Below are 144179 nucleotides of genomic sequence, written 5' to 3'. Positions count from 1 at the left end.
TTACATTTTCATTCTACGTCAGTGGTGTAGAAGTCATGAAATAATCGCAAATGCTAACTTATTGGTAGCATTTGTGATTATTTTCCCCAATCCACCACCTTCACGGCAGTGGGGCGTGAAGGGGCGTGAAGGGAGGGGGGGGGGGTGCGGCTGGGCGATCGGAGGGTGCAGCTGGCAGGGAGAGGGCCGGTGAGGGGAGTTACTATCCGTATGCCTGCGCACTCGTTGCTACCGGCTGTGTTTATTTCTACGCCTGGCCGTCCCTGCCCGATATATTAAGAGGCTGAAGCACTGAGAGAATGCAGCGGCAGGGCTATCATATGCCAGCGCATGAGCACCGGCGTATGATAAATATCCCCCCATGAGTTTAAAGGATGGAACTAATTCCAGTACCAAGACTTCAAAATCTCGGAAGTTTACGATAGTTATTAAATCAGTGTCTTTAGCTCAGTGAATGACATACAGTTTACGAATTTGTTTCCTTTTGGCCTTTTTAAGCTGAATAGCAACACTATGGGTGCCAGCTTATATCAGCTTTTCCAGTAACTCTTCTGTTATGTTATGTTATGTTATGTCTTAGTGACTTAAGCAAATGCTGTGCCTGTTTATATGATCTTGTTTGTCAAATACATCCAATGAATTACCTAGTGTCCTCATGTCTTCTAAGTGGGGATTAGATACTACATGACTTTTGCTAATTGCAAGATAGATGCTCGGAAAAAATGACTTATATTCCTTCCTTGTTAAGTCTTCAATGATGAAATTGTTGTCATTTCAAAGCAGAAACGACTAAGGTAAATATTTATTTGGGAATAAACATGAGAAATTGTAACATCAATCATATTTCCATATTGTGAGCCATTTAAAATGTAAATGTTCAGAAAACCTAAAATAGTAAGTTTAGAAGAAATATCTGTAAGCTTGCAACCCAATAATTGGATATAAACAACATAAATTATGGTATATAATAATATTTACAAAAAGGAAATGATTTATGCAAAAAAAATGTAAAGAAGTGTAAGAAATATTTCCTTCCTTGTAGTACAACTTCCTGACTGCTTTTATTAGAAAGCATCAGGAGAGCATCACATGGGGAAAGAATACCATCTCGTCCTGCTGGGAGGACAGTGTGATTATCTATATCACTATAGACCTCGACACGGTCCATGCAGTTGCATTATGAGGAGATGAGACTGAGACAGATACAGAAATACATGCAATAAAATCACATGACCCAACTAAAAAGCTGAATCCCAAGAACTTTCAGATATAAAATCATATCTAAACAAAGTAATACTCAGTGGTTTGCAAATACTGGGGAATTACAGATAGAAAATTACCAATATGTCTCTTGAAATGTTTAACACATATAGGGACACATTTACTAAGGATCGCAATTCTGTCAGGCTTCCCGAATATTTCCTTTTTGCGCCGAATTGCCCCGGGTTTTTGGCGCACACGATCGGATTGTGGCATATCGCCGCCGGCTTGCATGTGACACAAATGGGGGGGCGTGGACGTCAGACAACCCAACTGATTCGGACAAACTGCAGAATTTAAAAACGAAATAGTGTCGCAAGATCAAGCACTCAAGAAGAAGAAGGTGAACTCCGGCGGACCTCAGCGGGAAAGCGACACATGAAGGAAATTGGACGCACGACCTTAGTGAATCGTGGCAGACCCGAATCCTCGTCGGACAACGCACAGTGGGGATCGCGATTGGACGGGTAAGAAAATGTGACCCATAAAGTTTCATACACTAAGATTTTTGAGCAGGGCCCTGATTATTATTAGGTTATTGCTCTGTAATGCCTTATTTTTTTTGTATATGTATTTTAAAAATTATCTAAAATATTTTCTACAGTTTCGGTAATTTCTCAGGATTAGCTGTTGTGTTAGTGAGGAGTAACAATATTTCAGGATATTGTATGTTTTATATCTGCCATGATTTAAATTACTATTAGCTGTTATGCAGATAAACATGGATTTTAGATGTGTGCTAGCCATTGTTTCCGCAGCTAGCTTAGTTGTTGTTTAGTTCTAAAGCCCCATGTATGAGCCGACTGCCGAAAAAAATAGAAAATCTCCTATTCATGCACTTGTTTTTCAACTGTGCAGTGTATTATTGTGGTGTGGCCTCCCTGCTCCTTCTGCACTCTCCCTGAAGAGTAGAGAGGGCGCAGAGAGATGGGGGTGAGTTGCACCGCGGGGGCGTGCATTAGCTTTGGGCTTCATTTAAATAAAAATGAAAGTTAATTTTTTAATAAGTGTTCTGGACAAAATCACATAATAAATATAGTTCTATATTCACCCTGCTGGAAGCTACCCAGCTGCATTACTGATGACCACAACCCTTTCCCAGCAGTAGACTTTATGAGGAATCTACCATTAGAAGTAGATCTGATGGTAGATTCCTCCTGCCTGCCTCTGCCCTTATCTGTAATTTAAAGAAAACCTCCCACTATGGATCTACCTATTAAGGTAGATCTGGTGTTAGGTTCTTCTAAGTTATGTAAGGATAGCCCTTTTTAGGGCCAATCCTTTACTCCCCTCAATCGTTTCTAATCTTTACTCAGGATTACATGCAAATTTTCTAAAGAGGCTACTGGAGAAGCCAGAGCTGAGGCTACGCGGCGTGGCTACTCCACGCCCTAGTCGCCTCTTTGGTCCTCTTGTAGCTGCGCGCTGAAGATGTTGTATACACTCAGCTCCAGCTACTCCACGCCCCAGTAGCCTCTTTAGAAAAGTTGCATATTACCTAGATTAAAGATTAGATAAGATCAAGAGGAGTAAAGGATTAGCCCTTAGAAGGGCTATCCATACATACGTTAGATACACCTGCCACCAGATCTACCAAATAGGAAGATCTGTAGTGGTAGGTTTCCTTTAAAAATCCTGAAATCAAACCTACCTTATTAAAAACTTTATCTTAATAATATGTAAATTAGCTACAGAGGATATTGGGGCTTGGAGTAGCCTAGCCAGGAGCTAAGACTAGTCTATTCCCCAGTTGTCTATTCATTGTGTGTCCTCAGTTTTCTCCTTTTCATCCTTGTGCCGGCACTTCCAGCTTCTATGGAGTGTTTTCTACTTGTGCACAGGCATGAGGATAAAGGGAAGCGCGAGGAGATGTCACTGCTAAGACTACTGGGTCATGAAGTAGTCTTAGCTTCCGATGACTGACGAGGCTACTCCATAACCCAGTATCCTCTACAGGCAATTTACATAATACTAAAATAAAGTTTTGAAAAAGTTATGCTTGAAATCTACAGATTTCATTCCAAAAATGTTTTTTTTTTATTTTGAAAAAAAAAAAATGGTTTGTACATTTTCTCATAAAAACCATACAGTAATTGTGGATTTCTACCCAAAAATTCAATTTTAGCAAAACTGTCAAGTCCACAGAGCACCTGGAGGTGCCCTTTCCTCAAAAAGTCCTTTTGATCTGACCTTTTTAGGACATCTGCAGTTTTACCAGGTATGTTTTTTTAAATAAATAAAATACATAAAAATAATGAAATAAATATAAAAATTCAAACAAAAGTATCCACAGGAAAATCCAGCCCCAGGCAATAGTATTTGTGGATGTAAAATAAGGAAGGTAAATGATAAGAACTTAATCAAAACATGATGGCAAATCTCTAACCAATGAGAACTTGGAAATCACCTAAAGATGCAGAATGAAAAATACTCAGGGGGTAGAAGAGTCACAGATGGGATTTGTAATCACAGGTGCGCGGCTTTATAGGGATTTAGATTATTTGAGAACAAGCCAGATACAAGTCTGCTTTTAATCAAAAGTGATTTATAAAATGGTTCGAAGCATGTCAGAACATGCAGCTGCACAAAGATTTGGTGACTGATGCCGCTTTTTATTAGAATTTAGAAATTTTACAAAATTATAAAAACTGCAGTACATAAAAATAACTTAAATATTTGAGCTCTTGATTTAGTATTCTGCTATTTACATAAATGATATGATAGAATAATTATATTTTATGCATATTTGCTTCCTTCTGTTCTGGGCTCTATTTAGGTATGTAATCACATTACAGGCAGTCCCCGCGTTACGTACAAGATAGGTTCTATCGGTTTGTACTTAAGTTGAGTTTGTATGTAAGTCAGAACTGTATATTTTATAATTGTAGCCCTAACCAAATTTTTTTTGGTTTCTTTGACGATTGGATTTTAAAAAAGTAGGATTGTCATCAGAACCAGGATTAACAATAAAGCTAAATTACAGACACCTTTAATAACTGTTACAGCTGTTTATTGTAGCCTAGGGCTAAAGTACAGTAAATTACCAATATTCAGAGGTCCGTTTGTAACTAGGGGTCGTCTGTAAGTCGGGTGTTCTTAAGTAGGGGACCACCTGTATATATAAATATCCAACAGATGAAATACAAGTCTATAAGGTAGATTAGATACGAGAAGGCTAGAATTCTAGTTAATCGGACTGGTCCTTAACAAGGTGTTATTTGGGGAGGTGGCCAGCAATCTCCTGCAACCAATAAAGGGCTGGAAAATGTATCTAAATATTAATGAACCTAAATTAACTATTAATGCACTGAAATAAACCCTCAAGCTACTTACTAATATTCCGCATATATATATAAATTTATATATATATATTTATGTGCAGAAGGCTCCAGGTCTAAGGAGCCGAAACGTTGTGTTTGGACACATGTGTGAATAAACTAGTACACAGTTTTTCACTTTCAAGTTTCGGAGTGCTGCCATTCTTTTGTTTGTTTACCTGTGGATGGATCCCGTTCTTGATCCTTGGAGTGTGCACCTGAGCGGATCATTGTTTACTTGAGTGCCACCTCAATCCTTTATCTATTGCTATATATATATTCTGTATATACTCAAGGTATATACTCAAGGTTTCTTCAATTTAGTCTATGGTTCACCGGGTCACTTTCTATGACATCATGTCTCAATATCATGTGCCCATAGGAAGTGTTGGATAATTACAGTCACATGACTGTGAGGGACTGGTTACATTTACATAATTGCCAGCCGCTTGCGGTTGTTTTGTCACATCCAGATTGCCCATGAAAAAAAGTTCTCAAGTTTTTATCCCCTAGTGATTTGTGCAAAATAAAGATATTTTTTTACCTCTTGCTTTGCAATTCTACTCTGTTTTATTTCTGTTTTTTACTCAGTGATGATCAGTGTAAGAATTAGTGGTGTGCTCGGGGACTAGCTGAGCAAACAGGAAATGCTGCAGTGCTCTGCCTCCTGCCCTGGGCTGTATTAATATTATAGCCCCTAAAAGCCTGGAATTTACTTCTTATACATACTAGGATTAAGGTTCTTGAGGAATGGAGGATGTGTCCCTTCTGCCTGCTTTTGTAGGACCTGAAATGGCCCTTGTGTACATTTGTATGAGAGCAAGAACAGTTGTACGAGGATTTCATGGGTGGAGGCCCTTCTCATTATAAAATTGGTGGGTGACTTGAAGTGTGGGCCCCGGGCTACCGCCCAAAATACCTGTACAGGCAGTCCCCGGGTTACGTACAGGATAGGTTCTGCAGGTTTGTTCTTAAGTTGAATTTGTATGTAAGTCGGAACTGTATACTTTATAATTGAAACCCCAGCCAAAATTCTTTTGGTCTCTATGACTATCGGGTTTTAAAAATGTTGGGTTGTCATAAGAATTATGATTAACAATACATCTTAATTACAGACACCTTTGATAACTGTGATAGATGTTTATTTTATCCTGGGACTAAAGTACAGCAAATTACTAAAAATCCAGAGGTCCGTTTGTAACTAAGGGTCGTCTGTAAGTTGGGTGTTCTTAAGTAGGGGACCGCCTGTATTATAATCCACCACTACACTTCACTGTTCTTCACCTTGCAGTACAAAAGAAGCTGTCCATGCTAAAGGAATCTGCCAACCATAGTCAGGAATTTATGGTCGTATCCAGGGACAACTAAAATGTAAATACCAGGACTGATAGAGACAGGTTGAAATTATATCTGTGAAATGCTGTATTTTTGCTAATAACTTTAGTTAGAAAATGTTGTTATCCTTAGTATATTTAGTAATGTTGTCTTCATGGTAAAATCCCTTTAATGCAGACAGGGCCTGAAGTGAAGAGAGCAACAACTACTGAATGTGATGATCGGTCCCTTCTTCTACAAAGAAATTTGCCAGGGAACTAGCAGCAGAAATGTGCTCCCTGATAAATTTTGAATGGGGCTCTACAAACTGTGCACCTTTGTGTACCCTTTCCTAAGGCAAGAAGAAATTCCTCGGATAACACCTTTAAAAACATTAATGACACAGGACAAGAATGTTCATTCTGATTAGCGTGTAATTAACGCATTAGGTCAAACATACTCGTCCTGGTGATCACACTGGTTCTGCCAGTGTATCATTGTGATCAATAGCAGAAGTTATACACAGCCTAGTCCTTACTGCATCTACACTGAATGGAGAGATCTCAGTTCAGGGGGCATTAACCCCTCAATTGCAGCAATAAAGCTTGATTGCGGCAGATAAGGAGCTAGACAAATGGAGGGGGTGTTCTTTTGAGGATATATTATACTATTTTATCTGTACTGTGAAGGGCTAAAAAAAAATAAAATAAACAAGTATTCTGAAATTGCCATTTAAGTGCTTCCTGTCACCCCAAAAATGTCATAAACAGTGCTAAAAAAAGACTGATGTACCAATTAAAATAGTATTTTATCCTGCAATAAAATAGCCCTAATAATGATCTTTTAAATGAGGAATAAAAAAAGTTATAGCTCTCAGAATATGACAACACATTAAAAATGAACTTTCCTCAAAAGTGTCTATTTATTTGCTACAGTTGTAAAACATAAGACAACCTTTACATGTTTGGTGTCTCCTTAATCACACTAACCCAAAGAGTAATTGTATCATGTTTCTTATAAGAGTAAAAAATAACAAGTGGCAGAATAGGCTTTTTATTCTATTCCCACGCATAAAATGGTTAATACATTTTTATCATTATGCTATTTTTGCATAAAAATTAATCATTTATAAAATACAACCTTGTGTTTCTATGTGCCAGGGTTCAGGAAACTAATGTTAAATGGGAGACCTTCAAATCTATCTTGGGTCTTTATACTTCTAAGTTTATTTCTATAGGTAACAAGTATAGAGGGGCAAGATTACACGCCGCATTGCTACAGCTACAGGTAACACGTATATACGGGCTAGATTATATACTGCCTGGCTTATAGCTACAGTTAATAGGGCAATAAATGCTAAAAAAGAGGGCAATCAAAAAATTAAAATCTTACGGGTCACACAAAATCTGTAGGAAGGAAAAAACAACGAGGCCAAAGATAGAAAACTAATCTCAAGAAATTATTTAAGTGAATACCGTAAATGTAAAAAAAAGGTCAGAGCAGGTCGGACCCTTATATACTGAAAATGGGGCTTTGGTGATTGGAGACCAAGAGAAGGCGGAGTTTATACAATAGAAGAAAGAACATCTGGCATGGGTGGTGCCAGTGGGGGTCATGCATACTGTAATATACTAGACTGTATACATGTGGACATGACCCAATCTAAGCTCAATCAAATATGTCTACAAACATGTCTACAAGGCTCCTGGACCAGATGGGTTACACCCCAGAGTTCTTAAAGAACTTAGTTTTGTTATTGCTGAAACACTGTCTAAAATCTTCAGAGATTTCCTAAAGTCTGGCACGGTGCCAAGGCGCAAGGCAAATGTTGTGCCAGTACTTACAAAAGGCTCTAGAACCCAGGCAATTACAGGCCTGTAAGCTTAACATCCATTGTGTGGAAATTATTAAAGGGTTACTAAATGACATCTTACAGGAGTATGTGACATCACATGGTATAATAAGTGACAGCCAGCATGGGTTTACTAAGAATAGCAGTTGTCAGACTAACCTGATCTGCTTCTATGAAGAGATGAGCAGATGCCTGGATAGAGGAGCTGCTGTGGATATTGTGTTCTTGGACTTTGGAAGGCATTTGACACTGTCCCTCATAGACGCCTAATGGGTAAAATAAGGTCTAGTGGTTTGGCAGAAATTATTATTATCCAGAGAGTTGTGGTTATGAGTGGTGGACCCCAGGGTTCTGTGCTCAGCCCACTATTATTTAATTTTATTAATGATATAGAGGTAGGAAATAATAGCACTATGTCTATTTTTGCAGATGACACCAAGCTGTGTAGTGTAATGCAGTCTATGGAGCATGTTTGGTCATCCACTTGGCAAATTAGGTTCAATGTGGATAAATGTAAGGTTATACACCTGGGGCTAAAAATCCACAGGCAACATATGTCCATGGAGGAGTATATCTGGGAGAGTCCCTGGTTGAGACTGGGTGTACTGATAGATCATAGATTAAATAACAGCATGTTATGTCAATCTGCTGCCACTAAAACCAGTAAGATCTTGTCATGTATCAGAAGTGGTATGGACTCTCGGGATAGGGATGTAATATTACCACTGTACAAGGCATTGGTTCAGCCTCACCTGGAATATGCTATTTAGTTCTGGGCACCAGTCCATAAAAAGGAGGACCCAGAGCTGGAGAGGGTTCAACGAAGAGCCACAAAAATCATAAGTAATATGGAGGGTCTCAGTTATGAGGAAAGATCAAAACAACTAGATTAATTTAGTCTCGAAAAGGGATGACTAAGAGGGGACAGGATTAATATATATAAATATATGAATGGTCCATACAAAAAATATGGTGGAGAGTTGTTCCAGGTTGAAATAAATTAAAAGACAAGCGGCCACTGTATCTACTTGTAAAAAACAAGGTTTAAATCACCAGAGGCGACAGGGTTTCTTTACTGTGAGAACTGTGGATCTGTGGAATAGCCGAGCTCAGGCTCTGGTCATAGTAGAGACAGCAGCGAGCTTCAAGAAGGGCCTAGATGCCTTTTTACCCCTAAATAACATTGACAGTTATGTTTTATAGAATTGTTGCCCTAAATTCTTTCCTCATCCAATTCATTCTGTTCCTTGATTGAAAATGATGGAAATGTGTTTTTTTTCAACTGCATGATCCATGTTACTATGTAACTATTCACTTTCAATGGAAGTTGGGTCTAGAGCGCAGGAGCAGGAATTTTATCTCCTAATAGGACATTAATTCCAGGAAAGCCCCTTTAATCAATATAAAGGGAAATCCCACACCCCAAAAACCAATCTAGAACTATATATAAAAGAAAAAAAGTTACTGCAAATCTCAGTTGGCTTGAAATAAATTTTAACATTTACCAACCTAAAAAAAATAAACACTGAGGACTCTGCAACTGGCCTTGGCGAGAAACTAAACATTAACAGTAAATCTTGTAAAATTTGTATTTGACTGGAACATCTAATAAATGTAGACATAAAATGTAATAAAAACACCAAACAAATGATTTTCCTTCCTGAATTTACATCTTGAGGCAATTAGCATATATGAGTATGCTGTGATGTAACCGAGGAGGAAAGTCTTTGTCATTTCTTCCAACGAGGCTAGCACTCATATATCCTGTTGAAATCTAGAGCCCAAATAATTTTCGTAGAACATTTCCTGGTTCAGGAAACCATAGTCATTCATTGTAATAGTCATTATCATTTGGGTTAGAATTCGAAGTACATTACTCTGGAATATTTGCGTAGTCGCGGTTCTTCTATAACTGCCCCACAGACAGCACCTGCTGGGTTGATGTAGTAGCTCTTGGCATCTTCCAACCCAGGCTAATATGTTCAACGTAAAATAGTGACTTATAATTAATTCTAATGAAATACGCAGACTACATATTAGACAGATACCATGGAGCTGCTCAGTTTCCGACACCTGGTAATATCCCTCTCCAATATATCATGCCACATTCAATGGAAATATTGAGGGAAAAAAAAGGTTAATTTAGGCAATTTACAAGAACCCTTTGCAAATTGGTCTTTTCCCAAGGAATACAATGCATTAAATCACAGCTTCTTAGTCAGATGTTAAACAAATCAAACGCAAGAGGAAATGAAGACGTGTTTGAGTCACTGATCCACCATAAACTAGCTGTCCTGGTTTGCCAATACATACAATGCCATATATTTACTCTTGTTAGATTCCATGTTACCATTTATTTTCCACTTTGTACAGAGTATTCCACACAGTGAGAATAAGCAGGTAACCAGATGGTACAGAGAAAAAGCATGGCTACGGATACTAGGGTTGGCTCCAGGTTTCAGGGTGACAGAGCCTCAGTACGTCCCCTTGCAGTTAACTTGGCGGCACAAAAATTTTACTATTTGAACTACGACAGTCGCCTGTTCCCTAAATCAATCCATAGTTTATCATACCAAACAGTCCCCTCATGGTTATTTTATATAAAGGCCTTCTCACACCGGATGGTTTCATTAGATAACTCCCCCTTAGATTCCTTATATACAGCCTTACGTGGGCCCCCCAGCAGCTCTGGGCCCTGGCACTTACCTAGGTATGTCCAGTGCTGGTGCTGATAGACACCCAGACATACATATATGCACAAACTTTGGGAGAAGGGTTGGTTTATTTACTCACTATTAGGAAGGTCTAGTAGCAAATCAGAAACCAGGACTGGTGGGGTCCAGGTGCTGTAAAATACAAGGGCAGTAGTGGGCATTTGTGGTTTCCTAGAGGGCCAGCACATGGTGTACAGATTCCCAAAAAAACTAAAAGAAACAGGTACACACAAATGACCCTTATGGGTTAGCTCTTAGCCTCCACACCCCAACCACTAATTATCTCTAATTTGTAAAAGTTTTTAGTCTGATATGTAAAAGTTGACTATTGGAGTGGCTAAATACTGCTTGCGCAATACACAATGCCATTAAAACAATGTCAACACTTAAAGGGGTATTCCCAGGTAGACAAAATTCTTAAATATACTCAGGATAACAAAATAACACATTCTCTAATTCATTGTTATAAACAAAAATGCAGCATTTCACAGATATAATTCAGTCCTGGACCTGACCCTTGATCTTCTCACACATATGGTCACCAGATATATTGTTCTTCTGTCTGATGCTGCACTGAGATCCTCTCCGCTCTCTCCCTCTAGTCCCCATCCTTGCATTCCAGGAGAGTGTCATGCGTAATATGCATCTCATGGATCTCATAATCTCTCATCTCTGATTTGTCTCATCTCTCTTTCATGTGTTAAATTCTAGTAGGAAGTTCAGAAGCGAAATAAAAGTGTTTATAAACCCTGTACCCTGATAATCTAACCACACTGTCAGCACACAGAAGTAGAGGAATCATGAAGTGTCTGCTTAGAGAGTCGCTGCCCACACTCTGGAATTGTACACTGACCATCACTGAGTAATATCAGCTAAAACAGCAATAAAACTGAAAAAAATTTGTAAAGTAAGGGTTTAAAAACATTTTCTTCAAAAATCAACCTAAATCAAGAATGGATCCTGTTTCGGGAGGCACATGCCAGCATGTAAGTGCGCTTGGTTTAGAAGCACTGCATCCATCAGGTAGATTTCCTTTAATGTTGGGAAGTTTATGGTGTTTTATGGCCTCAGACAACCCAACAGATCTTTTAGAAATTTTGGAAAAACTGATGTAAATTATAACTCGAATTTACAAACGATATACAAATGATACAAATGACAGTTGCCATGGATTTGAGTTTCAGAGTGGAGTTTGAGAATATGCTTTCCACGGGTTCTAAAAGTTTAAATAAAAATCAGGTAAAATCTCTAAGAAGGTGCCTCACCATCCATTTTCCGTGATGAACCTATTTTAAAAAACCTCAGGCAACAAGCAATAGCTGCCACTGATATCTGATATCTTGGTCGGAACCCATAGGTTTCCATAGACTTAGGTTCCCCAAATATTTCATAGTTGTACCTATTAATAATATTTTAGGCAATTTCTCTTAGACAACACAGTGCTTTCTTAGTTTGAATGATGCCACCAAGGCCATAAATCGCCTCCTTAAATACGAGATCCCACAGTTCCAGATTCTTACCATTCGGGTCTGCGTGCTTTTTTATAGAACATATGAGCTAACTTTTTAGATTTATGTCTCTGTACTTGTTTTGCAACTGAATAATTGAATAAATCTCTCTAAAATTAGGCAACAGCTATATTTCTTCAGCGTTTAATACATTTTGATTTTTGTTTCAAATAGGCACAGCATCAGTGTTTTCTTAAGACATTTTAACCGCTGCAGGAAGCAATATTTTTTATGTCACAATTTACAGACTTCACAGGAAGGTATATAAAAGCTGAGCTGAATGTTCCAGTAAAATATCAGAAGACGTGCAGAAGGGAGAACGAGTCGGGTTACTAGTTTTTAGGACATTCTGAGATCAGTGTAGTGTATTTTTACTCCACTAATCAGACAATTGCAAAATATTTTTTTTTTTAACACAGAGATGTCTTACCGTGAAATATCTGCCTGTCTATATCTATAATAGAACTATATTGTGTGTATATATATAAGGAAATGAAGGAATCATCCAAGATTTACTTCATATGTAAAAATCCACCTAGTTTTCCAATTTGTCACTATTGCTCCAGTAGGTTCGAGTGCTGTATATGACTACTCTTCTATGTGGCTTATAAATATATATATGCTATTAAATACTGGGGCACATTTACTAACCCATCTGGAGGAGTTCACATAACTCACTGCATTGTCACAGTGCACTCACAGTGTATTGTCCGACAATAATGCACTGTGCCGCAATTCACTAAGATCGTGCACCGGATATCCTGCATGTGACGCTACCTCTGGTCCGACAGAGTTCACCTTCTTCTTCCTGGTGCATGTAAGTGCTTGATCTCTTGACACAATTTGAAAGTTAAATCCCGCGCTCAGTCCGAATCAGTCGGATCATCCAAAGATGGCACACCCCCCGATTTCTGTGCATGAAAGTCAGCACAGATGCAACACAATCCCGTTAAATACATGTCACAGCCACACAAAGCCCGAAAACTTTGGAAAGTCCAACTAAAGTGCGTCCAAGGACTTTTAGTAAATAAGCCATCTTAAGGTTATCAATTCAAAATTTATTAGTCACTTTGCTTACATTGACATCAGAAAACTTAGCAAAAAATTTGCTTCCATTCAAATAAATTCAGACCCAAGCTATCCATCTCATATTTATCTATCATATAGTATGCTTTATCTATCTATAGTACGACCTTGTAAATAAAAGAGAAAGTCTAGAGCAGCACAGTGTAAACCCTCTTCAGGGCGGGTGCTAATGCATAAGGCCCTTAACATGAACTCGGTAAGTATTTAATCACGGCAAAAGCCAGCACTGGTTACCTGACAGACATGATTAGTAGGGACTTCCGCATGCTAAATGTCTATATACCAGCTTGCCCAGATAGCAGCTTGCCCAGTGGGCACAGACACACTAGTGCATCACACCAAGGAATCAGGCGAGCGATTGGTTAATAACAGTCCATCAAATCCAATAACAGGCAGAGGGTCGAGGTAGGCAGCACAGATTCAGGAACAAGCTGGGGTCGTACACTGAGGATAAGAGATCAAATTTGTGGTCAAGATAGCAGAGACGAGATCAAAGGCTAGAAATCCAGAGTACAGATGCAAAGCCACACAGTTTGAATTTTTACCAAACTATGGTAAAAATGGGTCCCCAGTAATTGCTACTGCTGCATACAATTTGCTGGCATTTTGGGGAGCATCATTGCTCCTGATGATGTCATATTGGTGGCAGCAGAAATTTAAATGCCACTGGAATGTAAACAGTTGACACTGTGATCGGTGCCGGCACCTTTTGCAGGTGTTGATTGTGGGGATTTGGGTCTGGGTTTCGACGAATGGGTCAGCTCATCACTAGCTAGAAACAAATAGGAATTTATCTGGTACTACAGCCTTGCAGCTCTGGGATCCTGTTTTCAAGTCCCATCCAGGTCAACATCTGCAAAGAGTTTGTATGTTCTCTCTGTGTTTGCGTGGGTTTCCACCGAGTCATCGGGCTTCCTCCCACACTCCAAAACATACTGGTAGGTTGATTAGATTGTGAGTCCCAATGGGGACAGGGACTGATCTGGCAAATTCTGTGCAGCGCTGTGTAATCTGTGTGCGCTATATAAATTAAGGAATTATTATTATCATCTATCTCATATCAATAGTATGTGTTATCTACTTCCTATTATCAGACACCCTATGTACCAGCCTTCATCTGAGTGAGAGGCTACAATTACAATTCCTTAGACCATTAATTTGAGAGCCATTCTATGTTCTAATAAGCTTTAACATTGAACTCGTTTATTGCCCCTTTAAATGCTCTATTTGATAGATTGTGGTTAACAAAAGGATTTTTCTCAATTGAAAATGCAATAATAGAATACCACAAGTCAAGGAAGAATGAAAGATAATATTTATTTAACGTCAGAAATTTTAGCCATTTCCTGTAAATGGGAAGTGTTGCTTTAGAATAAACCTGTAGCAAATCTTTTGCTTATTATACTAAACAATAAATAACCTGACATCCTAAGAGTACCGTAAGAATTCTTGTCAGAATCCAGCAGAAAAACAATGGAATGAGTGCGTATGCATGGTGAAATGTTATCCTAGGCATTGTCTTCAAATAGGTCTCACAGCATTGATTCCAGATGTAAGAACTAACAATTCTAGCCTTGTTCTTAATATAGATGAACTGGGATTAGATACAAGGTAAAAATCACAGGTACAGATCGTACAGTGTTTATTACAGGACAAATTCTACAATTTTAGTTTATAAAAACTTTTTTATGTAGTGAATCCATTTTCCACTTTAGAACATTTACGGTATAGGTCATATTCACTATTCACCTGTGGTTAAAAAAAAAATTAAGAAAAAGTAGAAAAAAGGTAGCTTGTAGTGGGGGTATTCTTCTTACTGGTGGCCAGGGGCATAACTTGAGTGGGTGCAACCAGCTCAAAAGGCTTAGGGGGTCCATAAGCTGTCACTTTTCCATATGAGAATGCTAGTACTATAAACCATACATCGGTGTCTGGCAGAGACTTTGTACTGGGGCCCATCAGCTTCAAGTTATGCCACAGCCGGTGGCTGTATTATTGTGTTATCTGCTCCCTTCTGGTCCTCAGCCATGTCTACCAAAAAGATCTTTACTACAACTTACATCTTGTACCTTTATAACAGGTTAGAGCGTAGATCTAAGAATTATTATTATTATTATCTTCTTTAATATATTTTTTTCTTCTCTAAACCCCATTGGGGCTTGGGTGGCAAATAAACCTCTTAGTTGACTTGTTCTGCTCCAACTTCAGGTTCTCGACTGAACCGTCAATTCTAGAGAGAAGTGCCATGGGAAGGGGGGTCATAGCACTGATCCATGGTCTTCTTACCTTAGAAGATTTGATATCCAATTGTCTCAAGTGGGTTCCTTGACACACAAGCACTTCTGAGCAGACGTAGGTGTCGAAGAACATAATTCAAGGGCGTATGGTTGTTGGAGCTTGTGGACCTAACGTAGTTTTGCCTGGTGGCCGAGCTGCCTAAGCCACTCGATGTATCCTGCGCGACAATGGGGGACACGGCCGTTGTCATACGATAAATCTCCCCCTGTAGTGTATATAGGTTGTGATGTGCAGGGGTTAAAGAGCCTAAAGCTGCTTAACAAATCATAAGAAGAGCTAGACAATAAGCAGAGCTAGAGCTTCGTATAGTTAGGCTAGTATAAGTCTAGGAAAGGGGTCCACTAGAACCTATTCAATCTACCGCATAGTGTTGTCATCATGGTAACACTATGATGGGAAACCCCTTCAACAATTAGTTGATAACTTGATAACAATATGACTAAAATTGGGAAAATCTGGGATAATTCTTGAAGATCTAGTTTTTGACTTTTGGTTTTGCTGATGCCTTAACTACAATGTGTATTGTAGTCAACGACAGGTTTCACATTGCATGTTTCTGATATAACTTACAAGGGTTCATGCTTTAGAATGCTGCATAATAGCATTAATTATGTGTATTATTCACACGGCATAGATGACAATATACTCTGAACATAATCCTGTGCTCCCTAACAATATCTATTCATTTGCGTCAAAATACATTGAAATTAACTTTAGTCTGTAACATAATTTGTGTGTTCTTCTCACAACTGGATTATCTGTTTGTAGTTCTGAAATGTAATACTACAATGAAAGTCAATACTACACTATTGTTTTTTATAGCTTCCTTTTCTTTATAATATATGTTGTATTATACAACAATATAATAAACGTTTAATTAAAAAATAAGTCTTCAACGCTATAGAAAATAATGGTTACGGTAATGCTTATTATTTAAAGGGGTATTCCAGGAATCAGCATAATTCATATACACGTGGGTCCTCAAAATATAAGCTGATATGTAATTAGTTGTTATTTAAAAATTTTCTCCTGTTAGCAGAAAAATGGTCTTGACATAGACTATAATGAAGAATTAAAATGCTACTGGCCCTTTAATCAGTCCGTTAATTTCCTCCGCACGGTCCGTTGCAGAGCATACACAGGACAGAAGATGGCCGCTGGTCACATGTACACATCACATGTCCTGCACCTGCCTGGGCAGGTCATGTGAGCACCACTATTTTGGCTGTAGTCGGTTGGTTGCAGTGCAGCCAGTATGGCCAGTGTTGTGGTGATGGCAGTTACACAATATTACTATGGTAACAGAGCAAGAAAACCTGTTACATCATCACTGTGAGCAGAACATAGGAGGTAGGAGGAGTTACTGAGAACTAAAGCATCTTGGGACTTGCAGTTTCCAGTGGCAGCCATCTTGGTGATAACTTTAGAGAGGCCATAAAATTTTGTGAATCATAAAATCAAACTATTAAAGCTCCATTTTGTGACTAATGACATTGAGTTTTGTTGCATTCATTTATTTATAGCATCATGGGTTTTTCTATCAGACGTTCATATTCCTGGAATACCCCTTTAACCATTTCATGACCAGCCAACTTTAGTCCTGTATCGCCAAGCCATCTTTTAGAATTTTTACCTTTTTACACATAAAGAGCCCTTAAAATGTATTTTTTCAGTAATATATTACTTGTTATATCCTGCGGATGCCTGTTCAAATTCATCAGGCCTGATGAAAGCCCCAGATCGGGGCTGAAACGCGTCGCATTTTATTTCATTTTATTTTATTACGTTTGTATACTTTTATTTTATCACCTACTTTTAAAGTAGAAATAAAAAAGAGATTCCTTCAAGCCCTGGAACTCTGTGTTTGCTGATTGCACCAAGCGCCTTCCTTAACGTCTTTTCGGGCTCTCTTCTCAATGCTTGCATTTTGTTACAATTTGTTGGTTTTTGTTTGTCCACCCGTCTCTTAATGATTGACCACAAGTTCTCAATGGGATTAAGATCTGGGGAGTTTCCAGGCCATGGACCCAAAATCTCTATGTTTTGTTCCCTGAGCCATTTAGTTATCACCTTTGCTTTATGGCAAGGTGCTCCATCATGCTGGAAAAGGCATTGTTGATCACCAAACTGCTCTTGGACGGCTGGGAGAAGTTGCTCTTGGAGGACATTTTGGTACCATTCTTTATTCATGGATGTGTTTTTAGGCAAGACTGTGAGAGAGCCGATTCCCTTGGTTGAGAAGCCGCCCCACACATGAATGGTTGCAGGATGCTTTACAGTTGGCATGAGACAAGACTGGTGGTATCGCTCACCTTGTCTTCTCCGAACAAGCTGTTTTCCAGATGTTCCAAACAATCAGAAAGGGGATTCATCAGAGAAAATGACTTTACCCCAGTCCTTAGCAGTCCACTCCCTGTACCTTTTGCAGAATATCAGTCTGTCTCTGATGTTTTTTTCCTGGAGAGAAGTTGACACAAGGCCTGGCTCCAAGAGTCATGCCTCACAGTGCGTGCAGATGCACTCACATCTGCCTGCTGCCATTCCTGAGCAAGCTCTGCACTGCTGGTAGCCCAATTCCGAAGCTGAAACACCTTCTTTGGTGTCCTGGAGCCTTTTTGGCAACAATGAAACCTCTCTCCTTGAATTCCTTGATGATGCGATAGATTGTTGACTGAGGTGCAATCTTTCTAGCTGCAATATGCTTCCTTGTTTTGTGCAGTGCAATGATGACTGCACATGATTCCTTAGAGATAACCATGGTTAACAGAAGAGAAACAATGATGCCAAGCACCAGCCTCCTTTTAAAGTGTCCAGTGGTGTGATTCTTACTTAATCATGACAGATTGATCTCTAGCCCTGTCCTCATCAACACCCACACCGGTTAATGGAGCAATCACTGAAATGATGTTAGCTGCTTCGTTTAAAGCAGGCCTACAATGAAGTTGAAATGTGTTTTTGGGGAAAAAGTTCATTTTCTAGGCAAATATTGACTTTGCAATTAATTGCTGTTAAGCTGATCACTCTTTATAACATTCTGGATTATATGCAAATTGCCATTATAAAACCTGATGCAGTAGACTTTGTAAAAATTAACATTTGTATCATTCTCAAAACTTTTGGCCATGACTGTATGGTTCATATATAAGGTCACTGGAAAAATACGAAGTCCGAAAAATACGGTAGATAAGGACGACCCTCCGTGTAGCATGGTGCTCGTAGATTGACAAACAAACGCCAGATAAACATGAAAGGAAATATCCCGGCACTCACTTTCTTCCTTTGTTGTAATTCTTTTATTCAGTAATCAAAGTATATCACTATGCATCAGAACGCTCTGCATTGGAACGCCCCATTATGTGCTAAGTTTTGTGGTGCGGCAGACACAGTGCTGACACAAAATTGCTGCAGGCACTTCATAAATACTTGTGCACTTATTTTGCACGTTCTTTCTAGTGCCAGGTACGACAGAAAACTGGGGCAAATAGATCTGGCCGAGTGAGGGCTTAAAAAACAGAGCCCCCAAAAAACTATATAAATGCATTTTTCTTATTTCAACGCATTTGTATTTTTTTCAAGCCTTCCAGGAAATTGCAATGGATATTAAATATTGAAACTAGGAAGTACAATATGTCCTTAAAAAATGAAGCCCTCATTCCTCTTTGTAAATGAAAAACTTTCGAAAGGAGAAGAGTGAAAAATGAAAATGAAAAAAGGGCATTGGCTACAAGGGGTCAAGACAGGAAAGAGAGGGTTCAGTCTGACAGATCTGTGACTAAAGCGCATTTGAAGCATCAGAAGCAAACTGTAGAAGACCAATAGAGCAAATATTTGTGTTAGATTTTATTAGGGAAATGTGTACAATATTAGAATAAGCCAATGGGGGAGATGTATTACTCTGTCTATGCCAGAAAACTGGAATCATTTGCATCTGAAATGCCATGCCCCACATTTAATGAAGACTTCAGACCAATTTTAAGGCTGTATTCCCATTCAAATTTTAGCAAAACAAAGGTTGCTGTCTCTATAGGGAGTGTCACTGGGGCACATTTACCAAGGGCTTTGCGAAACACTTTTGTCCGACTTTTGTCTGCTCCACTATTGTGGCACACGGCCCTTTTGTGGCGCAGCTACGCTGGCCTTCATGCAACACAAGTTAGGGGGCGTGCCGTCGGATGGTCTGACTAATTCGGACTGAGCGCCGTATTTAATTTGCAAATTGTGTCGCACGTCCTATTTTAAAGGTGCACCAAAAAAAGATGGTGAACTCTGTTGGACCAGTGCAGGGAAGCGACACATTCATGACTTCTGGCGCACAATCTTCGTGAATCACCACATGCAGTATTATAGACGGAAATAGCACTTGTAGTGCATTTTCCGACTTTCTAAACACCGTAAATGTGCCCCACCGAATCTTATAAGACTCTCAGCACAGCAGTGAGTATATGAAAAAACAATGTTTTATTAGGTTTGCATTAAAAAAACATCAAAATACCAGGATTCTAAAATATAATGCCAACTTACTTAGCCACAGCGTAATAGTTGGCAAACCTAAATAGGGACAAACAATTCTACCAGGCTAGTGAACAGAAAGCAGTACAAGACCCTATATAGTATACAGAGTACATAGTTGTTGCTGAGTACAGTATTATAACAAACATGGCAAAACTCTCACCAGGTCTTTTGTTACCTTCATTTTCAAGCCTGGTAGACACCGGACAGGGAGCCCACAAAATGTGTTTGTGGCTGTAGTAAAGTACTTGTAAGTTATAGGATGGGGTGTGATGAAAGGATGTACAACACCTCTCGTTAGCCCTAACATCCTCAATCCAAGAGCTCCCGCCCTTACAAGGGCAGTACCAAAATGTATGCTCTAGTCTAAACACCCCACATCCCCCCTCCCTGATGCATTTCCTCCTTCACAGGATTCATTAGAGGGACTATGATGAAATGCTATATAAAAGTTATGGGGGCCACTACAATTGAAAAAAAGAGCCCCAACAAAGGTGAGCCCAGGTTGTAGGTCACCTGTCAGGTATCCTGTTGGGGAGCCCAGCTATGGACCCTATGTGGTCCTCTAGAGATAAGGACCACTGTTACAAAATAAATATAATTATGAGCACCACGCCCCCCTTACCACCCAATCCATGATCCAATTCCGGGATATACACCGTTAACACGGCCAGGTCTGGTCCAGTGCTGCAAGCCATTGTAGAACACCGGCCATATATCCGGTCACATGTGCCGGATCTCATAGGATCACTGAGAGAGATAGGAGGTGACTAGTCGTCAAAGATACATGACGCTACTAATGCTGATCGCATCCGCTTGCAGCTTTTTGTTATAGTAGGCTTATATCGGCTGACTTATTCTAACAAATGGCCAGAATATTAAATTTGTGCGCCACGAAATTCAATATTGTGGTGCAGTAAACTAGATCAACTAATAGGAGGTGCAAAGTACACAGGGAATAATCTGGCGCAGCAGAGATCGGTCTAGTTCTACTCTTCACAATGGTCCTAAAACCAACACTTTATACATCTCACCCATTGTGTCTGTTGGCCTATCCCACACTTCCCCATTGAGAGCCTGTGTATTCGTGGCTGTGCTATGCTATGCATACATGTGTATGGGCTGATTGGAAGAATCGGTTATTGGCCCAACATTTGACTAATGTCTTTATAGTTTATAACCACATATAGACTTGTACTAAAAGCTTTAAAACAAATGTTCCAAGTTTCAGTACAGAACTGCAGTACATCCTAAAACCTGATGATGGAGACAGATTCAATCTGTTGTCACCCCAATATATTATTATTCTTGCAACCGTTCATTTTGATGTAGGTCAAATCTTAAAATATTTTATTGTTTCATCTCAGCGTCACTGCCGAATTGTTTATCATGTCAGGAAACAACGTGCACATCATTTTCAGGATCTGTTCACAAATCTTCCCTATGTTGGTTATATTTCTAAAATATCACATACATATGGAGGACTACTTACATATACAACTGTAAGTAATAAATCAATCTTTATTTATACAGTGAAATCATATTCTGTCGCACTTTATAGATCATTTATTACTGTTCAATATTTGTTCACATTCTATTTACTGGGTCCAAAGATAGTAAATCAAGTCTTCTCCCTCTTGGAGGTCCATCGTTGTAATGTAGCTCTTGGGGTATTATTCATTTTTATTCTTTATAAAGTAGATTACAAAGGTCAACTATTGTTATGATATTGTTAAATACCATATTTTTCGGACTATAAGGCGAACAAAAAATCCTCTGATTTTCTCACAAATCAAAGGTGCGCCTTATAGTCCAGTGCGCCTTATATATGAACCGTAGTTACAGACAACATCTGCCTTGAACTGTGCACAGGTTTGCCACCTGCTGGTCATTCATCCTTATAATCAGGTGCACCTTATAATCCGGTGAATATGAGTATGAATCTAGACGTTTTAACAGGCATTTGTTGATGGTGTGCCTTATAAAATATAATAATCTGAACATTTTTTTTCTTCTACCATTCTACTGTTTTGCCATTTGCTTCCCCCCTCATTCCAGAACTTTCTTCATACTGTCAGAAATAACCAATGTAATCACTACAGCAGAGGTGCACCTAAACGTTCTGCTGCTATACAATGGCGTCCCACTTTGCCCCATTCAGTTGTAATATATCAATTATCTTTTTTAGTAACTGGGTTCTCCATGCAGTAATCTGTCTACAGTAGTGATAGATTAGTAGTAGTCTACACAATAAAGATCATTTTAACCCTTTATTTTACAATTTAACTCCGTTTTATTGTTGTTTTAGCTCCTATCACCAGTGATGGTCAGTGTAAGATTCCAGAGTGTGGACGGGGACTCTCTAAACAGACACTTCATGATCCCTCTGTGCTGTGAGATGTAGTGTGCTAACAAAGTGCTTAGATTATCAGGGTACAGGTTTATCTCCACTGACACATAGAAAAAGAGATGAGACAAATCAAAGATGAGATATGATGAGATCTATGAGATGAATATAACACACAATGACACCCTGTCAGCACTGCTACATATCACCTAAAACACACACAGTCAGCTCTGCTATAACTCCTTCCCCTGCTTAATTTATAAGCTGAGGACGCCTGTCCGGCACCAGCCCTTGAGAAATGTCTGTGCACTATAACTTGTGATGGATCCTGGGTAGTAAAATATCTCAGTGTAGGTATGAGTGTACAGTATGTAGTGTATGGTCTTTTGTGGTTGTATGCATTTATACTTTTTGCACTTTTTTACTGCTTTTGTTCTCTATTACACTACTTTTTAGTTTTGTATTGCCATATTTTTACTTACTTACGGAATAAGAATAAAATGTTATTTTTGCTGTGAATCACACAAAATTTACTATGTTGTTCTATTCCTTCAAGAATAATAAGAATTAATAATAAGAATTAATAAAATGTAATTAATAGGTTAAAGGGGAGACAAATGTAATTATAAAAAATATAAATATTTTTGAAAAATTCAAGTCATACAACAGTTATATCAAGGGAAAGCTCCAGACTAAGACTAGCAGTGTAGTTAAGAAGTTTAAGGGGTTGTCCACTTTCAGTAAATAATTGATATTGAAAAGTAATACAATTTTCCAGTATACTTTCTCTATTAGTAGTTTTCTAGATCTCTGCTTGCTGTCATTCAACAGGAAACTTCAATGTTTACTTTTTTTGGATAAATACCAGTACCTGGTTATGTGATGTCACACTGTTACATGGCTCATTATGTCCATGGTCATGTGATGTCACACAGGTGCCCTGTTCGTTTTGTCCATGGTTATGTGATGCCACGCAGGTGCATGGCTCGTTATAACACACATATCTAATTACTGTTGGTGATACTAATGAGCCTTGCAGCTGTGTGACATCACATGACCATGGACATAACTAGCTGTGCACCTGTGTGACATCACATGACCATGAACATAATGAGCCGTGCACCTCTTTGACATCATATGACCATGAACATAATGAGCATTGCACCTGTGTGACATCACATGACCATGGATATAATGATCCATGCACAAGTGTGAGTAGTTGATAAAGAAAGTATATTAGAAAATTGTGAAACTTCTATTTATGCAAACAATGTCAATTAAGTGGACAATCCCTTTAATGTAAACTGATAACTTATTTGCTATGTTTCTGTAAACTCTATATTGATTAGTTTTATGGGCCATTAGAACAATTCAGTTGCTCTTTCAGAGATGCAGCATGTACAGTACTGTTAACAATCCGCTGACTTTTTTTTCCTTACGTCATTTAGGACATGACAGAATTATCCAGATAATAAGTGATGAAGTCTGATTCATGAGTCACAGTGACGCAGCAGTGAATCAGGAGATCCGATTGTCCTGATTTTTTCTGTAAGGTAGATCTTTGTACTTAGCTTGATCTAAAACAAAAGAGACTAAGAAGATTAATGTCCCAAAATCCCCACATCTGACCAAACAGAAATGAAGGACTTAACGGTGAAACTGAAATCACTTTGTGTATACAGTGTCTAAGTACAGTCATGGCCAAAAGTTTTGAGAATGATAGAAATGTTAATTTTTACAAAGTCTACTGCATCAGGTTTTATAATGGCAATTTGCATATACTCCAGAATGTTATAAAGAGTGATCAGCTTAACAGCCATTAATTGCAAAGTCAATATTTGCCTAGAAAATGAACTTTTTCCCCAAAACACTTTTCAACTTCATTGCAGGCCTGCCTTAATAGGAGCAACTAACGTTTCAGTGATTGTTCCAGTAACACAGGTGTGGGTGTTGATGAGGACAGGGCTGGAGATCAATCTGTCATAATTAAGTAAGAATCACACCACTGGACACTTTAAAAGGAGGATGGTGCTTGGCATCATTGTTTCTTTTCTGTTAACCATGGTTATCTCTAAAGAAACACGTGCAGTCATCATTGCAATTCACAAAACTGGTCTAACAGGGAAGAGTATCAAAGCTAGAAAGATTGCACTTCAGTCAACAATCTATCGCATCATCAAGGAATTCAAGGAGAGAGGTTCCTTTTTTGCCAAAAAGGTCCAGGGCGCCCAAGAAGGACCAGCAAGTGCCAGGACCGTCTCCTAAAAGTGTTTCAGCTTCAAGATCGGGCTACCAGCAATGCAGAGCTTGCTCAGGAATTGCAGCAGGCAGGTGTGAGTGCATCTGCACGCACTGTGAAGCGGAGACTCTTGGAGCAAGGCCTGGTGTCAAGGAGGGCAGCAAAGAAGCCATTTCTCTCCAGAAAAAACATCAGGGACTGCCTGATATTCTGCAAAAGGTACAGGGAGTGGACTGCTGAGGACTGGGGTAAAGTCATTTTCTCTGATGAATTTCCTTTCTATTTGTTTGGAACATCTGGAAAACAGCTTGTTCGGAGAAGACAAGGTGAGCGATACCACCAGTCTTGTCTCATGTCAACTGTAAAGCCTCCTGCAACCATTCATGTGTGGGGCGGCTCCTCAGCCAAGGGAATCGGCTCTCTCACAGTCTTGCCTAAAAACACATCCATGAATAAAGAATGGCACCAGAATGTCCTCCAAGAGCAACTTCTCCCAAACATCCAAGAGCAGTTTGGTGATCAACAATGCCTTTTCCAGCATGATGGAGCACCTTGTAATAAGTAAATGGCTCAGGGAACAAAACATAGAGATTTTGGGTCCACGGCCTGGAAACTCCCCAGATCTTAATCCCATTGAGAACTTGTGGTCAATCATCAAGAGACGGGTGGACAACAACAACAAAACAACAAATTGTGACAAAATGCAAGCATTGATTGTGCAAGAATGGACGGCTATCAGTCAGAATTTGGTCCAGAAGTTGATTGAGAGCTGCCAAGGAGAATTGCAGAGGTCCTGAAGAAGGGTCAACACTGCAAATATTGCCTTGCTGCAGTAACTCATTCTAACTGTCAATAAAAGCTTTTGTTACCCATAATATGATTGCACTTGTATTTCTGTAGGTGATAAAAACATCTGACAAACACACATAAAAACCAGGGGGCAACAGATCATGTGAAAATATAATATTTGTGTCATTCTCAAAACTTATGGCCATGACTGTATTTCACGGCTAAAGCGCATTCTTTACATAAAATGTAATATTTACTTACATATATACACACAACTATTTATTTGTATTTTTTGTTTTATAATTATTTGGTACAGTATTTATCAGCATGGCTGTGAACTAAAACTTATAACTTTTATTAGGTATGCCTTAAAACAATCAAAGTCGTAAATTATGAATTATAAAATCAGCAATCCGTACTATAGAAGCCAACCTAGGCAACTATACTAGTCACCACAACCCCCAGCGGTTGTGGATCAAACAATGGGGATACAGTAGAGCCCCAGTGGAGCCCCAGACGCTGTATCTGGTGTACACCACCAGATAGGGATCAGCGTCTGGGGCTCCACGCCGGGTACCCAGTAGATGACCCTACACTTGGGTTCATCAGATTGTTTGACACCACGAGGGATGCTTCTTTACACTGGAGGTCCCGGTTTTTATTGATTCCACCGCAATCCCTCTGAAGAACCTACAGCAGGAAGAAACGCGTCAGGGAAGGGGAATGCAGGGTGTTTTTCTAGATTAGGGCAAGTTTCTGGGACTGCCCTTGTTAGGGCCGGAGCTAACTAGACCTGGGGGACAGGGACAGCTGGAGTTTTGTTGCAGGTCCTGATACTCTGGTTCCAACATATACAGGTATGTCCTTCACCATCTCAATGCTCCCGTCCATGCACGTACCCTGGAGACTGTCCAGCTGACAGTATCGGACATTACTGCAGACCGATATCAGATGTGGTAAGAACCATCCTATATGTCCTATTTTCAAGGTGTGTATTTGATGGCATGGTGCATGGCACCATTGTTTGATCTACAACCGCTGGGGGTTGTGGTGACTAGTATAGTTGTCTAGGTTGGCTTCTATAGTACGGATTGCTGATTTTATAATTCATAATTTGCGACTTTGATTGTTTTAAGGCATTCCTAATAAAAGTTATAAGTTTAGTTCACAGCCATGCTGATAAATTTTGGATATTTAGTGAACCAGTGGAAAAACGTCCTCTAATTGGGCCAGAAAAATATATGCATTGCGTCTTATTTGGTACAGTAGGTGAATTCTACTCCTACTCCATCAAAACACTTAACAGATGGTATTCTATAAATTGAGATAAAACTTTGATGGAACCCTGGGAAATATTTTGTGCACTGGTTCTGCATCCTTCTGCAGTCCTTCTTTGGGTCAGATCAATAAAAAGTAGAAGAAATCCTACTGGATGTTATTGAAAGAACAAGACAATGCAGAAGATGGCTGAATCAGATTTGCTGCACTTTTTGCACATATTAAACCACACTCCTTTACTTAGACCACGTCCCTTGGTCATATCAGTTGCAAACTTGAGAAATGTGGTGCAGGGTACTATGTTTATCAAAGGTTTCAAGGGCTTTGGGTAGTTTTGTTGGTGTAAATAATGACAAATTTCTGCCATAACAGATTGATAACTATTCCCCAAGGCATTTTGCAGGCAATCAGGTAACATTTAGGAGAAGAGCCGGTATAATTGAGTCTGCATACTTAGTCTTAAACAGTAAAGAGAATGTGACACTTAAAGCGTAATTGTAAAGTTACTTGACAAAAAAAAGTTGTATCATGCTTTTGATATAAGTGGCTAATAGGTATATCTATATCTATCTGTAAAATCCTCAGCCTTTCCTAAAGTGGGCGGGCACTTCCTGTTTGTGGCATCAGCTTAGGGCAGTGAGGCCAGAGCACTGAGGACATTTACCTGAACATAAATAAAAAGTATTACTGCAGAGATCACCATAAAACACTAAAATTGGAATAAAAAGATGAACACATGGCAGCATCATAGTATGTGTACACACACACACACACATATATATACAAATATATATATATATATACAAACACACAGTGAAACCTCTTCAGAAGACCAGCTCTCTGAGAGGACCCCCTCCCAAAAAGACTGGTTTCAGATTCAATCAATGTTTTTTTACCATTATACTCTATGGAATCTGCAGACCACCCCATCCCTGTGAAAAGAGGTTTCCCTGTATATACACTGTGTTGTGTCTGCAGGATCTGATAGCCATTCATCAGAACCGATGAGGAGCCTGAGCTCTGGCTTTATTTCTGCAATCACACATCAATACATGCACATTTCTGCTACATTCAAACTTTCAAACCCAGCACTGCTACATACCATTCATGGGGCAATGCACAAAGACTTCCTCCTTATAATTGGATGACCTGCAGAATGTGATCAGACATATGCTTGTGACATCACTCAAGGTCCTGCAATTTTTTTCATGTTTTTCCAGCAATTATCAGGACAGATATTCTCCTAGCAGGCTACAGCTTGGTAGCGTGCACCTCTGCTAGTGCTCCTCCCAACAAGATCCACCCAACCCCAACTGCTCTCCAGCTACAGATACGGATTTCCATGGCAACCAAGGTAAACAAAGGCAGGGAGAGAAGCTAAGGATGCACGGTAAAACCCCTGCTAGCAGGCAAATGGCTGCAGATAGCCAATAAGTGTAAATTAAAGAATTGTTAATTTTAGCGTAGTGCAGAGTTAGACAAAAGTTTTTATAATTTACAGTTTTTCTTTAAAGGATCACTCCAGTCAAAGCTTATTCATTGAATAGCGCATGGTGCAGGGTCTGTAGGGAGGAGCATGACTCATGTATTCCTAGAACCTTGCTAGAACCTAAGGTCATGCTCCTCCCTTCAGGCTCTGAACAATGTATAATTAAATGAATCAGCTTTAACGGAAATCTACCATCTGCTTTTATGCATTATTAAACAAACATACCTTGCTGTAGCTACACTAATGCAGAAACATATCTTGTTCAATCCCTGAACTGAGTGGTTTTGCTGAAAACACAATTATAAAATTATGATAATGAGGCTCTCTTGCTCCTTTGTCTGGCTCTGTGCTTCTCCTCTTACCCTTATTAGGTACTGCTCCAGCCTTGTCCTGCCCAGCATAAGCCGAGAATATGTCATCACTGTGTTGTCCCTGACAGGCTAATCAATCAAGCAATCGCTGCACCATCCCCCAGCTGCAGTGTATAAGTCATCCAGCTCAGGTTGATTAGTCCTGTCTGGACAGTCCCGGCAGCTCCTGTGTATGTGCAAGTAATGTGTTTATGTACGGCACCCATCTTTCCCAAGGTCCTAAATTTTATAATTGTTTTTAAACAAAACTCAGTTCAGGGATTGAACAAGATATGTTTCTGCAACAGTGTAGCTACAGCATTCTCAAGGTGTATAGGTGCTGATATAGTCTTAAAAATGGTAAGTTATTATAATTCATGTTGTACACTATGGGGCACATGTATCATAGTTTCAGCTAGGCAAATTGTAAAATTTTAGCGACTTTTGCAGTTTTTGCCCATTTTTGCGACTTTTAACTCTGTTCTTTTTCAATTACGCCTTGTCTACACCTTTGTGCAGTGTGCCTCATGTATCACTGTTTTCCAGATGTTCTGTGCGGCTTTTGCCATTTTTGCGCCGTTTGCACCGTTTTTGCTCCATTTTTGCTCCATTTTTGGCGCAATTCTGCACCTGGTCCAGGGCAGGTGCAAAGGAAGTTTTTTTTTTCATGGACCCGATTTTAACATGTAAATTGGAATTATTTCACATTCTTTAACTGTTTAACATTTTGCACAGTAACCTGCTTAAATTTTTGAATTTATTTTTTATTGGTTACTTCTAAGGGTGAGGTCACACGTAGCAGTTTAATTGCATTTTTAATGCATTTTGAAACTGATTACAACAGCTGAGGATAGGTGATTTGCCTTATTTCATTACTGTTAACATTTGCGTTTACAAAACGCAATATAAACGTCACGTTAATGCAATGTTAACCCCTTAAGGACGCAGGGTTTTTCGGCTCATTTCTCGCTCTCCAACTTCAAAAATCCATAACTTTTTCATTTTTACGTGTACAGACCTGTGTGAGGGCTTATTTTGTGTGTAACAAATTTTACTTTCCCGTGGTGTTATTTATTTTAACATGCCGTGTACTGCGAAGCTGAATAAAAATTCCAAATGTGGAAAAATTGAAAAAAAAAACGCACGTTCTTGTGGGCTCAGTTTTTACGACTTTCATTCTTCGCTCCAAATAACATGCCTACTTTATTCTTTGGTTCGGTGCGATCGCGGTGATACCAAATTTATATAGGTTTTATTGTGTTTTAATACATTTTCAAAAATTAAACGAATGTGTACAAAAAAGAAAAAAAATTTTTTTGCCATCTTCTGACGCTAATAACTTTTTCATACTTTGGTGCACGGAGATGTGTGAGGGGTCATTTTTTGTGAAATGAGGCGACGTTTTCATTGCTACCATTTTGAGGTCTGTGCGACATTTTGATCATTTTTTATTTAATTTTTTATGTTATGTAAAAAGGTGTAAAAGTCGCATTTTGGACGTTTGGGCGCCATTTCCCGCCTCGGAGGTCACCGCCGCCCGTAACCGTTTTTATATTTTGATAGATCGGGCATTTTGGGACGCGGCGATACCTAATATGTTTGTGATTTTTACTGTTTATTATGTTTTATATCCGTTCTAGGGAAAGGGGGGTGATTTGAACTTTTAATATTTTATTAATTTTTTTTATTTTTTAAACTATTTAAACTATTTTCACTATTTTTTAGACCATCTAGGGTACATTAACCCTAGATGGTCAGATCGCTCCTACCATATACTGCAATACTACAGTATTGCAATATATGGCATTTTTGCAGGTCATACATTACAATGAGCCACTGGCTCATTGTAACGAATCTACATAAGCCATGTAGCCTCGTGTCAAAAGAAGACCCAAGGCTACCATGGTAACCGATCGCCGCCCCCCCGATGACGTTCGGGGGCACGGCGATCGGAAAAAAGATGTCGGCGCCGGCGGCGTTGAGGGGGTTAATAGCCGCGATCGGTGCAAGCACCGACTGCGGTTATTAGCGGTGGGGGTTTTGTGCAAAATGCAAAAACCCCCACCTCTGTATGAAGAGGACTCAGCCCGTGAGCCCTCTTCATACATCCCTTATACCTCTGCGCCGTAGAGCTACAGCGCAGAGCGTTAAGGGGTTAACATTGCGTTTACTATGCGTTTTGTACATTCAAATATTAACAGTAATGTAATTAGGGAAATCACCTCTCCTCAGTTGTTGTAATTGGTTTCAAAATGCATTAAAAATGTAATGCCTGTATATAACCCCCTCACATGGCTTGTGTCCTCTCCTGTATATAACCTCCTCACGTGGCTTGTGTCCTCTCCTGCATCTAACCCCCACACATGGCTTGTATCCTCTCCTGTATATAACTCCCTCACATGGCTTGTGTCCTTTCCTGTATATAACCCCTCACGTGGCTTGTGTCCACTCCTGTATATAACCCCCTCACATGGCTTGTATCCTCTCCTGTATATAACCCCTCACATGGCTTGTGTCCTCTCCTGTATATAACCTCCTCACATGGCTTGTGCCCTCTCCTGTATATAACCCCCTCATGTGGCTTGTGTCCTCTCCTGTAGATAACCCCCTCACGTGCCTTGTGTCCACTCCTGCATATAACCCTCTTACGTGGCTTGTGTCCTCTCCTCTATATAACCCCTCCCCTGGTTTGTATCCTCTCCTGTATATAACCCCTTCACGTGACTTGTGTCCTCTCCTGTATATAACCCCCTCACGTGGCTTGTATCCACGTGGATTTGAGACATTTGCAACAAAAAGTCTCAAAAAGAAGCCAAAATTTGCGCCTGTCAGGATAGGAAATACTGAACATGTATCACAAGTAAAAAGACAGGATCATACATAAGGTGCAAAAACTAGCCACCAAAAGTATCTACAATTCACCTCAGAGAGACCAAACTATGATACATGTCCCCCTATGTTTTTTTTTATATTGCTGTATAGTTATATAATATTATACTTATTTCTTTTCAGGCCCCAGATACAATGCAAATTCTAATACTATTGTCTTCTCCATGATATTGAACAGTCATGGGTTCTACTCAACAGAAAGGCTATTCTGTTTTTTTTCCTTGTGAATAGGGCACTGTGGTATCTATCCAGGATATAAAAAGGTTTTGTCATGTGTACTGTACATATATTGCATTAGATGTCAGAAGATCAGTTTTGGATCTTTTAAAGGTCATCAATCACCACTTTAGGGGTGTTAGACTGTCCTATAACTCATGCTCGTTACCTGTAGGGGATGATCTCGCTTCTTTCTGCTAGTTTACAGACTTTAAAAACTTAGCAAATAGTACTGGAGGCGCTCTGGGTCGTGTCATCTGAGCTCCTCCTCTCAGTAATTTATGCATGCCTCCTGGCTAATCCTCCTCTCCGTCGCAGTTCCCTGGCCTCCCTTGACGTCAGCTGGCGAGCTGCGAAAACTTGTCCCTTGCGGGTTGCGCATGTGTGAGATTTCTTACAAGCCAGCTGACGTCACACAAGGCTGGGGAACTGTGACGGAGATGAGTTATGCATATCAATTAGATGGGGGGCGTGCATAAATTACTGAGAGGAGGAGCTCAGATGACGCGACCCGGAGCACCTCCAGTACTATTTGCCAAGTTTATAAAGTAATTTTATTGGTGATTCTGGAGCCTGGAAACTAGCTGAAGGAAGCGAGATCATCCCCTACAGGTAACGAACATCAGTTATAGGACAATCTAACATCCCTAAAGTGGTGAGAGATGACCTTTAAAGTTTATGCACCTGGAGTTATCTAACTATACGAAAAACAATGCACGGAGTGTGTTTGAGGTTTCTCCTTATGTAATAAACAAAACCGTTTGACACTTTTTATACTTTCCCCCTATATTCTTGACTCTTTGGTTGCACTTAGGTAAAACTTCCATTTATTTCTTTTTTTCTCATATTTTCACTTTTAGCCGAGGATGAGAGGATTACATGCAGTCTGGAAAATACCACATACTAATTACCGTGAAGTATTTTACTTAACCAAAGCTGGTTGTCTGTGAATTCACCCACATATCCCTAATAAAACAGAGATATTTTTCACTTTCTGTCACTGTCATTACAAATATAAATCTTTAATGTTTCACTTGTAACTCACTTTGAAGTAAATGTCAATGTTGAGAATAGAAAAAATCACGCGTGTGATATCACAAAGACTCAACGCAATCCTGACTCTATTATTACATGTATAACACATCATCCCATGTAGTCCTGTACTGTAAGGGAAATGTCCGGCAGGAATTAGATATATAGATATATATAGATGATTATCTGGGGGACAAAACTCAGGTTAAACATATCTTTCTATTGTTTCACATTTTGTAGAAAAGTTTATCGTTTGACTGTGCCTTGAACATTCAAATTCAAGAAATGCTGCCAAAATGAATCCCACAGTTTATCATAAGGGTTGGAAAGGTTAGTAAAAGACTGGAGTCTGTGACATCACATGGTATAATAAGTGACAGCAAGCATGGGTTTTTCTAAGGATAGCAGTTGTCAGACTAACCTGATCTGCTTCTATGAAGAGATGAGCAGATGCCTGGATGGAGGAGCAGCTGTGGATATTGTGTTCTTGGACTTTGCAAAGGCATTTGACACTGTCCCTCATAGACGTCTGATGGGTAAAATAAGGTTTAGTGGTTTGGCAGGAATCATTTGCAATTGGATTGAAAACTGGCTGAAGGATCGTATCCAGATAGTTGTGGTCAATGATTCCTGCTTGGCCCACTAATTTTTAATATATTTATTAATGATATAGAGGTAGGAATTAATAGCACTGTGTCTAATTTTGCAGATGACACCAAGCTGTGTGGTGTAATACAGTCTATGGAGGATGGGATTAGAAGTACAAGCTGTGTAGTGTAATACGGTCTATGGAGGATGTTCATAGGCTGCAGGTGACTTGGACAAACTGAGTGTTTGGTCATCCACTTGGCAAATGAGGTTCAATGTGGATAAATGTAAGGTTATGCACCTGGGGGCTAATAATCCACAGGCAACATATGTCCTTGGGGGAGTAAATCTGGGAGAGTCCCTTGCTGAGAAGGACCTGGGGGTTATAGTAGATCATAAATGGAATAACAGCATGCGATGTCAATCAGCTGCCTCTAAAGCTAGTAGGATCTTGTGATGTATCAAAAGTGGTCTGGACTCTGGTTATAGGGATGTAATATTACCACTATACAAGGCACTGGTTCGGCCACACCTGGAATATGCCCTCCAGTTCTGGGTACTGGTCCATAAAAAGGATGCCCTGGAGCTGGAGAGGGTTCAACGTAGAGCCACAAAAATGATAAGGGGTATAGAGGGTCTCAGTTATGTAGAAAGATTAAAACAACTAGATTTATTTAGTCTGGAAAAGAGACGACTACGAGGGGACAAGATTAATTTATATAAATATATGAATGGTCCATGCAAAAAATATGGTGGTAAATTGTTCCAGATTAAATCAAATCAAAAGACAAGGGGGCACCGTCTCCGCCTGGAGAAATCAAGGTTTAATCACCAGAGGCGACAGGGCTTTTTTACTATGAGAACTGTCAATCACCTGCCTCATAGCCTGCCTCAGGCGCTGGTCACAGCAAAGACAGCAGAGAACTTCAAGAAAGTACAAATAAAAGCACTTTCAAGTGCTTGGAATACACAATAAAAGAGCTTGCAACCCGTCTCCGTTTTACAACGATAAAACAGCACATATGTTTGCTGGCTTCCATATGCAATGGTTTTATACAAAGCACTGTTTTACTGTTTGTTAGTATAATAAATACCTTCTAAACTATTTAAGGAGTTCTGGGCGATTTGCACTATGGATCTGTACTCCTTTTAGTCCACATAAGGAAGCCGAAAAAAAAACCATATAGGACCCGCTGGACCAATACGGTGCGTTTTCTTGAAGAAAATATGTACAGGTCCAAACTGGTCCAGTGGAGGAATGAAAAGGAGACGGGTTGCAAGCTCTTTTATTGTGTATTCTGAGCACTTGAAAGTGCTTTTATTTGTATATTGGTACTCAGTTTGTTTTTTATTCTGCTTAGGGTTAGACTTGCCTAAAGCTGTAGCTCCCTCAAGATACACCTATCATAGTATCATAGTATATAAGGCTGGAAAAAGACGCAAGTCCATCAAGTCCAACCTTTAAGAATTAAATAAATGTTTTATCCCCATAACCCTTGATATTTTTTCTCTCCAGAAAGTCATCCAGGCCTCTCTTGAACATGTACATAGAGTCCGCCATAACAACCTCCTGCGGCAGAGAGTTCCATAGTCTCACTGCTCTTACAGTAAAGAACCTTTGTCTATGTTGATGGTAAAATCGCCTCTCCTCTAGGCGTAGAGGATGCCCCCTTGTCCTGGTCACAGGCCTAGGTATAAAAAGATCTTTGGAGAGATCCTTATACTGTTCGTTCAGGTATTTGTACATTGTAATGAGGTCTCCCCTCAGTCGTCTTTTTTCTAAACTGAATAATCCCAAATTTTGTAATCTGTCATTGTATTCTAATCCCCCCATTCTCCTAATAATCCTGGTTGCTCTCCTCTGCACCCGTTCCAGCTCTACTATATCCTTTGTATACCCTGGTGCCCAAAACTGTACACAATATTCCATGTGTGGTCTGACCAGCGATTTGTATAACGGCAAAACTATGTCTTTATCATGAGAATCTATTCCTCTCTTGATACATCCCATAATTTTATTTGCTTTGGCAGCAGCTGCCTGGCTCTGGTCCCTGTGAGTATTTTTTAGCAAAAAAATTTTTTTTTGCTTCAAGAAGGGTCTAGATGTCTTTTTACACCTAAATAACACTGACGGTTATGTTATATAGAATTGTTTCCCCTAAATCCCTTCCTCATCCAATCCATCCCTTCCCTTCCTTGGCTTTACTTGATGGACATATGTCTTTTTTCAACTGCATAAACTATGATACTATGCTTGAAATGCTTAGTTTGACTAACCTTTGATTGGCAAATTTACCAAAATTAGGTTGGACAGCAGCTTCTTCTAGTCATCGTCCTCTCTGTTTTCCTGAAGCCCTCAATCCACATCTTGCGAGATTTATTGCAATGACTAGCTAAATCTGTTCCCCAACCCCTTTGACAAGTTACAATATATTGGTATGTGCCAATCTCAGACTTTAAAAACCTGTAGAATATTTAGAAGCCCGACAGGATACCTCATATTCTGGGGCCAGGTTTGGAAAAAGCCTTTTACCTCCTTTATAGTATAAGTTGAAGGCCCTTTGTGTTGTGTTTATCTTCGATTCCTACGGCACGGCATTACTTTATATGGCAATGTCATTAATGGTACTTCAGTGAGTGTTGCCTTTGTCATTGTACTGTACGTACAGGTCATTATTTGTTATATAAGTGAAGTTTTGGCTTAGATCCTAATCAGAGTGTTTTATGCAGTTTATTAGTGCAACCTGGTTTGTAAAGAGAGGCTTTATAGCATAAAAGCCTGCCCCAGCCAGTTTGGATTTCCCGAGTATTCCTAGCTCTAATTCTTAGTCACCACACCAAATCTTTACTGCTGGAATGCAAACTCCGGGTTCAGCCAAAGAACTGTTAGCGGTGAGTGAGAGTTAATGGATCAATCTGCTCTGTCTTGTCAGTGCTTTTACTGCTGACTTCAGGAATGTGTTTGATGAAAAGAAAGCTGGTTCTTAAGACAGAAGATACAGATGCAGCATGTAGAGGTTAGGACCTACAGGAACAATAAAGCAATGTTATCAGTGTTGTGTTTTTCTAGTGCTCCATGCCAAACTGAACGGAAGACTAAAAAAGTCTTTTTCGCTATCTTACGATTAACCATTTAGAGGTTCGCTCATGAATGGGGATGACATCTGCTTGGATTCTTCTTACTAAAAATTTTGCATAATTATTTTTTTTCTAAGTCCAAGATACTGGATTGTTGTTTCATTCTTTTTCACCGTTATACAAAATAGTCTCCAGCATTGAATCAAGTTCATCAGGATAAACATTCTTCGCAACTTTGCAAAAATATGTTGTGAAAAATATATCAAGACCAAAAAAAAAAATCCAGAGAGGGTTTTTGGAATGGAGTGGAAAAAATGGAGTAATCCATTCTAAAAACAGTGACCTCAAAAGAAATCTACCACCTGGAGTCTTGGTTGCCTGTTTCCGGGGACAACTCTTGTGTGTCTCCATACATCTGGCTCGCTTAGGCTACCAAAGGCAGATGGTTTCACCCTTGGATCGCTCCTTGGACTTCTGTAAGGAAACATCATTCATGTTCTACATGACATCTTTATAGCTGAAATGTTGGAAAGATCCTCAAATAAGGTAACTGCCTACTTTTTGTTTTTGTGGTGGACACAAGTCTTAGCACAGGCTGGGTTTCTTGATCATAAACAATGGTCATTGCTAAGAATAAAGTAAATGTTGGTTTAATTACAATATCTGATAAAATTTCAAAATGTGTCTTTTTTAGAATTCTACAATAAGAGGCTAACAATAATAATTAATGTAAATCAATTATTTTGCTACAGAGGAGCAAAGAATCTAAAGTAACTTGGATCTGAATATATTTTTCAGATACTTCCAAACGTATTTCCCACAGCAGCATGTTTGAGCTGGACTAACGAACCACAAAAGGTATGACATGTCCTATCTTTGGACCGATTTACTGCACTTGACTTGACACCACTTGACACCCAGTGTATGGCCCAGGTGAGCACACAGTCGTGTGCAAGGGGCCTAAGGCTGTACTGACTACTTTCAGGTGTGTCTGGCTTGGCTAATAACTAGAGACAATAAACATCAGTGGTTCAATCCCTTGAAACACTCTCTGGTTCAGCTTTACAACTTTGGTCCCTCCCCACTACTTTTGGCATACTGGATTACAACACTGATAACATATTGCAGTACTCAATTAGTGTTAAAATATGTGTTTCATTCTACCTTGACAATTTGCCTATTTTAAAGACTGTTTGCTTTGACTATGCTAAGCTGCATGCAGTGTTAGGTAAGGTTACCCAGATCTCCCTGGCATATACCGATGTGTATGCAGGGCCGTATTATAGGGAGGGCTCCAGGGGCATGCCTCAGGGCCTCCACCACTTAACTCATAAGGGGATTCGCCACTAATCTCCAACAGTCAGCTCACAGCTGCCACCACACATGCGCCTGCCTCTAAGCTGTGACAGTGTCATACTGGCCCTGTCAGTGAGAGTGCTGCAAGCTTTTCAGGAGCTCCACAGCATGCATAGTGACACCCGATCACCCACCCCCTTTATTTCATAAAACTGGTTGCCTGACCTGGTTGCCAGTCAGGTCATAGCCAATCAGTGTTAGATTTACTTCCTCACATATCACTAGGCCTGATCTGTGGGAGAAGGAGAAAGAACTCTCAGGAAAGCAGTGGCACGTGGGACTGGTTCAGCGATTAGGACTAGTAGTCAGCACTACTGTCTTTGTGTCAGCTAGGCCAGCAGCTAGGCTAACAAGTACGTATGAAAAAGTTTAGAATATTAATGATAATTTAGAATAGTAATGTGTACCACTTCCTGGGTTACATTCAGTGGGGCCCCCACCAATTTTGCACCCAGGTGCCACCACCTACCTTAATCCGTCCCTGTGTTAGTAGTTAGTAGTTGCAGGACACACTCTTTAGGTTGGTGACCTAAAACCATTCACAGTTTTACAAGGTCAAAACTGATAAAAGATTCTCTTTATAATTTATAACTTGTTTTTATTAAAATATATATAATGTTCGACGTGTTTCTTCACCTGACACCTTGGAGCAGATTTATCAAAAACATTGAAAGGTATGACAGAGCATAGTAAGACCAGAAAGTCTGATGCTGGATGGTAAATCTGGTGCGGTGTAAGACCGTCTACTCATACTTTGCACATCCTATTAGTTCTTATTTCATGCCAGAAAGTGGAGCCAAAATTCAAAAACAGCTGTCTTTTTCTGGTGAAGCCATGTCCCTTTTGGAGCCAACACATCTCTTTCTCTTGTAGTTTCCTTATTTCCGTATGCACCACATGTACCTGCACAGTAATTCCCCTGGGTTCTATAAGGAGGAAACAATTTGTCCCCATTGTTTAATGTCTGTGGGAGCTTAAAGAGGACCTGTCACCCACAAAAAAGGCACTAGGAGTGGATTACTAAAGCAGTTACACTGCTATTGTTATCGGAAACCAACGATAAAACTAGCAGACACTAGCGCATAGTACTATAGGAACGCTGGACCGAGCTCAAAGCGGTCCAGCCTATTCATGAGGGGGTGGTCCGAGGCATTGCTTCTTCCCCGGATCGCCTCTCCCACTCCATAGGCCGACTAAGACTGGCAGGTTTCTGCGGCAGTCACCGCCTCCTAGTCTCGCCCCCTCATGAATATGCCGGAACGCTTTGAGTGCGGTCCAGCGTTCCTATTGTACTGCGTGGCAGTGCCTGCTAGCATTATCAGAGGGTTCCGATAAAGCGAGCAGTGTAGCGCTAGGAGCTGCATTTTTTATGGGTGACAGGTCCTCTTTAAAAGTCAACATATTACTAGTTTTCTTTTTAAATATTTGATATATAAAAATAATAATATTTCTACATATAGTAGATGCAGGCTGTAAAGAATACATAGTTGCTATGATGCTTGGACTGAATACAAATGACCCCTTGACCTGCAGGAACTTGGGGGAACTTCTTTCATTTGATAATCTCGCCCTTGCCATATACAGAATGAGAGCTGTGGAATCTAAATACAGCTGTAGCATTATTGTTAGATCATGATGAACTGATGATTATCCTTCGAAGTATAAAGTGTACTACTGACATAGCGGTAGTGACTTACCCCAGCAGCACACGGATTGCAGACAGGCCACCATGAAGTAAGGGAAGGTGACAGGAATGCTCAGCTTATGCTTCTCTAGAACAAGTTTTCTACAGAAAGCAATCTATGTACAATCTTCTGGGCTTCTCCTGCTCTGTAACATGCCGCCCTCAGAGGGGACACTATGGGGCACATTTACTTAGAGTCCACACACTGCATTTCTGACGGGTTTCCCGACTATTTCTGTTTTGCAACACATTTAACAGGGGTTTTTGGTGCACGTGACCGGATTTTGGCGCCGACTTTCATGCGACACAAATCAGGGGGTGGGCCATCGAACGATCCAACTCATTCGGACTAAGCGCGGGATTTAAAATTCAAATTGTGTCACAAGACATGCACTTACACACACCGGGAAGAAGAAGGTGAACTCCGGCGGACCTGAGCGGCGAAGCGACACACGCAGGATCTCGGGCGCACGAGATTGATGAATCGCGGCAGACTCGTCAGCGAACACACCACTGGGATCGCGCAATGTGCCCCTTTATATAAACTGTGCAACTCCTCCTGATCAATAACATGTTTACTACAGAAAAGGCACTGTACAATCTTCTCAGGCTCCTACTGCTCTATAACATGTTGCCAAAAGATATAACACTGCGTACAATTTGTGTTGCTGCTTAATAACATGCTCCCTGATAATTACACTCAATTGGCTTAGCTCCTTCTGTTCTAGATAGGACACCATGTAAAATCTTTGCCGCTTCACCTTCTCTGTAACACCCTGGGGCACATTTACTAAGGGCCGTGCGCCAGTTTTCTGTCGGACATTGCAGGTTCTTTTAGGTGCAAACTGCTTTCACATGTATTTAAGAAGTGTCTGCACCACATTTGTGTCGCACGTGACCTTTTTGTGCCGCAACTGCACTATTCTTCATGCAACACAAATTAAGGGGCTCAGTCGGGGCGTGCACCAGATTTAACATGCAAAGTCCAAAAGAATTGTGTTGCACGTCCTATATTGAAGGTGCACCAAAAAAAAATGCAGCACTCTATCAGGGCAGTGCAGAGGTCGCCAGGTTCATGAAGAACAGACGCCATAAATCCTGAATCTGCCGCCCCCTGCACAATACACAGGCAAACTGCACTTAAGACAGTTTCCACTGTGCTTAGTAAATGTGCTGCACTGTCTACAATCTGCGCAGCCTAATTGTCTGTCTAACCCCTAGCCAATCCATTGGAATAAGATTTGTAAGGTCTGAACGATTCATACAGTAAAGATTCCGAAGACTAAAAAGAACAACACATTTAAACAGAAGTTCTATATAGATAAAGTAATCTGCATGTGTTTCAGCAGGATTTAGGGAGAAAACACCTGTCTCTTTTTTATCTTCTCTCCCATACAATATCCATAAAGGATCCAGCTTTTTGGTTTTCCACTCCTTAGAAATGTCATTATCATTACCTAGTTGAAGCTTTACTTCCCAGACGGTGACAGATGGAGACAATATGATGAATGATTAGCAGAATACTCCTTGGACCATCTGTGATTGACATCTGTTTACATGAGCATTCATAGCCTCCGGTGCTTCCACCACTAAATGGCTGATTACATTATCAGGATGGGCCAGATCTGCTGTATCAGTTAAAGGGATATCTTTTACTAATGACTATCAGTGGTGTAAACAGACTGTACTTGTTGAAACAATAGTAGAAAGTGAAATGTCCCCAGACTGATAAGTGACATTCACTGGAGATGTTATCAATGTTTCCAGTGCAAATTTCCAAACCGCTTCCTGCTTGTCCAAATTAAGACCAGCAACATTAGCTGATGTGTATCATGGGCCGGTGTTGTCTTCATTTGTTTAGTTTTGAAAGCTTTTATTTGTCTCCCCATGTGGCCAGTTTATTTTCGTTTACAAAAAAATGCTTTATTTTTATATTTGTGTGGTTTGTTATTTGTGAATATTTAGGATGACTTCGAAATGAAAGCAAGATGCTCAAGAAATGCGTCTCTATTTTTATTGTTACCTTTATTTATATAGCGAGAACATATAGATGTTATCTCCAGCCATATGTCTACACCAGGAAAATGGGGGGAGATTTCATAAACAGGATATTGATAGTGTAACATCACCTGTTGTGTTGAAGGGGACAATTATCTAAAGAGGGTCCTCAATTCACTCCAAAATTAAAAACTGAATTGTATAGGGAACTTTATGACATTTCTATACATAATTTTTCTGTCTCCTTTTTAAAGAAAATTCTGAATTTTATTAATAATTTGATTCATTTTAGGTGCATGAGGAGTGTGGCCTAGATTTCCAGTGCACCATTTTTTGTTATACGCCTCCCAACGTTACCCTTTACACAAGGATTGAAATTGACCCATAAAAAGAAGGCTGGAGACTGCCTTTCAAGATGGAAATGACAATGGTGGTCTCTCAGATGACACATCTGTTCCCTGTTCAGATCATCCCATATATTAGAGTAAAATGGTGATCACACATGCGCCATTTCCCCCCAATGACAATGGGTCTCAATTTTTCTTCTGCGTGTGGATCTAGTCTGCTGCTGTGTTATATCATTCTGGCTATTACCTCATTTGTCCAATCTCTTTTCTTCTTTTCACTGTTCTGTTGCAAGAAATATGGGAAACATGCAAATATATTTCCCAGAATGGGACAAGGAGAAAATTTCCTCTTAGCTACCTAGTAAAGCAGCTCCCTAAACCTGAGGCATTAGTTTCCCAGAAAGCCAAACCAGTATATTCCATAAATTGGGAGTTTGTTCCTTCTGGAATAGATATGCTGGTTAAGCTTTACTTCTATATCATGCCATTAGGCTTTCTCGAAAAGTGATGCTTGATGTTAAGTGGCTGACTTACAGGGAAGTCAAGAGGCAATATTCCATCCTGTGATATTTGCATGTTTCCTAGAATCCCCCAGTTGAGCGGCAATGGCTGCAAGTCTACGCATGCCTGTAAGGTGGCCTTAAATGGCAGAGTCTACCTAAGAAGTCTTTTTACTTCCAGAACCAATGAGGTATATTTGTCATCCATTCCATTATTGGATATTTTCCAGCCTTGAACATTTGGCTCCTCTACTGATAAGTAGGTTTGTTTTGTTACCTTATGGTTAACTTGCAAATCTGCTATATGTTTGGGGTATATGAGAAAGTTAGTACCTCCCAACAAAAAAATACTTACCTATAGTGTAACAGAAAACACATAAGGAACAAATATCAACAAAAAGTTATCCAAGAACCACAACGGACCCTTCTATTTAATAGAGACCAGACACTTCATCAGATTGCCTAAACAATTGCTGATGTTAGATTCCCTAATGTCCCTTAGTCTTCACAATAAAAACTTCTTACTCGCTCACTTCAGTAGAAAGGTGCAGGGGAGTATTGAAAAGACATATACCTCCAGAATGAAGGATTGTAAACCAAGCACACTGACATACTGGTGTGTGCCCCCTCTGGCAGGATCTGCTCTTCTAGCTTCTCTAGCTTCTTATCCCCTGTTTTTTACAAAAAAGGCTTTTCAAATCATGCAAATGAACCTGAGGGGCTCCGGCTTAGTTGCATAACTCTTAAGCATTTTTTACTTAAAAACTAGGGCATAAGAAGCTAAAAGAAGAGTGGATCCTGCCAGAGGGGGGCAAACACCAGTATGTCAGTGTGCTCGGTTTACAATCCTTCACCTTTCTGGTAGAGGATGTGGGCTCTCACAAACTGTACTGTCTTTTGCAAAACTCTATAATTATAGCTCTATAAGAGCTATAATTTTCTGGTAAAATCTGGAGCATTCTGAAAGAGTTATATAGTAGAGTTATATAGAGTTATATAGTAGTAGTAATAAAAGTATTAGTAGAATAGTCTTTTCAAGTCCAACCTAGAATCTTACAGAGATCGCTATAAAGCTAATGCAAATTGGTCCAAATTAAGGGGTAAAAATCATTCCTGAATCCAGTATTTAGGTCGCATAAGAGGTAATATTTGGCTTTGAACTACATTCAGAAGCCCAGGACGTCTTATGCTTACTGCTATTCTAAAGCGGCAAATCCTTCGCTATCTAGGACTACAGGAAGAGCGAGAAGGTATGGACAGACCTGGATTATCATTAAATCTCCTGCTCATAGCCTAACAATTGTTCTTTATTAGGGGACTCTGGATGGAAGCTACAATGATAACCACATTTCTTCAACTTTTACTGTATTGGTGTCCTTAGGATGCTGATATAACAGAAAGCTAGGATAGAGAAGGCAGCCAAAAGTTACTGCTGAGATTGCCATGTTGGCACTTAAATAAGATGGTTTTGGCTGTAGTTTAGGCATTTTGTCTCTTTAAGGTTTGCCATCACTGCTCTAGGTATGGAGGATGCTGCATTGTAATTGTTATTGACCTAGCTACAGGGCCAGCTCCAGGTTTCAGTAGGCCCCTGGGCGACAGAGCCTCAGTAGGACCTTTTGCGTTGAACTCACACGGCAGAATTAAAAATTCAGAAACAAACAGTATCCTGTTCCCTAAAATATTCCATAGTTTATCATCCTCATGTAGTCCCCACATGGTTATTTTATATAAATCTACCCTCACTCACTATGGATTAATTAGATACAACCCCCCTTATCCCCATAGATTCCTTATGTACAGCCTTATGTGGGCCCCCCAGCAGCTCTGGGCCCTGGTACTTGCCCAGGTGTGCCCAGTGCTGGTGCCAGCCCTGTATAGCTCTAAAAGGACTTTGCACTGTTGATGCAATTAAATGTATATTGTAATTAGATCACATTGTTATATCTTTTTCTGAACCTCAAAACCCTTAGTTTCATCGGTCTTTGTACTATAAGCCACCCATTACCTTCTTTGCTGTCCTCTCCACCTTCTTTAGTATAACTGGTGCCCAAAGGTATTCTCACTATTCCATGTGTTGTGGGGTTAGGGTTATGTAAAAGAGCAATAAGTAAATCAGTACACAATTTAAACTTTGTAAAAAAACAGAAATTTCACGAGGAATTTTTAACTACAGAACTAAGAGGAATAACATGAAAGGATACAGCCCTACTGAGAATGATCTTACCCTTGGCAGACAAGGAATGTAGATTAACAAATATCCCAAGTTCTTGTTTAGGTTAAGAAGGAATGTAGCAACAGTCTCACTTTTTTTTTGGTAAACTAGGACATGGTTCTCAAAGCAGAAAGAGGATTTTAGATTAACGTCTTTAAACTGGCTTTATTGCAAAAGCTTCTATTGTGTTAGAGGCTGATATCTTACAAATTACGCACTTCTCTGATCCCTTTCACTTACGTCTGGATGAACTTGTCATAAGACGTCTTCACCAGTGCAGAAAACAAAAAACGTTGTTAAAGATATTTTACTGAGGAAATGGGATAAAGTATAAACTTCCATTATGGATGCGAGATATTCAAGGTGCAACAAGGTGTAAAGAGCAGGTTGTCATTCGTTCCTGATCACCGTGTTTCATAACTTGGCTCCGTTCTACTTTTTCATTAGATAATCTTCAGATTTCTTTATAAAACTCTGCATAAGTGTTCTTTTATAAATTGATGTGTATGTCTTAATTAATTTCCCTCAATATATGTAACTTATACTAGGTCCATCCAGGAGATCCTCTGCTACTCATCTCAAACCTATAGTGATGCACTGCAGCAGTCCAAATCAAAGGCACCCACTGTCGTAACCCTCTGTATGGGATCAGGTTTCAGGTTTCTGTGCTTGAAAACCAATCCCACGGAGGCTTTTGTTTGACAGCTGCCTTTCCGGATCAGATAATTGGGGAAAGCTGAGCGTGTCATTTTGAGTTCAGTTTGTAATCAGCTGTGACTCGAATGATGGACGACCGAATCAGACAGCTGCTTGGGGCAGCATCCAGGAGCTCCTATACATATCTGCCCAGTTCTGATGCTGGGTTTCTGGTTATTTCAGTAATTTGACACTTGTTTTCTGGATCCCCTGATATATCTATTGCTATTCTGTGTATCCAAACTCTATTACGTTTATTTGGCTATTCTCTTGCTTTTCAATTCTATGCCTTGCCGTCATCTTTGATTTGACCTGATTCTGCCTAACATTGCTTTTCTGTCTTTTATATGTTTGCATCTTGTCATCTTTCCTGTGCACTCAATCAGTGTAAGAAATAACTGAGCACTAGGGTTTGCAAGGCTTGTTAGGTAGGTGACAGGTAGAGATGAGTGAGTATACTCGTCCGAGCTTGATGCTCGTTCGAGTATTAAGTTACTCGAAACGGCTCGTTGCTCGGACGAGTATTTCCCCTGCTCGAGATCGAGCATTTAATTAAAAAAACACAGTGAAGAACAATGAAGAATAGAATAAAAACAGTGAACACAGTGAACACAGGATCATTTAAGTGAAAAACACAGTGAAAAACACAGTGAAGAATAGATTACAGATGTTTGGCACATACAGCCTGGGTGTTTGCTACATATTGAACCAAGCATCCATTATTAACACCCATGATCAGTGCTGGCACCACAAGCAGGTATTAACCCTGCGACTGGCAAAGCAGCTGGCAGCATATAACAGATGCCAGCTCATCAGCACCGCCATCCCCATTATGTCATCAGAGTGTGACAATCCCTCACCATGACAGCCTGGAGTATGTACGAAACTCCAGTCTATGTAATTTCTGAAGATCTATTACGATTTGCCGGAGGCACATTGTAACACATCAATAAAAAATTTACCATTTAGCAGTATCAATACAACTCTTAAAAATTAAAACGTGATCAAAACGTTGTACAGTTCTACACATGGTATCAATGTAAACATCATCACATCCTGCAAAAAAATAACTTTAGGATTACAAAAAACAGAATGCTAAAAAAAATAACGAAAAACAGAAACTAACACTGAAAGCGAGGTATCCATTAAAAGAATTACACTTTGCTGTTTATGTATCCATCACGACATCTGTTTAAATTACAACCCGTTTTTTTTTTTTTAAATGCAAAAAGCAAAATGGAAGCCAAAATGCAAATGGAAACTAGCCCTTACACAGCTTCATTTGCCAAAGAAGTGTACACTATATAATTAGAAAAACATAATCTTTATTGATCACAATACCAATAATCCCGGGCGGGGGCGCGCAGCTACGAGGAGGAGAAAAGAGGCTACTGTGGCGTGGAGTAGCCGTGACGTTAAGCTTCATGTCCGGCTACTCTACGCACCAGTAGCGGCTTAAGAAAATTTACATATTAGGGTATTAAAGTGTTAAAAAGATAGTGTGGACGTGAGGATTAGCTCTAAAAAGGGCTATCCTCACGTCCCATACATCCACCTACCACCCCTTCTACCTTGAATCATGGTGGTAGGTTCCCTTTAAATAGAAGCAGCAAAGAACAGCAGATAGAGATATGCAATAGGCATCTCCAAAACCTGAGATATAGTTACCATACCATGGTGTAGATATGCATTGTGAAACCCTGACACATGTTTCGCTGGTAGCTTATTAAAGGGGAGGGTCAGAATACGTTAAATTGTAGAAATGTGGGGTTTTTTGTACAAAAGGTTTTGATTTTTAAAAACCTATTAAAACCTAATTAAACCTATATACATTTGGTACCCTCTTAATTGCACCGACCAACAGAATAAAGGGAATTTGGAGCACACAGTGAAGCCGTAAAAACAGACCTAAGAGAAATTAGTGCAAAAGCGTTTTTCATGTTCACTGCATTTAAAAATTTTTTCTCACATCCCAGTACAAAGCATGGCAAATTAAATTCTGTCAATAAAAATGACAATATATTTCACAGAAAACGAGCCCTTATAAAGCTACGTATAGGGAAAAATAAAAAAAAAGTTGTGGAATTAAAAAAAAAAGAGGAGCAAAAAAAATGGAAACGCAAAAATGAAAAAAGGGCATTGGCAGGAGGGGGTTAGAGTCTCCATGTAATTAAAAAAATATGTAAAAAATTGTTATGATATGTGAAGCTGTTCCAAAGATTATTATATATAGATTATTATATATAGAAAATGTACCTGGGTATTTAGGTACCAAGGAGCCTTGGTTATGAAATGGTTAATGGATATTGAATAAAAGAGAATATATTTTAAAGATAAAAGTACTGGAGGTTTGGAAAATTTTTGTGTTTGACTTCCAAGCAAATAGTAGCAAATTAGGAAGTGGCGGGGACTTTGATTAGAAGTTTTGCCACTACCCAATAGGGTAACAGCTGTGGCTGGAAGGGACTATGTTATGACTATTTGGGAAAACCAAATATCCACAATTTCAGAGCGCTTGTTAGACCAAACATCCGTCCTCGTCTGGGTCCTCTGGCCAGACTTGGCCAAAAAAAAGGTCGCTGCTGGCTTCTAGCTGTGACATAGAACATCAGGTAAGCAGAAATATATGGATTAACAGGTATTTGTATGTGTTTTTGAAACTATATAAAGGATTTTTAAAAAAAAAATTCTAATTGACAATAATAGTTGGTGCGGTGAATAACAGATTTTTCGAATATATCTTCTTGAAATGTTTTTCTAGGGCCATCCACCAGATGGAGAGATGGAGTGCCGTTTAAATCTTGTCATCTCCTCAAGACAGATGTTTCGAGAAAAAAACAAAAAAAAGGTTTTATTCGTTGCCGTTCATGTCATTATTTGAAGGAGAATATTCACACAAGTGTATGGAAAGTAATGATCCTTTTTCCATTTCTTATTTCCCTCCACAAGCGATGGCGTATCATATTTTACTTTTTAGTTTTGATTTATAAAGTAGCAGTGTTCCTGTACCAGACTCTCCAGGGGTTATTTGAATTATTCATTGCTATAGAAATACTTAACGTGAATAATAAATAATCTATTTTAAAGGTTAAATTTGTCGTCATAAGAATGACACACCCAACCTGAGAGGAGAACACAGGGCGGCCGTTCATCACTTTAATCAGTCATATATTATAACCTAGATTTACTTTGGCATATTATTAGATTCTCAGTAGTCATGCTGAAAGGCACGGTCTGGAGAAGTAGCCGGTAATATGGAGCACAAGCAATATAACAATATATCAGCGGAGTTAAAGGGGTTGGCCACTCTATCTCATGTTTTTTGTAATGTGTGTAAGTGTGGGGGGCAGGATATTAGTTAACTTACCAATATACATCTATGAATAGTTCTTCTCTGCTTTCTTGATATGTAAAGTGAAGCCTCCTGTCTTTCACCTCATCAGCCGGACGTTCCTGTCCATAAAAAGGCAGGGTCATGTGATCTCTAATTGGTGATTGTTCATGGACAGTCAGAGATCACATGACCCTCCATCTGCAGCCATTTTATGGACAGTTACAGATCACATGATCCTCCATCTGCGGCCATTTTATGGACAGGAATGTCTGGCTGATGAGGTAAAAGACAGGAGGCTTCACTTTATATATCAAGAAAGTAGATCAGAACTATTAATAGATGTATATCGGTAAATTACCTAATATCCTGCCCCCTCACTACACCACACATTACAAAAAATATGAGGTTAAGTGGCCAATCCCATTAATATGCCTTACATGTAAATTTTTGTTAGTTTTCCACTCTTCACCCCACTTTAGTCATGACGGGGTAAGGTCTAAACTGCTGAAGATTTCATCCCAGCGGCTTAGCACACCTAGACACATGAGGCAGGAGCCGCTAAAATATCCATAACCCAGTACACTGGTGGGGGCATAGGGGGGCTGGTAATAAATTCATCCTCCTTTTTGGAGAACTTAGATCGCACATTTCAAAACACAAGCCCACATTTATTAAAGTGTTTGCACCAGTTTTCTCTCCGACTTTTCACTAGAAAGTACGTGCAAACTGCTTGTACATGTATTTATAAACTGTTTGCATCAGTTTTTGTGTTGCAGCTGCATTGTGTCTGAGAGTACAAAATAAAAGCAGCGTGTTACTGCTTAGTTAGAGTTTGCGCCATATTTATTACTGATGCGCGCCCAGTTCTGCAGCTCGAACAAAGTGGCCAAAAAAATGGTGCCACTTCTGAAGCTGTGCAGGGGGCGGCAGACTCATGGAGATCGGGCCCACACATTCTGCACACTCCACAGACAAACTGCACATAGTACACACTACACTAGTTTTGATAAATGTGGCCCACAATTTTTTAAATGACAAACCATTAAACCTATTTACTTGTGGGGGGGTTCTCAACTATCATACAATCCAGGAAACAAGGATCTGCACCTGCTAAATTTTTCTATTCTGTCTTTTTAAATCAGTTCTGTATGCTAGAAGCATATCTTAGAATACACTAAGGAGTAAGTATATTTGTATAGCATAGAGCTTGAGCGATGACCATTGAGAAAATCAAAAACTAAAATGAGGTGGATTAACTGTACAAAACTGTAGAAAACAGTATATAAAAATGGAAATTTTAATACTATGCATTTCTGGATCTTTTGGCTCCTGTTCTCAGGTTCAGTTCTGAGAGCGTGTAATACTGGCCATCCAAAGGCGCAGAGTTTGCGTGTCTTTATTCGTGAATGGAGCCAAAACTGAAGATATATGGACAAATTGTAAAGCCAATAAGAGTCATTTATGGGGCTTGTTCGGCTAGATGAACAGTGTTCATTTGTACTCCAGGTCCTACCTGCCGTAGAAATTTTCCGCAGCATTCAAAGTTTTGCTATTGAAAGTTCTCTTGCTGCAGCTTGTGCAAGTCCGGGGGCCCCTTGTGGCCCACACCACCGCTGGCCCTCCCCCCCTTCACTTCATGCCTCTCCATGACCCCCTTGCCATGGAGCTTGCATAACAGAGGAAATAATCACAAATTCTGGTGAATCTCTAGCATTTACGATTATTGCAAGGCTTCTACAACAATTTTCTAGTGTAGAAACCCTGTTAAAAAACCCACAATGAGTTTTGCATCTTCTCATCAGCATAAAAGCGACTATTTACTGAGACCTGATCCACATTACTGAGAATTGGTGGAAACAAATAACTACCTTAAATATTTATTAAAAAAATGACAATTGTAAAATCTGTTGGAAACTTTCTGGTGGATGCAAGCATAAAAGAAGTTTTGTAGAAATATGAGATTGAAATCTCTGTAAAGCACCTGTCATCTTCTACTAAAAACTGTAATGAAAGTTTTGGCTTTGAAACAAAAGAAAATATATGACCGGTAATTTTTGTATTGAAAAGTCTCGTGAACGATTTATAATAGTGATATTGGAAGCTCAGGATAACGTATAATTCTTCAGTAAGAAAGGAAGAGACTTAATATTTCATTACAAAGTGATCCTGACATTTTGGAATTATAAATAGTGTTTAAGAGCCCAAGACAAAACACATGTTTGTTGCGAATGATAATACGATTTCATCCAACTAGATTTGATTTATTGTAGTTTAATTATTTTGGCAAGGCTATCTTCCCTCATTAATCTCAGTATTTTTAGCTCTATAAAACAAAAGCTACCATACAGACTAATCTCATTGTATTTGCTTTTATTGCTGCAGCTAATTTGCTCCAAAAGTAGTAACAGTAAAGGGCTTGTCTGGCTTGGTAAACCATTGTAATAATCTATTTCTATGGGTTAAAGCATGTCTCTATCTTTGGAAGACCCAATGAATAATGAATTACAAAAGCTGTGCAATGAAGGAACCAGGTACAGGAACAAGACAAGACAGTGTGGGAGATCTATCACCACCTTGTCAGGTTTCTTATACTTCTTTATGAGAAGTTGGGACCAAAAAGTCTCAAACAGCAGTACAAGAAACCCGACAATGTGGTGATACATCTTCCCCAGTGAGGCCTAAATCAGAATCTACCAATCTCATCCTTGCTATTTACTCAAAATACCATAAGCAGTGGCCAGTAACTGGTCAAAAATCCCTCCCTGTGCCAAAGTGTAAAACATATAGACAAGGATAAAATAATACAAACAGATAAGAATAGCCAGGCCACAACAGAGAGGGAAAACAAAGTACAAAATCACAAAAACAGTAGAGAAGTCTGAACAAGATCCAAAGATTCAGAAACCAGGAGAGCAATGATCAGAGTAATAAGCAAGGATAGAAACTAACTAAGAAAAACTCTTCAGTTAGCAACCTAGGAGGAGTGGGCAGTATGCTTATATGGTCTTTCCTGCCTCAAAAGTGATTGGGCCAGAACTCAGAGATCTGGGCAACACATGGAGCAGGTGGAGGGATTGCAAGTGTTTCCTGATCCCTTTACTAAAGTCTGAAAAAAAAGTAAAATCTGTCATGCAAATAAATAAGCCCTCATACTGCTTTATGAAAGGAAATATTTCAAGTTGAACAGTAACAAAATTCAATTCTCATCAATAGATACATTATAATTAGAGATGAGCGAGTATACTCGTCCGGGCTTGATGCTTGTTCGAGTATTAGCGTACTCGAAATGGCTCGTTGCTCGGACAAGTATGTCGCCTGCTCGAGATCGAGCATTTACTTAGGAAAACACAGTGAAGAACAGTGAAGAATACAATGTAAACAGTGAACACAGTCAACACAGGATCATTTAAGTGAAAAACACAGTGAAGAAAACAGTGAAGAACACATTGCAGATGTTTCCGTACATCTGCTAATTTATCTGAAGACACGCATGCCGAACGAGTGTTCTTCACAATAGTATGTGAAGTACAATATGTGTGAAGAACACATTGCAGATGTACGGAAACATCTGAAATGTGTTCTTCTTTAGTGTTCTTTCAATGTGTTCTTTCAGTGAAAAATGCTCAAGTCTCCCATTGACTTCAATGGGGTTAGTTATTCGATACGAGCATTCGAGCATCGGGAAAAGTTCGACTCGAGTAACGAGTGCTCACTCATCTCTATTTATAATATAAGCCGCCTCCAAGGAGGATCGGGTCCTGTCAAGCTGTTGGCCACTCATGCATGGCCTAACAATCCCTGCAGGTTGGGCCTTGACCTGAAGTATAATTTTGCTCTGTCATCTTCTAGTAATGTTACCGACATCTTTAGACCATTTACTGACAACATAAAATTTTAACTTTTTCATTGGTAAGGTAGGAGTGCAAAGTAGACAACATATTCTTAAAAATATTTAACGTTTTTGGGTTCTGCAAAATCCCTTCTCTCAGCCAGGGATCGGCTGTATACCACATTTTTTTTCTGGTGTTGGTTTGTGTGAGTTTACTGGGGGTTCATCAGTGCCAAAAATTTCAGATTGCGAGCCCAAAGCCTTATCCAATACCTACCCCGCAAAATAAATTATCTCCAAATTTTTCTAGTACCCAAAATGCTCCCCTTAATGTCTAGACAATCTCATGCTACAGATTATAAGCATAAAGTTGCATCTCTTATTAGTTGGCTTAGTTTAGGCCAGAAAAAACTTAACTTGACTTAATTTTGGGGCATCTGCAGAATTTTGATGCCTATCCCGTTTCCTGCAAAGCCACATCCCTTTTCCAAGGCCACACCCCTTTTGTCATTTTGGTTATATAAGTTTCCATAAACCATCTTTAACAAATGGTAAAAATGGTGCAAATTATGACAGAATCGTATTATAAACAGATTGAGGAATCATCCTCAGTATTAATACAAGATGGCTGCCCTTGTAAGAGTGGAAAAGATAATATAACACATTCCATGGAAATAGATATGCTTATTATAAAATAATATAAGTTATACATTTAATTTCAAATTCTTAGTTAAGTAAAGGTAAAAACATAAGTTAGTTTCTACAGCAGTAAATAAAAAGGCATCTTTTGTGTTTCATCATTTCTAAGTTTCCACATCTAATCCGTGTATTTATAAGGTGAACAAAACTCGTACCAGTGTATTTATGGCTACAAGGAACTTGTAAAAAATGATGTGCCGTTGCTTTTAATAAGTGAAACTCCCTGGTCGTCATGCCAATAAATAATGAGAAGTAAGGATATTTAATGGGGAAGTCAGAGCCAAAGCTACTACCGTTTATGTCATGTCTGATCGCAGAAGGTTTTAGTCTGTAAACTGTCAGTGAAAGTAACGGTGAGTGATAAATATTGACAGTGTTGACAGAGGATGTTCCAGTGTTGGCAAGTAAAAATAACTAGCGACAGGCAGATCATTTACATTTCTGCCTCATTTGGCTGCTATGGGAACCCACAGGAAAAATAACACAGCAAAGTTATTAATTTTGAAGATGAAAGACGATGAAGGTGAATAACAATACTTACATTTACAAAGATTCTGAAACGCTATAAACCACTATTTAAGGTTGTTTGAGATTTTTTTTTAGAAAGCTCTATATGGCTGGGGGGCTATTAAAAAAATAAACATCTTATACTCACCTCCTCTCCCCTCCTGTTCTACCGTGGCACAATACTTCACTGCCGGACCTATGTTACTTTGCAGAAGCCACCCTGACGTTGCCCACCAATGTCATAGGGTTCCATTTCATAATGTTCCATTGTGATGTCATAATGTTCCATGTTTTTGCAAGTCAAAATAGAGAAAAGGTGTCAATTTGGACTTAATGGTATAGCAGGAATAAGCATTATTTATATTTAAATGGGTTATTAAAATAAAAGTGAATATGTAATAAGTTGTTATTTAAAATTTTGCTCCCCTTATCAGAAAAATGTTGTGGACATAAACTATAATAAGGAATTAAAATGTTACTGGCCCTTTAATCAGTTCATTGATTATGTCCCTGTGAAGGAGACACAGAACAGTAGATGGCTGCTGGTCACATGTCCACATCACATGTCCTGCACCTGCCTGAGCAGGTCATGTGATCATCAATATGCTTTGCTGTAGTCGGTTGGATGCAGTACATCCAGTATGGCCAGTGTTGTGGTGAGACATCATCTCAGTGTGACAATATGTAGTTATGGCAGTTACACACATCCTTACTATGGTAACATTCTGTTAGATCAGAATATGAGAGGATGAAGCTGTAACTGAGAGATCATGGGAGTTGTTGTTGGTAGCCAACTTAGAAATAAATCCGCCTACTTTAGAAAGCCCATAACATTTTGTGAATCATAAAAGTAAACTTTTTGTGAGTATTGACATTGCATTTTGTTGTATTGATTTATTTATAGCATTATGGGCTTTTGCATCAGACGTTCATATATTCCCTGAATACCCTTTTAAGGTGCATTCTGATTGTTAAAAGAAATGTTATTAGTTATGCTGTGTATGATGAATAATTTAATTAAAAATTATTACTTGCATGATTTTCACAAAACATCATCGCTGAGAGTGATAAACTTTGCTGGGCGGTGAAAAAGTCAAATTTTTATGCAAATCTGCAAATGCACCCAAAAATTTGCAAATATTAGAGATGAAGAATGAAAAAAAACCAGGAGCATCTCTTTATGTTCATAGAAAGTTTTCTCCACCTAATTTACGTCTTCTACTATTTCCCTCCATTTTCTTTACTCCTAAAAAATTATTCTATAGAGATCAACGATTTAACTATTGTTGCTTTAATAGTGTTTCTCAAATGATTGTACTCATATTTCATAGTGTCTGCTTACTTGTATTCATACTTGAAGGTTTCCCAGCTCTTAATATCACCCTTGTCCGCTTCATTAGGTATTTCAACGCCTTTATTGCTCAAGCCATACATGCACAACAACATTCTAGTATATCATGGCGAGTGAGGACTGCAGCAGCCATGGTCAGTGTACAGATTGCAGTCGTTGAATCCCTTATATGCAGCAGTCTGTACTGACCACAGCATCTAAGACATTCTAAAACCCCACATATTTGCTACATTAAAAATGCCCTGTTCTATAAATTCAATCTACCTGACAACATTTGTCACAGAGACTAAAAAACATTCTAGCTGTGTCTATCTTGTACGTAACCCGGGGACTGCCTGTATTATTTAACCTGCTTAGCAAGCACTGTAAAAAAAAATACCCAACAAATTGCATAAAATGCAGTGTTTTTGACAAACAAAATGTTACAAAAAGTGATAAAAAGTCATACAAACCCCCAAATAATACCTAAGAAAATTAAAGCTCATCATGCAAAAAAACCCCCTCAACTAGCTCCGTCAGTAGAAAAATAAAAAATTACAACTTTAGGAACATGGCAATGAAAAAAAAACTACATTTTTTAGAGTAATGTTTTAATTCTACAACACAAACAGATAATAGAATTTATCTAAAATAATACAAAACATTTAATAGAATTAAATAATAAATCCTAGGCACTCTAAATAGACACCACCAAAAAGTACCACTTATTTTGCAATAAATGAGTCCTTAATCAGCAACATACGCAGAATAAAGTAAAAAAAAAGTTACACTATTAAAAAAAAACCAAAGAGGCGTACAATATTGAGTACCCTTCCTTGGCTTTAATTTATTACCAAAATTACATGTCTTAAACAATGATTTCCTATTGGATGAACTTCACATTTTATCTTTTTCTAGCTCGCCCCCTTCTGGTAATCAGATTCTATATCACTGGTAGCGGGATGAAGGGGCTTGACTTTACATTTCAAAAAAGGGGTTCCAAACTTTAACTACATGTCTATTAATGAACTACTTAATAGTCTGCCCCGACACATTACAAAAAACATAAGGGAAAGTCGCCAACCCCTTTAAGTTATGGCGATAAAATAACAATAATAATAATTTTATGTATACAGGAGGTCCCCTACTTAAGAACACCCAACTTACAGACGACCCCTAGTTACAAATGGACCTCTGGATATTGGTAATTTATTGTACTTTAGCCCTCTGCTACAATAAACAGCTGTAACAGTTATCACTGGTGTCTGTAATGAAGCTTTATTGTTAATCCTGGTTCTTATGACAACCCAACATTTTTTAAATCCAATTGTCACAGAGACCCAGAAAATTCTGGCTGGGATTACAATGATAAAATATACAGTTCCTACTTACATACAAATTCAACTTAAGAACAAACCTACAGACCCTATCTTGTATCTATCCCGGGAGCTGCCTGTATTTACAAAAACATATTTGTTAAAACTGATACATTGTTCATTTTCTCCCTGTTCTTGTTCCAGTTTAGAAATGTCCTTTTCATGGTAAAGTTACATTCTGAATTTCACACCACTTCCCAATAATTAAAGAAGGATGTTCCTGTAAGATTAAGTGAAAACATTTCTATTACGCAGATTGGATATAAAATAATAAAATTAGACACTTAGCCAATAAAGACAAACGCCAGGGATTAATAGTTCAACAACTTGTTCCAAGGATGAGTAATATAGTAATATTCACTGAAAGTTTCCAAAAAAGAAAGACCAGAATGCGTTTAATTTAAATATGGCAGCATGTAAGTAAAGATGTTTCCAATATGGGATATTTTAATTAGCAACTTCTACAAAGAAATCCATTTACTGAAAGGACACATTATGTTATGTTCTTCTTTCTTTGCAAAAACATTTAACTTTGCCATTTTTGCAGATGTCATTTATTAGAAAAACAATACATAATTGGTCCTAATAATTCAGATTTTAGATTAAAGTATAGAGTGTTTAATACTATAGGTTACCTTTACTAATCAATAAAAAAACACATATATTATAACATTATAAGTTGGGCTTCAGCATCATCCTCTGCCCCTAAAGTATGACAGAAAAAATGCTGTGGACTCTAATTTTGTACTTAGCTTGCATTCTGTCCTGCGTTAGTCTGAACACTGTCTTATTTCATTCCAATGTTTTATTGATTTCCACCACACCTGTAGGTCTCCTGTTGTCTTGGTTCTGGGCTGCAGACAGTTAACTGTGATGGACAAATGCCTTCTCCACTCACATTCCTTCCCTGCTATTCTGTATGTCAGGGAATTAGTCCAATAACCTTCTTGACCAGAGGATATGATATGATATCTCTTAAGAGTTTAGTCTGCCCTTTTCCCATTGCTTGTTATAAATCTTCTTTGGAGCCTGCTAGCATTTTCTGGACTTCTGGATGTATTAACCTTTGCCTGTATTCTTACTATCTGTTCACCTCCTGATTGTTTACTGCATGACTATTCTTATGTTTTTGTATGGTCCTGATTTTGTATTTGTGTTTTCACTTTTGTGCAGCAAGGGAACATCGATTAGTTGTTGTCTACCACTTAAGGTAGGATGGGCAATTAGGTATGGAGAGCTGGGAGGGGCCTAGCCTACCTTTCCATCTGTGTCTGTACAGCAGCATAACATACATGTTCTTTACAAATCATTTCTACTTTAGATTTAGTAAATCAATAATGTATAAAAATATTTAATATTCTGCTACTTTCTTCATAAATCATAGAGCTTTTAGAATAAGTAAATCAATAATATTCAGCTACATACCCCAAGGTCCTAGTAGATTCATATTAATCATCTACAGGCTAGGATATTTTTTCATTTTTCTGCATGTATATTATAATCAGCTGAAAATACCTAGAAGGTCTATGCTGGAGCAGTTGAAGATGTCACAGCGTCTAGGTCTCCTCCCAGCAACTCAAAGTGGACTTAGTATCATAGTTTATATGGTTGAAAAAAGACACTTGTCCATCAAGTTCAACCAAGGAAGGGATGGGATTGCATGAGGAAGGGATTTAGGGGAAAAAAATTCTATATACCATAACCATCATTGTTATTTTGGTGTAAAAAGGCATCTAGACCCTTCTTGAAGCTCTCTGCTGTCCCTGCTGTGACCAGCGTCTGAGGAAGGCTATTCCATAGATTGACAGTTCTCATAGTAAAAAAGCCCTGTCGCCTCTGGTGATTAAACCTTGTTTTCTCCAAACGGAGACAAAAAATGGAGACTTCAAATTTACAGACAAAAACTCTGTAGGGAAAAGTTGTTAAAAATGAAGGCTTCAAATCAAAAAATGTCAAGAAACAAATGTATATAATTAAATAAGTACAGTGTACTACAATTATATAAGTATAATGCTATAAGTTTGTTGAAAGGTAAGGTATGCTTTACAGTATTTTTTACAATTAGTCTCAAATGTGATTATTCTGCCAATTGTCAAACTCTCGACTGCAAATCCCATGCTTACCCACAATCAGGATCAGTGGATCCTCTGGACCACCGCGGGAGATGGTACTAGCCGACACCTGGGACCGGAGTCTAAGTGGCACCTGGTTTTCACCAGAGCCCGCCGCAAAGCGGGTTGGACTTGCTGCGGCAGGATACCTCTAGGTCAGGCCTGAGTCAGGCCTGATCTCACTGCCAACTTTCCTTTAGTCAACGTCACCAGCCAGTAGTAACATGACATAGCATATATATATATATATATATATATATAGTGTATTTCAAAACAAGCTCCTTAAGTGGTTCTAATTCTAGAATTTTTAATTATACATGTACTGTACTAAGTCACTATGGAATTCCTTACCTCTCACTAATATTTATAATGTAATGTTTGGGCGTGTCTTAGTGATGAACATTTACGCTTTTGATAAAATTACACATTTATGATGAACTTATACGTCACTTGTTTGTGTAACTAACATGGAAACCACATCAACATTAGATTTCCTCTTACGTGTAAGAAATGCTAAGAAATTTATGACACAGTATAAAAGAATATTTATGCTTTCTCCTTTCTAAGCCTGAATTACCATAAAACATATTTGAAGAGTTTTGTTGCTAGTCAAGAAAAACAGGGTGGATGAACAATGCAAATAGAAGTCTAAGACAAATTAGTTAAATGTGTTTTTAATTAATATTGTCTATAGGAGCAATACTTTTTTTGTAAAAACCAGAGCATAAGAAGCCAAAAGAAGAGCAGATCCTGCTAGAGGGGGGAAACACCAGCATGTAAGTGTGCTTGGTTTACAACCCTTCATCTTGGTGGTAGATTTCCTTTCACAACTTTGTACTTTATGCTCTCTAAGCCATGAGGCTTAATGATGTAGCCAGATGCTGATAAGAACAAGTAATATTTTAAGCATGCTAATGGATCACTATTCAAAGTAAATATTTTTTTAGACGGACAAGGCAAATACAAACAAACTTTGTAATAAATCTTATCAGAAGAAGGTTCTTTCTCCACTTACTTGGCTCTTTTCATGTTCCCACTTTTAGTGATAAATTGTTTATTGCTAATATATTGCTTATTGCTTATTTATTCTGGCAATCAAGTAAGATGGCAGAAGAAGTGGGAGGAGTGAGCAAGAAATGCATCACAGCAGCTAGGTCTCCATCTAGCATCTCACAGAGGAATCCAGATCACACATGACAGAATAATGTACATATAATCAGGGCCGTATTTAGTGTTCATGATGCCTTAGGCACTCTCAGATACTCTATAGAAATGCTCTGGATAGAAGGACACCCCGGCATCTACACTGACGCGTGTTCCTGCACATTTACTTCATACAATGATGACATGTCCTCCTCTCCATATTCAGGTGGGTTTCTGCAAGAGCAAAAGTGCTCATTGCCCCTGCGCTGCAGAGAAGTAAATGATAGCATCTACAGGGGAATCAAGAAGAATATGCTGACATCTACACTGACTGCATGGTCCTTCATATTCACTGCATGTGACTGCACTGTATACACAGATGGGTTTCTCATTGCAGGAGCAGAAGCGTTCACCGTCCCGGTGCTGCAGGGAGGTATAGTATAGCAGCATGTGATTCCGGAGCAGCATGTGATTCCCCAGCAGACGCCATTTTATGGATGGAGGAAAGACTATGAAAGACCACAAGCTAAATTTGAAAGGGAGGCAGATCCTAAGATAGTGAGCTTAAGATTATTATTTATGGCACTGGGACATTATGGGGACATATTACAATATCATGGGAGTAGGTTTAATTAGCCAGAGCTTCCCCATGTACTCACAATTCTGCTCCCAGGTCCCAATACCCAGTGCTTCCCCAAATAGTCACAGTGCTGCCTCCCCACAGTGGTAGCCATTGCTACTCCAAGTATATACAGTGTTGCCCCATGCCCAAGTTGCCAGTGCTGCCCCCAAGTAATCATATTGCTGCCGACACACCACTGTAGCCACCGCTGTTCCCAAGTAGTCACATTGCTGTCCCTATGCTGAGTAGCCAGTGTTGACCCAAGTAATTACAGTGCTACCCCCTTGCCCCAGTAGCCTCTGCTGCCCCAAATAGTCACAATGCTGCCCTACACCCCATTAGCCAGTGCTGCCCTCAAGTAGTCACGAAGCTGCCCCATTAGCCAATGCTGCCACCAGGTAGTCACAGTCCTGCCCCCATTTCCAGTAGCCAGTGCTGCCCCCAGGTAGTCTCAGTGCTGCTCCATTGTTCTAGTAGCCAGTGCTGACTATCTCCTACTAGCCAATAAATAAACATACTTACCTGCTCCTAACGGTCTCTTCATCCGATCTTCCGCAGAGACGACTAATGATGACGTCATCAAATGCCACATGCATTCACGCAAATTGGCCAAACCCCCAGTGGGCTGCCCTAGTGCCTAATACAAGTGTTATTTCCCATGTACACACACTGAAATATTGATTTATACCACTGTTGGGGTCCAACCACAACTGTTCCTAGAATGAAGGGCCAGGAGGATTTTTCTCTGCATATCTCTTCACTCACCTCGAAAATGTACAACAAAACTGCATGTCAACCCCATTCATTATCAGGCAGTACCTACACAACACCTAGCTGGTTCTCTGCAGTTGCTTTGCTCAGATCCAGGTCCTAGTGTCAGAACTCTTGCCGGATCTAGTGTATGAGTCTCCCAGTCATAGAACCACTCTCAGGTATAGGCCCAGCAGAGGGCTGTTTGCCTCTCTTAGCTGGGAATGTGTGTGCTCAGGGTCTTAGTAGCGGGCTTGGTGTTTCACCAATCAGGGGAGGTGTCTACCCTCTGCCTAAATTCATCTTTCACCCATACACTTACATATGTCTTCTGCTTTAGCTATCCGTATACTATACACTACCATGCTTGGAATTGTTCTCACATTAGCATGGACCTTTTTGAATTTTGAATCATTTTGCGTGCCTTTGCTTGTTTGTTTCCCTCTCTGGTTGTCTGTTATACTATTCTGTACACAAACTAGGGGTTGTAACTGCCGTCCAGATGTCATCTGCGGTTGGCACAGGGTCGGCATGTAAACAGCAACAGAGGTTGTAAGAAGCACAGGGCACAGACCTCTTCCCTGCCCTGACACCTATGCAGAAAATACAGAATTTGCTTTTACTAGAAAACAAATTTGCTTGTTTTTTTCTACTGAAACAATTCCAAAAAAATAAGTAAACCCTTTGGAATGACTTATTAGCAATAAAAAGTGGTCTAATTATTAAACACATTTTAATTATAGATGAACACAATGTAACTAAAGCAATCATATACAAATTGTTGTAGGTTCTGACGTCATTTTTTGACTACCATTAACCATTAACAGAGCACAGAGAAAAAGTTAACACTTGAACTTCATCACCTGTAGATGACCTTTAGATGCAATCAATTCCACTTACTGTTTCCCATAGATGATATGTTGCATACTAAGACCACTTCAGGTCATGCAATGGGATCTCAGTAGGCTTATGGTCATGAATTCAGATCTGATCTATTGACCTATACTATGATGAGAAGGAGTCCAGACTCCAAACCATGATTTCACCATTTCTGCAGTTTTATCCTTCTACTTGATACAATACAAAATACTACATGATAACATACCCTATTCTAAAAAAAAACTATTACACTGGAGGACATTTATGTATTAAAGTACTCCTACCCATGCCTTATGCTTCCTCATTATTCAGCACTTCATGTCATGTCACCAGAATGATGTCAGCTAAGGTTTACATTTGCAACGTCTACCCCATGTATGCACCTGATCACATGAAATCACAGAGCACCTCCATGGACTTCATGTAATCAGATACGTACATGGGGTGCATTTTGGTAATGTAAAGTGTAAATGAGCTTAGATGACACATGTCTCAAGACATGAATGTAACAAAGGGTACTTTGTAAAAAAAATAGGCACAATAAAAACCCAATGGGGCTCATTTATTAAGGGTCCGCTGACCACATTTTTGTCTGGTTTCCTGCCGATTTCCATGTTGCTGCGCATGCAACCGGATTTTGCCGCAATTGCGCTGACTTTCATGCGACACAAATCGGGGGGCGGGAACCCGACGGATTCGGACAACGCGCAGATTTAAAATTCTAATTGTGTCGCACTTACAAGCTCCGGGAAGAAGAAGGTGAACCTCAGCGGGGAAGCGACAGATGCAGGAAATTGGGCGCACAAGCTAAGTGAAACGCGGAAGATCCGAATCCTCGTCGGACAACGCACCTCAGGGATCGCGTTGGGACAGGTAAGTAAATGTGCCCCAATAAGTCAGCACAGCTTTATTTGATTGTGGTTGAATATTGGCAGACAGTTCCTAAGTACTAGTTCCATACAGAAGCATGTCCTAGCAGAGGCGTGGCAATCAGAAACAAGAATGCAGGGGAACGCCAGTGATATGAAGAGAGACAGGGCTGTCAGTCAAAATAAGGGGGTGTGGTTCACTGGCAGCCTGGGAGAAAATAACAGTTCTGCCTTGAATAAAAGAGTCAAGTTTGCTAATTTGCATATCAGAAAAACGGCTGTAATTAAGCTACAATGTCTCAGTGGCAGCTTATTTTGATGATATGGGGAGTGCTTTACCCTGGGAACCATTTACCAACAATAAACCATTGTGGAGAGGAATAACCATGAAACATTAGCTGCTCAGTTCCCCATAGGTTACATATGATCAGTGGGGGAGCCTGTGATTATTTCAATTGGATACTCTCAACAATAATGGATTAAATTAGTGGTCAGTGTTGGACTGAGGGCCCACCAGAAACTTTGTTTAATGGTGGCCTACCCTTTATCAAATCATATAAAATAGAACCTAGAAGCCTCCAAATTTGGTTGACGTGTGATGCACCTCTGGTCTCTAGTATTCGGTTAGAGCCAAGACCCTCTCTTCTTCTGACGGGCCATTCCAACAATGACTATAGTCATTGTATAAAGAATTTGTTGTAAGAAAAGTCTTCTTAGAGAAGGTTAATCCTTGTGGGCCATAAAGATAAGACATTGACTTGTTAACCAAGTTGTCTTGTTATTACATGATGCGCTTGTGTGATTGTTATTCCATGTATTACATTTTCACAGAACATGGAACTTTTCTTATCTTGACTACAGATTCCACAGACATTACTAGAAAGAAAATGTAAATTATGTTTCAAAGTTCATCATGGACTTTGCACAGTACTTTCACACTGCTTTGAATTATAGAACTCAAGAATGTTTTTCGCAAAGAGCAATAGTTAACAGCTTTAAAGCAGACATCATTGGAGGAATGTTATTAAAGTTTTGCGTGGTTTGACAGAGCAGAGCACAACACTAGACTATTGCCGCAGCAGATTTAACACAGTGATGAATTCTAGAGCGCTATGTCTGCCAAATTCTACTTTAGACCTACTTTTAGTTGGTCTGAACTGTGCACCACCATCTTAATCTTTTTGGCACACGACTATTTTCTGTCTCTTTTTCAGAGGCCATGTCTCCTTAGACTTTTTGGAAAAGTGTCAAAAGACCAAAAGCTGTAATAAAGGGGGCACAAGGCATTATAGACATTTTTTGTAGCAAATTATGGCCAAATGGATTGGTAAATACCCCAATTGTCTTGACAAAACCAACAGCTTGTGTCAAGTGTTCGAGAGTACCTTAAACTATCGTAAACTAAGAGGAATGGAGTGACATATTTGTACCTCTTCTCATCATTTTTCCCACTTTTGCGGAACCTGATGGACAAATTTATGAATGCTTTAACTATATTCTTTTAGAAGCTATTATTTTATTATCATAATCGTGGAAGTCACACTTTACCCGGTACCCATCTTTTGTTAGGTCTTCCATTTCTACATCATAAGATGGGAATATTCCTTCAACAAAACCTAAACAATTAGTATTTTAGTGAGTTTAATAAATCATACGAAATATATTAGTATTGCATCACTGCTCATAACTTTACTAACAACGTGATACTGTATACATTATTATTTAATATTTATTATTAATGTATATTATATATAGTGCTATATATATATATATATATATATATATATATATATATATATATAGCACTACAGCCTGGTAGCACTGGGGTCCTGGGTTCAATTCCCATCCAGGGCAACATTTGTGACAGTGATTGTGTGGGTTTCCTCCCACACTCCAAAACATACTGGTAGGTTGATTACATTGTGAGCATTGTGAGCCCCATGGGTACAGGGACTGATTTGGCAAGCTCTGTGCAACGCTGCATAATTTGCATCATATATTTTATATATTTCCTAAGAACCATAAGAAAACACATATTCGGAACCCTACAATCAGAGGTAGTCATCTAATATTTTTAATTTATACGACAAGTAAATAAATGAAACATTAAATAATATGTAGTAAATACATTTTCAGTGTATTTCTGGAACAAAATGGACTGAATTTCCAGAAGTAAAAGTCTATGGACAAGGAGTGATAAAGACACAAAGAGCACTAAATGAAAAATCTTCAGATTACCCCAATAGCTTTATTCAGATCAATAGAGATGAATATTCCTTTATGGTGTCCCATAGGATCCTGCTGAGTCAGAAAAAGAGAGAGAGAGAAAGTCATTAGAATTTTCCCCAACTTTTCATGTGCAATGTATAAGAGACATCATTACAGTTGGTAATGATCAACCAATAAGTTCATTGAGAATTAAAAAGTAAATATAAAGCCAACAGAGGGACATGACCATAAATGTTCTGAATACAAGGCCATGAATCAGCCAGGAATACTGTTGCTCCTCATATCTACACACTAAAGTTCTGATTTATACAAAGTTTATTAAAAGATTTACTGCAAGTACTTTGTATGGTCTCATTTACTACTTGCATTTAGAACCAATTAAATTTTTTCCCCATTGTTACTTATTGTTATTGCTCAGCAAATTGTGTTTTTCATTAAATCAAGTTACTATGGAAAGAAGTGCAAATATAAAAATTCTTATAGTAAATGGATACAATAAAAGACCACAGGGCATCCCACTCATGGGTCCTTACGGTAAACGCTCCAGGAAAAAATGTGGAATTCCCTTTCTGCAGAAATGTCAATTCATCCGAAAGGCAGTGGTCTTTTTTTACAATGGCAAGACACTGGCATCAGAATGGAAAGACTTAACTTTACACATTAAGGTACAGCTTATGCCACTGCATGAGAGGTAAGAGAATTGACATATGTTTCCCATTCTAAAATTAATTTGATCTTCTATCAAAGCAATGACATCTACAAATATCAGCATACAACATGTTTGTACTGTAAGTGTTTTTTGCTTTATTTGAAACAGTTTTTTCCCATTTTTTTAGGCCCTCTTGGGGAATTGAGTCCTAGGAGGTCTGCCTGATGATACAATAAACTGGTCTTATACGGATCCTGCTAAAAAAAATCCATGTACCCTAGGGAAGGTTCCTGGCTGTCATAGCAATACCAATGAGCACCCCCTGCAAACTGTACCCAAGATGGCTATGCCCATGTGCTGCTATCATTTAAACTTAAAGGCATGACATAGGTCAATACAGGCAGTCCCCGGATTATGAACAGGATAGGTTCTGTAGGTCTGTTCTCAAGTTGAATTTGTATGTAAGTCGGAACTGTATATTTGAATCGTATTGTATCCCAGCCAATATTTTTTTGGTCTCTATGACAATTGTATTTTGAAAATGTTGGGTTGTCATGGGAAACAGGATTAACAATAAAACTTAATTGCAGTTGATAATAACTGTTAATAATATGAAATGATATAATAATATGATAACTGTTACAGCTGATCATTGTAGCAGCCTGGGGCTAAAGTAGAGTAACTTATCAACATCCAGAGGTCCGTTTGTAACTAGGGGTCATCTGTCAGTTTGGTGTCCTTAAGTAGGGGACCACCTGTACTAATAGTGGTTGTTAGCAGCAGGTGTTTGCTGCATGATGTAACATAAACACCTGCTTTGTATGGAGAGAACTTCCCCTTGAGTCCGCTCCATTAGCCTTTAATGACGACATGACAAACTATTCTATCATCAGTCATTAAGGTTTAGTAGAGAGAAACCCTTAAAGTGAACCTGTCACAAGGAATATCATTTTTATCGGGTGAAAGGTTCCAATTGTCTATGCTATGCCAATTTAAAAATGACTTTGTCAGCATTCTGAATCACATTTAGTACTTTATAAAATGTTATCTCACATTACTTGTCTCCCTACCAGCACTTCCTGTCATGCACATTAAACAGGCAGGGGAGGGAGAAGAATGGTGTGGAGTAGAGGAAAAATACATGAGACTGAGATACAGGCTCACAGGCTGCTGCAGCTGCCCCCTCACCACACACTGCTGTCAAGGAGATAGGTAATGTGAAACTATGTTTTATAAAGTACAGAAATGATTCAGAATGCAGACAAAGGCTTTTTTAAATCAGCATCGCAGCAGCTATTGGAACCCGTCACCAGCTCAAAATTACATTCCGTGTGACAGGTTCACTTTTAGCAACAAATAATACAAAACTATTCATAATCTTCCAATAGAAACAACAGGTAACTACAAAAAAATCATAAGTTTAGTTGTTCAATAACTTCACCGATTCTTGTATAACTTGATGTAAAATGTCAGATGTGGTGACTCACGCAGACAAGCTCTTCCTCCCCAATGAATCCAGTTTCCAATGTTAAAATAGAAATATGGCTAAATGTCACACACGGTGACTCAACTATACAGTAAATGGTTAATATTGCCAATATCTCTGCAGGAGACCTCCAAGCAGACAGCTCATAAAGCAGGTCTGAGGAGAAGAAGAATTTTTAAAGTGAAGTAACTTTTCATACATCACCGTCTTTAATCCCAAGTAATTGAAATCAGAACGTAACCTTATATAAAAATAAAAAGGAAAATCATAAAAATGGTTGTTTAATTCAATGGAAAAAATAAACAAAGTAGGAAAGAGTTGAAAATCCATAAAAAGAAACACATGCTTCATATGTTCTAGTGCTGGCAATCCAGATACCCCTTTCAAGTTCTTAAAAGTCAACATGCGTGATCCTTCGTTCATTAGACATCATCGGGATAAAGTTGTGACACGACAATACACATGAGGTCACTTGTCCTCCCAGAAATGGCAGATTTGCCCAAAGTAAGGCTTCATGCACCTGAACGTGTTTTGGGGTCTTGTGCTAGTCCTTGTTTGTCGGCCCAGTGTAATACTGCAAAACATAACATAGGGTACATATCCAAATAGCTTCTCTGGCTGTTACACTGTGTCTGCCCTTGCTCCCTGCTCCCACAGTACTTCTTTCCTTTCCCCGGTCTGATGAAATCTCACGCGTTGGGAAGGGGAAGTGTAATAGCCTGTGAATCTGAAGCACTTCAGGGCTCTAGTAAGGTCCCCAACAGCCCTTCCAGCTCATTAACATACTATTAAAATTAGAATTTAGTAGAAAGGTGGCCATGGATAACAGATATAAGAAGATGATTACTGTCAAGGTTCTATGATGACTTGTCTCTGGTTTTTCATTCATAGGTTTGGTGGTAAAATTACTTTAAATCCTATGGTCTAACCTTTGACTCTATGAGAAACCTAATGGTCATTTATTCACATATTTGTATTAGTAGCTTAAAGAGAACCTACCACCACGATACTAGCTATAAAGGTAGAACGGGTGGTAGGTGGATGAATGGGACGTGAGGATAGCCCTTTTTGGGCTAATCCTCACGTCCCGGCTATCCTTTAGTAAACTTTAATGCTGTTATATGTAAATTTTGTTAAGCGGCTACTGGGGCGTGGAGTAGCCGGACATGAGGTTACTAGTCGCGGCTACTCCACGCCCCAGTAGCCTCGTTCCTCCGCCTACCATGTAATCTTCGGCACGCAGCTCCTCGTCCTCATAGCTGTGTGCCCTCGTTCGAACGCAGGCCTACGGGTGCCCGGCTGTAGCACCGAGGCCGGAGTCCCATTCATCGACCTACCACCCGTACGACCTTTATAGGTAGAATCGTGGTGGTAGGTGCCCTTTAAGAGCATTACATGAGCAAAAGTCTCTCTTTGTCCAGTGACTTTGCTCTGTTAATGAGGCTCAGTGGGGAAGATTTATCAGAAGTGTCCGAGAGCAGAACTGTTTTAGTTGCCCATGACAACCAATCGGATCTCAGCTTTCATTTTCCAACAGCTGTTTGTAAAAGTAAAGCAGAGCTCTGATTGGTTTCCATAGGAAACTAGAACGGTTTTAGCTCAGACACTTCTGATAAATCCCACACATTGGGGCTCATTTACTAAGGGTCCGCGGACCGTGTTTCCGTCGGGTTTTCCGAATATTTCCTTTTCCGAATTGCCCTGGGTTTTTGGAGCATGCGATCTGATTGTGGCGCATCGGCTTGCATGCAACAGAAATGGGGTGCATGGCCATTGGACAACCTGACAGATTCAGACAAACCGTGGAATTTAAAAACAAAATCAGCACTCACATGCACCGGGAAGAAGAAGGTGAACTACGGTGGATCTCAGCGCAGAAGCAAGACATGCAGGAGATCGGACGCACGACCTTGGTGAATCGCGGCAGACCCGAATCCTCGTCAGACAGCGCAAAACGGGATCGCGACAGTACCGGGTAAGTAAATCTGCCCCATTAAGTTTATTCAACGCAGTCGACCTTCACCTGCGTAGAAAATAAAACGCACTTGTCATTGTAAACAGCAACTATAAGTACTGTACCAATAACCCACAATCATGTCCTTGTAAAAGTTTCAAGTTCTAAGAGAATGTACAAGTCCCCTTTTTCTCAGCTTGTTGGCCTCAACAAAATACTAAATTAATCCTCTTTTCACCTATTAACCTCCTTTACAACCACACATTGGTTTTCTGGGAATTGTAGTCTTTAGATTCATTAAGAACCTGAACCCACATAAAATGTAAACACCAGGTGGTTTTCTAAATCCTAATTACGCTCCTTGTACTATGAAATCCCAGACATGGTCCCAAGGTTAGTAATGAATCTTCTAGAATACCTTCATTATTAACAGGCAATTGTCACAAACAGATGTGACAATTTACTGCCTTACAGGCGTTTTTTTCCCAAAAGTATAAAGGACACAGCAAAGTAATTTTATTCATTGATAAAGAAAATCTATTTTATGTGCCCTTAAAAAAAAAGTGACCCTGACCCAGGGTATTTAGGGTCTTCAGCACCAGGCATAGTTTTCCTTTTTAGTATACTTATTTTAATGCCTATACATTTGTTCTAAAGTTAACATGAGTTTTTAATTAATGAAGAATATTAAGAGTTTATCAAAAAAATTAAGTATGGATCAAAATTGAAATGGTCTGAGCAGATGTTTCTCCAAATGTTCTGGAATTGGTATAGAATCCCCTCTAGTCCTCTTAAACACTAATTTTGTTTAATTTTCTTTTTAAGTCTTATCTTGCAATGTAACGTGGGTCATTTTTTTACACATAAATGTATTTATAATACAGATAATAATAATCTTTATTTATATAGCACCATCATATTCCGCAGCTCTTTACAAACCATATGAGACATATACAAATATAATATTACATTACAGTCATTTGGACCAATAGGAGTGAGGGCCCTGATAACAAGAGCTGTACTTGGTGCTTCTGACAGTATGATTTTAATATAATTATAAATTGTTATCATAATTATATATAATCAGTAGTCATCTTAGGACAGGTTAAGGAGTAGATGGAGGACAGTGAAGACTGCAAGGTTTCTGTGAGTTGGTGAGCATCAATGGCACGTGGGTTCCGGTATGTACAATGGCTGGAAGGATTCTGAGAAGGTGAAGGTTTATTAAAAGTAAAGGAAAGAAGGTTCTGCTCTGAAAGTGGGAGAATCAGAGAGTTGTGAAAGACTTAGATATCTAGTTAGTGATAAGAGCTGAGGGGCAAGAGGGGAAATAGGATTGTTAGTAAGGATGTCTCCCGTGTGGATGGTTGGAATCTTAAAGGACACCTGTCATCAGGTCTCTGCCACTAGTCCTGTCTTTATCATGTAAATGAGGCTGGTCACATGGTCAGAGGCAGTGATGTCACTCCTGTTACCCCTCCCCTCTCCTCCCCCTGCTCATGTCTGTGTGTAATGTATAGTAAAGCATGGCTAGTGTGTGTGCTGCATCTGCTGACATGCTGCATCCTCCTAATATACAGGTGAGAGACACAGACATGAGCTACACATGAATCTGACATGTTCTGCTGTAACATGGCTGCCTGGAGCTGCTGTATCTCTCCTATACACACACATGCACACACAGGCTGCAGGGGGCATGGCCACCAGCACCAGGAAGCACATCATTATACAGCCTCACATCATTATACAAGCTGTCAGTCATGCACTGGGGGTGTGGCTGTGCCTCCCACTCATGAATAGAGTGGACAGCTTGAATATACTAATGCTTCATTGGACATTTCACAGGTCATTTGCATACAGCTTTAGGACCTCATTGCTTAGGTTTACAGGCATGTAGAGGGACAATGAAGGGATAGAGGCAATGCTCTCTAATGGCAGTTTATGAAAATATATTTAGTTTAGGGGGGTTATTTTGCATGACGGTTCTCTTTAAAGGATCTACAAAGAGAATGGGTTCTACCTGAAAAACTACATCACCTTCAACCTCCAGAAAGATGTGCCATATGGATGACAGTCTACTGCATAATAAAACTAAGAGAGTTCTACTCTTAGCTTTAGACTAATTTATTGAGTCAAACTATTTTTTTCTGTGTTGAGGAGGGAAAAGGCAGTGGTTCTATTTTCTGCTAACAGTTCTATTTTGCTGAAAATGTCTGGATCTCAAGCTAAAACTCCGTTCACAATTGACTTTAAGCATTACCACCATCCAGACATCTTCCCCTCAGCCCACGAAGAAGACTTATGTCTCTGCGTCAAATTTTCTTTTTACAGCATGCAAACATGTATGGATTAATTTATGACATTGCTTACAAACTCTTAAAGTGTTCAATGAAAAAAAAAGATTTGTCACAATAAAGCCTTTGTTCACACCAAAATTCCGAAATTTTGGTCTAGGTCCAAACCTTTCAGATATCTAGTATCTAATTCTAGGATCCAGATATTCTAGGATACTTGATATCCAAAGGGTTTGAACATTAGAACTGACCTATTGTACATCTATGAACCTTAGTATATTAGAGTATGTTTGAAACTTGTGTTTTGACTATGACATATACATGGGAGTGAATACATGCCCAGATATGTCACTATGTAGGCCTTCCTCAGCGACTGGAAGTGATGGAATCTTATCAAGGTGAAAGAAACACATGTGAAAGTCTTTTAAATTTTGTGTTGTTTGTTAGGCTGACAGACCATGACTTAAAGCCATATGTTAAGGGCTCAAAACATGTAGGTCTGCTTACTTGTATGAGATGTACGCCATTTTTTAATATGTTGGAATAAAGGAACATGCTTTTAATGCACATGTACTGTATATTCATTCATTGTAAATAGGTGAGCGGACTCTCTTAGGATGCATTTGTCAGGTCTGGCATATAGTAACCCTCTGATCAGCTTTTGCTGCTGCTAAAGATATGAAAAGCAACACAGAGAACAGAGCCAGGCCAGGTAACTACTGATCAGCCCCCGTGCAAATGGGTGTCCTATAAAGATATCCAGTTGCAGATCTGTCCAATGGATTTGACATATTCTTTGACATATTCTTGTTCACAAGCCATAACAAGTTCATAAAAATAGAAAAAGTATAGACAAAAGTATGTTTTGGGCCAAAAATCATCAAAGAATGGAGAACTAATGAATTGGTGGCAGGGTCACCAGCGGTCAAGGATCACTAATGCCTGTGTGATGCAAAGACCCCAAAGAGATATTGTACAATTTTCGAGAAAAGTTAATTTTGGCTATGATGAAAAAAATGTCTCCAAAAATATTACTGTTGATGTTTCTTTTATAAGTTATAAAAGAAACCCAAACCCATTAAATTTCAGTTGGACCTACATTAGTCTGGAATTGGTAAAATTATATTAAATTACAGTATATTATACTTATGTTTTTGCTTTTCTTTTAAACCAGTTTTAAGCAATCTACCAAAATGGATCCTATCCCCAACATTTCTTCTCATAATTTGAGATGGAGAGAATGGGGCATATTAATTAAGGGTCTGCACACCGCATTTCTGTCGGGTTTCCCGACTAGTTCCGATTTGCGCCACATTTAACAGGGATTTTTGGTGCACATGATCGGATTTTGGCATAATCGTGCCGACTTTCATGCAAATCAGGGGCATGGTACCCGGACAACCCGACTAATTCGGACTAAGTGCAGGATTTGAAATCAAATTGTGTAGCAAGACATGCACTTACAAACACCAGGAAGAAGAAGGCGAACTCCGTTGGACCTCAGCGGGGAAGTGACACATGCAGGATATCGGGCACATGATCTTAGTGAATCTCGCCGGACTTCATCCTTGTCAGACAACGAACCTCGGGGATCGCGACAGGACCAGGTAAGTAAATGTGCCCCATTGTGTAGATAACTTAGCATACTAAAATATTTCAGCTACAAAAGGTAACGTAACTTACCATTCAATGAAAACAATAAAACCATTCTAAAGAAATAATTATAATTAAAACTATATTTCAGATAGTAGAATTATATTTATTCAGTAATATCTGTAGAAACATCTATAGAATTGAAATATGTGATGTTTTATGTCTCTCTCAAGTGACTCTGCAGCTGTATAAATAATAGGCATATAATATTAATAGACACCATAATGTTATAGTTACCCATTCAAACAAATACAGACAAGCCATATGCTCTTCTAATGCAAATATAGTTTCCTTTAATAATTTTCCAAATACAGTAAATACATAGAGTACTTGACTGAGGATGAGAAAGTCCGGGGTTTACAAATCATGACATTCCAGCGGAACGGAGGATTAACACTACATAATGGGAGATGACGTATCCCACTTTAAGATGAGTTGCTGGAGTCATTCTCGTGTCTATTTTGATGTGTCTTCAAAATATGTCTAGTTGGATATGGCAAAGTTACAATTCTTAGGAAACAGCATATCACTGCTCATCCATTCACCTAAACAGACCAAAATAGAGATGGTCCACAAAATGCAGGTGTTTAATGCTAGGAAAGATGGGACAATTATACTATAGACATTCTCTAGTCTATTCTTTAACTTAAATATACCAAATAATAATAATATCACATGATCCAATTCAGAAAATGTCCTTTCCTTGGCTAGTAATAAAATTATACTTCTGCCCAGTACTCCCAGATAGTATAGTTTGACCATGGGTGACCATGGGCTTCAGTTACCATCTAGTATCCATTAGATCAGGGGTAGGGAACCTATGGCTCGGGAGCCAGATGTGGCTCTTTTGTTGGCTGCATCCGGCTCTCAGACAGATCTTTAATAAATAGTGACGGCTGCTGTGTGTGTCATAGACTGATCACTGGAAAGAGGCAACATTGTTACCGCTGCCTAGGTCCTTTGTACGACCCAGGCGCCATCATCTAAGCCTGGGACAAAGAGAAGAGCGTGGGAGTGATGAGGAGCTGACTGCGGGGAGTGCTGGTAAGTGAATATTCTTCTTTTTTTTTTTTTTGCTATGACTAACTATCTTCTGGGAAGCATGTGCTGTGGCTACGTATCTACTGGGGGTATGTGCTGTGGCTACCTATATGCTGGGAGGCATGTGCTGTGGCTACCTATCTACTGGGGGTATGTGCTGTGGCTACCTATATACTGGGAGGCATGTGCTGTGGCTACCTATCTACTGGGGGGCATGTGCTGTGGCGACCTATCTACTGGGAGGCATGTGCTGGGGCTACCTATATACTGGGAGGAATGTGCTGTGGCTACCTATATACTGGGAGGCATGTGCTGTGGCTACCTATCTACTGGGGGGCATGTGCTGTGGCTACCTATCTACTGGGAGGCATGTGCTGGGGCTACCTATATACTGGGGGGCATGTGCTGTGGTTACCTATCTACTGGGGGTATGTGCTGTGGCTACCTATATACTGGGAGGCATGTGCTGTGGCTACCTATCTACTGGGGGGCATGTGCTGTGGCTACCTATCTACTGGGAGGCATGTGCTGGGGCTACCTATATACTGGGAGGAATGTGCTGTGGCTACCTATCTACTGGGGCATGTGCTGTGACTACCTATATACTGGGGGCGTGTGCTGTGGCTACCTATCTACTTGGGGGCATGTGCTGCGGCTACCTACATACTGGGGGCATGTGGTATGGCTACCTATCTGGCGGCCGCCAGTCTTTATAGGAACCCAGGAAGTGGGCAGCGGCACACTGGCCCTTTAAATCCGCAAGTGCTGGGGAGCATGTGCATGTGGTACGGCTCTTACGGAATAACATTTTAAAATATGTGGCTTTCATGGCTCTTTCAGCCAAAAAGGTTCCTGACCCCTGCATTAGATGTTACCTGTAGCCTCCCTGAATTGCTTGAGGTATAACTCCGCCTCAGGTACCATTCTTCATATGTTTTGTCAATGTCCTAGTCTGGAGAATTTTTTTATATTTTTTTTATATTATATGGTGAGGGGTCAGAAAAATTCTTATCACAGTCTTTTCTGTTCCCCTGCCTCACTCCATTGTCCTCTACCTCTTCCTGCACTTGGATTTGCAGCCTAGAGCCTACAATTGATAAATCCCAAGAAGCACTCTTTTGCATCCTCACTTTCATCCCTCCATAATTGGTTTAATGGATCCATACAGTAGAGGATATCAAATAGACCGCTTCCATTTACAATTGGCATGAAGAATGGATCACCAAGGGGACCCCAGGCATACATTTCCCTCCTGGATGATTGTTAGGTGGATTCCTAGCTATTTATCAAGGCTTTACTGGCATACAGGCCTTGAAAAAGTAGCAAATTCTTAATTTTGACTCTTCCCCAGTTACACCACCTCTACGCCAAGTGGACAAGGAACTGACCTGGTGTAGCCTATAGCCTGTACTGTGTAAGCACTAAGGGTTAATAGCTTATCTGGGCAGAGCTGATACTGCCGATGACAAGGTAGGTGAAGGGAACAGCAAGAAGAGCAGAGACAGATAGAGAAACTTCTGTAGAATCACAGACTGGGATAGAGAGACAGAGAGAAAAGGAAGATCTTGTACCTCACTATCCTGTGCAGGAGACATCTGCATTCACTGTTCTATAAATTTCCAGCTCTGCTGTATTCACTGAAACATGACCTCTTTGACTGTGAGCAGGGAGCAGCAGCTCCTCCCCTCCCAGGAGACCGACAAGAAACAAAGTGTAAACAACATACTGATTCATAAGGCTTATCAGCACATGGAGAGGAGGCAGCCATTACAGCAATGAGGTAATCTGAGGGCTATAGCAAAGAAACTACTGAATATAGGTAACAAAGATAATAGGCAAAGTTATTTTACACCCCAAGAGCTATTGATTTGTGTAAAATAAAAACCTTTACAGTTACTCTTTAAAATCACATAGCAATATGTTCTGATACTGATGCGTCTATAATTTGGCTTCTAAAATATGTCTGTGTGAAGGCAGTTTTCATTTAAAGAAAGAAAATATTACAGATGTACGCTATTACCAGGATTTTCATTCTGATGACTTCTGGAGAGGTTGATATAAATTTTTCCAGGATGAATATTAGTCAACCTTTTAAGTCTTTCATCCTAAGATTTTAATATTTTAAGAGAAATGAACAAATAAAAATCAAGGTTCTATTGAAAAACTGTAAATAAAAATATACATATAGTCCTTAGGTTTCTGATTTCAAATATTTTCAAACTTTTTGTGACATTGCTTATTACAGCTCTATGATTTATACAACTTTTTATTTTTCCTCCACGGTCTTTGATCTGTATTTGCGACTTCTCAATCTCAGGACCTGTGAAATGTGAGCAATGTATATCAAAATCCAGAAGAGATGTCAGGACGACGCTGTGTTTAAAACTCACGCGCAGAGATCCAGTGTCAAAGAAGAATCCGCAATATGGCAAACAGAGATTGCGACGCGTTTCAGCTCTGAACCGGAGCTTTCATCAGGCAGATGCTGTAGACATATTTCACTCCAGTGGTCAAAGACCAACTCTCTTACCTCAACTTTACTCAACAGACCATTTATCCTCCAGCCAAAGATGGCTCTTTTTCTTATGGGCCTTAACGTCTTTAAACCATCTCAGAAAGTAGCAGTAGGGCACCTGCTTCTAACTACCAAACTTGCCTTAACTCGACATTGGAAAACTACTTCTTGTCCAAATTTGCCAGAAGTTCTTGAACTTATGAAAATTACGTATACGTTTGAAAATATCTTAGCCCACCATTCGCACACAACCACTCTCTTTCAGGGAAAGTAAGCTGTTTGGTCCCAGAGCCCTTTATTTTAGACAGAATAGAGATGGAATACTCCCCACCCTTTCCTAATTAGTGCCTGTATATACTTGTATATACAGTAAAGATATTGGTATCATATTAAAAAATCATTACAATGTTACCTATTGGGGCTTATTTGCGAAGGGGCGCACAATCTTGAGCGAATCACGGCAGAGTGCATTATCAGCGGACCATGCACCTTCGATGAAGTCCTCAGACCGGGTAACTAAATGAGCCTTATTAGGGGTCATTTACAAAGGGCCCGAATCGGGTTTTTCCGTCGCGTTACCCGAATATTTCCGCGCACGCGATCGGATTGTGGTGCATCGGCGCTGGCATGCACGCGATGGAAATCAGGGGGCGTGGTCATAAGAAAACCGACGGATTCAGAAAACCGAAGTGTTGCTTGACACGCACTTACCTGCACCCAGCGTAGGACGGTGAACTTCAGTGAACTCCGACTGAATTCAGCGCAGCAGCGACACCTAGTGGACATCGGGCGCACTACCCTAGTGAATCGCTGGAAGACCCGAATCCTCCACTGAGAACGTGCCGCTGGATCGCGACAGGACCGGGTAAGTAAATCTGCCCCATTGTGTCACACGTACCTTGTCAAATATTGTAAGCTCTTGTGAACAGGACGGTTGCTTCCTAATTATTGATATGTTAATTGTTTGCAATTTTTTAGCAATTTACCAATATATTTCTACATCTCTACTTGCTGTCATTCAACAGGAAGCTTCATTGTTTACTTCCTGTGGATAAAAACTGATCCCTGGTCATGTAATGTCACACAGAGGTATGTCTCTTTATAACACGCAGCTCCAATTATTATCTCCGATACTAATAAGCTGAGCACCTGTGGGACATCACATGACCATGGCGCAGTTTTTAGCCACAGAAAGTAAACATTGAAGCTTCCTGTTGAATGACAGCAAGCATAAATCTAGAAAACACTGAGGAATTGATACAGAAATTGTATTGAAAGATTTTATAACTTTTCATTATACAAACAATTTTGTTTGCTGAAAGTGGACAACCCCTTTAAGTGATGATGAAAATATTGGCACTATATAGACAAACATATTATAATTTCCTTTTTAAGTTCTCTTGACTTATTTTTACTATATTCATGAGCTTTTCCATGTAGAGAAAATGTTATTGAACTTTCCCCATTAAGTGGTTTTACCTAATATTCCTGCAAACATGAGACCGCGTAAACTTAGCGATTTACTGAAAATATACAATATATATAGTAAAATACCTGTCTTTTTTTTATAAGAATAACTTTGAGCTATTTTTTTATATTTCACTTGACCTGCTGTATGGTTTTAGAGTAGGTCAGAATCCACCAACCTCCTTTGGGCAGAAGTGACATTATAACACCTGCTATGAATCACTGTTTCTGTGATGTTCTCAAAAGTTTGATATTTGGATAAAATTTACTTGACACAAACTTGTAGCCCGAATTCTTGTGAAGTCACCCATTTCAAATAAGGTATAAATCAGGACAGGAATAAAGGAACGATTAAACAGGACAAAAACAAGAAGATTCAGCTTCAGCTTTTCCTCCGTTTAGAAGGTAAATAGATACAATTACATCAACTTAAAATTTCTTCGAAATTACAGGAATTTTTAAATTCTGTTAGAATAATATTAGCAAAATTTAAAAAGAAGATGATATTTAATCCAGGGTGTTGATTCAATAGGTGATCTTAGTTAGTTTTTAGCTTTTTGCACATTGTCAAGGAAATGTTTAGTCCATATGTAGATGATTTTCTTGTATCTTGGTAAAACTATATATTTAGATTATCATATACAGGCAGTCCCCGGGTTACGTACAAGATACGGTCCGGAGGTTAGTTCTTAAGTTGAATTTGTATGTAATTCGAAACTGTATATTTTATAATTGTAGATCCAGACCAAAAAAAATTGTCCCCAGTGACAATTGGAGTTTAAACATTTTTTGCTGTAATGGGACCAAGGATTATCAATAAAGCTTCATTACAGACACCTTACAGCTGATCATTGCAGTCTGGGACTATAGTAAAGCATTCAGAGAGCTTCACCAGAGGTCAGAGGGATCTGTCTGTAACTATGGGTTGTCTGTAAGATGGGTGTCCTTAAGTAGGGGACCGCCTGTATATATAATGTATACATATATAATCATGTGAATGTATATTTTATTTTTGATTTTAATCATATTTTATTGTGGATTTCCTTAAATAGTGAAACATTTTAGCACATTTTGAAAACCTTGAATAAAATATTCATACAATAATATATTAATATTAAAAAGCAAATACTTTTTAGAATTATGATAATAATAAAAATGTAATATTTTTGTGTGCACAAATATGTGCCATGAAAATAAAGATTTTATCCAGTCTTTGTTGAAGAATATGGTTAATATTCTTTCCTACTTTTGTTTGCATCTTGATTAAGAGTTTAAAATATTAGAATTAAAATTTGAGCAAACTTTTTTTAAAAATGTGCTGGAAAGTATGTCTCAACCAAACACAACTTTTTTTTAATATAAAATGTTTTAATTCCTATAGAACCGTAGGCAGGAGCTGGATGTAGATATACTTATGCCACAATCCAATAAAAATTGAACTTTAATGATTGGAAACTTTAATTACATCTGTTTAATGAAATCTGGGAGAATAACTGCTTTTAGGATACTTGGAATGATGGAAGGATTTTTTTTTTCCAGTTGTCATGCCAAATGTGAATCCTAGCCCTGTCACATCACATCTACCAGTAGGTTAAGTTTGTGGAAAAGACATGAGATTACAGATGGTTACTGAATATGTATTGCCCACAGATGAATTCTTCATTTCGGCCCCATAACCACTTTTTTTTTTGTGGAAGGTTTCATGGGATTTACCGATGAGAAAAATCTAGACTAGTCTGTATTTATTGTTCAAGTATAATAATAAAATGTACATTTTTTTCCATTTGAGACAATGAATATATTATTATTTTATTATAGAAATGAATTGAAAACAAATTGTTCATCTATGTAATATTATTATTTGTATTATTTATAATAATAATAATAAGAATAAGAATAATAATAGAGAAACAAATGTTCTGAAAGTAATGGCTGGTGAGAAAATATATACATCTATTGTCCTGGTATCTGGAGATGTGTGGGAAGCATTTATATTATGAGGAGTGATGAGAAGAAGTAAATGGTAGCAAAAAATCACAAGGTAACAAGTACAAATAAACAAATGAGATTATTTATTAGATTGTGTGGGGGGATGTGGTGAACAATTTTCTAACATACTTCATTAACAAATTCTGCTTAGTTTGTAAAATAACTCCCTCCCATGGAGATGAATATCCAGTATGTACAGTGTGTGTTTATGGAGGCTGCATGAGCTCACAGCTAATCTCCCTGTGTATGGTTAAACAGCTCTGAGATGGGAGGATTAACCCCTTTCTTTTTCAGCTTGATCTTTGAAAATAATGCTCATATCATACTACAGCACTCACAGCTGTGTAAAAAACAGGAGAGAGAGACTCATGCTAAATCTATTAGACAGATTTGCCATCGCAGCGTGGAAGTAACATTGTGACTACGGGGCACATTGCAGCTTGTTTCTTTACAAACTAAGGCTGCATTCACATGAACGTATGGGGGACGTATATACGACCGGAAAGATGTCCCTATTTCATGCTCTATCTCTGGTCGTAAGAACGGCCACGGGGCTCTATTGTCTATGGTGAGGGGAGGGGTGAGCAGCACTTACCTCCCCTCCTATCTATGGTCGGGTGGGCATACATTCATGTGAATGCAGCCCAAGTAGAATTTCTTAATGAAGTATATTATAAAAATGTTCACAACACGCCCCAAAATTAAAAAAAAAAATTATCTGAAATGATGGTTACACTTTAAAGGGACTAGTATTGCATGGTCAAGATTGCTGATAAAATATACACTGAACGCATATGTCTATCCTCACTAACAATTATAAATGCTCGGTGACTGATACTGTTACAGGCAGTCCCCGGGTTACATACAAGATAGGGTCTGTAGGTTTGTTCTTAAGTTGAATTTGTATGTAAGTCGGAACTGTACTTGAACTTTTTTGGTCTCTGTGACAATTGGATTTTAAAAATGTTGAGTTGTCATAAGAACCAGGATTAACACTAAAGCTTCATTATAGACACATCTGATAACTGTTACAGCTGATCATTGTAGCCTAGGGGTAAAGCAGAATAAATTACCAATATCCAGAGGTCCGTTTGTAACTAGGAGTCGTATGTAAGTCGAGTGTTCTTAAGTAGGGAACCGCCTGTATTTTAAATTTTAGCTGAAAATATCACACCCTTTATTCCACACTGCTGGTTTTAATATGTGAGTGCTGTTAGATATAGAATATATGCCATTTACATTAAGACAATCTGCCCCGCCATTTATATATGAACTCATTGACCAATACCGCCACACATAGGGGCTCATTTACTAAGGGTCTTTATTGTGCACTTTCATCGGGTTTCCCGATGATTTGCGCCGAATTGCCCCGGGATTTTGGCACACACGATCAGATTTTGGCGTATCGGCGCCAGCTTTCACGTTTCAGAAATCGTGGGGACAACCCGGTGGATTCAGAAAAACTGCAGAATTTAAAAAAGAATTTGTGTCACAAGATCAGCACTTACATGCACCGGGACAAAGAAGGTGAACTCCGGAGTTCAGCGCAGCAGCGACACCTGGTGGATATCGGGCGCACGGACCTTAGTGAATCCCGGCAGACCCTAATCCTTGTGACTGGACCGAGTAAGTAAATGATACCCATAATCTCCATTCCTCACAGGACCTTCAGCTTCACTCTATTACCATCTGCTCTTCCCACAAGCGTATTCAGGACTTCTTTTGTGCATCCCCCATGCTCTGGAACCCTCTACCAAAATGTGTCAGACAGTCCCCCACTTTCCAAACCTTCAAATCTAACCCTGAACACCCTCCTGTTCAGGACCACCTACAACAAACAATAACTGCTCTGCTCCTCACCTTATGTCTACATTGACTCCCAATATATATTGTGAGCCCTCAAGGGCAGGGTCCTCCTTTCACTTGTCTCGTGATGACTCTAGTTTTGTATTGTGAACTTGTATTTGTTCTTATTTTAATGTAATGTATGTGAACCCCTTTCTGATTGTACAGCACCTCGGAATTAATGGTGCTCTATGAATAAAATATAATAATAAGACACTTTGAGTGACATTACCATGTGGTCAATAATTGTATGGAGAGGGGTGAGAAGTGAAGAGATGCATATATGCCACTAAAGTCAATTCTCTATCTGCTTTCAAGCCACATGTAATATGGTGACCTTATCTTCCCCCTTCCTTGGTCTTTGTAACCCCCTTTTGTTTTCCACGCATATATCTAGGTTGTGATCCATGTGCATGGGCTTACCTTATTATTGTCTCAACCTTAGGCTATATTCACTCTGCCGTTGCCCGCCCGTACCGTACCGTAGCGGGCAATGGCAGTGTACGGGGAGAGGAGGAGGAGGTGAGCGCAGCTCACCCCCGCCCCTCTCCATAGCAACCTATGGCGCACGGCGCCGTATTACGGGAAAAGATAGGACATGTCCTATCTTTTTCCCGGGTTCGGAACGGTACGGTGCCGCACGTGTGCTGCACCGTACCACTCCCGTAGGGTGCCGTGCGCCCATAGGAGTGTATGGGGGACGTATATTGGCCGTATATATGTCGGCCGTATATACGTCCTCCATACGTTCGTGTGAATGTAGCCTTAGGGATACTTGTGTGTGGTGACTTGTATAGGGATATACTGCAGGAGTCCCTGTCTCATCTAGGGCATTTATACAGTAGCTATTATTACCTTTTGATCTGTGGGAATTGATTGCAGATTTTTCAAATATTTGTGGCTGAAGGTGGATCGACTTATTTTGTCTTGATCCACTTGTTGTTTCTTTATGTGTGTTCCCACACTTTTTAATTGTTTTTAAGGCTTCTTTGATGCATGGTATTTGTTTAATGATTTTTCAATAAAATATATATGTATTTCATGCCTATGCATACTAGCTTTTCTTCTTTGCCGTGTCTTTCAAGTACACTATTCACAACAATACTGCTCTCCAGGCTACTTGTGAGGGTGCCACAGAGTGTTCGCAGAATGAATGTAAAATAAGAATTACAAGTCATATAATGACCAAATATATTAAATAATAAAATAATTTTTCATACCCATACATGTAACATTTTCAGTATAAGATTGTGTGTTTATATAAAAAGAGTATTACTATTTATGGCTATTTTATGACTTGTATTTTATATTTTTATCATTATTCCACTACACAGGCTCCTTCACTAATGTCCTCAGAGCTAATGGTTGTAGATTATGTACTATGAGGTCTCCATATACTACATAGAGAAAAAGATAGAGCTCCTACTCCAATATGTGTCTGCAGCCTGTCCTGCAGAAACATGAAGGACATTATACAGCAATAATGTACAGTGTAGTTCTGATCTTTGTGTGTTTCTCCCTTCATTTCATACATCCTAACTATCAGAAACTATTGGTCCCATACACATGACTGCTGAGAAAACATAGAGGTCCCAAATCTGTTAGTAAGTCTTCATATACGTTAAGTGGTCATAGGGTTTCCTCAAAGTAAGTAGACCGATATGAGCTTGCTTGAAAAGAACCCTGGCATCAGGATCATGCATTTTCACCCAATGACACATTCGCATAGACATTTCAATATGAATTCCCAATCTGCCCTCATAATTACTGGTTCCACATTTGAAGGTATGTATAAGTATACCTGGGTCCCTGTCATCCAACTGAATTGAGTCATGGCGGCTTTTGTGCAAGACTGCAAACCTGCAGTGTAAGAGCAAGGTCTTATGTCCAGATGCCATTACACACAGCAGACAGCTAGGGAGAGCTGCTCATCGTAATGTCAATCAATTAGGCAGGGACTTCTGAAAAAAGCAGCAATTGCCCTTGTCTGGTACATAGATGTGGCTCCTTATAATGGGGACTGGTGAAAATCTGAAATAATTGCCCTTATAAGGGCACTTTGAAGAATTGTATCAGTGCAGAGTTATTCTTATTCTTACACAGCAATATTTGCAAATACCAGAGAGGATTATTAGCATTTTCTGCATCATCCAGCAAGATCATGAAGGTCCTGTGTCTGTATAGCATTCAGCATTCCAGAAAAATCATAAATCATCAAATCATACCTTGATTACAAAGTTGCTTCTATCAGCAAATAGCATTCAGTAATAAGTGGATTAGAAAAGTGTTGTTAGTAAGTAGCATCCAGCAATACCTTGATTATAAAGGTGCTTTTATAGTATTGTTTGGTACTGCAGAACTTTTAAAATGAGAAAAGCAGAAACTATGGGACACGGATGTAGCCTGGTGGTGGTGATGGAGGTGGTGATGGAGCTGGTGCTGAGGGGAGAGTACGTGTTCTGTCCCTGCCTGCTCCAAGTTTCTCTGGTGCAAGTAGGGGCCAGTGTGTGCAGTGTATAACGTCATGCTGTAAAGTGACTCTCCTAGCTGGGATTTCGTGGCCCATCCATCTACCTCTGCCACAGTAGCAAAATCAGAGTTCCCAAATTCACAATGGGGGTCATTTACTAAGGGCCCGAATCGCGTTTTCCCGATGTGTTACCCGAATATTTCCGATTTGCGCCGAGTTTCCTTGAATTGCCCCGGGATTGTGTCGCACGGGTTTGGATTGTGTCGCGCGCGCACCAGCTTCCGTGCGCCACAAATAGGGGGCGTGGTTTTCGAGCAACCCGAATTATTCGGACAAGCCCCTGAATTTAAAAACCGAATTGTGTCGCATAAGGACCGCTTACCTTCACCTGGTCCAGCTCGGTGCATTCCGGCGCGATGAGTTTACTTTCAGCGCAGCAGCGCCACCTGGTGGACGGCGGAAGAACTACCTTATTAAATCCCGGCCGGACCCGAATCCAGAGCGGAGAAGCCGCCGCTGGAACGCGAATGGACCGGGTAAGTAAATGTGCCCCAATATCTTTTATTGGAGGATAAGTGTGTGGGCAGTGAACAGTGAGAGACCTATGATGACGATGAAACACAATTGTGTTTCACAAAAAGTGAGGCTTTCTGAAATGTGCAGATGGAGAAGGGGAGCAGCGGTGGTGGAAGAAGCGAGGGGTGATGATGAGGTCCTAGTCCTGACATAGGTAGATGGCAGTGATACTTTGGAATCGGAGGTGGTGGCCAGGATGCCATGGCCAGCCAGCAGAACAAGTGAAAGGGGGCCATGTAGCAACAGTCAGCCCTCAAGTCACATCGTTGCCTGCTACTGCCCGCACCCAGGGACCTAAAACAAAGGCTATCCCGGAGTAAACATAAGCTGCAGTGTCTGAAAGACCAAAAAAAGCCTGGGAAAATCTAAGACTCCCCCTGCTGCTACAGATGGCTAAGCCTGTTCAACTACCTCCCTAGTCACAAGGCCATCTACCTTCCTGCTAAGGGAGGATGTGATGCCGCCATTACCACTATCAGCACCAGCACCACTGTCACCAAGCCTGTCCACAACAAACATTCAGCTCTCCATCCTCCTAATAATTGAAAGAAAGCAAAAGTTTGAATAGGAGCATTTCCAAATTGCTGGCCTTTAAAATGCTCCCATTCAAGCTAGTGGAGAAAGACAGCTTTAAATATGTGATGACAGCGGCTGTCCCACATTATGACATACTTTTCAAAAGAGGCAGTCCCTGCCCTGGATTAATGTAGTGGCGGCTGGTTCCGAGGCATGAGGCACTCTGGCTCACACCCAGGATTGCCGGTCATTGCTACTTACATCCAGTTGCTTCCTCCTAGCAAAGCCATGGGAAACCCAGTAGACCTTGCTAAAATTCATCTGTCTGGATGAAAGACAACACACTGCCTGGGAGCTGTGGACTGGGATCTAGCTGCAGACAGATGAGTAGTTGCTGCTACTGAACCTCAAGCCCGGCAAAGTGGTGTGTGACAACAGCCGATACTTTGTAGCAGCTTTAGGCCAAGTCTAGTTTATGTACGTCCCATGTATTGTGCATGTGCTCAAGTTGGTGGTGCAAAGGTTCCTGGCAAACTATACAGACCTGCTGCTTAAAGTGCATGGTGTGTAATTGTATTTTTAGCATGCACACCCTGCTGCTGCTCGACAGAGTGCAGAGATACTTTGACCTACACACCCACATCTCATACCTCCCACTGTGGACAGCTTGCCCTTTCCTCTGGGCACCCTGGGCCACATGAGCCACTATATGCTCCAGTGCCTGCTCACTGACACAACTGAGTTGTCCGGATACTCAAGAGTCGGCCATCCTGCAAGATCTATGCTTACAGGATAGCATAGCATCCTTCATTCCAATACTAGAGCATACTATTCGCCAATGCAGAAGGAACAATGGAGAAGTTTGCAAAGTCCCAATGTGGAATGCCATAATCACTTCTCCTCAATCTCCACCACCATCGCGGGACACATGGTGGAGGATTAGCTGTCCACACGTCTTCTGGTACTGAAGGATGGGTCCTCCCCATACAATTTCTAGTTGGGAAAATTGAACACATGGCAAGAGCTTTACCACGCAGGAGGTAGGTCATGTAGCGGAAGGTCAGGACAGGCAGCACACAAGTGAGGTCAGGAAGGGAATTTAGAATAATTGCACAGGGCATCAGGTACAAGTTTTCTCTAAGGCTATGAGGCACAAAGATCCGGCAGGGAACACAGAAAGAGGCTGGCTATTTAACAGAATTGGCAGCCAGCTCCAATTATCGGCGCACTGGCCCTTTAAATTTTATAGAGCCAGCGTGCGCCGTAGCAGACATGGACCTGCGTGCTGCAGTGCAGGCATCTTGGAGACCGCCGCCGGACCCGGGAAAGGTAAGTTCCTCGCTGGGACACATGGAGGTAAATGGGTGTGCCTGTGACCCGCAATATGGGTCGCAGGGGCACCCGTGACACTTTGTTTGCACTAATAACCACTCAAACTACAAGGTGTGAGGTGAAAATGTGCAATTCATGGCCCATTGAATTACTACAGATAGATGGTCATGAGGCCCATCAGGATGTGCGGCCAGCCCATTGGGGCTCATTTACTTACCTGGTCCAGTCGCGATCCCGCGGCACGTTGTCCGACGCTGATTCGGGTCTAATGGGATTCACCAAGGTTCGACCAGGTGTCGCTGCTGCGCTGAGGTCCGCCGGAGTGCTGATCTTGCAACACAAATTCCGTGTTTTCTCCGAATCTGTCGGGTTGTCCCACGGCCACTTCCCCCCATTTCTGTGGCGTGAAAGCCAATGCGCCAAAATCCGATTGTGTGCGCCAAAATCCCGGGGCTATTCGGCACAAATCGGAAATCGTCGGGAAACTCGATGAAAGTGCGCGATTCGGACCCTTAGTATATGAGCCCCATTATGTTAAATAAGGTACCTTACTCCTTTGGAAATTGTCTAATGTACCTAATGTTGTTCTTAGTGTCCTAAAAAGTGTCCATTGTAGGTTGCCCATGTTACCCATTTCTAAACTTTTCCATCTACCCTGACCTCTGCTTGGATTCCATTATTGATTTACTGTTCAACTGTCCCCAGTTATTCATATACAGTACTGCAAAAGCCCTCAGTTATTCATGTACTGTTCAGCAGCAGCCCCCTTCTTCATATACTTTCCAGCCGCCCGCAGTTATTTTTAAGCAACAAAAACTTAATTTATATACTGTCTAGCAGTGGCCCCCATTTTTTATATACTGTCCAGTGGCAGCCAGGACCCCTCATTCATTTTACTGTTCAGATCCCCTTGTCATTCATATACTGTCCAACAGAAGACCTTACCTTATATACTCGAGCATAAGCCTAGTTTTTCAGCACAAAATTTGTGCTCAAAAACCCTAACTCGGCTTATACTCGAGTCAACTAAAAAAAATAAAGACAAAACTCACCTTTCTGACGTCACCCGTAGGTCCTCTTCTGTCTGAGACAGTCTGAGACAGAAGAGGACCTATGGGGGACGTTGGAAAGATGAGTACAGTGTTATTTTTCTCCTACTACACGGGCTGGGCAGGCTGTATGCTACAGGGGTTGGGCAGGCTGTACTCTACAGGGGCTGGCAGACTATATACTCGGAGGCTGTAACCAATGCATTTCCCACCCTCGGCTTATACTCGAGTCGATAGGTTTTCCCAGTTTTTGTGTTGAAATTAGGGGTCTCGGCTTATACTCGGGTCGGCTTATACTCGAGTATATACGGCAATTATTAATATACTGTCCAGCAGTGTCCACCCTTACTCATATACTGTCCAGCAGCGGCTGCCCTTAGTAGTATCCTAGCAGCTATCACCCTTATTAATGTATTGTCCAGCAGCAGCCACCCTTATTAATGTATTGTCCAGCAGCAGCCACCCTTAATAATGTACTGTCCAGAAGCAGCCACCCTTATTCATATACTGTCCAACAGAAGACCTTAATAATTCATATACTGTCCAACAGAAGACCTTAATAATTCATATACTGTCCAGCAGACGCCCTTACTCATATACTGTCCTGCAGCAGACGCCCTTATTCATACCCCTCATTAACGTACTGTACAGCAGCAGCCATGCCCCTTTTTTAATTTTACTGTCCAGCAGTCCCCAGTTTTTATGACACTGACGAGCAGTCATTACAAAAAAAACACAATAAACTTACTTACCTTCCATACTGGTGATCCCATGGTTCCCTCTTCTCCCCAGGCTTACACTGTAGAAGCCATAGGGCAGGCAGAGACACATCAGAGCATGCAGAAGTGTATACAATTGATTTTGTATCCCTTGGATGTCAGGCTCCGAGGTAGTGCATCCTCTGTACCACTGCAGACGAAGACACAAACCACTACCTGGGACTGGAGTCTAAGTGGCACCTGGTTTTCACCAGAGCCTGCCGCAAAGTGGGTTGGACTTGGTGCGGCGTGGTACCACCAGGTCGTTCCACAGGCGTGACTTGTCCACAGTGGCAGCCAAGGTCGTGGTACAGGAACGGCAGACAATCTCGTAGTCGGAGACAGGCAGGAGGTCAGGATGGGCAGCACAGGATCGAAGTCAGAGACGTAGCAACAGGTCAGGGCAGGCGGCAAGGGAGCAAAGTCAGAAACGGAACGGGGGTCACAACGGGAATTCTCAAAAACAGCACAAGGCATCAATACAGCTTTCTCTAGGGCCCAAGGCACAAAGATCCGGCAAGGCAGGAAGGGAGGTGCCGGATTTATAAAGGTGGAGATGTTCAGCCAGTGCACCAATCAGCGGTGCGCTGGCCATTTAAGTTTTCTGAAGCTGGCGTTAATGTAGTGTCTTGCAGTGGTCCTGTTACTTGCGATTGTTACACAAGTTCTGCAATAAACTTTCTATTATTTTGCTGGCACCCTGTACGATCATTGCTTACTTTCATTAACTGGTCTTCTGCTTTGTCCATCTGCTACTCAATATATGAAAAAAATAAGCAGAAATTTTTAATTAGTTTATTCACAATCATTAATTTCCTGCTGGGTGTTAAATAGTATGGCTGCATTAGAAAAGTATTAATTCCTAGAAAGAACATTCTAACCAGAATTTAATTTGAGACACATTACACAATAGCAAAATCATTACATAATAGCAAAAAAAGGTTTCTAATAATTAGAGAAGACCCAAACACAACCCCAATTGAATTCAATTGGGACCCAAATTTTAACACCCAAAAATGTCTATAAAATGGGGCTTGTAAGGGCTAGAGGGCTGAAAAATTGTGGGAATAACAAGGCTGTTGCCCTGCCCAAATGGGAAAAGTACTTGAAATAATAACATAACATTAAAAAACAGAAATAATAAAAAACTATATAATAAAAATATAATAGCTGTAACGGGTCACACAGACAACTGAAAGGTACCTGGGAGTACCCGGGAGGAAAGTCTCTATGAGAAGAGTCCGGAGGGAGGAGTCTGTGGACCAGTAGACCTTCTTGACCACTGCGGGAGATGGTATGAGGCGGTGGCAGCCAAGGTACAGGGATGTGCAGGAAACAGTCCAAGCCTGGGGTGACAGCAGGAACACGGAGGAACACTGGTAACGCTGGCAGATAGGACTGGAACCCTGGAAGGCACAGCAGGAAGCGTATGGGAATGCTGGAGACAGGAGACACGGAGGCGTCTGAAAACGCTGGAAGACAGGACACACCAGGAGCGTATGGGAACGCTGGAGAAAGGAGACACGGAGGCGTCTGGAAACGCTGGAGGAACACAGAGGCGTCTGAAAATGCTGGAACACAGGAGCATCTGGAAACACTGGAACAGAAGCATCTGGAAATGCTGATGGGCAATCACTTCAACAGGAACCGTTGAGAAGGGGGTGTGGAAATCTTGGAAGTTCCATTAGAATGCTGAAGATCCAGCCAGGAATGAAGGGAGGTGCCGGATTATAGAGGGTGAGGCGGATTAGCCAGCGCCAATCAGGAGGACACTGGCCCTTTAAATCCTGAGAATTAGGTGCGCGCCCTAGCAGCGGGTGCGTGCGGCCTGGAAGGCAGGAGGCATGCGACCTACACGCCGGGATCCGAAGCACAGCCAGGAGAGGTAAGTCCGGGCAGGGGGACAGGGACAGGCATACAGCGGAGCACGGGTGTACCCGTGATCCACGCCTTAGATTGCAGGAGCACCTGTGACAATCATAAAAGGAGCTCTGGGTGTTCAGACCCAGTTATTTACATAGTTATATGAAAGAAGCAATAGAAAAAACTACACACTCATCCTCTCACTGCGGTTAAAGGCGCTCTGGATGTTCAGACCCAGTTAGTTATTCTCTTAGTGGTAAAAGAAGAAATGTAAAAACTACAAACCTTACCTCTAACTGCGAATTTGAGGTTCCATTTATAAGGAATTGAAAAAATGTTGAATTCGAAGTTTCATTAAAGGAAGTAAGACGAAGAAAAAGAAGAAGAAAAAATTGAATGATGTTCCAGGAATGCAGAACATATTCAGACACCTGCTAAAGCAAGTTGTGTGGGATCAATGCTTTGTTCATCTTAATAAATGTTAGGATGTCCATGTGGAGGGGGCTTCTATTGTCCAATTGTGATGTCACCAGCTGTGGTGCCCCAGGTTGATACCCTGCAGCAAAGTGTAGATCATGGTATGAGGTTTAAATGGTGAAAACCAGGGGATGACACCCTTAGGAGTAGCTTGAAGTCCAATCCATTCTACAGCACTGTCATTCCAAACCATAGTATTTTGACTGGCGTGTGAGATGAGGAGACATGAAATCCATTTTTGAGTTTAATAAACACAGGGATGTGGTGCAAACATAGAGTGGTCCATACAATTTAAAAAGAAAAGGGTTATATGGATCCTACAAAATCCCATATAAACGTGTTCAGTCGCAAGCTAAATAAAATGAAATTAACTTTTCCTTCTCTGACTCCTGGTTCCAGCAGCAGAGCAGTCATTAGTGCCCAGGTATTCCTGTCTGGGGCAGTGTTGGGGTCACAGGTCACATGGGGAGCCCATGCACCAATCACCATGAGGCCACTAATTGGTCAGCACTAACCAACAAGTCACTATGGAGCCTGAGCAGGGTAAGTAAACTTGACTTTTTTTTCCCCTTCCCCAACTACTATAGGGGTGCCTAATTGAATTATACCATAAGCAGGGCCTGAAGGGAGGAGCAGGACTCCAGGTTCTAGAAATAGGGTGATGGCACACGTGGCGTTTTGCACACGTTTTCGACCAGTTTTAATTAAGATAATTGGTAAAACCTGTCAAAAACGCATGTGTTTTTTAACGGACTGCTTAAAAACGGACCAAAAACGGGTTCAAATACACTGAAATGAGTCATGCTCCTCCCTTTAACGACCTGGCCCTTTTTTGTTTTTATCATTTCTATTTTTCGCTCCCCACCTTCAAAAATCTATAACTTTTTTATTTTTACACATAAAGACCTCTGTGATGGCTTGTTTTCTGCATAACAAATTGCACTTCATAGTAATGGTATGGAATATCCCATGTCATGTACTGGAAAGCAGGAAAAAAAATCCAAATGCAATGAAAATGGTGAAAAAACACATTTGCGCGTTGTTTTCTTGTGGGCTTGAATTTTTTTACGGGTTTCACTATGCGCCCAAAATGACATATCTACTTTATTCTTTGGGTCGTTACAATCACGGAGATACCAAATTTGTATAGGTTTTATCATGTTTTTATACATTTACAAAAATTAAAACCTTCCGTACCAAAATGTTTTTTTTTTTTATTTTGCCATCTTCTGGCACTAATAACTTTTCATTCTTCAGTGTACAGAGCTGTGGGTGGTGTCATTTTGTGCAACTTTTTATGATGTTTTCAATGCTACCATATTTAGGACTGTACAACCTTTTGATCACTTTTTATAGAATTTTGTATACTTTTTAAAATGGCAAAAAAAGGCATTTTAGACTTTGGGCGCTATTTTCCGTTACGGGGTTAAACAAGATTAAAAACCATAAAATACCAAATAAATAAAAACAAGAGGAAAGGACAAGGCTTCAATGCAACAACATAAAAGGGAAAATCTTTATTTAGTAAACAACAATGGGAATGCATAAAATAGACTGAGAAGCATCTCAGAAAAGATACAAAAAAGCACGCCAGGTAATATGTCCTAAAATACATGAACAAATGTAAAATGTACAATTCAAGGGACCCAAACATGTAATGAACAGTAATGAACGACAATGGGTGTAAAGTAATAATGAGGTAGAGCCCTTATATAGCTAGCAGGTATACTGTAATAATAACAGAGGTCACAGACGCCAAATGATAAACATGGATAAACACATACAAATAGTGCAAAATGAGTGGAAGCTAGTGTGACCAAGAGGAGGACATGATATTACCTGGCGTGCACCCCGACGCGCGTTTCAATCGCAGCAGGTCTTTGTCAAGTCTATTTTATGCATTCCCATTGTTGTTTACTAAATAAAGATTTTCCCTTTTATGTTGTTGCATTGAAGCTTTGTCCTCTCCTCTTGTTTTTATTTATTTGGTATTTTGTAGTTTATCAGTAAGAGGCCTTCCTTTGGCTACATTGGTCGATATCACTGTCACTAGATTCTACCACTGTTACACTGTGCTTCTTTTGTTATTTTTTTGTATGAAGATTAAAAACCATTATTATATTTTGATAGATCGGGCATTTTCAGACGCGTCAATACCTAATGTGTTTATGATTTTTACTGTTTATTTATATTTATATCAGTTCTAGGGAAAGGGGGGGGGGGTGATTTGAATTTTTATGTTCTTATATTATATATTTTTTTCCTTTTTTTATTTTTACTATTTTTAATACTCCCTAGGGTACTTTAACCCTAGGTTGTCTGATCGATCCTACCAAATACTGCCATACTACAGTATGGCAGTATATGGGGATTTTCCACTTCATTCATTAAAATGTGCAAATTGCACATTGTAATGAATGGGTTAAAAACGAGACAGCCTCAGGTCTTCAGAAGACCCGAGGCTGTCATGGCAAGGCTGTCATGGCGACCAATCGCCGCTCCCTGATGACGTCACGGGGAGCAGCGATCGTCACCAAGATGGCAGCGCCCATGTGCCGCCATCCTTTTGAGTCTGCCGGCGAAAATCACGGGGATAACACCGGCAAGTGTTTGGCGCAATATGCAGCAAAGACTTACTGGCTATGGAGAGGGCTGAGCCCGTGAGCCCTCTCCCTGTACCCACACCCGACGCGCGCCATACTATTACGGTACGCGTCGGTAAGGGAGTCAAGCCCTGCTTTGTGCATTATTCAATGAATGAGCTTTGTCCGGAGTGTTAATTTTAAGTAACGTTGTGACGTAGATGATGTTGGTTCAATCTGAGAACCTATGATTAAGGAAGCAGATTCAGAGATCCAGTAAGACAATCATGGAGACGTGCACCGTGACAAGTGTGAATGCAGCAAACATTGCCAGGTGGTGCAACAACACCTTGTAAATCATGCGCGCGGTGACGCCCCTGCGACTTGTTCTATCGGTATCCAGTGGTCATTTGGACATGATGACCTTTGTGTCTCAAGTATGCCATCAGAAGTGTTTAGCAGACCCGAACTCCATTGCCACTGATGACTTTGCCATCAGTATTTAAACAGTTAACACCCACGATTGCTCCTGACTTGACCGAACACATATTTTAACAGGTCCGCTCATCTCTAGCATTAAGTACATCACTGCATCACAAGAAAATGGTGTGTAATAGGACCATTTTGTTTTACTCCACTGGTACTAAAAGTGTTGCTGATATTGCTGATCATAGCTGCCATGTCCTTGGGTGTCAAAAAATTGAAACTAAATTGTTTTTGCATATGAAATGACCGGTAGTTACTGCAATTTCTGCAGGAACACCATACATGTTTTTTTTTCTACTTTCAAAAACCCGCTTTTATCCCACCCCTCCACTGATGATGATGATGATCTCCCTTTCTGTACCGAAACACAAACTCACTTTTTGGGCTCCCTCCCTTTCTTTGAGGTTCCTCTCTCGCTCACATTGATGCCCACCATTCCTCACATTGTGGCTCCCCTGCTTTTCACATTGTGGTTCCCCTGCTTCTCACATTGTGCCCCTCCTCACATTGTGGCTCCCCTGCTTCTCACATTGTGCCCCTCATCACATTGTGGCTCCCCTGCTTCTCACATTGTGCCCCTCATCACATTGTGGCTCCCCTGCTTCTCACATTGTGCCCCTCCTCACATTGTGGCTCCCCTGCTTCTCACATTGTGCCCCTCCTCACATTGTGGCTCCCCTGCTTCTCACGCTGGCCCTTCCTCACATTGTGGCTCCCCTGCTTCTCACATTGGCCCTTCCTCACATTGTGGCTCCCCTGCTTCTCACATTGTGGATCCCCTGCTTCTCACATTGTGCCCCTCCTCACATTGTTGCTCCCCTGCTTCTCACATTGTGCCCCTCCTCACATTGTGGCTCCCCTGCTTCTCACATTGTGCCCCTCCTCACATTGTGGCTCCCCTGCTTCTCACATTGTGCCCCTCATCACATTGTGGCTCCCCTGCTTCTCACATTGTGCCCCTCATCACATTGTGGCTCCCCTGCTTCTCACATTGTGCCCCTCATCACATTGTGGCTCCCCTGCTTCTCACATTGTGCCCCTCCTCACATTGTGGCTCCCCTGCTTCTCACATTGTGCCCCTCATCACATTGTGGCTCCCCTGCTTCTCACATTGTGCCCCTCATCACATTGTGGCTCCCCTGCTTCTCACATTGTGCCCCTCATCACATTGTGGCTCCCCTGCTTCTCACATTGTGCCCCTCATCACATTGTGGCTCCCCTGCTTCTCACATTGTGCCCCTCATCACATTGTGGCTCCCCTGCTTCTCACATTGTGCCCCTCATCACATTGTGGCTCCCCTGCTTCTCACATTGTGCTCCTCATCACATTGTGGCTCCGTGCTTCCCTCCTCATTGCTCCCCTTACACTGTGTCCCCTGCTAATTGTAAGGGTGAAAAGAAAAACATTGTGGCTTCTCCCCTGCTCTGCCCTCTCCTAAACACTGTTGCCCCTAATCCTCTCACATTGTGCCCCCTCCACATTGTTACTTATCATTCCACCACAGCAGTCCTGCTTCCTCCACATCAGTGTACACCTGCCAGCCCCTATCCTCTAGATATAGATAACGTAGAAGCCTGGGGCACATCTCCTGCTATCCAGGATATTGGGTGCAGACCCAGAAACCTGGAATTTTCCTGCCGGATCTGGGACAGTTATGTTTATGTATACAAAAATGTTATGTTTAAGAAAATTGTATAGTTTACTTCTATATAAAACAAGTAAATAACAAAGCCTTAAAAAATCATAAAACAAAGTGTGTGAAGGGAGAAAGGGCCACAATGTTACATAATGGGCAGCACAATGTAAGGTAGGGGGCAGCAATGTTAGGAAGGGCACAATGTAAAGAAGGGGGTAAAGATGTGAGGGTGGGCACAATGTAAAGGAGTTGTAGGGGGCAATAATGTGAGGGAGCACAATGTAAGGTAGGGGGCAACAATGTCAGGAATAGCAGAATGTGAGGGAGATGGCCACAATTTAATGTAGGGAGGCGATAATGTTAGGGGGCACAATGTAAGGCAGGGGGAAGCAATGTATAAGGAATGGCAAAAGGGATAGGAGCCACAATGTAAAGTAGGGGCTAATAATGTGAGGGGCAGCACAATGTAGGACAGGGGGAACCAATGTAATAAATAGCACAATGTGAGAGAGATGGGAGCCACAATGTAATGTGAGGGGGCAGAATGTACGGCAGGGGGCAGCAATCCAAGGAATGGTACAATGTGAGAGAGATGGGAGCCACAGTGTAAAGTAGGGGTAATAATGTGAAGGGGGCACAATGTAAGGCAAGAAGCAGCAATCTAAGGAATGGCACAATGTGAGAAAGATGGAAGCCACAGTGTAATGTGAGGGGGCAGAATGTAAGGCAGGGGGCAGCAATACAAGAAATGGCATGATGTGAGAGGGGACACAATGTAAGGAAGAAGTAAGTAGCAAGTGTCATAGAGACTTTTGGCTCCTGGGTCTTTAAATCATTGTGGATAAGGGATAAGTTACTTTTGTGGAAAGCCCCTTCAAAGCCAACACTGGTTGCATATTTAAGGGGCTGTTTCATCCACTACGACTACAGTAGTACCAGTATCTTTGACCTTACGACAAGAATGCTATCTCCCATCACACATCTCCCTATAGAAGGAAATGTTTAGCACTCCACTTCTGCTGCAGTCTGTAACCTGTTCTCATATACTGACTGCAGCAGGAGCCATTCTGATTATAGACATGAATTTCAGTACCTTCACATTTTCCCATTTCCACTATTAAATTAGGGAATGGTTATTTATGCACTGAGTTTTCTGGTGGCTAAAAAATGAAACTTTTCTTTCGTTACTTATTATTAGAGATGAGCGAACACTAAAATGCTCGGGTACTCGTTATTCGAGACGAACTTTTCCCGATGCTCGAGTGCTCGTCTCGAATAACGAACCCCATTGAAGTCAATGGGAGACTCGAGCATTTTTCAAGGGGACCAAGGCTCTGCACAGGGAAGCTTGGCCAAACACCTGGGAACCTCAGAAAAGGATGGAAACACCACGGAAATGGACAGGAAACAGCAGGGGCAGCATGCATGGATGCCTCTGAGGCTGCATAATCGCACCATTATGCCAAAATTATGGGCAACAGCATGGCCATGACAGAGTGACAGAATGAAGCTAGATAGCATCTAAAACATCCAATAATTGACCCTGACACTATAGGGGACGGCATGCAGAGGCAGCGGCAGCAGCGGCAGGCATGGCAACATACCCTAAATGGACTCAGGCTTCAAACCAATGGGTAGCAGAGAGGAACCAAAGGAGGTGAGCAAGAAGCGCTCAAATAATATCGGTACATGATAAAAGTTTGCCAGTATATTTTGTGGATTACACAGCAGGGTGGCGACAAAGTTAACATGGAAGCCATGAAAACAACCCAAAATTCTGCCTGACACAGCTCGTTTGATAAGGGGACCATGTATGGAGGCAGTGAACTAGTAGTAGATTAAAGGTGCTGCAGTTAAAACTATGTTAGTTGGATCTTGGCATGGAGCTGGCGCTCCGCTGCCAGGCGAGCTTTCGCCAATCCAAGCCCGTGTCTCTAGGCTACTCCCCAAACAGCACTTCTAAGAACCTTTTGTATAAGATCAAGTGTAGTAGCGTTCTTATAAGTTTAGGATATGCCGGGTGAGGGGAATGTAAACAGATGCGCAAGAAGCGCTGAAATAATATCCCTAAATGGTAAAAGTTTGCAAGTATATTTTGGGGATTACACAGCAGGGTGGCGACAAAGTTAACAACTTTGATGTGGAATGCCCTGTAATAGCTCTTGGGCGGTGTGCCTTTTATCGCCTAGGCTCAGCAGTTTCAGCACCGCCTGCTGTCGCTTAGCGACGGCACTGCTGCTGTGCCTAGAGCTACCGACTGATGGCGCCATGCCCACGGATGGTAATTCGGAGGAGGAGGAGGTGGAGGAGGGGTGGGAGGAGGTATAGTAGGCCTTTGAGACCTGGACCGAGGTAGGCCCCGCAATTCTCTGCGTCGGCAGTATATGACCAGCCCCAGGGTCAGACTCGGTCCCAGCCTGCACCAAGTTAAGTGTAGTAGCGTTCTCATAAGTTTGGGATATGGCGGGTGAGGGGAATGTAAACAGATGCGCAAGAAGCGCATGATGCGCATGGAGCTGGCGTTCCGCTGCCAGGCGAGCTTTCGCCAATCCAAGCCCCTGTCTCTAGGCTACTCCCCAAACAGCACTTCTAAGAACCTTTTGTATAAGATCAAGTGTAGTAGCGTTCTTATAAGTTTAGGATATGCCGGGTGAGGGGAATGTAAACATCTGCGCAAGAAGCGCTGAAATAATATCCGTAAATGGTAAAAGTTTGCCAGTATATTTTGTGGATAACACAGCAGGGTGGCGACAAAGTTAACAACTTTGATGTGGAATCCATGAAAACAACCCAAATTTCTGCCTGACACACCTCGTTTGATAAAGGGACGATGTATGGAGGCAGCTATATGGACGACTTTTGGAGGTAGCAATGGAGACAACGTGTGGAGGCTGCTATGGAGACAATTTAATTTGGATAGTGCCTGTATGTGGCAGTCCCAAACATTTTTCAAACCAGAGGAGCAGGTAGGTGGCCCTCCAGTAAAATGGGATAGATTGAGTGCCTGTATGTGGCAGTCCCAAAAATGTTTCAAACCAGAGGAGCAGGTAGGTGGCCCTGCAGTAAAATGGAATAGATTGAGTGCCTGTATGTGGCAGTCCCAAAAATGTTTCAAACCAGAGGAGCAGGTAGGTGGCCCTGCAGTAAAATGGAATAGATTGAGTGCCTGTATGTGGCAGTCCCAAAAATTGTTCAAACCAGAGGAGCAGGTAGGTGGCCCTGCAGTAAAATGGAATAGATTGAGTGCCTGTATGTGGCAGTCCCAAAAATTGTTCAAACCAGAGGAGCAGGTAGGTGGCCCTGCAGTAAAATGGAATAGATTGAGTGCCTGTATGTGGCAGTCCCAAAAATGTTTCAAACCAGAGGAGCAGGTAGGTGGCCCTCCAGTAAAATGGAATAGATTGAGTGCCTGTATGTGGCAGTCCCAAAAATTGTTCAAACCAGAGGAGCAGGTAGGTGGCCCTCCAGTAAAATGGAATAGATTGAGTGCCTGTATGTGGCAGTCCCAAAAATTGTTCAAACCAGAGGAGCAGGTAGGTGGCCCTGCAGTAAAATGGAATAGATTGAGTGCCTGTATGTGGCAGTCCCAAAAATGTTTCAAACCAGAGGAGCAGGTAGGTGGCCCTCCAGTAAAATGGAATAGATTGAGTGCCTGTATGTGGCAGTCCCAAAAATTGTTCAAACCAGAGGAGCAGGTAGGTGGCCCTGCAGTAAAATGGAATAGATTGAGTGCCTGTATGTGGCACTCACAAAAATTGTTTCAAACAGAGGACCGGGTAGGTGGCCCTCCAGAAAAATTAAATGCATGAAGTACTATAGCAAGAGCCAGTGGGCCCTGTCAAAAAATAGCCAGTTTCCTCTGCTTTACTGTACAAAGAGGAGGAGAAGGAGGAAAATGAGGAGGAGGAGGAGGAGTGGATCAATTATTCAGGTTGAGCTTCCTTCACCTGGTGGAGATTGGAAATTCTGAGAAATCCAGCCTTTATTCATTTTAATAAGCGTCAGCCTGTCAGCGCTGTCAGTCGACAGGCGTGTACGCTTATCGGTGATGATGCCACCAGCTGCACTGAAAACCCGCTCGGACAAGACGCTAGCGGCAGGGCAGGCAAGAACCTCCAAGGCGTACAGCGCCAGTTCGTGCCACATGTCCAGCTTTGAAACCCAGTAGTTGTAGGGAGCTGTGTGATCATTTAGGACGATGGTATGGTCAGCTACGTACTCCCTCACCATCTTTCTGTAAAGATCAGCCCTACTCTGCCGAGACTGGGGACAGGTGACAGTGTCTTGCTGGGGTGACATAAAGCTGGCAAAAGCCTTGTAAAGCGTACCCTTGCCAGTGCTGGACAAGCTGCCTGCTCGCCTACTCTCCCTCGCTACTTGTCCCGCAGAACTACGCACTCTGCCGCTAGCGCTGTCAGAAGGGAAATACTGTTTCAGCTTGTGCACCAGGGCCTGCTGGTATTCATGCATTCTCACACTCCTTTCCTCTCCAGGGATGAGAGTGGGAAGATTTTGCTTGTACCGTGGGTCCAGGAGAGTGAACACCCAGTAATCGGTGCTGGAATAAATTCTTTGAACGCGAGGGTCACGGGATAGGCAGCCTAGCATGAAATCTGCCATATGCGCCAGAGTACCAACGCGTAAGAATTCACTCCCCTCACTGGCCTGACTGTCCATTTCCTCCTCCTCCAACTCCTCCAACTCCTCTTCTTCTGCCCATACACGCTGAACAGTGAAGGACTCAACAATGGTCCCCTCTTGTGTCTCGCCAACATTCTCCTCCTCTTCCTCCTCATCCTCCTCCACCTCCACCTCCTCCGATATGCGCTGAGAAACAGACCTCAGGGTGCTTTGGCTATCAACAAGGGAATATTCTTCCCCCGTCTCTTGTGACGAGCGCAAAGCTTCCGACTTCATGCTGACCAGAGAGTTTTTCAACAGGCCAAGCAGCGGGATGGTGAGGCTGATGATGGCGGCATCGCCACTGACCATCTGTGTTGACTCCTCAAAGTTACTCAGCACCTGACAGATATCAGACATCCACGTCCACTCCTCATTGTAGACTTGAGGAAGCTGACTGACCTGACTACCAGTTCTGGTGGAAGTTGACATCTGGCAGTCTACAATCGCTCTGCGCTGCTGGTAAACTCTGGATAACATGGTCAGTGTTGAATTCCACCTCGTGGGCACGTCGCACAACAGTCGGTGAGCGGGCAGTTGGAGGCGGCGCTGCGCTGCCCTGAGAGTGGCAGCATCTGGGCTGGACTTCCTGAAATGCGCACAGATGCGGCGCACCTTCGTGAGCAAATCAGACAGATTGGGGTATGTCTTGAGGAAACGCTGCACTATCAGATTTAACACATGGGCCAGGCATGGCACATGTGTCAGTCTGCCGAGTTGCAGAGCCGCCACCAGGTTACGGCCGTTGTCACACACAACCATTCCCGGCTTGAGGTTCAGCGGTGCCAGCCACAGATCAGTCTGCGCCGTGATGCCCTGTAATAGCTCTTGGGCGGTGTGCCTTTTGTCGCCTAGGCTCAGCAGTTTGAGCACCGCCTGCTGTCGCTTAGCGACGGCACTGCTGCTGTGCCTAGAGCTACCGACTGATGGCGCCGTGCCCACGGATGGTAGTTCGGAGGAGGAGGTGGAGGAGGGGTGGGAGGAGGAGGAGGCATAGTAGGCCTGAAACACCTGGACCGAGGTAGGCCCCGCAATCCTCGGCGTCGGCAGTATATGAGCAGCCCCAGGGTCAGACTCGGTCCCAGCCTCCACCAAGTTAACCCAATGTGCCGTCAGCGATATATAGTGGCCCTGCCCGGCAGCACTCGTCCACGTGTCCGTGGTCAGGTGGACCTTGTCAGAAACGGCGTTGGTCAGGGCACGGATGATGTTGTCTGACACGTGCTGGTGCAGGGCTGGGACGGCACATCGGGAAAAGTAGTGGCGGCTGGGGACCGAATACCGAGGGGCGGCCGCCGCCATGAGGTTGCGAAAGGCCTCGGTCTCTACTAGCCTATAGGGCAGCATCTCCAGGCTAAGCAATCTGGAGATGTGCACATTAAGGGCTTGGGCGTGCGGGTGGGTTGCACTATATTTGCGTTTCCGCTCCAGCGTCTGGGGTATGGAGAGCTGAACGCTGGTGGATGCTGTGGAGGATCGTGGAGGCGACGATGGGGTTTTTGTGGCAGGGTCCTGGGCAGGGGGCTGACTAGCAGCTGACACAGGGGAAGGAGCAGTGGTGTGCACGGCCGGAGGTGAACGGGCTTGTTGCCACTGAGTGGGGTGCTTAGCATTCATATGCCTGCGCATACTGGTGGTAGTTAAGCTAGTAGTGGTGGAACCCCTGCTGAGCCTGGTTTGGCAAATGTTGCACACCACAGTCCGTCGGTCATCCGGTGTTTCCTTAAAGAACCTCCACACTTCTGAAGATCTAGCCCTCGCCGCAAGAGCCCTCACCACGGGAGCTTCACTAGTTGACAGTGGCGCTGATGCACCAGCTCTGGCCCTGCCTCTCCGTCTGGCCCCACCACTGCCTCTTCCAACCTGTTCAGGTCGAGGACTCTCCTCCGTCTCAGAAGCACTGTGTTCACCCGGCCTCTCAACCCAGCTTGGGTCTGTCACCTCATCATCCTCCGATCCCTCAGTCTGCTCCCCCCTCGGACTTCCTGCCCTGACAACAACTTCCCCACTGTCTGACAACCGTGTCTCCTCATCGTCGGACACCTCTTTACACACTTCCACTACGTCAAGAAGGTCATCATCACCCACAGACTGTGACTGGTGGAAAACCTGGGCATCGGAAAATTGCTCAGCAGCAACCGGACAAGTGGTTTGTGACTGTGGGAAGGGTCCAGAAAACAGTTCCTCAGAGTATGCCGGTTCAAATGCCAAATTTTCCTGGGAGGGGGCAGACTGGGGGGGAGGAGGCTGAGGTGCAGGAGCTGGAGGAGTGGCGATTTCGGTGACATGGGTGGACTGCGTGGAAGACTGACTGGTGGTGGACAAATTGCTCGAAGCATTGTCAGCAATCCACGACATCACCTGTTCGCACTGTTCTGGCCTCAACAGTGCTCTACCACGAGTCCCAGTAACTTCAGACATGAACCTAGGGAGTGTAGCTCTGCGGCGTTCCCCTGCTCCCTCATCAGCAGGTGGTGTCTCACCCCGCCCAGGACCACGGCCTCTGACCCCTGCAGTAGTTGGACGCCCACGTCCCCGCCCTCGTCCTCTACCCCTAGCCCTCGGGTTAAACATTTTTAAAATGAGAGTTATAACTTTATTTTTTTTTTTACTTTTTTTTGTTTTTTTTTGTGTTTTTTTTTTTTTTTTTGTGTTTTTTGTTTTTTTTTTAGTTTTTAAAACCAAACAATGCTATCCTATTGCTATGGCTATTTTCTAGCCAAGTATCAAAGGAAGCACAGTACTATGCCAGATGAGATGACACTGAGTTCTTGCCTAATAGAAATCCAACCCCTACTGAATTTTGCCACTTCAGCCTTTGCTATGGATATGTGCGCCACTAAGCGCAGAACACAGCGGTCGCAAGTCCCACTACAAATTGCTCAGAATTGGCAAGTACATGCACTGCAGAAACTACAGTCACCAGCAGATCAACCAGAAATCAAATATATAGAACGCTACTGTAGGCTTCAAGAAGCTGTTTGTATTCTCCTATGGCTATTTTCTAGCCAAGTATCAAAGGAAGCACAGTACTATGCCAGATGAGATGACACTGAGTTATTGCCTAATAGAAATCCAACCCCTACTGAATTTTGCCACTTCAGCCTTTGCTATGGATATGTGCGCCACTAAGCGCAGAACACAGCGGTCGCAAGTCCCACTACAAATTGCTCAGAATTGGCAAGTACATGCACTGCAGAAACTACAGTCACCAGCAGATCAACCAGAAATCAAATATATAGAACGCTACTGTAGGCTTCAAGAAGCTGTTTGTATTCTCCTATGGCTATTTTCTAGCCAAGTATCAAAGGAAGCACAGTACTATGCCAGATGAGATGACACTGAGTTATTGCCTAATAGAAATCCAACCCCTACTGAATTTTGCCACTTCAGCCTTTGCTATGGATATGTGCGCCACTAAGCGCAGAACACAGCGGTCGCAAGTCTCACTACAAATTGCTCAGAATTGGCAAGTACATGCACTGCAGAAACTACAGTCACCAGCAGATCAACCAGAAATCAAATATATAGAACGCTACTGTAGGCTTCAAGAAGCTGTTTGTATTCTCCTATGGCTATTTTCTAGCCAAGTATCAAAGGAAGCACAGTACTATGCCAGATGAGATGACACTGAGTTATTGCCTAATAGAAATCCAACCCCTACTGAATTTTGCCACTTCAGCCTTTGCTATGGATATGTGCGCCACTAAGCGCAGAACACAGCGGTCGCAAGTCCCACTACAAATTGCTCAGAATTGGCAAGTACATGCACTGCAGAAACTACAGTCACCAGCAGATCAACCAGAAATCAAATATATAGAACGCTACTGTAGGCTTCAAGAAGCTGTTTGTATTCTCCTATGGCTATTTTCTAGCCAAGTATCAAAGGAAGCACAGTACTATGCCAGATGAGATGACACTGAGTTATTGCCTAATAGAAATCCAACCCCTACTGAATTTTGCCACTTCAGCCTTTGCTATGGATATGTGCGCCACTAAGCGCAGAACACAGCGGTCGCAAGTCCCACTACAAATTGCTCAGAATTGGCAAGTACATGCACTGCAGAAACTACAGTCACCAGCAGATCAACCAGAAATCAAATATATAGAACGCTACTGTAGGCTTCAAGAAGCTGTTTGTATTCTCCTATGGCTATTTTCTAGCCAAGTATCAAAGGAAGCACAGTACTATGCCAGATGAGATGACACTGAGTTATTGCCTAATAGAAATCCAACCCCTACTGAATTTTGCCACTTCAGCCTTTGCTATGGATATGTGCGCCACTAAGCGCAGAACACAGCGGTCGCAAGTCTCACTACAAATTGCTCAGAATTGGCAAGTACATGCACTGCAGAAACTACAGTCACCAGCAGATCAACCAGAAATCAAATATATAGAACGCTACTGTAGGCTTCAAGAAGCTGTTTGTATTCTCCTATGGCTATTTTCTAGCCAAGTATCAAAGGAAGCACAGTACTATGCCAGATGAGATGACACTGAGTTATTGCCTAATAGAAATCCAACCCCTACTGAATTTTGCCACTTCAGCCTTTGCTATGGATATGTGCGCCACTAAGCGCAGAACACAGCGGTCGCAAGTCCCACTACAAATTGCTCAGAATTGGCAAGTACATGCACTGCAGAAACTACAGTCACCAGCAGATCAACCAGAAATCAAATATATAGAACGCTACTGTAGGCTTCAAGAAGCTGTTTGTATTCTCCTATGGCTATTTTCTAGCCAAGTATCAAAGGAAGCACAGTACTATGCCAGATGAGATGACACTGAGTTATTGCCTAATAGAAATCCAACCCCTACTGAATTTTCCCACTTCGGTCTTTGCTATGGATATGTGTGCCACTAAGAGCTAAACACAACGGTAGCAAGTCCCCCTGCTAATTCCTCACAAAATGGTAAAAGATGCAAATTAAAAGAAAAAAAGTAGAACGTTATTGTAGCCCTAAGAAGGGCTGTTGGGTTCTTTGAGAATCACTCCTGCCTAACAGTAAGCTAATAGAACACCCTAACGCTTTCCCTGAGCAGCAGCAGCTCTCTCCCTAGCGGCATCCAGAGACAGAATGATCCGAGCAGCGCGGCCAGCGGCTAGTCTATCCCAGGGTCACCTGATCTGGCCAGCCAACCACTGCTATCGACGTGTAAGGGTACCACGTCATGCTGGGTGGAGTGCAGAGTCTCCTGGCTTGTGATTGGCTCTGTTTCTGGCCGCCAAAAAGCAAAACGGCGGGAGCTGCCATTTTCTCGAGCGGGCGAAGTATTCGTCCGAGTAACGAGCAGTTTCGAGTACCCTAATGCTCGACCGAGCATCAAGCTCGGACGAGCATGTTCGCTCATCTCTACTTATTATTAAACTAAATCAAAATAGAACACAACAAGGGCAAAAAGCATCTGGTATCATTAGAAGTGCAGTTCATACATTTGCCCAGTAGGTGGCGCATATCATCTATAAAGATACAAACCCTCTTAAAAGTTGGGCAGGGGAAGGAGGGGTGTATGGAGTGCAGTCAGGCTGTGAGTGGAAGTGCTCTCATCGCACTGAGTTCACCTTCAGCTCACTGGTGATTGGCAGAGCTCCTGTGACATCAGAGGAGACACAAAAAAAACCTAAAAGACAAATGCAAGTTGCAAGTGGAGAAAGGAGCAAGCTCACCGGTGAGGGATACATGGAGAGTGGCTCCTGCAGCACATGGCACAGAGATACTGGAGGGCAGCACACAGCCATCCCTGGATATGCTGAGATGACTTTACCTGCAGTCCCTGCTCACATTGGAAAGCACATTACAGAAGAAGTAACCAGTCACCTAAAGTATGTTTAAAAAGAGAAGGACTGTGCTCAGGATAAAAGCTAAATCTCTGCCCATCAGCCCTAGGAAGGACACAGTGTAACAGCAAGTGATGTGGACACTCTCATCCAGATCTAATCTCTGCTGCACACAGGTACTCCCTGCACAGCTGTGCACCCTCTGCCAGGACATGAGCCATCACTGTACTCCCTAGCTCTGGCATCTTTGTATCTGCTCTTGTATGTTGTTTGCATTACATTCCACCCAGTAAATAGAGAAGCTTCTTCCTCCTTTCATCTGATACAGACACAAGAGATCAGGGACTTCTTAAAGACTTTCATTCCTGCTGAAGTTGTTTGATATTTCTTCCTCCTTCTCTTTGATTTTTTTTTTTTCCCCTCTGTTATCCTGGACTTGTAACACCTGTACAGTGCCGCATTGTCTTATCCTTGTCATCAGGTTTGCAGACACAACACCTTTTTAGTAGAAGGTAAACAGATTGTGAGCACAGGTGAAGATTGCTCCCACATTACCTGGAGCTGACACCTTATAGGGGATACAGGAGCGCCGCGCTGGTCCTGTGTTATTACAACCTAACACTAGTGCATTGTATGGGCTGTATTAACCTCCTCACCGCCGCCTGGCAATATCACACCTTGTTTGCCTTATGTGATTGCTAGGCTTAGACTTTAATGGGAATGTGTGGGCAGTGAGGTGTTAAGCTTGGTTAATCAAGGGTTTGGGGTGTGCTGTGCCTGTTTAGAAATGTTGCGTGTGAGTGTCACAGTTCCTATCTGATTTGCTGTGTGACATAGTATATATTCTTGTTACGAGTCATAGAGTCAATATGGAGAATGGTGTTTTCTTATGTCCAAGAAGGAACACATCCAGAGAGAAATGTGTTTTTTTTATTTTTAACAATAATGTAACCTAATGCTATGTTACTTGCGGTGTTGTGTACAAAATAAATTGTGTGTGTGTGTAATATATATATATATATATATATATATATATATATATATATATATATATATATATTATTGTAACTTGTGCACAACACCGCAAGTAACATAGCATTAGATTACATTATTGTTAAAATAATCACTACCTGCAGTTACTTATATCTGACCATCCGCCTCTTCCTCCCATTCAGGTTGACAATGGTAGCTGGGATTCGTCCTCTGCTCCTTCTGCTGCTTTATCAGGTGCTGTTGAGTGGGTGCTCCGGCCTTATCCCAGAGGTTGGCAGGAGGAAGTACACGGAGTCTGGCCGGGCATCTCCTGAGGAGTCACAGGGCATCCTCAACCAGTTTGAGCTCCGCTTACTTAACATGTTCGGTTTGAAGAGGCGTCCAACTCCTGGCAAAAATGTGGTAATCCCTCACTACATGCTGGAATTGTACCATCTGCACTCGGCCCAGCTGGCTGACAACCAAGACAAGCCCCCCATGGATTATCAGAAGGAGCGTGCAGCCAGCCGAGCAAATACAGTCCGGAGCTTCCACCATGAAGGTAAACCTTATTAAAATGTAGATATGGCCTATACTGAGTGGCCTGAGTATACGTCATCATTCAGGACTTCTATGTGTACGTATATGCTTAGTGGTGTTATATAAGTGCACAGATTTAGACAACGTGATTAATTTTGTATATATAACTTATAGGGTGGGAAATGGATAATGCACCGCCTCACATGAGCATATTCATAGGAGACAACTCATAATGACATGACCTAAACCGTGTATACAATTCATGTATCACTTGGGCCATGTTCACATTGCAGTATTTTGCATAATAAGGAAAAAAAAAAAACCTAAAACATGGTTTGTGCCCTTTCCTCGCTTCTGATTTGGCTTATACTGACTTTCCATTTTTAAAGGGATGCATGCTTCTCACTTCCGTAATTTTGGACGGGATGATTTCCTCAGGCCCAATTTAGATGAACAGGACAGTCTTCAATATTTTAGCTACATGCGATTTTACTTTTTCTGAATGGGGCCATGATATGAATCTCTTTGTAATAGGTATTTGATGTATATACCTTTTACATTACTTTTTACATGGTCTGTTGACTTATCATCAAGATTTGTTCCTATGTGAAGGAGCAAACGCCACGAGTAGAACTCCGTCCTTTATAATCGTTAATGCGTAACATGTGGATTTCATGGCCTCTTGACAGCTCGGCCACTTAGGTCCTTCTATATTTATTCTATGTGCTACAGCGAGGCTTCTTCTGACCCTGATCAGTAATTGCTTCTAAACAAATTTTTACATGTGTCGAGCCTGTGCACCTTTCATGACTGATTAGCGTAGACTCCGATTCGGGGGCTGATTTATGTCTCGTGAAGTTTCTCCACTCCCTCTCCCCTTGTGAGTTCCTCCGACCGAGTCCAAAACGAAGAATTCCCACAGATAGATTTCATCTTAAACGCTAAATGCAACCCAAATCCTCTAATTTACAGTTGATCTGAGGTTGTTTGTAAAAATTTTCTAATCCTTATCTAATCCTCGTGAGATATCTGGAGAACTTGTAATTGTGTTGTTTTTTTTTACAATGACTTTTTGTCTTCTGCTAAATCTTTGGATAGTCTCGCTGTGGATATAAGACAAATCTCCCCAAACAGGCTGATAATAGACTCGCAACAGCTGGTTACTTGGCTCTGCAGCATCTCGTGAAATGATTATTGTATAGAGATGCAGAAGAATCTTTGGTTTTATTAGGTGTAAATCCTCCCTCTCTAATGTTGCAGCCCCTTGAGTGATCGACCTAGACACAAATAGGGCTCCTATTTTCTTAGCTTCTTTATGGTTTATTCTTAAATATGTAAAAGGAAAATTTACTTTCTTGTTATAAAATGTCAAAAAATATCTCGCCAGCTTTGTGAAAATCCTTTCTTAAGGCCCCGTGTGAACAGAGGCTTATTGATGAACATATGCCGGGGTCTGTAATCAGCAGACGCAACAATATCAACGGATGTACTGTGTAAATCTTGACAGAGCTCCAAAATTGTATATTTATTTTCCTGCTTAAAGGTCTTGTACAGAGTATGGCAATCATTGGCTTAAGTCGTGATCCTTGGTGAGCTGCTGGCTGTAGATCAGATGTTTATACTACACATAGTATGCAATGTACTGGATGGGAGCCTCCACTTATATCTCCGAGGTCTTGCACTCATTCTTAAATAACGATGTCAAATACAGATTTGTTGTTCTTTAGTTAAAGGTCACCTTGTATATTTTTGGATTGTATACACAGCCATTTCTGTATGGGGTCTAGTTCATATGTGAGTGATAGCGTTGAGGTTGTGAACCATAGCATGAAATAATGCCCATAAAACCATGATTTTCACTAACAACCCCCCCTCCCCCCCATATAAAGTATCACATGTGGGGTGATTTTTCTATTCTGACCTTTTTCTTCTTTTAACAAAGTATTTTTATGTAAAGCTTATAAAAATAGTTCAATTCGGGTTCAAAAATATTGAAAAATATTGCCCAAATGGGTTAGTAGTGCAGCTCATTGAACACAACTGCAATTGCACAAATGACCTGCGGACAGGTGTGGCGCTGTTTTTGCAACCATGCTTTTCTTTTATGGAGGTAACCCAACTTTCCCTTGAAAGCAGACGTGAGGCAAGGAATGAATGAATGAATGAAACTGTTGGACTTCAATATGTCTGATAATTTTTTTTATGTCCAATTTTTGTTTTGATAAGTCACCAGCAGAGGTGCCTAGTAGTGGCTATATTCCCTGTCCCTCTTCAGTAACCATGCTTGATCAGGCAAGCGTGTATCTGTATGGGGGCAGGAGGAAAAGCTATTGGCTGAATGATTAGTCGGGTAACCATTATAAGAGTTGTAATATTGTAGATCTTCTCCATCCATGACTTGGGAGGCATGTTCCTATAGTAATTTTGGCAGCACAGGCGGTCCCCTACTTAAGGACACCCGACTTACAGACGACCCCTAGTTACAGACGGACCCCTATGCTGCCCATGACCTTTGGTGAAGCTCTTTGGATACTTTATTTTACTTCCAGGTGGCAATGATCAGCTGTAAAGTGTCTGCAATGAAGTTTTATTGATAATCCTTGGTCCCATTACAGCAAAAATTTTTGAAAATCCAATTGTCACTGGGACATAAAAAAAATAAATATATATAGTTCCGACTTGCATACAAATTGAACTTCAGTACAAACCCCAGGAACCTATCTTGTACGTAACCCGGGGACTTCCAGAATACAGTACAGTCTGAGAATTATTTTCATCACAGCGGAAGGGAATGGGGATTCCCAATTACTACTTTTCAATTGGAACACTCTACATGGAGACAAAATGGGGTTCCTTTAGTGATTCCTTAATTTGAATTCATTTTTCCAACATATATAGATGGGGTCATTAGGCCTTTAAACGAGAATCTGCAATGTGTAAGTACCATGTACCAATACAGTCATGTTTGGTGCTGCGTAGGCCAACAAAGAACATTAAACATCGAAAACCATGTGCCCTTGCATCTTACATCTGGGTACCTTTTTTGTTCATGTAGCTATATGTACTGTTTTGGTCAGTGAGAGTTATATATGCTTCCTGGTATTACATGGGACTGGTAAAATCTTTGGGGAATTGAATCATGAGAATATTACCGCTAAAACGAGAGAGGGAGTATAAAGGGGTGCCAATACCAAAGATGTCACTTCCTTTATTCCAACCTTGGTTCCTCTCCAAAGCTCCTTGCTTCTGGATCTCCTCAACATGCAGGTTTCTCTTTTTGGCTCCAGCTACCAATGCACGAAAGGCGATGAAAAAGTCCAGCATCAGGGCGTCACGTGCAGGAGCTCAAGGAGCCAAAGGGATCTGGTCTCTGATAAGTAGAGCGAGAATAATAAGGGTTTATAGTCTATATTGTATGGTTAAGGGTCAAAATGTTGGGTCTCAGTATTGGCATATGGTCTGAAGTCTACACAGGTTTTGAATCTGACCTGAAATACAAGCTCAATATTTCTACTTTTAACGTTACAATGTCATTGTGAATATTACATCTTTACAATAAAAGTGTAGATTATAGTAACCCTAACCCCAAAACAAAACTGGTGCCTAGAAAATGCAAAGCCAATATGAACTTGGATTCGTTTTTCAAATTGCCAGGTTTTATGTTTACATACACTGTCAAAATGTATCATTGACCCAAAAATGTCTTTATTGTTGTCTTGGCCTCAATCTGAAGGAACGTTTCTGTTATCTCACAGTTGACCACAGCTGCCACTTAAAGTAGGTGTTTGTGATGGTAAAAAGGATCTGCCCTTCCTATTAGATGTTACTAAATATAACTTATGGCTATACTGTGCTACCTGTGGTCACATCCAACATCCATCGGTCTACTGGACCATAATGGACCTCCATATGTTTTCAATGTAATCTGGAGGCGCATTCCTAAAGGTTGGACTTGATGGACTTGCATCTTTTTCCAGCCTTATATAGTATGAAATGATGGAATGCTAATGAGATATTCTTATTTACAATCCTCAATTCAACAGGGTGCCATAAGGCATCTTTTTCCCCTATATAAAACCACCATTACTATATTTGGGTTGGACCTGATATAGATTTTGGATTGAGGTCCACCTGCTTCACGTTATGCATCCAGCTCTGTGTGTGGGCAGCTGTGCTGTGTGCATAAGGCTTTAGGTTAAAAATAGTTTAATATTTTCAGCTGAGTTCATGTATCATAAAAGAACGAATATTAGGAATTTCTCTTGGCCGGACTCTGGATTATGATATTGTTTGGAGCTGAGAACATTACTCATATTTTGACGTGTGTCAACCCAACCAAGTGGTCTTCCAGTGTGCCGGTGAACACCTACAAATGAGTGGATGGGCAGAAGTAGCAATACTGTAGTAGGATTTTCTTCCTTAAACCACAGGATGTCTTTTAAAATCTGCTACCACATGTACCACTAATTCCTCCACTTCCTAAGGGTGTTTGGATTGCTGTTTCTCTTCACAGTGAGGAAATCTGCTCGGTACTGCTCGCTTTCCAGGTTGTTGGCTGGCGGCTTTCTAACACTGCGTATATTCAAATTTTTGGAATAAATGGCTTTGTGTTTGTGTAAACCTGGCTGTTTCTCCACACTCACACTATATGTCGGGGGATTAGCATTAGTTAATTATACTATTTTAGCAAATCCTTGATGTTATCATACGTTTCACAAATATTTATTCTTGGAAGCAATTTTAATATCTGATGTGTTTATATTGCCTATTTTATTGCATTTGTCCAATGGGGAAAATTGTTTGTAAACCAAAATTTGTATGTTTAAAATATAGAAGTCTGAAAACTTTGCATAACTTGATCATTGTAGTAGACTTAAGTTGTCCCAGGATAATAATTGTTCCGGTAACTAGGTTAGCCCTGGTTCAGGATGAGATTATTATTGATAAAAATGCAGCTCTCATGTGGTTTGTGCATTTCTAGGTATGAAAGTAATCTCTTTAGTGTGTGATTCATTCCGGTGAGCCCTGCTTTGGAGGTTTAAGTTTACAGAGACCTGACTCTAAAGTTGTACTTAATCGCCTTTTTACCCAGAGCCAAGATATACATTTATAGACTAATAATCTTCGCTTTGATAGAGCATTCTGGGAGACTTTTGTATACATTTATACACTAAAATGTACTTTTATTGCTAAGTTTTTTTTCTCCTTCTTTTTTTTTTTTTTTTTTTTTTTTTTTTATTACGGCTGGTTAAAATGAATTATGATCTTTACTAACACTTTAATGTTTAATTTGTGTTGTAACTATGTGTATGGATGCTATAACCAGCCCTGACATAAACACAAAGTATATATCACTGGAACCAAGTAGGTCCGAAAAATTTGTAGCCAATGTCTAATTTTTTGGGGGCTGCTTTTTGTTGTTTTTATGTTTTGCAAAGTAACATTTCATGGTTACAACAATATCAAGTGGACTACAAAAAAATTGGTTAAATTTGGAAATGGATCATTACCTCTATTGATAATGTTGTATCCTTGCTATGTGTATTTGGGATATGATATGATAGTTGAATTCTTCAATAGATGGTATATCTGCAGTTTTGACTACACAGAACTAGGTAGCAACCCTAGAGAACTGTGTAACCATACCTGTATGTATGTATGTATGTGTGTGTGTGTGTTTAGTGTTAGCAGCTGCAGAACTTTGTAAAATACATTTAGATTCCAGGATAGTGTGTAGACATGGAGCACTTGAGTAGTTTGCTGTTAGATCTCTGCATTGAGCTGCTCCAAATGCTCCTCCCCTCTAAGAGCACTTCAACAGGCTACTGCTTGAATACGACAGCATTCACTAAGAGTAGAGGGCAGCTGTTAATCAGAGCAGAGTGCAGTGGCTGCGGAACCGTTTGGTAGGTGTTGGGAATCCTAATAGAAACTAGAAGAATCCAATACACGGACATCCCTGGGGCAATAAACATTTTGGGGCATATTTATCAGGGCTGCAGAGGCCCTGAAATAATTGCAAATGCTAACACTTGTGATTATTTTGGCCTCACTGCCACCTTCGCGGCAGTAGGGTGTGAAGGGGGGGCGGCCGGCTGGGAGTGGGCCAGCACGGGGTGTTACTGTCCCAGCGCCGGCGCACTCGCTGCTGCAAGCGACTTTTCATAAGTGCCTGGTGTAGAATAAACGCTGCGCAGCCGCCTGCCCCGATACATAAAGAGGCGGAAGCCTCTTGATGTATGCCGCTGCAAAATTTTTAGAAAATTTATAAACTTTCTAGTTAGAAAAAAAAATTAACTCTGTCTTTTCCCTATTTACGGTAATTACTGTACTGCAATAAAAAAGCAGGGGCTGTCATTTTGAATATTTTAAATCAAATCTTACATAATTTGATGTGACCCTGTTGAAGTATTGCTCAGTCTTGCATTAAGATATTAACAAATCTGTTGACTTTACTACTGTATATTCTGCTATATTCACACTGTAAGCACACCTGGGCCCTTATAGCCCTTATAGGCTTGTATACATGGCAACCTGTAGTGCAGGGCAGAGCCCTTCTCGTGTATATATATAACGCCTCTAAGTATAACCTCCTAGGATTGTTACAGTTAGTAACATGTTAACGCCATTTGTTATGCCTGTTTGTTGAAAAGGAAATTGGTTGGTTATTATTTGTCTCGTCATTTAGAATAATCCTTGAATGTACACCAGGGCATATTCCCTGTGACAAGCCTGGGTCGGGATGTATGTGTGGCCTACCTGGTCATAGATCACGTCCACCAGATGCAGCCATGCAAATAACGCCAAGGGTGCCCATGGGTGGTGCATCCTGGATGCATATGGCATCTATCAATTGCCGGACAGCACCAGTACTTACTAATTGAAACAATAACTATACCTGTGCAGCAACTGCAGTTAACGCATGTTACGCGTGGCTGTGTCCCACCTCCAAAAATGTTGCACATGATACTTAAAATTGTTATCACTCGATAACCTTTACTGTACATCTTGGTAAATTTGATTATGCAGAGGGATTCTTGGTCTTGTGGGGGCAGCCTCTAAAGACTACTGTGTGTGTGTGTGGGGGGGGTCTTTATGCTTTTTTTTTTAGATATTATAAGCTTCTGAGGTGTCAAGAAGCTGCTTATTTCCATTTTAAAACCCTTGCATGCTTGACTGAGTTGTCCACTATCTGGCCAAGGAGTGTTCAGATAATGACTACCTAGGATGTATAGCCCACTTTGAACTGCTACCAGCTTGATGGAAGAAATTCTCCCCTTTTTGTTTTCCTGTACTGTCTATGTGACGTATAATAATTGCTTAACTGGTCATAAAAACTTCTTCTTAAAGTAGTAGTCTGCCGAAGAGAAGACTAAATAATGCAGAATACAAGCTGTAGAATAGGCAGTTATAGTGCTGCTTCTCATTTACACACAGAAGGGGAGATAAATGAAATTCTACATGACAGGGGTGCTATAATAATATAATGTATTAATAAACCACTTATACTGTCCTCCTCCAGTGCTTCTGATCAGCCATGCTTTCGCGACCGTTGGTTCATTGTTATTTTATAGCCTTCATCTATTTGGACTACCCCTTTTGAGGGTATTTGCATATGTTACAGACTGCCAATTAATAGATACTGAATAATAGAATGTAATTTAGACTACAATTCTGCGGGGCAATCTATTAGTATGCCATGTGGGAGGAGCTTCAGCTGGTAAATATTCACATCAAATTCTGTTATGTATCCTCTTTACACTGTGCGTAAAGGAAATGAACTATCCAACTCACTGGAGCTTGTATGTCTATTGGCTAACAGCATAATGGTGAATTTCGTTCTTAACTATAACATTCAATATTACTATATATATTAAAAATCATTGTGTGACTATATGTTGTGGATAGTTATTTCCCTTTTAGAGACCAGTTCTTAACGTATTTTTCTTTTACTTTATCCATGTCCCACCTAGACTCTCTAGAAGATCTACCAGAATCTGGAGAGAAGACTATCCAGCGCTTCTTCTTTAATTTGACTTCCGTCCCTAATGAAGAACTAATAACATCTGCTGAACTTCGCATTTTTCGGGAGGAAGTGCAAGAATCTATTGAGAATGATGGTGGCAAAGCGCTTCGTATTAATATTTATGATATTATCAAACCAGCCGCTGCTGCCTCTAGGGGACCTGTCACCAGACTGTTGGACACCCGGCTGATACATCATAATGTGAGCAATTGGGAGAGCTTTGATGTCACGCCAGCTATTGTAAGGTGGATTGCACATAGACAGCCTAACCATGGGTTGGCTGTAGAAGTGACTCAGTTAGACTATGAGAAAAATGTCACTAAGCGACATGTGAGGATAAGCAGATCTTTATTGCCAGATAAAGAGCGATGGTCCCAGATAAGGCCACTTTTAGTAACTTATGGCCATGATGGCAAAGGACACCCTCTACATAAAAGAGAGAAGCGGCAAGCAAGGCAACGGCAGAGGAAACGGCTTAAATCAAGTTGTAGAAGACACCCGTTATACGTGGACTTCAGTGATGTTGGCTGGAATGATTGGATTGTGGCGCCACCTGGGTACCATGCCTTCTATTGCCATGGAGAATGCCCATTTCCCTTGGCAGATCATTTTAACTCCACAAATCATGCTATTGTACAAACATTGGTGAACTCTGTTAACTCCAACATCCCAAAAGCTTGTTGTGTCCCAACAGAACTAAGCGCCATCTCTATGCTCTACCTTGATGAAAATGAAAAAGTTGTCCTGAAAAACTATCAAGACATGGTTGTGGAAGGTTGTGGGTGCCGTTAATTAAATATATCTTACAAGAGGAAAAAAGAAAAAAAAAAACACAAACACAAAAAGTTGACACTTTAATATTTCCCAATAGAGACTTTATTTATGTAATGAGAAGAAGCTAAAAACCGTTATTTTGAATATATATTTATATGTACGAGAAAGTTGGGAAGCAAATATTTTAATCAGAGAAATATCCTTTTTTTTTGTTTTTCCTTTTTTGTTTTTTTTAGTTGTACATTTTATACGGGTTTGTACCCAGCACATGAAGTATAATGGTCAGATTCTTATTTTGTATTTATTTTCCATTATAACCACTTTTTAGAAAAAAAAAATAGCTGTTTTTTGTATTTATGTGTAATCAAAAGAAATATAGGGTTTGTACATATGTTTCGTAAAGACAGATTTGTTGTATTTAAGTTGAAAGGTATACATGGGAGGTAAAAGATAAGCAAAAATATTTTACTTTCTTATATGCTACTGTTAAGGTCATTAGTTTAAACCCACAAGAAAGCGGTTAATCTCAAGAATAACCAGGACGGATTAGAGTATTGTGCAATTCTCAGGCATTCTGCAATGTTGGCTTTTGAAAACTCACAATCTTAAGGAAAAAAAAAAAATCCTAAAAAATGGCCTTTTCACCTCATTTTCTATTCCTTCAGTAGGTTGTAGACTTGAACAATAAAAAAAAAGTGTTATACAGTAAAATAAAAAAACAGCAAAAAAAAAAAGGTCATGGTCCGACCAAGTGTCTAACACATGTACTATATATTACCTGTTGGTACAGGATATTTTCTCTTAGGATGGATATTTTTTACAAAGTAAGACTTTAAATTATTTATTTAATGTTATTCCCTTATGTTGTTCCTAAGTAAAAGATTTTGTTTTGATTTTTGCTTTTTTTTTTTTTTTGCCCCAGTTTCTACTGGTTCTTTTTGCAAAGAGCTGCTATGTACAATCTTTAGGTGGGTTTTATAGAAAACTACATAAACAGCGCAACATTCAAGTCGAATTTTAAAAAAAACTACAACTTTTAAAGGCTTACTCCTTTGAAACATTTTGATTCCGTCCTTAAAGTGTTATTTTTGTAGATTACTGGCGTTTTGAATAAAATCGAACTCCAGTTTAGAAAATCTGTATTTCCAGAGGAGTTGACCACGTAAAACGATGACCTTATTTTCAAGTTGAGTTCAAGATGGTTTCTGATATGTTTTTTAACAGGTGTTTGAAGACAGGATACTCTACTTCCCCAGTTTTCTCGATTATGTAGATACATATGATTCAAAGCTCTACAATCCCATATACCTTTGCTGTTTCACTTTGTCTGTCCTGTGCACCATGGTATATCTGGAAATATATTTTTGGAAAAAACACAAAGAATTGATTAAAAAAAAATAACTACACAAACATTCTCTCTATCAGTAAAAATGTTGAAAAAATATTTGCATTGTTGTGGGACAGATGGTGACTATCGGTGCTGCTAGTCTAGTCAAGGCCATTGTGTTTTATGAGTTCACTGAGTTTATTAAAGATGGGTCCAGTTTAATATGCATCATTCTGTACCATAATATAGTATCTGCTAACTTGCCCATTTGTGCCAGTCTAGTCCATTCCATGATTAGGGGATATTGTATAATCTAACAGACCTGTTATCATTAGCTAAAGGTCATTGAAGGTCACTAAAGATCCAGACACCACTCCTGTATTTTGTTTTCTTAGGTTTTTTTTTTTTTCTGCCAGTGTAAATTCTGGGATTTTGTCTCACAAAAAAAAAGTTCTTGAAATGTCAAATGAATTTGGTCAATAAATGATGGAGTTCTGACTTCAGTTCTTCTTATATAAAATGTGGCTCTTTTTTTATTATTATTTTTTTTGCCTGTAACACTAAAGATGTTGGATGTAGAACTCCTTGGCTAGATTGCCCATTGCAGTAAAGTAAGAATATTTGGACGTGAATATTATAGGTTGTTGTATTTGGAGTTACCATCTATGAAGGTCAACGAGAGATCGGAGAACATCTGATAGTGTCATGGCAGGGGATTCAAAAAGAAGGAAAATGTCCTTCGCAAACTTTGGCGTTCCCATATCATTCCAGTATGTCCAGCCTTAGTTCCGCACCCTTACTTAATGGGGGGAGAGACCCACTTTGGCTAATCGTTGGCCACCCAGGACCAGGTCATGTCCTATTCCTACTTCCTATTGTGCTGGCATTTGAAGAGGCACTGATTTACCACCGATGGACCATGTCCATGCAGCCGGAAATGCTGAAGACCATAAGTATAGTAGCTTATGGGGAACCAGGAGTTGGAGCAGGGCAAGTACGCTTTGTCTATTTTTGGCATCCCTCCCCCTTTTAATAAAATATATCCGTTCTGCGGCTGTCACCCACAACATAATGTAGCTAACTTGCGTTTTCTTAAGTAATGGAGTCCTGTACAGATCACAAGTGCTTTATAAGGTATTTCATATGGTACATTTCTAGTCTGTTATCACCATGGCACAGAGGGAAACTTTTTAAGACTGGCTAACTTTTTTTAGTATGTTCCAACCATTGATATTACATAAGTTTTAAAGTTTCTTTTTTTCACATGCAATTCTTTGCAGTACTTAAATATTCGCCAACTTTATTTTTTGTTTCTTAAATCAACATAAAAAAAACTTGTCAGACAATGTTGTTTCTCTCACGTCATGCTGGGTTCTAGGAGCGATGTCTACCACCAGCTCCGGGGTCTGAGAACGCCTCTCCGAAGTCACTGGTTGTAGGGGTGTGAATATGTCCTTGGTGCACGGACCCTGATTCATCAGAAGACCTAAAAAGATTGCCAGAGGGTCATGTGAGCCACGATTCCTCTGGGCAGAAATGGAACGTTTACCTGGGTAAGTACAATATGGGCAATCCTAGAAAGGAGGATGAAATTTAAAGGACATATTCCATATACCAGGGATCGTGACTCTGCTAATTTTTTTATATGTGTTTTCCTTAGCTGCCTCCCTTGTAAAATCAACATTTTAAAATGATTCTAATGAGCCTGCAGGGCTTCCCTAGCCCCTCTGTGATGTAGCTACCCATTGGGGCACATGTATCATAGTTTTTTTGCTGCCACTTTTTCAAGTTTCCTGAAGTTGGCCTACTTAATCATTGCAATGTATCTTAAGTTTTTCCCTTTGTGATACATGTGATGAGTTGCCCGTTTAGTCTCACTTTTGCGACTTTTTTGTGGTGTGCAACTTTTTAGTCCCTAATAGAAGCTGCAAAAGTAAGTCTGAGTCTAGCATGCTCTGTTTTGGGACTTATTAGGTATAAGAATGGGACAATTTCAGAGCCCCAAAGTCTCACAAGTTCAACAAACATCTGGGGTACAAAGATAAATCCGGCACACTGCATTACATCCTTGAGGCAGCAAACTTTGGTACGCTGCTTGATTCTGCACCTAAAAAGTCTCAAACTGTGAAAAGTCTTACCAAAAAAGAAAAAGAGCGCTGTAGGACTGATACATGTCCCCCAGGGTGTTATTGTGAATTAGCAGGGAGAGGGGCATTGGCAGGGATTTAAGAAACCGGACTACTACTAAGAAATTGTATTCAACTAAAATAACATACTCCCTCCTACTCCAGCACCTCTCCCCAACCGCGGACCAATCACCACCCTCTGATGTTAGTGAGATACAGTGCGGTAGGTGATATCATCACTACATAACATTGATAACACCTGACAGTGTTGTAAATCTGGATGTTATAAAACATCACATGAAGATGCAGGGGAAAGTTTGCTGTACACCCGGATTCACCCACCTGTCACCCTTTCAGTATCTCTACTGTAGCTGAAACGCCCACAAAAAAAAATAAGTTTGTGTTGGACACCTAATAAGCCTTTCAGAATTTCCTTTCCTGCTTTCTAATATCAAAGATTGCTGGGAAAGAAAATCCTGGTTTAACACTTCTACAAAATTAATTTCTCGGCGCACCAGTAGCCGGGTCATTCCTGTTTTTCTCTTTTTTTTTTTTTTTCACCTTCTTTCAATAGGGAGGTCAATCCCTGTAAGAACAGATGGAGTGGAGCATGTTCATCTGGTGGAAAAGGACCCGTTTGCTTGTCCAATCTGACAGACGGAACACATTGTACAGGAGGGGTGTCCTTGCATCATGCAGTAATATGATGCAAGGACTCCATCTCTAATGGATAGACCAGTACTGTAGTTTGTCCGGCAGGTAGGAAGTCCTTGCATCATATTTCTATTTCCTGCTGCAAGGACTCTAGTCTGTGGGATTGTACCAACATATGGATCAGTTTCCACAGGCTGAACTGTGTATTTAAAATAAAGCAGCCGCATTGGTAAGTACTGGGGATGTAGAAACAAGAAGAGGGGTCCTGAGAACAAGTACCACCCCATCTGCAAAGGGTGATGCCACACGTCACGTTTTTGGACAGTTTTAAAGCATGCGTTTTTGAATGTTTACCATGCGTTTGACTGCTTTGAACATGTTTTTATTAATTTCTAGAAGTGTAGGCAGCTGTGAAACAGATTAAAACCAGCCAAATACATGTTAAACATTCAAAACGCATGCGTTTTAAAAACGGACTGAAAACGCATGTTTTAAAACGGTCCAAATACTCAACGTGTGGTATCACCCAAAAAGTTTGTATTTTCTCTCCATGTTTGTGTGGGTTTCCTCCAGGTCTTCTGGTTTCCTCCCACACTCCAAAACATACTGGTAGGTTGATTAGATGTGAGCCCCATTTGGGACAGGGATCGATTTGGCAAGTTCTGCATAATCTGTGTGAGCTATATAAGTAAAGGAATTCAATTACTAGGGCATCAGCAGGTTCAGTCCCACTCCTTCTTCAAAGAAGCTAATTAGCATTTTTAAAAGATTCTTTAAAAGAGACAGTAGAGGTATATTTGGGAACAGTTCCATACACATGATAATGGAAGACCCCCCATTAAAGGTGACAATATTACTAGGTTATTTATTACTACGTCATTAGTTGTTGCAATTATTCCAAACAAATACAATAATCGTTAACTACAGATCGCCATCAGATGTTTTCCTGAGTCCACACAATCTTATCACTATAACTTCCCCCGAGAGAACGTATCCCATTGTTATCTGGGCCGCTGTGCATGCTCTTAACCCCCACCTTAATCTTGCTGATTGGTTGGTTGCACAATTCCTTCTTCCCACAACTTCCCTTTGAGAAGACACTTGGTATTTTCACTGATTGAGCAACAACTGTCCTAATTCCGAAGCTTCAGATCTTAAAGTGACGCTTATCTAAAATTCTGTGTAATTTTGGGTATAAATGCCCAACCTGAAAACATTCCCACACCTTTTTTTTTTCTTGCCGTGTTCCACGATTTGTGAACATGAATCCCTAAGAAGGTTGTGACACACTACTGGGAAGGGCCAGTTATTGGCCTCTTTTACTGTACAGCTTTTCTAAATTGTTGCATTTTTTATTGATTTCGAGGAGCAGCTAATTGCCATGTGGCAGCTTGATGTTAATGTTTATTGAAGATCAGGAAACAAAGTTTATGAAAAGCTTTTGTATAGTAACTGCAAAGTTTCAAGAACTGTTTTATACTTCCTGACAGTGCATAGCTCGCTTAATGATTTGTTTTTATTACTTAAGAGTGCAAACCTCTCAGCAGTATGGCAATTATACCACTTTCCCCATTACATGCACCGCCTGCTTTTTCATACCCTACTTACTTATACAGAAACTAAAATGCATCTAATTAACAATCTGCTATGGAGTTTGGTTATACTGACTCTTTTCTCACAAAACTATGTCAATCTGATCAGTTTCTCCCTGCTCTATAACATGCTGCCTGCAGATAGGACGCTATGTACAATAATCTCCATTCTTCCTCCTCTATAACATGCTGCCTGTAGATAAGAAACAATATGTAATCTGCTCAGTTCCTCCTGCTCTATAACATGCTGCTTGCAGATAGGACACTATTTACAATCTGATCTGCTCCACCTGTTCTATAACATTCTGCCTATGGACACTATGTACAATATGCCTTGTTCTTCCTGCTCTATAATATGTTGCCTGAAGATGGGACAATCTGTTCAGCTCCTCCTGCTCTATAACATTCTGCCTGCAGATATGACACAATTTACAATCTGACAGTTCCCCCTGCTCTACAACCTGCCCCCTGCAAATAGGACACTTTTTACAAGCTGCTCAGCTCCTCCTGCTCTATAACATGCTGCCTGCATATATGATACTATTTACAATCTGCTCAGCCCATCCTGCTCTATAACATGCTGTTATAATCCTGCTCTATAACACTATATGCAATCTGCTCCGGTCTTTCTTCTCTATAACATGCTGCCTGATAATAGGACACTATATACAATCTGCACAGCTCTTCATGTTTTATAATATGCTGCCTGCAGATTGCAAAGTATATCTTGTCCTATCTAATCAGCTCCTCCTGCTCTATAGCATGCTGCCTGTAGATGAGACACTGTGTAAAATCTTCTCAGTGACACCTGCAGATAGGACACTATGTACAATCTGCTCAGCTCCTCCTTCATATAACATGTTGCCTGCAGATAGGACACTATGTACAATCTGCTCAGCTCCTCATGCTCTATACCATGCTGCCTGCAGATAGGACACTATGTATAATCTGATCAGCTCCTCCTATGCTATTGCATGCTACCTGTAGAGATCTATTTGAACCTCCATAGTTATTTTGTTGTATATAGATTAACAATCTCCATCCAGTGCCCATTAGGCCACTCAAGATGGGTAGAGTGACAAAGACGGTGAACGGCAGCATTTTCAATGCAGAGAGACTGCATGGAGATGGATGGAGTTTGACAGCTTGGTTGAGCTCTGTTAGGGCTAGGGCTTGCTACACAATTTGAATGTTAAATCCTGCTCTCAATTCAAATCAGTCGGATCGTCCGATGGCACATCCCCAATATGTGTCACATGATAGCCAGCCAAAAAAGGATTGTGTGCCACACAATCCCAGCTCAGACACTGTGCAAGCTGTGTAATCCCTGAAAAAGGCACACAGTCTGACTAAAGTGCGCTCTGCAGCCCTTAGTAAATGAGCCCCAGAGTCTCAGCTTTTCGCATCGCTCCCATAGAGTTGAAAGGAGTGTGGCTGCACATGGGCGAGTGAGGCAACTGGATCTCCATTCCTGAGATAAGTAAGGGTCCCAAATCTATCATGTGGAATAAATAGTGTACTTGTAAAAAACGCCTTTAATAGGTTGTGTCAGTACTGGAATAACCTGAAGCTGTGCCGGAGTTGTATCTGGATCGGGTAGTCTTAGGGGGCCAATGAGAGAGCATTCAAAGAGACTAATATAATATAAATGACACATTATAGTTGTATAGGGGCCTGGTACAGATTTTGCACTGGGGCCCATCAGCTTTAAGTTATGCCTTTGCCTAAATGTAACAGAGTAATATAAGATGATTCATTCAATGTGTCACATCAAGTACTGCAAAACCATTATATGATATATAACCTTTGCTATATATATTGTTTCCAGGTTATTTTACCAGCAGGGGGCAATAGTCACTCCATTGAAGTCTCAGTCTGTCTCAGTATACAGACTGGAGTCTCTATACACAAAATATATAAGAATATTATAATTACTTAGAATAAATCAGGATCAGTATTTCATCTTCACATATTTTTTTACATTTTGACTTTTTAGAAAATAATCCTTTAGAATACGTATATTCTTGGGGGGTTTTTTGTACGTGGTTTTCCAGCAATCGCTACAGGGTGTTTCCCTGCTGTATGAAATATGTGTTCACCCTGTGGTGAACACATGTAAATGCACTGGGGGTAGAATGTTCTCAAACACCCAAATGTGAATGTACTTGTAATCACTTGGAACATCTTTAAGAAATCATGGCTACAGATGGCGAGCTGTAATACACAGGAAAAGTGGATGTTGGAGCTCGCATCTGGGGTGGTGATCTTTTAAAGATGTTTAATAAAAATAAATTTTACTAGTTTACACCAGCCTGTTCTTTAGAAAAGGTCGGACTAGATATTTGATTTTCTGACCCTAGTTGTGATGTTCCCGAGGCTTTTCTCTGTAAATTATCTGGTCATAACTTATTAGGTTTCTTTGAATGTTACTTGAAGATTGAATGTATCCATGTGGCTTAATTAGAAACAAGTCCCTGTAATGATATATTAAAATTGGAGGTGGAACCTTCCAGGAAAAACTTGTGTGTTTTTGCCCAGTGGGGCCTTCTGGGGAAGTGCATGACTTTGACTCCATTAGGTCTTTAACTGTTTGAGTTTTTTTTCTGGAATGTTCCTGTAAAAATAATTTTTTAATCTAAAACTGGAAAACAAAAACAAATTAAATGTGTTACATCTAACATACTTACAACACTCTACATACATATCAACATACTAACAATTGATTCTCTGCTGAATTTTCATCATGTGATTTAAAAAAAATAAGTAAGGCCCAAACCTTATACAAAGCTGGAGTTTGTATATTCTCCCTAATTTTGCACAGGATACCTCCCACACACGTCAAATGGTCCTGTTGGTGCTACCTCCATTCCCTTATCACAAGGTTGTGTCCCTACACAGTCTCACACAAACTATATCTAAAAATCAAGGGTTAAATCATCCCATAATATCAATACTTACGAGTCTCTTTAAAGCCCCTTTTCAAGAGAACACGACTTCTTATCTATTTAATAGAGATAGCACTACTCCCTAAAATAACCAAGAAAAATTGAGGAAACAATAGGTGAGAGGTAAAAAAACACAGAAGAATAATCGCAAACTCTATAATAAGTGGTTAAAGAACATCTATTCCCAGATTATTGGTGGTAGAGTGTCCTAAATAGGCTGCCCGTTATGACTAGGCGATGGGGACGTTTTAAATGTATTTCGGCTACTTTATTGGCGAAATAATAACTTTGTAAAAGTGCTGGAAGCGCTCATGCTGACGGCTTCCACAGACTTTAATATATTCACCTACTGCAAGTCCCCTCCTGCTCCCAGCCCAGGGAACTAAGAGAGAGCACCCGCCATACACCTCGCCCCAGCTTTGACGTCACCGGCCAGATCCTAGTTCCCCGGCTGGGACCAGTGGGAGGCTGAGCCTGACAGCCTGAGTGCCTCCGGAACTTTTACAAAGTTATTATTTTGGCAATAAATAAGCCAAAATACATGTAAAACACACCCCACCCCCTTAGACATAACGAGCAGCCTATTTAGGACACTCTACCACCAGTATTTGCCTCAAAACATCAACGCATTTTGGGTTATACCAGTCCCTAATTTCTTATCTATGTAATGGTTCTTTTTTAGCAGTGGTTCTATCTCAACTACAAAGATAGATTAGAAATTTGGTTTTCTTGAAAAAGGGGTGTTGAGGCAAATAGTTTTACCACTTAATAGTTTGTGATTATTCTTCACCAAGTTTCTGGGTTTGGTTCCTCCTCTCACCCACTGATTCCTCCGCTTTTCTTACCGGGATGGAAACTGGTTTGTAAGTTACTTTTCAGTGCATGGAAGCAACCTGGTAGTATACCATTTATCACATTTATGCCTAGAAATAGCATGACTGCAAAAGGTTCTACCCCACTATAGTCAAACAAAGTATTGCCCTATGTAGAGAAACACCCCACCGGGTAACACCTAGTTGCCAAGATATTAATGTATCAGTAGAAAAACAGAGAAATAGAATTCAACAAAGTTCCCCAAAACAGTGCAAGATAAATATAATTTTAAGGCTTCTTTCATAGAGTGAGTTGATGCCAGGAGTGGTCCATGAAATGGCCTATTCTTCCTGTGTCTTGGAACTGAACGCAGCACAGATGGACTGAATTTTTCGGGCCCATTTTGTCAGTATAAAACTAGTCTTATAAAGACGTGTAAAGACAAGAGTAGCGAAGAGCAAATCTATTTGTTAATTTGTAGAATTGACACAAATTTGCAATTTTGGAAGCACCAAATCAAAGCTGCTTTTGGAATATTTTCCGTTTTACTTCAAATGAATGGGGGTTGTCTGCTGCTATCATTGGTCCCAGGACTAAGGGGAAGGAAGGGTGGGCGTGGATAAATTACAAAGTTTGTGTTAAAGATCTTTATCTAGGGCTTAAACGGCTCTTCTATAATTGTAAGGTGATTTCCAAATTTTTCCCAAAACGTTGATGAACTATGCATTGTTTCTCTTAGAGGCCTTGTTCTAATATAAACAGAATGTTTATATTATCCCAGCTACAAAATGTACCGAGAACGTCTCTGAAGGCTCCTTGGAGAAGAAAGCAGGCTGAAGGACAACAAGAGTCAAGGAGAAGGAGGCAGACAAGCAAACAGATTACACAAAATGATGTTGGAATCATGGTTGGACAGTGGACAACATGATCCCCGATGAAGACAAGATGGCGGCTGGGTGAACAAAAATGGCGTCTGGAGAGAAATATGATGTCTCTCACAGTTTGTAAAATATTAAGAAAACAAGATAAGAACTTTATAGAAAAAAAAACTGTGTTTGAGAGGACTAGAGGGCTTTTTATATACCAATTTCTTGGGCTTTTGGAGCAACATTAGTTCAGTGAAGGTAAAGTTTCAGTGAAGAGCATCGTGGGTGATGGTGATCTGCAGTCAGGAGAACCATAGGACCTTCTAAGTTTTGAAAATCCCTTAGACCAGTGATTTTCAACCTTTTTTGAGCCGCGGCACACTTTTTATACTTAGAAAATCCTGGGGCACACCACCAACCAAAATGACACTAAAACAGTCATATTATACATGTAGTTAATATTATAGATTCTAAATTTATTTTACTCACTCAGTGTGAAACCTGGGCTTGTTTCGATAAACACAAAAGGGATATCCTGGCAGGAATGGTGGAAAGACACACACATATGTGGCTCATATACTGCAAAATAAAGGGGTACAATGAGAAGTACTATGGCCATGAGGCCAGAGTACAAGTGCCAGCTCATATACTCAGCATTTGAGCTGGTACTTGTAGTACTCCAGCCTCATGACTATAGTATTTCTCATGTTACATTTCTCATTGTTATATGCAGTATACTGCTGGAGTACTACAAGTACCAGCCCATATGCTGAGTATTCTGCCAACAGTTCATATACTCAGGCAAAAGCTCATATAGTCAGCATTATTGGTGGGCATTACCTTGGCGGTGGGCAAATGCGAGAGTCTCTCCGCTCTCAGGATGATGCGCAGGCCTCGGTGGCGTCATTTGTCGTGCGAGGTTCAAAGCTTGCGCATGTGTTGTTATACATCTCCTACATTGTAAGAAGCCGTGACTGCGCATCGCTGCGCATTGCCGGGAAACAAAACACAGGGGGCACCATAGTTTGGGGAAATTTCCCCACGGCACACCCGACCATGTGTCGCGGCACACTAGTGTGCCACGGCACACAGGTTGAAAATCACTGCCTTAGACGAATGAAATGTATCAAGTTGTGTGAAAAAAAAATACGGAACAAATCTAAACTGTAATATTACTACTAATATTGAGGGTTTCAATAGTAATATTATTTCTATGTAGTTTATATATATATATATATTAAACTTAACAACATCAAGAGGTAATTTAATGAGCATTTAAATGCCATTTATGGCTCTATTAAACACATGTATATGCGTGCCAAAAGGTGTGTCTCTGTTATACGGTATATGAGAACAACCCGTTTCCAAGGAGACACACATATTTTTGACAATATTGAGTCACCTAAAATGTAACAAACTTCTCCAACATATAGCATATTACGTAGGGCAGCTTTACCAATTCTAGTCCAAAGAAAAAACTCAGTTTATGGTGTTATTTCAAGGCTACATACCACTTTATACGCTTTATTTCTGTAAACAAATCCCATCCATACACCATCACTTTTCAGGGTAATTTCAATGTATAGATTTTACAAGTGTGAAGAAAAACGGGAAACCTATAGGTCAGGAGGTTTCAGGAAATGTTTATATAAATACTTCTATGGAAAACCACATTGTGTTGTAGGAACAGCAATAACTGTACCATAAGCAAATGTAATTTTTCTTTTATTGATTATTCTCTAAATACAGACGGTCCCCTACTTAAGAACACTCGACTTACATACGACCCCTAGTTACAAACGGACCTCGGGATGTTGGTAATTTACTGTACTTTAGCCCTAGGCTACAATAATCAGCTGTAGCAGTTATCACAGGTGTCTGTAATGAAGCTTTATTGTTAATCCTGATTCTTATGACAACCCAACATTTTTAAAATCACCGGCTGTGACAGGTATTTAGCAGGGGATTGTGTCGCATGCGATCAGATTTTGGCGCAGCTGCGCTGCAACAGGAATCGGGGGGGGTGTTCCGTTGGACGGATCGTCCAAAAGGCACGCCCACCGATTTCTGTCGCATAAAAGCCAGCACAGCTGACTGATTCGGACTGAGCGCAGGATTTAACATTCAAATTGTGTCGCAATCCAATGCACTTAGATGCACCGGGAAAAAGAAAGTGAACTCCGGCGGACCTGTGCGGGGAAGCAACACATGCAGGATATAGGGCGCACGATGTTAGTGAATCGCGGCACAGTGCATTGTAGATGGACAATGCACTTTCGGTGAACAACTCCGAACGGGTAACTAAATGTGCCCCATTGTCTCAATGAAACGTTTCAATGTCATGTATGTATAGTCCTGCCTATAAGATGGTCTATATTATACATACAAAGGGGGAATTTTATAAGGAGGAATGTCGGTTCCTTTATTTAATCCATACTGGTACACAGATAAACTCCAATAATATTGCAAAAAGCAAGCAAACCTACGCATTTCAGACCTCTACATGTGGCCCTTACTAATGGCCTAATGTGAGTAAGGGCCACATGCTAAGGCCTGAAATGCCAGGAGGAGCAAATTTCTTACTTTGGATCATATTCACACTGTTGGCCGATGCAGTTTCCTCCCTTCCTTTACCTTTCTCAGTGCACTAGTTTGAGCAACTTCTGAGGTGGTTTTCGGTGCATTATAAGGTAAGCTGACCATATTTGCATTGTTTTCTATGTGAATAATATCAACTTTTTGTTTGCAGCAAACACCCACCGGTAACACCCCCGCCATGTTGGCTTGGAACATCGTTCCCCTTGGCAGTGGCGACCTGCAGTGATGACAGCCCCGGGTCACACAAAGACCCGAGGCTGTCTCGTTTCACACCATTTATTACAATGTGCAATTTGCAGATTGTAATAGATGATGTGGAAAATCCCCATATATTGCCATACTGTAGCATCAATCAGACAACCTATGGTTAAAGTACTCTAGGCGGTCAGAAAATAGTAAAAAAAAATGTTTTAAAAGGTAAAAAAAAAATAAATAAATAAAATCATCCCCTTTCCCTAGAACTGATATAAATATAAAAAACAATAAAAATCACATAAACATGTTTGGTGATGCCGCCTCACAAAATGTCCACTCTATCAAAATATAATCAATCAGACAACTTAGTGTTAAACTACTCTAGAGGGTCTGAAAAACAGTAAAAATTTTTTTTACAAAGTTAAAAAAAAAATTACATTTAAATAAACCTAAACATTCAAATCATCCCCTTTCCCTAGAACTAATATAAATATAAATAAACAATAAAAATCATAAACACATTTGGTATTGTTGCGTCCCAATATGTCCGATCTATCAAAATATAATAATGGCTATTTTCGGCGATTAACCCCACAACGGAAAATAGCGCCCAAAGTCATTTTGACAAATATAAAAAAATTCAATAAAAAGTGATCAAAAGACCGTACAGTCCTCAACATGGTAGCATTGAAAACGTCATCAAAAGTAAAAAAAAATGACACCATCAGCAGCTCTGTACACCAAAGTATGAAAAGTTATAAGCGCCAGAAGATGACAAAATGAAGAATTTTTTTTATACAGGACGTTTTAATTTTTGCAAATGTATGAAAACATTATAAAACCTATACAAATTTGGTATCCCCGAAATCGTACCGACTCAAAGAATACAATAGACATGTCATTTGGGGCGCACAGTGAAAACCGTAAAATCCAAGCCCACAAGAAAATGGCGTAAAAAGCATTTTTTCACCAATTTTGCTGCAATTGGCATTTTTTTTTTCCGCTTCCCAGTACACGGCATGGAATATTAAATGTTGTGTAATTGTTATCCCTCACACAGCTCTGCATATGGAAAAATTAAAAAGTTATGGATTTTTGAAGGTGAGGAGTGAAAAATGAAAACGCTAAAACGATAGAGGGCCTGGATGTTATACGGTTAAACTACATCATTTGCGAAGTTTGAGTTTAGTTTTGGTTTACTATAAACCTTTAAGATGAAATCCAAACCCACACAGTCAGAATTTCAACAGAATTGGCAACATTTTTCTGTACAGATTATTCTATACAGGCGGTCCCCTACTTAAGAACACCCGACTTACATACGGCCTCTAGTTACAAGCGGACCTCTGGATGTTGGTAACTTACGGTACTTTAGCCTTAGGCTACAATGATCAGCTGTAACAGTTATCACTGGTGTTTGTAATGAAGCTTTATTATTAATCCGGGTTCTTATGACAACCCAACATTTTTAAAATCCAATTGTCACAGAGACCAAAAAAATTTTGGGGTTACAATTATAAAATATACAGTTCCGACTTGCATACAAATTCAACTTAAGAACAAACCTATAGAACCTATCTTGTATGTAACCCAGGGACTGCCTGTACATATTATACATATAATATTTAAATGTAACTTTTCAGTTTGGTTTACTTTCTTTTGGATGGTAAAAAGGTTAAAGCATTGATACTTTTTCTGTACTTCCTATAGTCATCCTTGGATTACTCTAAACACTCAGGCTGGTATCATCATTGGAATTCCCTGGATTTCGTTTGATCTTTCCTTTCATACTTCTGTAAATCCCCACAGGGTCTCTTTGGATTCTGGGTGTAACCACATGCTTTCACTTCTTGCACTGGGTATTAAGGATTTTGCTAAAACGTAGCTTAGTGTGAGGTATTGCTATGCTCCATTGGGAAGCAGGATAACATGAACTCATGTTATTGCTACTGGACTAAATTGTTGTCCAGACGCCACTTCCCAGTATTGGTAATTGATATTCGGTGTGGTCACTCTAGCGCTACAGTTGTGGATTTCTACTATGAAAAAAGGTTTGTTTACTACTATGGATTAATAATATAAGTAATGTGCAGTTTAGAGCTTATTATGTTTTCTAGATTGATATGTATGTAGATGTATTTGTTCCTATGGCCCATTCACATGATGTTATCTGCGGTGGATTTCAATGCAGTTTTATGCCTCAAGATCTCCAACCCCATGACCTGCAAATCTCCCTCCTATTGTTTTCATCAGGAGGCAGAGATATAGGTGCTCATTTACTAAGCGTCCCCGGACCACGATTCCAACGGGTTTCCCGAATATTTCCATTTTGCGCCGAATTGTCCCGGGTTTTTGGCGCACATGATCGGATTGTGGAACATCAGCGCCGGCTTGTATGCAACAGAAAATGGGGGGGCAGGCCGTTGGACAACCCGAGGGATTCAGACATGCCGCGGAATTTAAAAACGGAATTGTGTCGCAAGATCAAGCACTTACATGCACCAGGGAGAAGAAGGTGAAGTCCAGCGGGCCTCAGCGCAGAAGCGACACCTGCAGGAAATTGGACGCACAACCTTAGTGAATCGCAGCAGACCGGAACCCTCGTCGGACAACGCACTGAGAAATTGCGACAGGACCGGGTAAGTAAATCTGTCCTTCTCTATTTGGTCTGAAACACCTCTGAAACCATGGACAATGGCCACACCAATGAAAACTCACAGTAGAAGGACAATGAATGGAGACATTTTTTAGTCAATTTCGGGACTTCATGAAGATCACTACAAGGTTCACTACATGACAAGCTTCCATATCTTGTTAAGTGTTTGCTTAGTAGTTTGGGTAGGGTGGTCATCATGAAACAGTTGTAGAGGTATATTATTATTGGGCCCTAACACACAGGGAAAGAATCATCAAGACCTCTACTTTCTGAGCAAGGACTTGATCTCCACAGCAACTTTAGCTCCTCCCCTATGCAGAGCCAGTTCAAAACTAGGCTACTTACCTTTGTTGGAAACGCAAAGGCTAGATGAATAACCATTTTATGAAATGGCACAAAAAACCTAGACTATATTTCTTTTGTAATTATTATCAATTATCTTCTTTCATATGTGAATGAATTACACAATATATTATCATTTGACTAATCTGTCCTCATTTTATGTATAATTATGATATTAAATAGTACTTGTACTTGTCCCATACAGATATGGCTACTGCAATGTGCTTTGTGCAATGATGGCCCACACAAAGATGGCCACCATGAATACAAAGTGCCGTGCGCATGCTGGATGTCCGCATTTGCCTCTCATCCGGCAAGCGTTTCTATTGGATCTTGTGCCTCTGTGAGGTATCGTGGGCTCAAACTGAAGCATTTTATAAAAAAAATACTTAAAATTTGACTTTGATGGCCAAAAATGTGCTCCAAACAGAAAATATTTACCTTCACATCTCCTATATGTAATAGATGGTGTCAGGATCAGTGGATCCTCTGGACCACCGCGGGACCAGAGTCTAAGGGGCACCTGGTCTTCAACAGAGCCAGCCGCAAAGCGGGATGCAATTGCTACGGCAGGGTACCACCGGGTCGTTCCACAGGTGCAACTAGCCCGTGGTGGCAGCCAAGGTTGATATGCCTTAACAGAAGAAGTCTCGTGGTCAGGTCCAGGCACAGGGTCAGGGCAGGCGGCAGAGATGCTGCACATCCGTAAGGAGCCGTTCGCCCATTGCAATGTATAGGGTACGTATATATGCCGTATATACGTCCCCTATACGTTCATGTGTATGTAGCCTAATGTATATGCATTCCAGACTCAATCTGGTTTCTTTGTAACCTTGTTGCTTTGAAGATATTACATTCCTATTGTCAGACCTCATTTCTAGCTGTAAATGACTTCTAATTAGTATTACAGTTCTTATGACTCACTAGGTAGCTCATGTTTTCCACAAGCTGAAATACCATAGCACATTTCAGGCACCTGAACTATATCTTAATTTACACCAGCACAATGACAAAACGTAATCCCCTCAAAGTCCAAGGGATCATTCATCAACATGAAGCTACATGTAGCTAGAAGATGACCAATGACAACTGTGGCTAGACTCTGAGTAATGTCTCCATACTGCGCCTGCATCCATCCAGTTGATTTTCAGACATACAAGATGTTGTTAATTTGACTTATCAAGATCCCGAGTACAATATTTTCTATGGGATCTGTTTTTAAGGCTTTCGCTGTGTGCTCAACATGACATTTATTCTTTGGGTTGGTACGATCACGGAGATACCAAATTTATGTAGATTTTATTATGTTTTAGTACATTGTATAAAATGTAATTCTATTGTGCAAAAACAATTACTAATTTTATATCAATAGATAGGCATTTTGGGATGCTGTGATGCCTAACAAGTTTATGTTTGTTTATTAGAGATGAGCGAACACTAAAATGCTCGGGTACTCGTTATTCGAGACGAACTTTTCCCGATGCTCGAGTGCTCGTCTCGAATAACGAACCCCATTGAAGTCAATGGGAGACTCGAGCATTTTTCAAGGGGACCAAGGCTCTGCACAGGGAAGCTTGGCCAAACACCTGGGAACCTCAGAAAAGGATGGAAACACCACGGAAATGGACAGGAAACAGCAGGGGCAGCATGCATGGATGCCTCTGAGGCTGCATAATCGCACCATTATGCCAAAATTATGGGCAACAGCATGGCCATGACAGAGTGACAGAATGAAGCTAGATAGCATCTAAAACATCCAATAATTGACCCTGACACTATAGGGGACGGCATGCAGAGGCAGCGGCAGCAGCGGCAGGCATGGCAACATACCCTAAATGGACTCAGGCTTCAAACCAATGGGTAGCAGAGAGGAACCAAAGGAGGTGAGCAAGAAGCGCTCAAATAATATCGGTACATGATAAAAGTTTGCCAGTATATTTTGTGGATTACACAGCAGGGTGGCGACAAAGTTAACATGGAAGCCATGAAAACAACCCAAAATTCTGCCTGACACAGCTCGTTTGATAAGGGGACCATGTATGGAGGCAGTGAACTAGTAGTAGATTAAAGGTGCTGCAGTTAAAACTATGTTAGTTGGATCTTGGCATGGAGCTGGCGCTCCGCTGCCAGGCGAGCTTTCGCCAATCCAAGCCCGTGTCTCTAGGCTACTCCCCAAACAGCACTTCTAAGAACCTTTTGTATAAGATCAAGTGTAGTAGCGTTCTTATAAGTTTAGGATATGCCGGGTGAGGGGAATGTAAACAGATGCGCAAGAAGCGCTGAAATAATATCCCTAAATGGTAAAAGTTTGCAAGTATATTTTGGGGATTACACAGCAGGGTGGCGACAAAGTTAACAACTTTGATGTGGAATGCCCTGTAATAGCTCTTGGGCGGTGTGCCTTTTATCGCCTAGGCTCAGCAGTTTCAGCACCGCCTGCTGTCGCTTAGCGACGGCACTGCTGCTGTGCCTAGAGCTACCGACTGATGGCGCCATGCCCACGGATGGTAATTCGGAGGAGGAGGAGGTGGAGGAGGGGTGGGAGGAGGTATAGTAGGCCTTTGAGACCTGGACCGAGGTAGGCCCCGCAATTCTCTGCGTCGGCAGTATATGACCAGCCCCAGGGTCAGACTCGGTCCCAGCCTGCACCAAGTTAAGTGTAGTAGCGTTCTCATAAGTTTGGGATATGGCGGGTGAGGGGAATGTAAACAGATGCGCAAGAAGCGCATGATGCGCATGGAGCTGGCGTTCCGCTGCCAGGCGAGCTTTCGCCAATCCAAGCCCCTGTCTCTAGGCTACTCCCCAAACAGCACTTCTAAGAACCTTTTGTATAAGATCAAGTGTAGTAGCGTTCTTATAAGTTTAGGATATGCCGGGTGAGGGGAATGTAAACATCTGCGCAAGAAGCGCTGAAATAATATCCGTAAATGGTAAAAGTTTGCCAGTATATTTTGTGGATAACACAGCAGGGTGGCGACAAAGTTAACAACTTTGATGTGGAATCCATGAAAACAACCCAAATTTCTGCCTGACACACCTCGTTTGATAAAGGGACGATGTATGGAGGCAGCTATATGGACGACTTTTGGAGGTAGCAATGGAGACAACGTGTGGAGGCTGCTATGGAGACAATTTAATTTGGATAGTGCCTGTATGTGGCAGTCCCAAACATTTTTCAAACCAGAGGAGCAGGTAGGTGGCCCTCCAGTAAAATGGGATAGATTGAGTGCCTGTATGTGGCAGTCCCAAAAATGTTTCAAACCAGAGGAGCAGGTAGGTGGCCCTGCAGTAAAATGGAATAGATTGAGTGCCTGTATGTGGCAGTCCCAAAAATGTTTCAAACCAGAGGAGCAGGTAGGTGGCCCTGCAGTAAAATGGAATAGATTGAGTGCCTGTATGTGGCAGTCCCAAAAATTGTTCAAACCAGAGGAGCAGGTAGGTGGCCCTGCAGTAAAATGGAATAGATTGAGTGCCTGTATGTGGCAGTCCCAAAAATTGTTCAAACCAGAGGAGCAGGTAGGTGGCCCTGCAGTAAAATGGAATAGATTGAGTGCCTGTATGTGGCAGTCCCAAAAATGTTTCAAACCAGAGGAGCAGGTAGGTGGCCCTCCAGTAAAATGGAATAGATTGAGTGCCTGTATGTGGCAGTCCCAAAAATTGTTCAAACCAGAGGAGCAGGTAGGTGGCCCTCCAGTAAAATGGAATAGATTGAGTGCCTGTATGTGGCAGTCCCAAAAATTGTTCAAACCAGAGGAGCAGGTAGGTGGCCCTGCAGTAAAATGGAATAGATTGAGTGCCTGTATGTGGCAGTCCCAAAAATGTTTCAAACCAGAGGAGCAGGTAGGTGGCCCTCCAGTAAAATGGAATAGATTGAGTGCCTGTATGTGGCAGTCCCAAAAATTGTTCAAACCAGAGGAGCAGGTAGGTGGCCCTGCAGTAAAATGGAATAGATTGAGTGCCTGTATGTGGCACTCACAAAAATTGTTTCAAACAGAGGACCGGGTAGGTGGCCCTCCAGAAAAATTAAATGCATGAAGTACTATAGCAAGAGCCAGTGGGCCCTGTCAAAAAATAGCCAGTTTCCTCTGCTTTACTGTACAAAGAGGAGGAGAAGGAGGAAAATGAGGAGGAGGAGGAGGAGTGGATCAATTATTCAGGTTGAGCTTCCTTCACCTGGTGGAGATTGGAAATTCTGAGAAATCCAGCCTTTATTCATTTTAATAAGCGTCAGCCTGTCAGCGCTGTCAGTCGACAGGCGTGTACGCTTATCGGTGATGATGCCACCAGCTGCACTGAAAACCCGCTCGGACAAGACGCTAGCGGCAGGGCAGGCAAGAACCTCCAAGGCGTACAGCGCCAGTTCGTGCCACATGTCCAGCTTTGAAACCCAGTAGTTGTAGGGAGCTGTGTGATCATTTAGGACGATGGTATGGTCAGCTACGTACTCCCTCACCATCTTTCTGTAAAGATCAGCCCTACTCTGCCGAGACTGGGGACAGGTGACAGTGTCTTGCTGGGGTGACATAAAGCTGGCAAAAGCCTTGTAAAGCGTACCCTTGCCAGTGCTGGACAAGCTGCCTGCTCGCCTACTCTCCCTCGCTACTTGTCCCGCAGAACTACGCACTCTGCCGCTAGCGCTGTCAGAAGGGAAATACTGTTTCAGCTTGTGCACCAGGGCCTGCTGGTATTCATGCATTCTCACACTCCTTTCCTCTCCAGGGATGAGAGTGGGAAGATTTTGCTTGTACCGTGGGTCCAGGAGAGTGAACACCCAGTAATCGGTGCTGGAATAAATTCTTTGAACGCGAGGGTCACGGGATAGGCAGCCTAGCATGAAATCTGCCATATGCGCCAGAGTACCAACGCGTAAGAATTCACTCCCCTCACTGGCCTGACTGTCCATTTCCTCCTCCTCCAACTCCTCCAACTCCTCTTCTTCTGCCCATACACGCTGAACAGTGAAGGACTCAACAATGGTCCCCTCTTGTGTCTCGCCAACATTCTCCTCCTCTTCCTCCTCATCCTCCTCCACCTCCACCTCCTCCGATATGCGCTGAGAAACAGACCTCAGGGTGCTTTGGCTATCAACAAGGGAATATTCTTCCCCCGTCTCTTGTGACGAGCGCAAAGCTTCCGACTTCATGCTGACCAGAGAGTTTTTCAACAGGCCAAGCAGCGGGATGGTGAGGCTGATGATGGCGGCATCGCCACTGACCATCTGTGTTGACTCCTCAAAGTTACTCAGCACCTGACAGATATCAGACATCCACGTCCACTCCTCATTGTAGACTTGAGGAAGCTGACTGACCTGACTACCAGTTCTGGTGGAAGTTGACATCTGGCAGTCTACAATCGCTCTGCGCTGCTGGTAAACTCTGGATAACATGGTCAGTGTTGAATTCCACCTCGTGGGCACGTCGCACAACAGTCGGTGAGCGGGCAGTTGGAGGCGGCGCTGCGCTGCCCTGAGAGTGGCAGCATCTGGGCTGGACTTCCTGAAATGCGCACAGATGCGGCGCACCTTCGTGAGCAAATCAGACAGATTGGGGTATGTCTTGAGGAAACGCTGCACTATCAGATTTAACACATGGGCCAGGCATGGCACATGTGTCAGTCTGCCGAGTTGCAGAGCCGCCACCAGGTTACGGCCGTTGTCACACACAACCATTCCCGGCTTGAGGTTCAGCGGTGCCAGCCACAGATCAGTCTGCGCCGTGATGCCCTGTAATAGCTCTTGGGCGGTGTGCCTTTTGTCGCCTAGGCTCAGCAGTTTGAGCACCGCCTGCTGTCGCTTAGCGACGGCACTGCTGCTGTGCCTAGAGCTACCGACTGATGGCGCCGTGCCCACGGATGGTAGTTCGGAGGAGGAGGTGGAGGAGGGGTGGGAGGAGGAGGAGGCATAGTAGGCCTGAAACACCTGGACCGAGGTAGGCCCCGCAATCCTCGGCGTCGGCAGTATATGAGCAGCCCCAGGGTCAGACTCGGTCCCAGCCTCCACCAAGTTAACCCAATGTGCCGTCAGCGATATATAGTGGCCCTGCCCGGCAGCACTCGTCCACGTGTCCGTGGTCAGGTGGACCTTGTCAGAAACGGCGTTGGTCAGGGCACGGATGATGTTGTCTGACACGTGCTGGTGCAGGGCTGGGACGGCACATCGGGAAAAGTAGTGGCGGCTGGGGACCGAATACCGAGGGGCGGCCGCCGCCATGAGGTTGCGAAAGGCCTCGGTCTCTACTAGCCTATAGGGCAGCATCTCCAGGCTAAGCAATCTGGAGATGTGCACATTAAGGGCTTGGGCGTGCGGGTGGGTTGCACTATATTTGCGTTTCCGCTCCAGCGTCTGGGGTATGGAGAGCTGAACGCTGGTGGATGCTGTGGAGGATCGTGGAGGCGACGATGGGGTTTTTGTGGCAGGGTCCTGGGCAGGGGGCTGACTAGCAGCTGACACAGGGGAAGGAGCAGTGGTGTGCACGGCCGGAGGTGAACGGGCTTGTTGCCACTGAGTGGGGTGCTTAGCATTCATATGCCTGCGCATACTGGTGGTAGTTAAGCTAGTAGTGGTGGAACCCCTGCTGAGCCTGGTTTGGCAAATGTTGCACACCACAGTCCGTCGGTCATCCGGTGTTTCCTTAAAGAACCTCCACACTTCTGAAGATCTAGCCCTCGCCGCAAGAGCCCTCACCACGGGAGCTTCACTAGTTGACAGTGGCGCTGATGCACCAGCTCTGGCCCTGCCTCTCCGTCTGGCCCCACCACTGCCTCTTCCAACCTGTTCAGGTCGAGGACTCTCCTCCGTCTCAGAAGCACTGTGTTCACCCGGCCTCTCAACCCAGCTTGGGTCTGTCACCTCATCATCCTCCGATCCCTCAGTCTGCTCCCCCCTCGGACTTCCTGCCCTGACAACAACTTCCCCACTGTCTGACAACCGTGTCTCCTCATCGTCGGACACCTCTTTACACACTTCCACTACGTCAAGAAGGTCATCATCACCCACAGACTGTGACTGGTGGAAAACCTGGGCATCGGAAAATTGCTCAGCAGCAACCGGACAAGTGGTTTGTGACTGTGGGAAGGGTCCAGAAAACAGTTCCTCAGAGTATGCCGGTTCAAATGCCAAATTTTCCTGGGAGGGGGCAGACTGGGGGGGAGGAGGCTGAGGTGCAGGAGCTGGAGGAGTGGCGATTTCGGTGACATGGGTGGACTGCGTGGAAGACTGACTGGTGGTGGACAAATTGCTCGAAGCATTGTCAGCAATCCACGACATCACCTGTTCGCACTGTTCTGGCCTCAACAGTGCTCTACCACGAGTCCCAGTAACTTCAGACATGAACCTAGGGAGTGTAGCTCTGCGGCGTTCCCCTGCTCCCTCATCAGCAGGTGGTGTCTCACCCCGCCCAGGACCACGGCCTCTGACCCCTGCAGTAGTTGGACGCCCACGTCCCCGCCCTCGTCCTCTACCCCTAGCCCTCGGGTTAAACATTTTTAAAATGAGAGTTATAACTTTATTTTTTTTTTTACTTTTTTTTGTTTTTTTTTGTGTTTTTTTTTTTTTTTTTGTGTTTTTTGTTTTTTTTTGAGTTTTTAAAACCAAACAATGCTATCCTATTGCTATGGCTATTTTCTAGCCAAGTATCAAAGGAAGCACAGTACTATGCCAGATGAGATGACACTGAGTTCTTGCCTAATAGAAATCCAACCCCTACTGAATTTTGCCACTTCAGCCTTTGCTATGGATATGTGCGCCACTAAGCGCAGAACACAGCGGTCGCAAGTCCCACTACAAATTGCTCAGAATTGGCAAGTACATGCACTGCAGAAACTACAGTCACCAGCAGATCAACCAGAAATCAAATATATAGAACGCTACTGTAGGCTTCAAGAAGCTGTTTGTATTCTCCTATGGCTATTTTCTAGCCAAGTATCAAAGGAAGCACAGTACTATGCCAGATGAGATGACACTGAGTTATTGCCTAATAGAAATCCAACCCCTACTGAATTTTGCCACTTCAGCCTTTGCTATGGATATGTGCGCCACTAAGCGCAGAACACAGCGGTCGCAAGTCTCACTACAAATTGCTCAGAATTGGCAAGTACATGCACTGCAGAAACTACAGTCACCAGCAGATCAACCAGAAATCAAATATATAGAACGCTACTGTAGGCTTCAAGAAGCTGTTTGTATTCTCCTATGGCTATTTTCTAGCCAAGTATCAAAGGAAGCACAGTACTATGCCAGATGAGATGACACTGAGTTATTGCCTAATAGAAATCCAACCCCTACTGAATTTTGCCACTTCAGCCTTTGCTATGGATATGTGCGCCACTAAGCGCAGAACACAGCGGTCGCAAGTCCCACTACAAATTGCTCAGAATTGGCAAGTACATGCACTGCAGAAACTACAGTCACCAGCAGATCAACCAGAAATCAAATATATAGAACGCTACTGTAGGCTTCAAGAAGCTGTTTGTATTCTCCTATGGCTATTTTCTAGCCAAGTATCAAAGGAAGCACAGTACTATGCCAGATGAGATGACACTGAGTTATTGCCTAATAGAAATCCAACCCCTACTGAATTTTGCCACTTCAGCCTTTGCTATGGATATGTGCGCCACTAAGCGCAGAACACAGCGGTCGCAAGTCTCACTACAAATTGCTCAGAATTGGCAAGTACATGCACTGCAGAAACTACAGTCACCAGCAGATCAACCAGAAATCAAATATATAGAACGCTACTGTAGGCTTCAAGAAGCTGTTTGTATTCTCCTATGGCTATTTTCTAGCCAAGTATCAAAGGAAGCACAGTACTATGCCAGATGAGATGACACTGAGTTATTGCCTAATAGAAATCCAACCCCTACTGAATTTTGCCACTTCAGCCTTTGCTATGGATATGTGCGCCACTAAGCGCAGAACACAGCGGTCGCAAGTCCCACTACAAATTGCTCAGAATTGGCAAGTACATGCACTGCAGAAACTACAGTCACCAGCAGATCAACCAGAAATCAAATATATAGAACGCTACTGTAGGCTTCAAGAAGCTGTTTGTATTCTCCTATGGCTATTTTCTAGCCAAGTATCAAAGGAAGCACAGTACTATGCCAGATGAGATGACACTGAGTTATTGCCTAATAGAAATCCAACCCCTACTGAATTTTGCCACTTCAGCCTTTGCTATGGATATGTGCGCCACTAAGCGCAGAACACAGCGGTCGCAAGTCCCACTACAAATTGCTCAGAATTGGCAAGTACATGCACTGCAGAAACTACAGTCACCAGCAGATCAACCAGAAATCAAATATATAGAACGCTACTGTAGGCTTCAAGAAGCTGTTTGTATTCTCCTATGGCTATTTTCTAGCCAAGTATCAAAGGAAGCACAGTACTATGCCAGATGAGATGACACTGAGTTATTGCCTAATAGAAATCCAACCCCTACTGAATTTTGCCACTTCAGCCTTTGCTATGGATATGTGCGCCACTAAGCGCAGAACACAGCGGTCGCAAGTCTCACTACAAATTGCTCAGAATTGGCAAGTACATGCACTGCAGAAACTACAGTCACCAGCAGATCAACCAGAAATCAAATATATAGAACGCTACTGTAGGCTTCAAGAAGCTGTTTGTATTCTCCTATGGCTATTTTCTAGCCAAGTATCAAAGGAAGCACAGTACTATGCCAGATGAGATGACACTGAGTTATTGCCTAATAGAAATCCAACCCCTACTGAATTTTGCCACTTCAGCCTTTGCTATGGATATGTGCGCCACTAAGCGCAGAACACAGCGGTCGCAAGTCCCACTACAAATTGCTCAGAATTGGCAAGTACATGCACTGCAGAAACTACAGTCACCAGCAGATCAACCAGAAATCAAATATATAGAACGCTACTGTAGGCTTCAAGAAGCTGTTTGTATTCTCCTATGGCTATTTTCTAGCCAAGTATCAAAGGAAGCACAGTACTATGCCAGATGAGATGACACTGAGTTATTGCCTAATAGAAATCCAACCCCTACTGAATTTTCCCACTTCGGTCTTTGCTATGGATATGTGTGCCACTAAGAGCTAAACACAACGGTAGCAAGTCCCCCTGCTAATTCCTCACAAAATGGTAAAAGATGCAAATTAAAATAAAAAAAGTAGAACGTTATTGTAGCCCTAAGAAGGGCTGTTGGGTTCTTTGAGAATCACTCCTGCCTAACAGTAAGCTAATAGAACACCCTAACGCTTTCCCTGAGCAGCAGCAGCTCTCTCCCTAGCGGCATCCAGAGACAGAATGATCCGAGCAGCGCGGCCAGCGGCTAGTCTATCCCAGGGTCACCTGATCTGGCCAGCCAACCACTGCTATCGACGTGTAAGGGTACCACGTCATGCTGGGTGGAGTGCAGAGTCTCCTGGCTTGTGATTGGCTCTGTTTCTGGCCGCCAAAAAGCAAAACGGCGGGAGCTGCCATTTTCTCGAGCGGGCGAAGTATTCGTCCGAGTAACGAGCAGTTTCGAGTACCCTAATGCTCGACCGAGCATCAAGCTCGGACGAGCATGTTCGCTCATCTCTATTGTTTATCTAAATTTAAATGTTCATAAGAAAGGGATTTTTTTTAATAGTAAAAGTGAACTTGTCAGATAAACTAACCCACACTAACTAAACATTTCTTTCAAAACTGCTATTATAAAGCAATACAGCTATCCCTATATTGTTCCTCCTCATGCCTGTAAAGTTCCACAGTTGGTTTGTAAAGTTAACATACCAGCCATGCATATTCATGTTCTTCTAGCTCAGCCGCCACCCTCCAGTTTCTCTGGAGGGCCTGCTTTCTCTTCAGCCAAGCCAACTCATCTCTGCTACATCATTCACATCTCCCTTAGGAATGAGAGAGACTATTGCTGTGTGGGACTGATTTGCTTAAGAGAAATCAGCTTCGTTGTTCAGCCCGCATTGGTCTCTCACATTACTGAGGGAAGGGGGGAATGATTTGGAGGTGCGGCTGAGCAGGAAGGACATGAATATGCCGGATTCAGCTCAAAGGAATTACAATGGTCAAGCTCACAGGGGTTATTTGCTTAGATGGCAACTCAAATTTATGAGTGGAATGTGGGACTTTACTGGCATAGGGAGGCACAATATAGGGATAGCTGTGAGCTAAAGTGACAGGTTCCTTTTAAATTTTTTAATTGTATTTTTTGGCCCCTTAGGGTAAGTGAACCCTTGATCTGATCTCTTATATCATGTACTCCAATACATCTATAATGTAGTATATGGTCATTTTACTGCTATTCTGTATCTGTTACAGATCCTCCATAATGACAGGCCTCGGAGTCTCAGAAAATCTTCCAGTTGTCATGGAAACAGATCACCGCCCCAGATGGTGCCATGTGGGAGGGCAAAAATCCATTCCATTGCCCACTGCATGAATTTAAACACTCATAGGGGTTTGCCATGATGTCTCAAATATTAATCCCCTAGTGATGTCTACACAATAAAGGTTATTTTTTTCCTTTCCTTTGCAAATTTTTTCAGTTTTATTGCTGTTTTTTTGTCTTTTCACTCCCTAGACAGGTTAGTGTAATAATCCGAAGTAGCAGAGCAGAAACTTCAAGATTGCTCTGTGCTTTGAGATGCTGTGTGCTGACAATGTGCTTAGATTACCAGGATACAGGGTTTAGCTACACCTTCATTAATGTGCAAGAAACACTTTCATTTGGCTTCTAAACATTCTACTAGTATCCACACACATAGAAAAAGGCAGATGAGACAGATGAGAGTCATGAGATGCATATAAGAAACAATGACACATACTCATCTCTACAAGAGAAACTAAAGAAATCTGCCAATGATAGTCACAAGATTTACAGTCGTACCTGGGGGAAACCTAATTGTAAACACCAGGACTGATAGAGACAGGATGGAATTATACCTGTGAAATGTATTTTTGTTAATAACATTTAATTAGAGAATGTGTTATTTTTTATCCTCAGTACATTTAAAAATCTTTTCTTCTTGGGAATACCCCTCTAACACCAAAAATCA

The 144179-nt window shown here is 41.2% G+C and overlaps 1 protein-coding gene and 1 long non-coding RNA gene across 6 annotated transcripts; one reads left to right on the top strand and one right to left on the bottom strand.

Moving 5' to 3' along the window:
• Positions 1 to 36968: 36968 nt before the first annotated feature.
• BMP2 (bone morphogenetic protein 2) lies at positions 36969 to 116839 on the top strand. 5 transcript variants are annotated; one of them, XM_072140493.1, is made up of 3 exons: positions 36969 to 37011; positions 106903 to 107261; positions 115213 to 116839. In XM_072140493.1, the coding sequence occupies exons 2-3, from the start codon at positions 106910 to 106912 to the stop codon at positions 116055 to 116057; spliced, it is 1197 nt and encodes a 398-aa protein (XP_071996594.1). In that variant the 5' UTR covers positions 36969 to 37011; positions 106903 to 106909; the 3' UTR covers positions 116058 to 116839. The 5 variants fall into 5 exon arrangements, with proteins under 5 accessions (XP_071996594.1, XP_071996593.1, XP_071996597.1 ...); XM_072140492.1 differs by lacking the exon at positions 36969 to 37011 and adding an exon at positions 105451 to 105903; XM_072140496.1 differs by lacking the exon at positions 36969 to 37011 and adding an exon at positions 106218 to 106239.
• LOC140121189 (uncharacterized) lies at positions 67145 to 107154 on the bottom strand. Its single transcript, XR_011854041.1, has 3 exons — positions 106858 to 107154; positions 68595 to 68785; positions 67145 to 67336 (listed from the first exon to the last, which is right to left on the bottom strand). It is a non-coding gene; the product is annotated as an uncharacterized lncRNA (long non-coding RNA).
• Positions 116840 to 144179: the final 27340 nt, after the last annotated feature.

This window comes from Engystomops pustulosus, chromosome 3, assembly GCF_040894005.1.
Source record: "Engystomops pustulosus chromosome 3, aEngPut4.maternal, whole genome shotgun sequence".
NCBI lineage: Eukaryota > Metazoa > Chordata > Amphibia > Anura > Leptodactylidae > Engystomops > Engystomops pustulosus.
This window is presented reverse-complemented; position numbering and strand designations above follow the sequence as displayed.

Bases quoted from the DNA above. Each gene is read 5' to 3' on its own strand.
- BMP2 (XM_072140493.1), top strand. From the start codon at position 106,910: ATGGTAGCTGGGATTCGTCCTCTGCTCCTTCTGCTGCTTTATCAGGTG. The intron at 107,262-115,212 runs GTAAACCTTATT...TGTCCCACCTAG, and splicing joins CCGGAGCTTCCACCATGAAG to ACTCTCTAGAAGATCTACCA.